Source organism: Bos indicus x Bos taurus, chromosome 14 (assembly GCF_003369695.1).
Source record: "Bos indicus x Bos taurus breed Angus x Brahman F1 hybrid chromosome 14, Bos_hybrid_MaternalHap_v2.0, whole genome shotgun sequence".
Classification (NCBI taxonomy): Eukaryota; Metazoa; Chordata; class Mammalia; order Artiodactyla; family Bovidae; genus Bos; species Bos indicus x Bos taurus.
Genome location: NC_040089.1, coordinates 77,198,321 through 77,342,499, shown reverse-complemented (window position 1 = coordinate 77,342,499; position 144,179 = coordinate 77,198,321). Strand labels below are relative to the sequence as shown.

The window sequence follows — 144,179 nt, the reverse complement described above, 5'->3', positions numbered from 1 at the left end:
AAAGACAGAACTTTTTGTTAATTACAGCTCCAGAAGAGAGAGGGCTCCCAGGCAGGGCCACGCAGCAGGTTGCACGTGGGGATAAGGTAACAAGTTGGAGCTGGAAGGGCAGCTTAAGTATTGTGAGCAGGGCAGGGTAAGACCACAAACATCTCCTTGATCAGCTAGGACAAATCTATTGTCAAAAACTGTTTTTTCCAGAGTCCTTTGGCCTTGCTTAAGCAGTCTTAATATTTGTTATTCTTGAGAAATATGAGATACTAGAATTTCGGACTTTCACAAAAAGTGTCAATGATTTCTGCCTGTTGGTTTAAAGCAATGGCCTAACTCTCTGGCTATTCCCGCAAGTCTCAGAGGCGTGGTGAGCGCCAGTATTACAGGTATGAATGCTGCACGTCCATCATGTCTGGCCAGGGTCAGGAAAAACTATTAAAGTTTATAAAAATGGAAGATCCTTAGAGGGAGAAGTGCATCCGGTGGTCTGTGTCTAGGAGATAACAGAAGGGCAAAGCAGGAGAGATGAGACCCTCATTAGTCGGACCACGATGCAGTCGTGTGCTGTTGTCTTCAGATGGAAAAGTTGCACCTTGCTTTTTGTAAATGGGAATGGTCAAAGAACGGGACCGGAGAAGACAGCGATTTTTGTCGGGTGTATGTTGAGGGTCGGTCGCTCCCTATGTGGTGTGTACTGAGCTGGTGCCACTCGCCATGAGGGGGCGCCCTAGGTACAGGGCAGACGGTTGCGTGCACTAGGCTTTAACTTGCAGTTCTTTTCCTTCTCTGGACCAGGGATCAGCTGGATAAATGTGCGGTGTAGTATATGTGAAAGTGGACTAATGGCAAATCCAACAGCCACAGGTAGTCCATGTATGAGAGGCTGTTTCAGTATGTATATATTAGACAGGTAACTATTCGAGTTTAGGGCATTGGGTTTGCATTTTGCTTGCATTGCCATCTTTCAAGGCAAGAGGGATGGACATTGTTAGGGTAAGACAGACTGAAGTGCGAGTCTGGGTGCGGAAAGCTGGAGGGGGCAGGGAAGAGGATGAAGGGGAATGCGTGGTTTGAACATTGAGAGGCCAGCAGAATTCTCCCGTTGAAGGTCGGAGAGCACACGGTGCGGATACTTTGGTAAGGCTGCCCTTTAAGAAGGAGAGGTGGATGGTAATAGAGCAACCGAATCGCGGGAGCATTGTGGGGACATTGGGTTTGGTCCCATCGGGACTTAACGTGGTGTAGGTTGAATTATAACTATAGGGGCAGAGTGTATTCTTTTTGCAGGTATGAAAAACCAAAGTTGGGTCATACAGCAAGCAAACTGCAATGTCTACAAAGTCACTCCAGTCTGGTAGGGCCCATCTTTTAAAGCAGGACTCAACAGTAATTAATCACTAGAAAATCAAGTCTGGGTCTTCTGTGGGTAGTGAGGCTTTCCCAACTCTGGTGTCATTGGGACTTCTGGTATCTGGTTGGGAGGCAGAGGTAAAATCATCACCAATGACAAGCTCTTGGGCACCGTGATACTACAGTATCCTTCCTGTGGAGATGTCCACTGAGTTTGATGTAGATCGTATCTTTGTGGCTCTATGGTATTATACTGAGGCTAAGTGCCTTATAGAATTTGAAGATAGTGTTGAGCCCTGAAAGCTTCACTTGCAAATATTTTTTATGCCAAAGTCTTTGTGGATGCAGAGCTAGAATGGTGCTGGCATCCTGAAACTACTGTCATTAGAGCAAAGCACCAGAACCTGAATAGACATCATTAAAGCCCCACTTGAAAGGAGCTGAATCTAAAGGTCCTCAGAAATCCCAGGTTTTGCCCAGATAGGTGATGAAAGGGGTTCTGCTGCAAATAAAATTTAAATCTTAAGGCCTGATTTGGGTGCATGTGGATAACAAGCTGTTAGGTTGTTTGACAAAATATCCATGCATTAGCTTGGATCTCCAAGCTATTGGATCTCCAGCAGTAGCTTCAGATAACCACGCCCCACCCTCTGCCCCTGGCCCCTGCCAATTTAATCAATTACTATGGGGCTTTTGTCTCAGTTATTTATTTGTTGATTTGTTTAGTTGTTGATTGTTGTGGGGCAAGCCATTGAGATCTGGAGCTACAAGGTTTGCATTAGTAAAATTGAGTGGCATCTAGGCTTCAGAATTTGCCATATTTGGTTGAAATAATGTCTTATTTGGAGAGTTTGAACTTCTGGTTTGCAAACCAATGAAAGCACCTAGACCCATAATAATACCAAGATGCAGCAGAAGGTTGTGGAGCTACACCTTAAAGGCTATTTGTTTCTCGGTGTTTCTTCCTCTCTGGCATGAATTATCACCAAGGAGAGAATTCTAGTTTTGTTGTGATGGGGGAGAGTGTTGATTCTATCATTATTTTAATATTTTCCCTTTCTTTTTATTTTTAGACCATGTAACTATGATAACACATTTACAGGAGACTTAGAAAATACAGAACAAAATTACATGTAGTTCCAGTATATATTACAATTATTTTAAGTAGATAAGATTTTTAGTTGGACTTTCAATATCAAACTCTCAAAAATTAATAGAATGAATATACAGGAAAGTAGATATATATAGTAGACCTGAAAAGCACCATGAACCAATTCAACATACCTAAGATTCATACAATTTTCATACAACAGTAAAATACAAATTCTATTCAAGTTCCCATAGACTGTAAACTAGGAAACACTGGAACATATCCAGGGACATAAAACAAGGTGTAGAAATTGCATTTCAAGGTCCAAAGTCTGTTCTCTTATCACTGTGGAATTATGTTTAAAATCAATATAAAAAGATATTTTAAAATAATCCTCATTTTCAAGTGCAATGTAACATTTAGGAGACACTAGAACATATCCAGGGACATAAAACAAGGTGTAAAATTTCATTTCAAGGTCCGAAGTCTATTCAAGTGCAAAGTAACATTTACCAAGAGAGATCTTTGACTTAACCATTGAAAGTCTCAATAAAGTTAGAAGACTGAAGGAGCACTGAGGGTGATTGCAGAGAAGAAAGCATTCAAAGGAGAAATTAATATCAAAATGAGAAATTAATATCAAAGATACTTTAAAACTAGGAGAAGGGAATGGCTACCCACTCCAATATTCTTTCCTGAAGAACTCCATGGATGGAGGATCCTGGTGGGTTATAGTCCATGGGGTTGCAAAGAGTTGGACATGACTGAGTGACTAACACTTTGTCTTCCCTTGTGGCTCAGATGGTAAAGAATCCGTTTGCAATGCAGGAAACCCAGCTTTAATCCCTGGGTCAGGAATGTCCCCTGAAGAAGGAAATGGCTACCCACTCCAGAATTCTTGCCTGGAGAATCCCATGGACAGAGGGGCCTGGCGGGCTGCAGTCCACCAGGTCACAAAGACTCGGACACGACTGAGTAACTAACTAATATATTTGGAAATTAGATGTCCATTTTTAAATGATAAAGTGAAGTCACTCAGTCGTGTCCGACTCTTTGCGACCCCATGAACTATAGCCTACTAGCCTCCTCCGTCCATGGGATTTTCCAGGCAAGAGTACTGGAGTGGGTTGCCATTGCCTTCTCCAGGAGATCTTCCCGATGCAGGGATTGAACCCAGGTTTCCCACATTGTAGGCAGACGCTTTACCATCTGAGCCACCAGGGAAGTCACTTTAAATGATGGTTATATCTAAAAAGCCAAAACAAGGGCATTTAGAAAATACTTATAATAAGAATGAAAAGAGAATTTACCGGAATTTGTTGCATGCAGCTGAAGCTGCTCAGTGTAACTAAATACGATGTGGAATGTTAAATAAGGTGTGAAAACAAATAATGGACACAAGCATAAGATTCTGTGAAATTTGAACAAAATTATGGGTCACAGTTGTGACCAAGATGTGGGTCACAAATCAAGCCAGGGTCTGCCCTGGAGAATGTTCCTTATATACCTTAAAGAAACTGCATTTCATCTTTTGGATGGAATCTCTTACAGATATCAATTAAGTCTGTCAGTATAATGTGTCATTTAAAGCTTGTGTTTCCTTGTTAATTTTCTCTGTGGATTATCTGTGCATTGGTGTAAGTGGGGTGTTAAAGTCTCCCAATGTTATTGTGTTCCTGTTGAGTTCTCCTGTTATGGCTGTTAGCGTTTGCCTTATGTATTGAGGTGCTCCTATGTTGGGTACATACCTATTTACAGTTGTTACGTCTTCTTCTTGGATTGATCCCTTGGTCATTATGTGGTGCCCTACTTTGTCTCTTATAACAGTCTTCGTTTTAAAGTCTATTTTGTGTGATACGAGTATTGCTACTCCCACTTCCTTTTGATTTCCATTTGCATGGAATATCTTTTCCATCCCCTTACTTTCTGTCTGTATGTGTCCCTGGGTCTGAAGTGGGTCTCTTGTAGATAGTATATATATATATATATATGGGTCTTGTTGTTATATCCATTCAGCCAATCTATGTGCTTTGATTGGAGTGCTTAATCCATTTAAGTTTACAGTAATTAAAGATATGCATGTTCCTACTGCCATTTTCTTAACTGCTTTGGGTTTGTTTTTGTAAGTCTTTATTCTTCCCTTCCTCTTTTGTTATTTTCTCTTGTGTTTCTTACCTAGAGACATTCCTTTAGCATTTGTTGTAAAGGTGGTTTCATGGTGCTGAGTTCTCTTAGCTTTTGTTGGCTGTAAAGCTTTTGATTTTTCCATCAAATCTGAATGACAGTCTTGCTGGATAGAGTATTCTTGGCTGTAGGTTTTTCACTTTCATCACTTTAAATATGTCCTGACACTCCTTTTTGGCTTTCAGAATTTCTGCTGAAAAATCAACTGATAACTTTATGAGGATTCCCTCTTTTATTATTTGTTACTTTTAATATTTTTCTTTGTATTTGATTTGTGTTAGCTTGATTAATATGTGACTTGACATTTTCCTTTTTGATTTATCCTGTATGGGACTCTCTGTGCTTCCTGAACAGGGGTGACTAGTTCCTTTCCCATATTAGGGACGTTTTCAGCTATAATCTCTTTAAATATTTTGTCAGGCCCTTTTGGACAGTACCCTCATGGACTTCCCTGGTGGCTCAGATGGCAAAGCGTCTGTCTACAATGTGGGAGATCCAGATTCAATCCCTGGGACGGGAAGATCTCCTGGAAAAGGAAATGGCAACCCACTCCAGTGTTCTTGCCTGGAAAATCCCATGGACGGAGGAGCATGGTGGACTACAGTCCATGGGGTCACAAAAAGTCAGACACCACTGAGCGACTTCACTTCCAATTCTTCTTCACTTCCAGTACCCTTATAATTCATATGTTGGTATATTTAATGTCTCAGAGGTCTCTGAGACTGCCCACTTTTCTTTCCATTGTGTTTTCTTTATTCTGCTCCTCAGCAGAGATTTCTGCCGTTCTGTCTTCAAGGTCGCTTATCCATTCTCCTGCCTCAGTTATTCTGCTATTGATTCCTTCTAATGTTTTTTTTTTTTCATTGCAGTTATTATCTTGTTTATGTCTCTTTGTTTGTTCTTTAGCCCTTCTAGATCTTTGTTAAACTTTTCTTGTGTCTTCTCAATCCATGTCTTCAATTTTTGTCCAAGATCTTGGATCTTCTTTCCCATCATTACTCTGAGTCCCTTCTCAGATAGATCGGTTATTTCCTCTTCACTTAGTTGTAGGTTTTTATCTTGCTCCTCTGTCTGCATCGTATTTCTTTGTCATCTCACTTGGTCAGACTTACTGTGTTTGTGGTCTTTTTTCTGCAGTCTGCAGGCTCATAATTGTTGCTGTTTCTGGCGTCTGCTCCCTGGTGGGTGAAGTTGGTCGAGAGGCTTGTGCTATCCCCTTGACAGGGGGTTTGACTGATGTTGTGATCAGAGCCTCTCCCGGATGTTGAGTGGAGCCTCCCCTTTGCTCCGTGGTTGCCCTGTCAGGTCTGCTCCCTAGTTGTTGGAGAAGAGCCCCAAAATCTATTTCTTAGCTGTGTTTCTGACCTGTTGTGTAAGGTAGGCAGGATTGGGGCGCTCCCATTGGGAGAAGAGGCACTAAGTATCCCTCCTGTGGAGCTGCTCACCTCTGAATGCACTCTGCTGTGTCCTCTTTCACCCAGTGTGTGGGCTCACAGTGTGACTGCTGTTGGCACTTCTCTGGGTCCTGTCTCAACTGTGAGAATGCCAGCAATTGGCCCTGGGGACACTTACTGATTTGCAGATGTTGAGCCATCCTTGCATCCCCCAAATAAAGCCCACTTGATCATGGTGTATGATATTTTCAATGTGCTGTTGAATTCATTTTGTTAGTATGTTGTTGAAACTTTTTGCATCTGTATTCATCAAGGATATTGACTTACAGCTCCTCTCCTTGTGCTGTCTTCATCAGGCTTTGGTGTCAGTAAAATGCTGGCCTTTAAGATAAGTTTGAGAGTGCTGCCTCCCCTTCAGTTTTCTGGAAGAGTTTGAGGATTGGCATTAATTCTTCTTTAAATGTTTGGAGAATTTACCAGTGAAACCATCTGGTTCTCAGCTTTTCTTTGATGGGAGGTCTTTACTAGTAATTGGCATGCTTGGATTTTCTCTTTCTTCATTTTTCAAGTTTGGTAGTTTGTATGTTTATATAAATTTGTCTGTTTCTTCTAGGTTTCCAATTTGGTGGCATATAATTGTTCATAGTAGTCTCTATGAGGTTTTCTATTTCTGTGGTATTGGTTGTGCAAATCAATTAGCATGATATACCACATTAATAAAAGGAAAGAGAAAAATCATTTTATCTCAATAGATGCAGAAAAAATAAGTATTTTACAAAATTTAATGTCCTTTTCCATTCCTGATTTTGAGTCTTCTTTTTTTTCTTGCTTTCTTCAATCAAAGGTTTGACTATTTCGTGCAGCTTCTCAGTGTTTCAGTGAGTTTCTCCTATTGTTTAGTCCCTATTCCATGTCTCTGAACTGATGAATTTAATTAATTTGACATTATATACCTGAGAAAAGTATATAGCTAAAGGAACAAAACACTGTCCCTGTCTCCATGGGACTCACTGTCTAGCAAGGAGATAAGGAGGAGATATGATTACTTCAATGATGGACATAAGCATAGGATGCTTAAAAATAGTACTTGGACTGCAGGGTGGCTGGGGTAGAGGGATCTCATCAGGGGAGATTTGTTTGGACAGGTACAAGTTAACCAGGTGAAATGGTGAGAAAGAGCAGAGGTAATCCCACTGACTCTACAGAATATCCAAAATCACAGCTGAAATGGAAAGAATGATTTGGAAAACTGTAAGGACAAACTCTGAGAGACTGATATTGCTGCCATGGTCATTCATTCAAGGGCTTCCCAGGCGGTACTAGTGGTAAAGAATCCTCCTGGCAGCGCAGGAGATGTAAGAGATGCAGGTTTGATTCCTGGGTCGGGAAGATCCCCTGCAGGAGGAAATGGCACCACATTCCAGTATTCTTGCTGGGAGAATCCCATGGACAGAGGAGCCTGTTGGGCTGCATACAGTCCATGGGGTCACAAAGAGTTGGACCCGAATGAGCACATCTGAGCTAGTTCATTCGAGACTATTTTATTAAGCACCTACTTTGTACCCGAGTGCTTACATGTGCAACCGAGATTCAGATGATTTGTATTTTGCCTAAAATCAAAGGTATCGTATGAGTTGAATGAACCAGAACCAGGATTCAGACCCAGCTCTTCTGATTTCACAAATTCCATGGCTCTTTCCCTCTCTTTCCTCTTTCCACAAATGGTAGAGAAAGAATTCTTGAATTAGATGGAGAGCTGGACCAAATGACCTACAAGATTTGGGATTGTGTCCCATGAAAGTGAAAGAAAGTGAAAGTGAAGTCACTCAGTCATGTCTGACTCTTTACAACCCCATGGTTGCACCAGGCTCCTCCATCCATGAGATTCTCCAGGCAAGAATACTGGAGTGGGTTGCCATTTCCTTCAACATTACTAATCCTTTAATGGCTTCTGACACTCTTGAATGGTCCATCCATGACACCTGTCTACAGACACTTTAAAGATAGAGTGGTCGTCCTAAAATGTCTCTGAAATAACTGAACAGTGAGTATCATCCTCAGACATACACAAGGGAATGTTTTAATATCCTGTTCTTATGTAAATGCCAGGACTAGGTTGGTTGAAGGCCATTGGAGAGGACACAGAGCTGGCTTAGAGGATCTGATCTGGGCAATCTGTGAAAGCCATGGACAATGATGCTACCTAGGGGTGGGGGCAATGTGCTGGCCTGGGATTGAGGCGACACTCAAAAGAGGGAAAAGGTAGAAGGCCAAGACACTGGGAGTCAGCAGTGGTGTGGAAGTGAATTCCCAAATTTACTTTAACTGATCTACAGCCTGAAATCTCCTTTATGACAAAGCAGATTACTGATCAATTTATCACTGAAAATGAAAAAGAATACTCTGAATCATTCCAGTGATTTTATCCATATTTTTTCTTCTATCAGTGACATCCTTATTTCTTAAAGGGAACAGTTGTGCTCACTGAAATCCATCTTTACATGACTTTGTTTAAATTTTAGAATACAAATTCAGATATATACCCAGCCTCTTTATCAGAGGTTAACAGACACAGGCAACAAGCATATTAAAAATTTAATCTATAAATAACTGAGATGCAGAAGCCGCCATGGTGGCTCAGTGGGAAGGAATGTGCCTGTTAACGCAGGAGACAGTCTGATCCCTGATTCAGGAAGATCCCACGTGCTGGGGAGCAACTAAGTCTGCATGCGGCAACCGCTGAGCCTGGGCTCTAGAGCCTGGGAGTCGCAGCTGCTGAGCTCGCGCCACAGCTCCTGACCGGGCACCCTGGAGCCTGTGCTCGGCAACAAGGGGAGGGCCCCAGGGAGAAGCCTCTGCACCCCAACCCGGACTAGCCCTGCTCTCCACAACTAGAGAAACGCCCAGCAAGCAACGCAGATACAGCTCAGCCGAAAATACATAAACATTTAAGAGCTGAAAACAGTCACGTTCAACTTCTTTTCTTTTTAAAAATAATATGCATCATGCTTTCCCTGTTTCCTCATTCTCCCTGCAGCTTTTACTAGCTGGGGCCAGCAGCCAGGTGAAAACAACAGGAGTGGAGACACAAAATCTAGATAATTTGTAAATTCTACTTAGAAGTAAAGCTTTTTTCACTCTAGTTTAGAATTATTTAGGAATACTTTAGGGGAAATTTAGCTTATATTTTTATTATTATAGTATTTAAAAATATGTTATTATGGAAAAAAATACTGGTTGATTGAATCAGCTCTCAGGTTTGAGTCACACTAACGCTAAGCATCATTTCTCTGTATGTAAGAAGACACTCCAAAAATCAAAATATTCTCGATAAACTCTGGAAGACAGGAAGACGTGATTGTTCTAAATCACCATTGCAAAAGCTGCCAAGTCTGCAAAGTGAACGATCAGTCAATCTTGTGGTTAGATTCAGTGCCATGACTCTGTAGAATTCAAACATAGCTATTTCTGGTCTTAGATTTTAATGGGCCATTTGGAACAATCACTCAAGGTCCATCACTCTGATGTTAAAGTCTAAGAATCCTTATTGTCAATGCTGACATTTCTCTCAGCAGACTAGTGACTCCACCTGAAATTTAGTCTGCCTTGATGCTATATTTAAAGTCCAGGGTCATCACCATCACTGACTTTCTTTGATCATCTTACCTTATCTAAAAAAGAGTGGTTATAAACACCAGCTATGTGGGGTGCTTGTAAAGCTTAAATAAGATAATGTTTTAAAGTACTAACACAGTGCTAGAATCTGCTGCTAAGTCGCTTCAGTCGTGTCCGACTCTGCGACCCTATAGATGGCAGCCCACCAGGCTTCCCCGTCCCTGGGATTCTCCAGGCAAGAATACTGGAGTGGGTTGCCATTTCCTTCTCCAATGCATGAAAGTGAAAAGTGAAAGTGAAGTTGCTTAGTCGTGTCGGACTCTTAGTGACCCCATGGACTGTAGCCCACCAGGCTCCTCCATCCATGGGATTTTCCAGGCGAGAGTACTGGAGTGGGGTGCCATTGCCCTCTCCACCTAGAATCTAGACAGTCTCAATAAACTTTAGCTTCTATGTTCTGAAAAAATATATTGACTGTATATTTGTATGCGTGATTTTTGTGCTGAGCTAGTTTTTTATCTAGCATTTTTGTTTAGAATGACTTTTTTCCATAAATAACCATGACTTCAAGGTCAGAGTCTATTTAAAGGTTAAAGACTGCCTGTTTTGATTCTGTTCATTTGTAAATTTAGGGATTCTTACACAAGTTTTCCCTTCTTTCACCAAATCTTCTGAAATTTACTATGCTATATATAAACAACATACTCTATAGTTCCAGTTTAAGTACTTGGCAAGCATTGCAATTTTAACTATAATTCTAAGATAGGCAATGCCAAAAAATGCTCAAACTACCGCACAATTACACTCATCTCACACGCTAGTAAAGTAATGCTTAAAATTCTCCAAGCCAAGCTTCAGCAATATGTGAACCGTGAACTTTCAGAAGTTCAAGCTGGTTTTAGAAAAGGTAGAGGAACCAGAGATCAAATTGCCAACATCTGCTGGATCATGGAAAAAGCAAGAGAGTTCCAGAAAAACATCTATTTCTGCTTTATTGACTATGCCAAAGCCTTTGACTGTGTGGATCACAATCAACTGTGGACACTTCTGAAAGAGATGGGAATGCCAGACCACCTGACCTGCCTCTTGAGAAACCTATATGCAGGTCAGGAAGCAACAGTTAGAACTGGACATGGAACAACAGACTGGTTCCAAATAAGAAAAGGAGTACATCAAGGCTGTATATTGTCACCCTGCTTATTTAACTTATACACAGAGTACATCATGAGAAATGCTGGACTGGAAGAAGCACAAGCTGGAATCAAGATTGCCGGGAGAAATATCAATAACCTCAGATATGCAGATGACAATACTCTATGGCAGAAAGTAAAGAGGAACTCAAAAGCCCCTTGATGAAAGTGAAAGAGGAGAGTGAAAAAGTTGGCTTAAAGCTCAGCATTCAGAAAACAAAGATCATGGCATCTGGTCCCATCACTTCATGGGAAATAGATGGGGAAACAGTAGAAACAATGTCAGACAGTATTTTTTTTTTTTTTGCCTCCAAAATCACTGCAGATTGTGACTGCAGCCATGACATTAAAAGACGCTTACTCCTTGGAAGGAAAGTTATGACCAGCCTAGATAGCATATTGAAAAGCAGAGACATTACTTTGCCAACAAAGGTCTATCTAGTCAAGGCTATGGTTTTTCCAGTGGTCACGTATGGGTGTAAGAGTTGGACTGTGAAGAAGGCTGAGCACCGAAGAATTGATGCTTTTGAACTGTGGTGTTGGAGAAGACTCTTGAGAGTCCCTTGGACTTCAAGGAGATCCAACCAGTCCATTCTGAAGGAGATCAGCCCTGGGTGTTCTTTGGAAGGAATGATGCTAAAGATGAAACTCAAGTATTTGGCCACCTCATGTGAAGAGTTGACTCATTGGAAAAGACTGATGCTGGGAGGGATTGGGGGCAGGAGGAGAAGGGGACAACAGAGGATGAGATGGCTGGATGGCATCGCTGACTCGATGGACGTGAGTTTGAGTGAACTCCAGGAGATGGTGATGGACAGGGAGGCCTGGCGTGCTGCGATTCATGGGGTTGCAAAAAGTCGGACACAACTGAGCAACTGAACTGAACTGAAGATAGGTTTATTATACATTGTGTGAAATTCTTAAGATCTCTTTTAAACTTTTAAAACATTAGTGACAAAAAAGAAGGCTTTGTGTCTCCCAAGGAACTGATTAATTTTAACCTTTCTGAAAGTTAGAACTCTGCAATGGATCCTAATTTCCTTTCTGCCCCTGGCTTCCACATGCCCATTTTACCATTTCTTGATCTTGATTTCATAGTTTTGTCTTCTTAAACTCATGTCCATATAGTTTAATGCAGACAATTTCCATTTTTTGGGGGGGTGAATATGTAGTACATTTTATTAAAGAGTCTTCTAGTCACAATCATATGGGTTCAATATGGGTTTGTAGCACTTTTAGGAAAATTTCAAGGTTTTTAGGACATTTTAGAGAAATTCCCCCATTTCGAAGTCCTTCTTCATTTAAAAACAACTTCATTGGATTTAACTCAAATACTATTAGTCTAGTTCAGTTCAATTCATTTGTTCAGTTGAGTCCGACTCTTTGCAACCCCAAGGACTGTACGACGCCAGGCCTCCCTGTCCATCACCAACTCCCAGGGTTTACCCAAACTCATTTCCATTGAGTCAGTGATGCAACCATCTCATCCTCTGTCACCCCCTTCCCTTCTCGCCTTCAATCTTTCCCAGCATCAGGGTCTTTTCAAATGAGTCAGCTCTTCACATCAGGTGGCCAAAGTATTGGAGTTTCAGCTTCAACATCAGTCCTCCCAATGAACACCCAGGGCTGATCTCCTATAGAATGGACTGGTTAGATCTCCTTGCAGTCCAAGGGACTCTCAAGAGTCTTCTCCAACACCACAGTTCAAAAGCATCAATTCTTCAGCGCTCAGCTTTCTTCACAGTCCAACTCTCACAGCCATACGTGACTACTGGAAAAACCATAGCCTTGACTAGATTTGACCTTTGTTGGCAAAGTAATGTCTCTGCTTTTTAATATGCTGTCTAGGTTAGTCATAACTTTCCTTCCAAAGAGTAAGCATCTTTTCATTTCATGGCTGCAGTCACCATCTGCAGTGATTTTGGAGCCCCCAAAGATAAAGTCTGCCACTGTTTCCACTGTTTCTCCATCTATTTGCCATGAAGTGGTGGGACCAGATGCCATGATCTTTATTTTCTGAATCTTGAGCTTTAAGCCAACTTTTTCACTCTCCTCTTTCACTTTCATCAAGAGGCTCTTTAGTTCTTCTTCACTTTCTGCCATAAAGGTGGTGTCATCTGAATATATGAATGAGGTTATTGATATTTCTCCTGGCAATCTTGATTTCAGCTTGTGCTTCATCCAGTCCAGCATTTTTCATGATTTACTCTGCATATAAGTTAAATAAACAGGGTGGCAATATACAGCCTTGATGTACTCCTTTTCCTATTTGGAACCAGTTTGTTGTTCCATGTCCAGTTCTAACTGTTGCTTCCTGACCTGCATATGGGTTTCTCAAGAGGCAGGTCAGGTGGTCTGGCATTCCCATCTCTTTCAGAAGTGTCCACAGTTTATTGTGATCCACACAGTCAAAGGCTATGGCATAGTCAATAAAGCAGAAATAGATGTTTTTCTGGAACTCTCTTGCTTTTTCCATGATCCAGTGGATGTTGGTAATTTGATCTCTGGTTCCTCTGCCTTTTCTAAAACCAGCTTAAATATCTGGAAGTTCACAGTTCACACATTGTTGAAGCCTGGCTTGGAGAATTTTGAGCATTACTTTACTAGCCTGTGAGATGTGTGCAATTGTGAGGTAGTTTGAGCATTCTTTGGCATTGCCTTCCTTAGGGGTGGGGATGAAAACTGACCTTTTCCAGTCCTGTGGCCACTGCTGAGTTTTCCAAATTTGCTGGCATATTGAGTGCAGCACTTTCACAGCATCATCTTTTAGGATTTGAAATAGCGCAACTGGAATTCCTTCACCTCCACTAGCTTTGTTCATACTGATGCTTCCTAAGGCCCATTTGACTTTGCATTCCAGGATGTCTGTCTCTAGGTGAGTGATCACACTATCATGATTATCTGTGTTGTTAAGATCTTTTTTGTACAGTTCTGTGTATTTTTGCCACCTCTTCTTAATATCTTCTGCTTCTGGTCCATGTTAGGTTTGTGCCATTTCTGTCCTTTATTGAGCCCATCTTTGCATGAAATGTTCCCTTGGTATCTCTAGTTTTCTTGAAGAGATCTGTAGTTTTTCCCATTTTATTGTCTTCCTCTATTTCTTTGCATTGATCTCTGAGGAAGGCTTTCTTATCTCTCCTTGCTCTTCTTTGGAGCTCTGCATTCAAATGGGTATATCTTTCCTTTTCTCCTTTGCTTTTTGCTTCTCTTCTTTTCACAGCTATTTGTAAGGCCTCCTCAGACAGCCATTTTGCTTTTTTGCATTTCTTTTTCTTGGGGATGTTGTTTCCTCGTGTCTCCTGGACAATGTGAGGAACTTCCACCCATAGTTCATCAGGCATTCTGTCTATCAGATATAGTTCCTTAAATCTGTTTCTCACTTCCACTGTATAATTGTTAGGGATTTGAATTACGTCATACCTTAATGGTTTAGGGGGTTTCCTTACTTTCTTAAATTTAAGTCTGAATTTGGCAGTAAGGAGTTCATGATCTGATCTGCAGTCCACCCCTGGTCTTGTTTTTGGTGACTGTATAGAGCTTCTGCATCTTTGGCTGCAAAGATTATAATCAATCTGATTTCAGGGTTGACCGTCTGGTGATGTCCATGTGTAGAGTCTTCTCTTGTGTTGTTGGAAGAAGGTGTTTGCTATGACCAGTGTGTTCTCTTGGCAGAACGCTATTAGCCTTTGCCTTGCTTCATTCTGTACTCCAAGGCCAAATTTGCCTGTTACTCCAGGTGTTTCTTGACTTCCTACTTCTGCATTCCAGTCCCTTATAATAAAAAGGACATCTTTTTTGGGTGTTAGTTCTAAAGGGTCTTATAGGTCTTCAGAGAACCGTTTAACTTCAGCTTCTTCAGTGTTACTGGTTGGGGCATAGACTTGGATTACTGTGATATTGAATGGTTTGCCTTGGAAACGAACAGAGGTCATTCTGTCATTTTTAAGATTGCATCCAAGTACTGCATTTTGGACTCTTGTTGACTGTGATGGCTATTCCATTTCTTTTAATGGATTCTTGCCCACAGTAGTAGATATAATGGTCACCTGAGTTAAATCCATCGATTCCAGTCCATTTTAGTTCGCTGATTCCTAAAATGTTGACATTCAGTCTTGTCATATCCTGTTTGATCCCCTCCAATTTGCCTTGATTCACGGACCTAACATTTCAGGTTCCTATGCAATATTGCTCTTTACCACATCAGAGCTTGCTTTCATCACCAGTCACATCCACAACTGGGTGTTGTTTTTGCTTGGGCTCTCTCTCTTCATTCTTTCTGGAGTTACTTCTCCACTGATCTCCAGTAGCATATTGGGCACCTACCGACCTGAGGAGTTCATCTTTCAGTGTCCTATCTTTTTGCCTTTTACTGTTCATGGGGTTCTCATGGCAGGAATACTGAAGTGGTTGCCATTCCCTTCATCAACGGACCACATTTTGTCGGAACTCTCCACCATGACCCATCTGTCTTAGTTGGCCCTACATGGCATGGCTTATAGTTTCATTTAGTCAGACAAGGCTGTGGTCCATGTATTAGATTGGTTAGTTTTCTGTGATTGTGGTTTTCAGTCTGTCTGCCCTCTGATGGAGAAGAATAAGAGGATTATGGAAGCTTCCTGATGGGAGAGACTGACTGAGGGGAAACTGGGTCTTGTTCTGATGGGCAGGACCATGCTCAGTAAATCTCTAATCCAATTTTCTGTTGATGGGCGGGGCTGTTTCCTTCCCTGTTATTTGACCTGAGGCCAAACTATGGTGGAAGTAATGAAGACAATGGTGACCTCCTTCGAAAGGTCCCATGCATGCACTGCTACACTCAGTGCCCCCAGCCCTGTAGCAGGCCTCCACTGACCCACGTTTCCCCTGGAGAATCCAGGACATGGGCAGTTCTGAGTCAGTCTCCTGTGTGGTCACTGTTCCTCTCTCCTGGGTCCTGGTGCACACAAGGTTCTGTTGCACCCTCCAAGAGTCTGTTTCCCAGTCCTGTGTAAGTTCTGGCAGCTTTATAGCAAGGTTAATGGTGGCCTCCTCCAAGAGGGCTTATGCCACACCCAGGTCTGCTGCGCCCAGAGCCCCTGTCCCTGCAGCAGTCCACTGCTGACCCGCACCTCCTCAGGAGACGCTCAGACACAGGTCGGTCTCAGTCTCTGTGGGGTCCCTGGGTCCTGGTGCGCACATGGTTTGTTTGAGCCCTCTGAGCATCTCTGGTGGGAACGGGGTTTGATTCAAAATGCGAATTTACCCCTCCTGCCATCTTGCTGGGGCTTCTCCTTTGCCCGTGGACATGGGGTAGCTCCTCACAGCCGCTCCAGCACCTACCGTCTTACTGGGGTTTCTCTGACCTTGGGCGTGGAGGATCTCTTCACGGCTGCTCCAGCAAAATGCAGCCACCACTCCTGACATTGAACGTGGGAGATCTTCTGGTTATAAACTAAATAAGTCTGGGGTAGAATGTGTGGCATGGTGGCTGTGGTTAATAATGCTGTATTTTACATATTTGAGAGTAGCTGGGAGAATGGATCTTCAAAGTTTTCATCGCAAAAAGAAAGAATTTTTCTTCTGTGGCCGTGTGTGATGACAATGCTGAAAAAAAAGAAAAATGGAGAATATGAAGAAAAACAATGTCTAAAATCAGAGTCAGGACAGAGGACACAGAGCTATAAATAAAAACAGAATTTAGGAGGAACATGATGGGCGAGTGTTCATTTTACTGATTGTACACACGACTCTCCAGTAGCTTTTGCCTGTGTTTGACCTCACTCAGGATGGTTATTCTGATACGTATGTGCCACATTTGTATTTCAGTTCATTTTACAGGGCTGCAGGAGTTTATATCTGACCTTTGTCTTCTCTTAAAGCTGGATTAGGAATCAGTAGTGTGCCTCTCCAGTAGGGAGCTGGAAGTACCAGTCCATCCCTTTTTCTCCTTCTTACACATCAGGCTTCTTCACTTTTCTTTATGAAAAGTCTATCTTCCTTTATCTTTTCCTAATGTTATTCTTTTCCTTTGTCTTCTCACAATGTTTACTCAGAAACAAAAAAGGGAAAGAGCTATATTTCCCCATTTAATTCATTATAATTGGGAAAGCAAAGCTGCGATAGGGTGTTGTATATTCTATTCTTACCTATGTCCATAATGAAACTTGTAATCACAAAGAACCACATACTAAAGATTAGTGGTTGCCTAGAGCTGACTGAAGGATGGGGGAAAATAAGAATTTCTGCTAACAGGTATGGGGGTCTCTTTTGGGATAATGAAAACATTCTGAACCTTATTGTGTTGAGAGATAAACAACTCTGAATATACTAAGAGTCATTGAAATGTATACTTTAAATAGGTGGATTATATAATATGTGAACTGTATCTCAATAAAGCTGTTAAAAAAACAAATTAAACAAAATTTATGGCTAAGAAATAATAATAATAATTTTTTCTTTGATCAATTCAGTAGAAATTGAGTTGAGAAATTATTAGGGGAGTCCTAGGAATGACAGTTGTGTGCTATTTCCAAATGGTGAATTCAGTTTTTAAAAATGTGATACACATGGGGGGAAGTGACTTTATTATTTTCCAGGACTTGTTAGGTCATTTAGCTTCATTTTTATGTTTTCTCATTTTTGATTGAGGAGAATGGAACTTCCTTGTACTCATTTTGGGTGCCTGCATGCTAAGTAGCTTCAGTTGTGTCTGACTCTTTTTGACTTCATGGACTGTAGCCCTCCGTGGCATTCTACAGGCAAGAATCCTGGAGTGGGTTGCCATTTCCTTGTCCAGGGGATCTTCCCGACCCAGGGACTGAATCCATGTCTCCTGCATTGCAGGTGGATCCTTTATCTGCTGAGCCACTGGGGAAGCCCTCATTTTGGGTAGTTGTTTAATTATTATATGCTTTACCAAAATCAGCCAATTTTGGCTTTAGTTTTCAAAATCCTCATCACTCATAGTGTAGTTCAGTGATAGGTTACTGGTGATAAAACATACTGGTTCAAAGGTTTCATTCTGCTTGCTCCACTTAAAGTGAGATACTCTTGAAAAAAGGATTTGCAATCTCCCCTATGGATTTCAAAATACCAATGTGGATCTAGAATCTAGTTTATTACTTCAAACGTGCTCAGGTGAGTAACTAGCATTTCAGTTTATTTCTATCCAGGGGATTGGAGCAGTGTAGGTTTTTCATTTAAAAAGCCAAGCTCTTCTTTTCTTCCTTTCTAAATATGTTTCTGAGAATAGAACTGTACTAATCAGACCTTGATATTTCGGTGAGATTGTATTTCCCAAGTGTTTTAAAAAACACCACATCCTCATCCCATCAGAATACACACATTTGTAGAGCAAACATCTTTTCTTTCCTCAGATACAGTACATCTTATGCCCGATGCTTGCTCAGGGTCACCCCTTGCTCATTCACCTCTTAAGAATTAATAGTTTTTTTCTTTGCTACCTATTAAATTAAGTCTTAAGTCACAACCTCATTAATTTGAGATTGGTTAATTCAAGAGACCTTAAAGATAAGAGCAACATAACATCCATCCTTGCAGGATACACTCCTACCTTTTAGATGTGCTGTGCTGTGCGTGCATGCTCAGTCATGTCTGACCCTTGGTTTTAGATACAGGAGAACTAAAACCTGGGGTTGAATGTGTGTGTTCAGCTTGTTTTTCCTGACCACCAGTAGCTGTGAAAAAAACTGAACATTTCTTATTGCAGCCTGTCCAGAAAGCAGCTCGGAAACTGAAATATCAACAAGATAGGTGGAGCCAGCCTATAGTATGGCAGGTGTGGTTATGCCGAGGGCTCAGATGGCTGTTAGCGATAGTTGCGACTCTTGAAGCAGGGTTTCAGCACACTGGATGAGGGGGAGAAAAATCACTTCTCTTGGCGTTTCTTCTGGGAAAAAGTGTGCTAAATCCTTCATGGAGTATCTATTTTAATCCTCACAAGTCTTTAGCCTCACAACAAGGAATAGGTACTCTTACAGCTGTATTTTGTATATAACAAAATAAGGTTAAGCAACTTGCCACAGGCAAACAGAAACTGGTAGAGTTGAATTCAAATCAAGACTGTCTGATGAGAAACTAGAGAAGAGTAGTTAAATGAGTAAGCTGTGTAGCAAGAGAAGGCTACAAAATACATCCCACCCTGGACTGGACACTTAGAAAGAGCCTAAGACTTCTGGAAACTGATAAGATTTGGAATCTCAGCCTGATATTTTCCCCTACTGCTGTTAAAAGGCCAAAAAAAAAAAAAGATTCTTATGTGTAGAAAGACCCTTAGAAATTACTTAGGATACTGAGGTCGATAGAGGTTTAATGATTAGCCAAAGTCACCAAGCCATTTCTGGAGAAGGAAATGGCAACCCACTCCAGGATTCTTGCCTGGAAAATCCCATGGATGCAGGAGCCTGGTGGGCTGAAGTCCGTGGGGTCACGAAGAGTCAGACGTGACTTAGCAACTAAAAACAACCACCACCAAGCCATTTGGCTGAAGAGCTAGCACTAGGATGTCAGGTTTGGCCCCTCTTTCCCCCACTTTCCACTGCTTCAGGGTAGTACACCTTGAGTGCCAGATGGTACTGGACAAATATGCAAAGGACAAGCTCTTAGAAGGGAGCAAGACTGAGGCTGGGTCAGCGAGGGAAGGGCAGTGAGTCATGGACACAGCCTTGCAGAACAGGTGGAACATATATACATATAGTTATATACATACACTTTGTGAAATATAGTTGACTTACAGTGTTTCAGGTGCTTAGCAAGGTGATTCAGTTACACAAATACACATATATTATTTTTGAAATTATTTTCCATCATAGGTTATTACAAGATATTGACTATAGCTCCCTATGCTATACAGTAAACCTTTGCTGCTGTTGCATATCCAATTTTTAATTAGAAATCTAGCATTCTATTCATACTAAGTCAAGCAGGTGGATTCAAAATGTCATAATTTTTTTAGTTAGGCAAATTTCATAAGTCTTCTAAAATATATACATTATGCACATTTATATATATATATATATGTATACAAAAGCTTTTCTACTATACTTGATAAAGACTTGAGAAAGAACCTCAAAAAAAAAAAAGAAGAGATGGAGAAATGGAACAATGAAATGGGAGCACGGAATATGAAATAGAAAAAGTGAAGCAAACTAGTTAAAAGTAAAAGATCATCATATAATCCAGTTGTTTTTAAACACGACTGCTCATTAGAAGCATGTCTGGAGTTCTGGAGAAAAAACAATTTCAAGATAATTCTGATGTACATCTGGATTTTAAAAAAGTGATTACAGGTTTTTCTATTAGATCCTAGTTTTGGTGACTTAGAGTTCTATTATTTTTCTGTTGACCAATTGTGATAGAATGGTATTAAATGAGTAATAGTTACATAATCACAAAAGTAAAAGATGTTTATCAGTTTTCACAATCAATAGCCAGACAAAAAAGAAAAGATAATTGTAATTGCAAGCCATAATGGAACATAATTAACTTAACAACATAAAATAGTTACGTACAGTTGGGGGGGCATCAAGCAGAGTGAGGTGGTGAGCGGAAGTGCATGCACGCACATGTGTCGTCTGCTCAGCCAGTCTATGTCTTTTGGCTGGTGCGTTAAATCCATTTACGTTTAAAGTGATAATTGATATGTATGATCCTATTACTGTTTTCTTAATTGCTTAGGGTTTATTTTCTGTAGATGTTTTCCTTCTCTTGTTTTCTGCCTAGAGAAGTTTCTTTAGCGTTTCTTGTAAAGCTGGTTTGGTGGTGCTCTTAAACTTTTGCTTGTCCGGAAAACTTTTGATTTCTCCATCAAATCTGAAGAAGAGTCTGGCTGGGTAGAGTATTCTTGGTTGCAGGGTCTCCCCTTCCATCGTTTTAAAGATATCATGCCATTCCCTTCTGGCTCGTAGAGTTTCTGTTGAGAAATCAGCCTGATAGCCTGATGGGAGTTCCCTTGTGTCTTATCTGTCGTTTTCCCCTTGGTGCTTTTAATATTTTATCTCTGTCTTTAATTTTTGTCAGTTTGATTACTGTGTGTCTCGGTGTGTTCCTCCTGGGTTTTATCCTGCCTGGAACTCTGTGCTTCCTGGACTTGGTTGACTATTTCCTTTCCCATGTTAGGGAAGTTTTCAGCTATTAGCTCTTCAAATATTTCCTCAAGTCCTTTCTCTCTCTCTTCTCCTACTAGGACGCCTATAATGTGATTGTTGGTGTGTTTAATGCTGTCCAAGCGGTCTCTTAGGCTGTCTTCATTTATTTTCATTCTTTTTTTCTGTATTCAGTTCTGTGACAGTGATTCCCACCATTCTGTCCTCCAGGTCATTTATCCGTGCCTCTGCTTCAGTTAATCTGCTATGGATTCCTTCCAGTGCATCAGTCACCTCTGTTTGCTTGTTCCTCTTAGGTCTTTGGTAAACGTTTCTTGCATCATCTCAATCTTTGCCTCCCTTCTTTTCCCAAGATTCTGGATCACCTTCACTATCCTTATTCCGGATTCCTTTTCTGGAAGATTGCCTATCTCCACCTTGTTTAGCTGTTTTCTGGGGCTTTACTTTGTCTCTTCATCTGGGACATAACTTCCCGCTTTTTTCACTGTGAGTAGCTTCTGTAATGTGGCTTTGGTTTTAGCTGCTTGGAACTGTGCTTCTTGCTTCCTCTGTCTGCCCTCTGATGGAGGAGGCTAAGAGGCTTGGGTAAGCTTCTCAATGGAGGGATTGGCGGTGGGAAAAACTGGGTCTTGCTCTGTGGGCAGCACCTGCTCAGTAAAGCTTTCATTCAATTATTTGCTGATGGGTGGGGTAGCACCCCCTCCCTGGTAGTTGTTTGGTCTGAGGTGACCCAGCCCTCGGGTCTGCAGCTCCATGGTCGGGTCAGTGGCAACCTCCAAGAGGGTTTATGCCAAGGGAGCCCTTCCAGGGCCCCGGCCCTCTGTGGTCGGCCCTGCCAAGCCCACACCTCTGCGGGAGGCCCTCCAACACCAGCAGGTAGGTTTGGATCAGTCTCCTGTGGGGCCCTGCTCCTCTCCTCTGAGTCTCGGTGCATGCAAAATTGTGTGTGTGCCCTCCAACACTGGAGTCTCAGCTTCCCCCAGTCCTGTGGAAGGCCTGTGATCTGGCCCTCAAGGTCAGATTCCCTCAGGATTCCCAGTCCCTTTGTCAGGTCCCCAGGCTGGGAACTCTGACATGGGGTCCAGAACCTTCACAACAGTGTGAGAATTTCCTTGGTATTACTTTTCTCCAGTCTGTGGGTCACCCGCCCGGTGGGTATAGGGCTTGATTTTCCTATGATTGCCTCCCTCTTACCATCTTGCTGTGGCTTCTTCTCTGTGTCTGCATGTGGGGTGTCTTGTTTTGGTGGGTTCCAGCATCTTCCTGCCAACAGTTGTTCAACAGCTAGGTTTTTGCTCTTGCAGGAGGTGAGTGCATGTCCTTCTACTCTGCCACCCTGAACCAGAAGGAACATATATTTTTTAAAAGAGGAGAAATCAAGGAGATTTCAAGCAAGAGAAACTCTTTTCTCTCACTGTTCTAGCTAACAGACTTACAATATGATCACTAATATCTTCCATGAAATTCCATTGCCATAATCTTTAGTTTTCATCACTATGTGAATGCTCTTTTCTTGTTAATTTAAATACCTTTCCATAAGATTTGCCTCAATTGTCTCCCCCATGAAACCCTATGCAGGCCAATTTAACTGCCAGATTATTCTTTTCTTCATCTGAAATGCCTTCAGTTCTCACAGACGAAGTTGACAGCATACCACCTTGGACGTCTCTACTTGCCCGATGGTCACTCCTCAACTGTGCCGGCTATGTGGGTCTTCTCTATTCAGACTCAAGGGCAAGACTTCTCTCTTTTACCTCTTTTGTTTCTTAAGGAGCTTTTATTTGTGTTTTCACAAGCTATTTAACGAGTGGCTCCTAGGAGTCAGGCGCTTGACTAGACGCTGGATACTGAATGGTGAATCAGGCCCTGAGCTGACCCACAATAAGGGTGCAAAAGCAATGGAGAAAAAAAGAATGCAAATTCTTATCATTAAATTACTAAATATTTTATAATAAAAATTAAAACTTTCATTGTGGAGATATTTTCTAGACACAGCAAAGGGAACTCAATTGAAAGCTGTTGTTGTTCAGTCAACAACTGAACACTCTGTTCAGTCACACAACAGACTGACTGCAATCCCATGGACCAAAGCACACCAGGCTCCTCTGTCCTCCACTGTCTTCCCAAGTTTGCTCAGTTTCATGTCCAGTGAGTCTGTGATGATATCTAACCATCTCATTCTCTGCTGCCCCCTTCTCCTTTTGCCTTCAATCTTTCCCAGCATCAGGGTCTTTTCCAGTGAGCTCTTCGCATCAGGTGGCCAAAGTATTGGAGCTTCAGCAACAGTCCTTTCAGTGGTATTCAGGGTTGATTTCCTTTAGGATGGACTATTTGATCTCCTTGCAGTCCAAGAGACTGTCAAGAGTCTTCTCCAGCACCACAATTTGAAAGCATCATTTCTTTGGTGCTCAGCCTTCTTTGGAATTAGAAATAGTCAACTCCATTTTTTTCTATAACTCTACCCTTCAGGATATGTTGGGACACAGCAACTAAAACATTAGACACAAGTGTCCTGTATTGTGAATGTAATTCTCTATGTGTGCTGCTGCTGCTGCTGCTGCTAAGTCGCTTCAGTCGTGTCCGACTCTGTGCGACCCGTAGACGGCAGCCCCTCAGGCTTCCCGTCCCTGGGATTCTCCAGGCAAGAGCACTGGAGTGGGTGTGACTCCATAGCAATGTGATAAAGTAAAATGTTGGAAGAATTTCTGACTATTCTTTATAAAGTTGCAAAATTTGTACTCAGAATCCTGTCAAGACTAGCATTTTTTTTTTTTTTTTTTTCATTTCTCTGGTTTTTAGTATTCTCGAGTGTCTCTGTAAATGACAAGCTCTCAATCAGACTTTCAGGGTCAGTTGGTTTGAAGATAGATTTCAGAATTGAAAGAGGCTGAGAATAAACCCCAGGGGGAGCCCCTCATTCTGCCCAGACAATATAGATGTATTTTCCTGTAGAAACTAGACACAGAAAAGAAGATTTTTTTTCCTCCATTTATACTAGGGAAGTGAGAAGAGAGTAATGAATTCATTCAGACATACTCAGGGTCAAATTTGGGAGAAGGGACAGAGTTCTGGGCCCATAGTAAATGTCTAATAAACTCTTGGTCATGAAGGCCCTTAAGGCATATGCCCCCTCCCTCTCCTGGGTTATAGTTTTCTAAAAGGCTCTCAGTCCCTTCTAACTCTCTGGCTTAGGAGTGCCAGAGCTTGCAGGTTTAAGCTCTGTTCTAGAGTGGCTAGCAGAGCATGCTGAAATACATTGGCACAGGAACCTGCTTTGTACTCTAGGAAGCCGCCTGCACAGGGTGTCAGACAGGTTCGAGAAAACAGATTTGTGAAAGTGGAAAGGAAGCTGCCAGCCCTGGAGAGGTTTCAGAATGGCCACGGTCGGCTGCCAATGGCTGTATAAGGCTTTGTAAGGGTAAGAGGGGACAGAGAGCGGTCATCTAACTGCATGGAGCCTGTCCCAAAAGGGCCCATGGAACAGGCTCTTTTCTCCACCATGGGATTATAGGGCCTCATTGAAAAGGAAAGAGTTACTTTAGATCCCTCTATTATTAGCTGTTAAAGGAGCCACCAGAATGGCTACAATGTATAAACTATCATAACATATGGCAGCTATAATGTATAGCTATCAGAAGTATGGATAAATTATAACCCACAGTACATTCTGCAGGGACACTGCTTCTGCACTGTGAGGTAATTTTTCTGAACCTGATATTTTGATTAACCAACTTAGCTATCATGGAAACACAGTACATACATTACTAACCTAATGTGTATGCAGGAGGAGGATATAAGAAAAATAGGGCCTAAGAGAAACATTTGCAAAGTTTCTAAATGTTATAAATGCTGAAATTATTGGAATCTCATTAAGTGGGAAAAAATTGTAGAGGCATGAGATATGAGAGCATGTTAGATACACTAGACAGGATATCATTTTTGCAATCAACAGAAACTTATGTTGGTTAACTTAAGCAGAAAATAATGTATCAAATGGTATTTCCATACCCCCAGAATCCTCAGGAAGTCTAAAGAACTAAATTCATAATAGAGAAGAAACAAGAGGAGACTGGCTAGCTAGCAGCCTGGAAGCCTCCACTGGTAGTCTCGTCGTTAGTGGTCTTGTCGTTGGTCACCGTCACTGCATTTCCTGAGACTACTGCCTCCCTGCACTGGACTCTGCTGCTGCCAGAGCCACAGCTGAAATAAATTCTCTGTACGGTCCCCTCATCTTTGCATGTCTCATTCCAGGGACAGAGTCCTGAGAGGGATATTCTTTGGGGTAAAGGTAGGTGCTCTAACTGCATGGAGCTCGGAAAGGGAGGAACACTCTTTCCCTTCATCCTTCAGAGTTAGAAACAGTGCCCTGCTTTGCTTCAGTCTTCTCATCTCTCAAGTAGGAAGGCTGTTTGGATGCTGGTTATTAAGCCACTGTCCTCTTTTCTGTTTCACGGTGCTGGGGCTGAGGCTCTGCAAGCCCCATTGCTTCTTTGCCAGCTGGACCCTGATAAATTCTGCTAATAGGGGAAATGGAGGAAGACTAGAAGGTTGCAGGATGAGAGGGGCTTGTTTCTTCCTCTTTGGCTCCATCCTCCTATCAGAGTCACCATAGAAATCGTTGTCCAACCTGATAAGGGCAGCTGATTCCAGGACTGAGTTTTTTCCCCCAGTCCAAAAAGCAATGCCATAATGAGATACTTGCTCCAAACAGCCAGTGCCCCCCGTTCAGTAATCTGGGACTAAGCTCCGTGGAGACGCACACCTGAGATACTAACGCAGCAGGGGGGCTGCCCCCACTCCTGGGATTTCTGGGTCCCAACTCTACAGCACCCTTTCCCTAAGCTTCCAGGTTCTACTAACCGCACCTCTTCTCTTTGCCCCCACCCCCAGCCACAGGCTGGCAGATGGCTCCCGCAGTTGCTAACTCTGTGTTGCCTCAGCTGTCTCCTTTGCCTTTTCAGCCCCGCAGTACATGTTCCAATAATTAATTCCACTGAATTCTTCCTATTAACAAAACTAGTGTGGGTCTTGGTATTTTTTCTAGTTGCCGTTGAGCATCCAAGATGACAAAAGCTCTCTAGGCACATGTGTATAGTAATTTAGTAATTCTGGAGCATAAAGTGTGATAGCAAGCACAGCAGGAGGCCAAGATGAAGAGTCAGATAAAAGCTGGATGAAGGATTTGTGTGACTTCTAAGAAGTTTCTACTTCATTCTATAGGTAGCAGAGAGCTATCAAATATTTCTAAATAGAGAGGTGAAAGTCAGATTTATTTGTTAGCATAACAGCTCCGACAGTGCTTTATGGATGATTTGAGGAGGACTGAGTACAGAGAGAACTGTGGTGGAGTATTGCAAAGGTGGGCTGGTGGTAAAGAACCCGCCTGACAATGCAGGAGACATAAGAGACACAGATACTGGTTCGATCCCTGGGTCTGGAAGATCCCCTGAGGAGGGCATGGCAACCCACTCCAGTTTTCTTGCCTGAAGAATCCCGTGGACAGAGGAGCCTGGCAGGCTATGGTTCACAGGGTCACAAAGAGCTGGACATGGCTGAAGCACCTTAGCACACCACAAAGGTACTGAAACTACTGAAGCAAACACACGGGTTTGGCAAACTAGAAATTCATTCATCGTGAAAGGGAATATTGTGAGCTCTAAGTTTGTAAGCTTTTAAACTTATAAGTGAGAGTTGAAGTAATCTGATTAGATGATATAAAGTTAGATATCCTGACACCCATCAGTAGGGTGAGGGTGTTCTAGACTAATATGTCAACGATGCAGGTCAATACCACAGAACAATAGTTAGGTCTAAGTAGCCCAGCAGAGGCCTTGAGCAGAAAGAACAAGGAGAGAAAGAATCCACAAAAAAGACATAAATGAGACAGGAGAGGCAAGTCAGTAGTCAGAGTGAGGCCTGGAAGCATTAGAACAGAGAGCCATGGCAAGGCTGAGGAGCAGTCACTGAGTTTTGCAATTAGAGGTTAACTGCGGACTCCAGAGAACACAGAGTCAGAGGAGTAAGGGCACAGAGGTCAGAGGGGAGGAGACTAAATGGTACGAGGGCAAGCCAAGCTAGCAGAGTAGACCTACTGCTTCTAAGAGAGAAGCTGTGGAGGAGAGAGCGAGCTAGGGCAGGGTAATTGAAGGCTTTCAGTGTTGCTTGCTTTCAGATGTGAGTGATTTAAGCTTTTTACTCGTTGAGAAGAAAGAGAAGAGAAAGTTTTTGAAGACATAAAAAGAAAACAGAAAACTATGTGGTTAGATTGAGGTTCAGAGCTCAGATAAAAGAATTATGCTTGGTTGGAGGAGAGAGAAACTCTGTGTGTGTGTGTGAAAGAGAGAGAGAAAGCGAGCACGTGAGTGAGAGAGACAGCGAGAGTGACAAAGTGAAAGAAGACGGATGGAAAAGGGCAGGTTATTTTGCAGCTAGAGACTCTGGAAGTGGCTCAGTTCAGAATGCCTCATTTTCTCTGAAATCACAACCTCCGGTGTGGATGGTGAGTGGACGAGATACAGAGACTGCAAAATTGTTGTGAAGAATAAGAAAAAGAGAAAGAAAAGCAATAGACGAGGACATTCAAAGACTGACTAGGGCAGAGCTGAGTTGTTGTACATCTCCATCGATTCCATGCTTTGGAGAAGATGGCATTAATATTTTGAGAGCAGAAAGTTTCAAAGTCAACCAATTGGAAGACATTTTGCAGTTTCTTATAAAACTAAGCATACTCTTATCCTGTGATCCAGCAAAAGCTTGGTATTTGCTCAAAAGAGTTGAAAACTTACACTTACCCAAAAAATCTGCATATGGATGTTGATAGCAGCTTTACAGTAAGAATATACCTTCTGGTTTTTGAATAAAGTAAAAATTTCGTAATTCAGATCATTCAGGGGGTTGACTATCCCACAAATCTTTATGATGACATTAAACCGTCTCTTTTATAGGTTTAATGGCCTGTTTTTTATTTCCTTAATGCTAGTATAGTGCTAACATATGATTGAAAATTAACTTACAGTCCTCACTTGTATTGTGTAATACTTCCATGTCTTCATTTTATGAATGTAGAAGTTGATAAGGAACCAACTCGTAGTAGGAAGTTGACAGAGCCATGCAACTAAAGTGTGTAGACCTGCCCTAGGCCCTGGCTACTGTAAAAGAGCCTCCCCTCTCCTCTCAAGGAGCTTGTAGTTCAGTGCAGGAGACAGAAATGCAAAATAAACTCAGTATAAAGTGACAGCTGCTAGAATAGAGGTGGGTGTGAAATGCTGAGAAGTGTAGAGAGTGAGTAACCGAGGAAAGAGAGGGCAGGAAGAACGGGAGAGAGTTCAGTTCAGCCCACAAGTGCTGTGGTCATGGGAGCACTCGCATTGCACGATCTTGAAAAGGGAGTGGAAGTGTCTCCTGCTGAAAAAGAAAGGGGAGATGAATGTTGGAGAATGTGGACGACCTATTAATAACTGTGGACCAAACTGAGACTTACTCCAAGCAGAGAGAATAGCATCTTTAAAAACAGTGGCGAGTTGAAGGTCATCTGTGTTCAGGGAGTATCAGTAGTTTGGCATGTAAGTCTATCCATTTCTCTGTAAACAATCACTACTCTTCCCAATCCAGTGTCTTGAACAATAGGCAAGCGTCACTCATCATGAAGCCGTGGATGGGCTGGGGGGTTCTGTGGATCTGGCTGCACTGTGCCCACCTGGCTGCATTCTGCCCATCTCAGCAGGCTTCACCTTTGCATCTGTGATCCGCTGGCCTGCAGCTGGGAGCTGGCTTGTCTACGATGACCTCACCTAGGATGACTTGTCCATGTAAGGCCTTCTGAGGACTGGATATGAACCCCAGGCCCCATCACATTCGATTAGGTGAAGCAAGTAGGAAAATCAGTGGGTGCTGCTTAGTCACGTGGCAGAGTGTGGAGGGCTAGGGGACCAGGTCATTCTTGCTAACACTGATTGGCATGGAAGTGTTACACAATACAAGTGAGGACCATGCCACACCCTGGAATGGAAGGAGCATGTGAGAGGGTGGGAGAGATGAGTCAGGGAAGTTTATAGCACCCTGGGCCTTGTAAGTGGAGGTAAGACATGCAAACCTGTGGGTCAAGTAAGACTTGGGAGGATTGGAGGCAGGGCTGTGATGGGATCCATTTCTCCCTTTAGGAAAATAACTCTGGCCACATAGAGAGGATGGACTGGAGGCTTCAGACCTTTCCCTTGTAAACAAATATCTGAGATGGAGCTCTGCGTAGTTACCTATTTATTTATATCCCACCTCATTCCAGAAAAGATACAATGCCGCAACTCTTCCATAGTTGCTATCAAAAATATATGTATTTATGCCCTGTCCATGTCTGAAAAGAATTTGAAGCAGCTCTAATTGAATTCGGCCCAGAAACTGTCTTGGAAGTATGTCGTGGTCTGTCTTAACCGAGCCACCAGCCAATGAAGCTCCCAGAGCTTTAGCCAAAGGATATTCCTGGAGGTGAAATAAACAGAGGTGAATTTGGCTGCTTAAAAACACATGTAAGTTCTTTATTTAGAACTCTGATTCCATGGCGGCTGAAGAGAAAGAAAGGTACAGCGGGCAGGGTGAGTTCAAAAGAAATATTTACCATGCCAGCCCATCTTAGGACACACAGCCATCGTTTCTGCTTAGCAAACACAAAAATAGGCTGGTAAAACTGATACCCTGCCTGCAGAATACAGCTGAAATCACCAAAAAGGCTCTGCAGAGATTAAACAAGTAACTGGCAAAGCTAAAGTGGATCGAAGTCTGTCGTTACCGTTGAGATAAGATCTATTTTGCTCTCATTCTTATATTTGCATATGAAAGCAAAGTAAAACAAGTGAGGGTCAGAGGCACTCACTCGGATTTTCTAAGGAGGTTCCTGCTGAAACTCAATCAGTTGGGTCTTCAGTAACCAAGATGGAAAATTCATTTCTGAAGTTCCGTGTTAGTCGATTGAGTAAATCCTACAGTTTTCAGGATTAAGAATCTCGATCCTACCATTTTCATTCAACGTACCTCTGTGTCTACTGAAGACTCACTATGCGGCTCTGTGTGAATCCCGTCTCATCTCGTTTCATCTCATCTGGGCTCCAGAGTTGAGTAAGATAAATGGTCTTTGTTCTAAAGTTGCTCATAGATAGGGAATAAGATGAAGGGCCACAGATCTTATTAAGTGCTAGTATCTAAATTGGAGAAGACAATGGCACCCCACTCCAGTACTCTCGCCTGGAAAATCCCATGGACAGAGGAGCCTGGTGGGCTGCAGTCCATGGGGTCGCTAAGAGTCGGACACAACTGAGAGATTTCACTTTCACTTTTCACTTTCATGCATTGGAGAAGGAAATGGCAACCCACTCCAGTGTTCTTGCCTGGAGGATCCCAGGGAAGGGGGAGCCTGGTGGGCTGCCATCTATAGGGTCGCACAGAGTCGGACACGACTAAAGCGACTTAGCAGCAGCAGTATCTAAATATGAACAAAATGCCACGAGGCTCCAGGGAAGAGGGTGAAAGTCGTGGTTTACTCCATATCGATGCCCTTTGGTCTTGGAGTTTGTATTCTTGAGACAAAAGGTAAAACAGAACCGTGGTCTTGCTTTCTGCATGCTAATACAGGCTGAGGTTCATTTAATCATGGGTCTCTATTCCCCAGACCAGAGGCAATGCTTCTGGCTGGAATTATCATGTAGCTTCTTTAGTCCAAAATGATCCCAGAAAGGCTGTGACCCTTCATAGTGCATATGCGCTGTTGAGATGCTTATCTTCTTATTTACAGACATGATACTAATAATAGTCCTGCACTTTCAGGGGCAACCCCAGTTTATGCCTGTTATCCCAAGGTATTTATTAATAACAGTCCCCTCTAAAAAGCTCTAGTTTGGAGGATAAACTGTATAGTCGTTGTAAAAAGTGAAAATGTTAGTTCCTCAGTGTAGTGACCCAGCGATTGAACCTGGGTCTCCTGCTTGGAGGCAGATTCTCGACCATCTGAGCCACCAGGGAAGCCTGATGGTCACGGTACTGATATTAAAGACAATCCTTGGTTAAACCTCAGTGACTGAGCTGGTTTTCCACTCATGGTTCTTTTTGGTGGGCTGCAAGTCATCCCCACTCCCATTCACAACTGGTCTTTGGACCAGGAATGTGAACTCACGATGTCTGGCCTCGTTTGCTGTTGGTGGTTATGCAACATGTTTTCTCAGAGCAGGGCTAACTATTCTCTGTAGAGGCAAAGACCACAGGACCCATGATCACGCCCTTGCATGAACCAAGAGGGAAGCTGACTCCAGTAATCAGCTTGATAATTGCAATCTTGGCAATGATGAGACAGACACTCCCTCCATATACTTTGTACCCGAACAAAAATTCACATGTCACTCTTGAATGTTCACCACTGTGTTATTCAATGTGTATTTCAACACACAAGTATTTGTTAAATGTTTGTCATTCCATCTTAAAATATGCTGAAAATAAAGGTTTTAAAGAGAATTTTATAAGGTCCTAGGACAAAATCTTTCCTGCTCTGTGTATTTTGGGGGTGATACAAGGATTTTGACCTTTGATCTCTTTTCCAGTCACAAATTCTACATCTCTTTTTCATGTAAACTGGTGGCTCTTCAATGAACTATCCTTAGGCACTTTAAGAACTGGATGCGCCTCAACTGTTCTTTGTTTGGTTGGTAAATTGTTATGGCTTGGATTTCTATATTAATTACTCTTTAGAAAGGGGATTGTTTGAGTTCTGTTGTTGTATGAACTACTGGAAAGACAGACCGGTTTTTGAGTCTGAACTCTGCCAGTCTACAATTGCGTGACCTGAAGGAGGTTACTTACCTTCTTAGACCACAGCTGCATCTTTTGTCACATGGGTATATTACAATCTATCTCTTTACAGTGCTGTGAGGACCATCATTGAGCTTTATATCTAGTAGAAGCTGAACGCATGCTAATTCCTGTCTCTTTGCATCCTGCTGGGGAAAGTACCTCTCCCAAACTGTGACTCAATGATTTTAGGAATTGTATCTTACCATCATGACATTACCTATAATGAAATTCTTTGAATATAGATGTCCTTAGATAGTATAAATATTCTTGGGAAAATGATACCAGTATTTCTTGAGGCTTCAGATCTGGGGGACTCTTTTGCTAATTCAAATGCTCGTGTCTGGTAAACTGCTCTCTATTTGTACGCATAAAGTATTGAAGTGAACATTGGTAAGCAACTTAAACATAGCTTTCTAAAGTTAGTTGAAATTATTTCTGGTTTTTTTTTGTTTTGTTTTGTTTTCTTTTTTTGTTTGTTTTGTTTTGGTCACACTGTGTGGCAGGCCTGTGGGATCTTAGTTCTCTGGCCAGGGAGCAAACCCATGCTCCCTGCATTAGAAGCATGGAGTCTTAACCAGTGGATTACCAAAGAAGTCCCATAGCTGGGATTACTTTTGTAAAATTTAAAAAAATATATACAAAGACAGATTCCTCAGGTAATAGAGAATAATGGTCTACATAAAAAATAACAGAGACTGGCAGCTTGTTCTGGAAGAAACATGCATTATGGCAGGAAAAGGGCGATTTAGAAGAGTGGGCTTGGAGAGTGTACCCAAAAGGGGAAACTGTTTAGAGGACATTATTATAAGACAGTCACGATACAAGTCAAATGTTTTTTAAAAATGCCATTTAGAGGAATGAATGTCTCTCCTGCTGGGAGAACACACCCTCCATCGTAGGCGCACTGGAAAGATATTTGATGAGGACTGGAAAAGGGACAAGAATGCATGGAGATGCTGGAGGAGGAAGAGTAGCCCACAGGAACACGGGGCTGTTTCACACGGCAGAAAGGCAGGTGCTGCGTGCCCAGGGAGACTTTGAAGGGGAAGCATCATGACACCAACTCGACAGAGAACCTAAATCATCGAAATATCTTCTAATCACTGGTACAAACGTCATCCTTGCAGGGAAGAAAGTGACCACCCACCGGGAAACCAGGGTCTCCCATCTCTCACCTTTTTTTTAAATTGGCATCTCACTTTTTCCTTTTTCTCAAAAGTGCTAATCACATTTGAAATTGCTGTACAATTTACTTATCACTTTCGTGAATTGTCCATTTCCCTCAGCTAGACTAAATGAGGGCACGTATGTCTGTCCAGTTTTTCTTTTGTTCAGTTTTATATTCCTGGTATATACTAATACAAATTTTTGAATGAATCAGTGCTCACATAAGCCAGCAATGATAGGACTGGAAAGGTGGTATCTTTTAAGAGAAAGGAATACTGCATGTTAATTCTATTCAAAGTTTATTGTGTTGTATGCTGACATTCACAAACACTGGCAGAGTGTGATGTAGATGGGAGAGCTCCAAAAACTGAAACCCCTCATTCTAAACAGGTACCTAGAAAAGATTCCTTAGAGTGGCTTCTTCATGACGCTGATTTGGGGGCATTTTGGTTGTTTTGTTCATTCGCTTTTCTTCCTAGATTTAAATATTACTGACATGGCATCCAGCAGTATCAAGCGTTAGTTGCTCAGCTGTGGCCGCCTCTTGTGAACCCCGGATTGTAGCCCGCCAGGCTCCTCTGTTCGTAGGCTTTCCCAGGCAAGAGTTCCGGAGTGGGTTGCCATTTCCCTCTCCAGGGGATCTTCCAGACCCAGGGACTGAACCTGGGTCTCCTGCACTGCAGGCAGATTCTTTACCAATTGAGCTACCAGGGAAGCCCCATAAAAAACACACAAAGCTGATAGGAAAATAGGGTTAGGAATATAACACTCATAAACTCCTCAGTGACACGTTAAAACCAGTAGCACAGTTTTACACAGGCTAAGTGATTAAGAAACGAGTAAGCCCTGTAATACACATGGTACTTTACCTTAAAATTGTCTGAAGTTTGCTTGCACAAGTGGGTGCCTTACTGGTACGCCTTGGCTCCCACTTCTGTTGCCACATGTATGCCCTTTTCCTAAACGATATCATCTTTTCCATCCTAAGATCACTGACTTATGAGCACATAAGAGAGGGAAAAATAAACTGAGAGGCAATGGGGGTGTTAAGAGAGTTTAGGGCAGGAACCACGTGCCATTGGCCATCAGAAGGCTTACAGCTTGGGCGTTTCTGAGAACCAGTGACAGGTGTTAAAGGGAAGGTTGTAACACCAGGTGTGAACAGACGTGGCCCAGTGTACTCACGAAGCATTGCCTCGATGCACTTTCTATAGCCCTGCACACCTCCATTCAGCTGGCTGCGGTTTACTGCCCTCTTTGAACGGTTCTGGTTATAACAACTTTAGATTTTCAAAACATGCATTAAAGCAGAACTGGCTACATTTTAACAAGCTTTTTGTATAATTATGGCTAATTTTTTAATATTACCCTAAAACTCAACAAATAGTAGATTCTTAAAGATTAGCTTCAATGTAGAATCTAAAACCATGTTAATAAGTTTTTCATGTCCTGTCACATTAAAATCCATGGCCTATCTTGTACTTTAAATAGACTGTTTACCCACACATGATTTTGTAATATCATCCTTCGGCCATTTGGAAAATATTGGTTCATTGAGCTACTAGCAAACTGAATCCAGTGACATTTTTTAAAAAGTATTATATTCCATGACCACATAAGATTTATCCTAGAATGCAAGGTTGTTTCAACATATGAAAATAAATCAATATAATGCACCATATTAATAGAAAAAAAGGACAAAAACCACATGGTCACCTCAATAGATACAGAAAAGCTTTTGAAAAAAACCCAGTACCCTTGCATGATATATATATATATATATTTAACAAATCAGGAACAGAAAGAAACTTCCCCAACTTGATAGAGGGCATCTATGAACTCCCATAGCTAATATCATACTTAATCATAAAACAATGAAATTTTTTCTCCAAATCAGTAATAGGAAAAGGATATCCACTCTCACCACTTCAACATTCAACATACAATACAACATTGTACTGGAGATTCAGCAAGCATAATTAAGCAAGAAAGGGAAATAACAGGCATCAAAATCAGAAAGGAAGAAGTAAAATTATCTATAGTTACAAAAGACATCTTACATAGAAAAGATCCTAGGGAAGATGCAAAAAAGAATCTCTTATTACAGCTAATAAATAAGATTTCAGCATGCAAGAAATAATGCAAAAATCTGTTACACATCTATAACACTAGCAATGAACAATATGAATGGAAACTTTTTAAAAAATTCATTTACAGTTGCATCAAAAATAATAAAATTGTTACAAATAAAATTAACAAAAAAGTTCATGACTTATACACTGAAAGCTACAAAACATCGTTGAAATAAATGGTTTGAAAGCTTGATATTTTTAAGATGGAAATACTCCTCAAATCCTCTTGGTAATGCAGTTCCTATTAAAATCCTAGCTGTCTTTTTTTTTTTTTTTTAACAGAAATGGGCAATCTATTCTAAAATTTACAGTAAAATACAAGAGACCCAGATAGTTTAAACAGTCTTGAAAACCAACAAAGATGGACTCACATCTGTCAATTTCAAAACTTACTACAAAGTTACAGTATTCAAGACAATGTGGTCCTGGCATAAGGATAGAGGTGTAGGGCACTGGAAGATAATTGAAAGTATAGTAAAAAAAAAAAAAATTACAGTCAACTGATTTTCAACAAGGATTCCAAGAATATTTAACATAGAAAAATCAACCTTTTTGACTAACTGTTCTAGCACAACTGGCTACTCATATGCTGTAGAATGAAGAAAGGCCGCGATCTCATGCCATATACAAAAATTAATTCCATATGGTTACAGACCTCAGTGCAAAACTGTAAAACTCTTAGAAGAAACCATAAAAGAAGGCAGATGCATAACTTTGTAACTTTGGATTAGGCAATGGTTTCTTACATATGACACTAAAAACACAAGAATAAGATACATGCACATATACATACATATAACTTCATCAATTTAAAAAAAAAATTGTGTTTCAAAAGACATTAACAAAAAAGTTAAAAGATAGCCCATGGAATGGGAGAAAATACTTGCAAATCATACATCTGATAAAGGACTAGTATCTAGAATATAAAAGACCTCTTACAACTCAACAATAAAAAGACAAAATTGAAAAACGAGCAAATACTTTGGATAGGCATACTTCAAAGAAGATATACAAATGGAAAGGAAGCACAAGCAAAGATGCCTAGCCGCATTTGTCCTCATGGAAATACAAGTCAAAACCACAGTGCGGTAGCACTACACACACTAAGATGCCTACAACCAAGAGGTTGAACAATAACAAGTGTTGGCTAGACACGGAAGCAACCTAAATGTCCGTCAACAGAGGAATAGATAAAGAAGATGTGGTACATATATACAATGGGATACTACTCAGCCGTGAAAAAGAATGAAATAATGCCATTTGCAGCAACATGGATGGATCTAGAGAGTGTCATCCTGAGTGAAGCAAGCCAGACCGAGAAGGTGGAATATCATGTGACATCCCTTGCATGTGGAATTTGTCTAAAAAAGAAATGATACAAGTGAACTTAAGCACAAAACAGAAACAGACTCAGGCTTCCAGAATGAGCTTTTGGTTTCTTAGAGGAAGGGATAGTTAGGGAGTTTGGGATGGACACGTACATTCAGCTGTACTTAAAATGGATAACCAGCAAGGATCTCCTGTACAGCACATGGAGCTCTGCTCAATGTTGTGTGACAGCCTGGATGAGAGGGGAGTTGGGGGAGAATCGGTCCGTGTATTTGTATGGCGGAGTTTCTTCACTGTTTACCTGAAACTATTACATTGTTTGTCAACCGGCTATACCCCAATACAAAATAAATAATTTTAAAAGAAAAAAAAATAAATGCTGAAATAAAGAGCATATGTTGATTAGCGTGTGAAGAACTTGGTACCCTCCTACATCGTTGGTGGGAAGGAAAAATGGTATTGATACAGCTGCTTTTGAAAACAATGCCTTAGTACACTGAATAGAGTAACCCTGTAACCAGTAAGTCCACTCATGGATATACATCTAAGAGAAATGAAAACGTATGTCCATCCGATAACTTTTGTGCAAGTGCTCATAGCAGCGTTATTCATAATAGCCAAAAGTTGAAACAACTCCCATGTCTATAAACTAGTGAGTGGATAAATAAAACATGGTGTATCCATACAAGCCTGCTGCTGCTGCTGCTGCTAAGTCGCTTCAGTCGTGTCCGACTCTGTGCGACCCAATGGACGGCAGCCCACCAGGCTCCCCCGTCCCTCGGATTCTCCAGGCAAGAACACTGGAGTGGGTTGCCATTTCCTTCTCCAATGCATGAAAGTGAAAAGTGAAAGTGAAGTTGCTCAGTCGTATCCGACTCTTCTCGACCCCATGGACTGCAGCCTACCAGGCTCCTCCGTCCATGGGATTTTCCAGGCAAGAGTACTGGAGTGGGGTGCCATTGCCTTCTCCGCATACAATACTAGTTGTCCCTAAAGGAATGAAGTACTAATACAGGCTACAACCTGGATAAACACTGAAAAAATTAAGTGAAAGAATACAACCACAGAAGGCAACTTATTAAATGATTCTGTTTACCTAAAATGTTAGATAACAGGCAAATCTGTAGAATCAGAAAGTAGATTAGTAGTTGTCTAGGACTGAAAGTTCGAAAGAAATTGGGGAGTGACTCCTAATGGATACAGGATTTCTTCTCCAGATGATAAAAATATTCTGAAATTGATTTCTGATGTTTGTACAACTCTGTGAATATACTAAAAGCCACCAGATTGTATACTTTAAAAGGGTACATTTTACAATATGTGAATTATATCTTAATAAAAATAGATATAGTGGTTATTAGGAGCTAAATGGATAATTTAAGAATAATATTTTAATAATAATCTCATTTACTATCATTTTCCATAAGTGGACCAGACAAGCAGACCAGAGATGGATGCAGGCCATGTATGTTGATCTGCGTAAGCAATTTGACTCAATCACTGTTCCTTTATTTATTCAGCAATTCATTTTGCAAATTTACTGAGAATGTGCCTAAAGTATGCGGGCTATTGGAGATAACACAGGGGCTCCCCAGGTGACGCTACTGGTGAAGAATCTGCCTGCTAATGCAGGAGATGTAAGAGACATGGGTGGAACCCCTGGGTCAGAAAGGCCCCCTGGAGGAGCGCACGGCATCCCACCCAGTATTCTTGCCTGGAGAATCCCATGGACAGAGGAACCTGGTGGGCTACAGTCCATGGGGTTGCATAGAGTTGTACGCAACTGAAGCGATTTAGCACACAGATCAACAAGACACAGCTCTTCATGGAATTAGCTTACTAGTCAAAAATTATTTTGTAAATTAGGCAAAAGAAGTTCAGCGAGGTTAAATAAATGGCCCAGCATTACACAGGTAATCAGTGACAAAGCAAGGATTTGAATGCAGTTATATTTGAGCCCAGGCTTCCCTGGTATCTTAGCTGGTAAAGAATGTGCCTGCAACACAGGAGATCCTGGTTCAATTCCTGGGTCTAGAAGATCCCCTGGAGAAGGGACAGTCTACCCACTCCGTATTCCTGGCCTTCCCTGGTGGCCCAAATGGTAAAGAATCGCCTGTAATGCTGGAGACCTGGGTTCCATCCCTGGGTTGGGAAGATTCCCTGGAGGAGGGCATGGCAATCCACTCCAGTATTCTTGCCTGGAGAATCCCCATGGACAGAGGAGCCTGGTGGGCTACAGCCAATGGGGTCGCAAAGAGTTGGATACGACAGAGCGACTAAGCACAGCACATATTTGGGCCCAAAGCCCCTGATGGTCCATTTAGTCACATATCAACAGCAGCGTGCTTGTAAGTAAGAATAGGAACATTGTAATTAGGGAGATTTACAGAGAGAATAACTGTCCGCAGAGAATGTTAATTCACGGACTGACCTCGACCTGGAGGGATATCCCCAGAGTGGTCAAAGAGTTCTTCCCATAGCTGGATCCTATTTGACGGACTTAGCGACAACGGAAATGAAGACACAGAGGCAGGCTGACCGCATTTGCTGTTGACACAAAGCTGGAAGTGATAGTTAATACACTCAAAGGAGGAATCAGGATTCAAAAAAGATTTCATCAGACTGGAACGACGGGCTGATATGAACACAGGATGCAGGGAGAACTGGCTTAACAGGAATTTGCATGAAAAAGACTTGGATATTTAATTGAGAGCAAGCTCAATATCATTCAAAGGTGTGAGCCAAAACAGCTGAGGCATTCTTATCTTGCATTAAACGAAAAGTAGTGTCCAGGGAAAGGAATGTAATTGCACTTCCAGTCACTGCTCTTGTCAGACAAATTTTGAAGTATTTTGTTCAGTCATTGTTAGGAAGAATATCAGCAAAGTGGAATATGTTTGGAGGAGAGAGATCAGAAAAATGAAACTGTGTCACTGGAGATGTTTCGCTTCAGTTGTTCAGTTCAGTTCAGTCGCTCAGTCGTGTCCGACTCTTTGCGACCCCATGGACTGCAGCATGCCAGGCCTCCCTGTCCATCATCAACTCCCAGAGTCTACCCAAACTCATGTTTAGCTTAGTATGAAGAATTGGGCAGTACTGTGGAGGTGGCGGAAGTGTAATGGATTAACTTTTTTCAAAGACTTGAAGGCATATCTTAGGGCTGGAGGTTTAGTTTAATTTTATTTAGTCTCACAGAACTAGAACCCCACACAAGATAGGGAGACAGATTTGTGATTAAGTTATTTTCAGATAGCTGGAGTTGTGGAAAAGGGAATAATCTAATTTTCAGATAGCTGGAGTTGTGGAAAAGGGAATATCTACTTTATAATTTACTGAGCAGTTACTCGTGCAAATCATTCAAGAGGACTCTGGATGAGTACTTGTAACTGGAGGTCCCTGGATCGTCACTGAGGTTGGGACTTGAGAATTCATGGGATCCATTTGAAATCAAAGACCCAATAACAACAATGATAATACTCATTATTGTTGTATCAGCTAATATGTATTAGTGAAAGTCATTCAGTCGTGTCAGACTCTTTGCAACCCCATGGACTATATAGTCCATGGAATTCTCCAGGCCAGAATGCTGGAGTGGGTAGTCTTTCCCTTCTCCAGGGGATCTTCCTGACCCAGGGATGGAACCCAGGTCTTCAACATGGCAGCAGATGCTTTACCAGCTAAGCCACCAGAGAAGTCCAAGAATACTGAAGTGGGTAGCCTATCCCTTCTCCAGGGGATCTTCCCGACCCAGGAATTTAACCAGGGTCTCCTGCATTGCAGACGGATTCTTTACCAACTGAGCTATCAGGGAAGCCCTAATATGTATTAAGGAAGCTACTATTGAAAATATTCCACATGCATTGGCATATTTAGGTCTGACAAGATCTTAATGAAATACTTTATCTTCATTTTGTAGTTGAAGATACAGCTTCATCTCTAGTTATGGAGTTTCCTTACCCAAGGATACTTCACTTGTTACTGCTAACACTCAAACTCAGGTTGCTGGATTTCAGAGCCCCAGATCTTAAAGCTTTCCTAAAAACTCTTTTAAATTCCATGTTATTTAATGAGTTATAACAGACTGACTTTGATTGTGAGATAATTTGGCTCAAATTCTATCTGTTCAGAGTGAATACATTGGAGGGTATTGTGTTGCTAGACATCTGAATAATTCAAGGTCAGCAGGAACTCTTATCTTTGCGGGGAGTAAAAGGCTGCCCAGTGGAATTTCAGGATCGACACGTTCGGTGTTTAAAAAAGCAAACAGCTTAGCTCATATTTTCATTCTTGGATAATTTCAAATAAGACAGTGCCAGAGTACACAAAAGCAGATAGCATGGTTTCAGGTTTTCATTCCTGAATTGGGATTTCATTTTGCATGCCATGATAGCAGATGCCTACCAGAGAGTGGAAGGGACAAGAGATGGAAATTACCGTAATTACTCTTGTGGTAGGCAGATGACTTTTCTGAAGTTTGCAGAGTGGTTTTAATTACCTATAAATAGGGAACCTGTGACTAACAGGTGCTCTCTGATATGCTGCTCGGAAAAACATGTGTTTAATTTGAACTTGTAGGTCCCACCACAAATTTTAAGTCTTTGGAAGAAACAAAGGACAATAGTGTTTTCAATAAATTCTCATCCAGTTTATTTTGAGGACAGTCAAATGAGAAACAAATTCAACCATTCATTTCAAGAAACAAACAGATAAATTACTATGTATTTTAATAAGTAGAAGAAAGAAAACAGACATGATGTTTTTGCAAAAATGAAGGGGAATCTACTTGGGTGAGATGGCCAAGAACGGACACTCTGAGTTGGTGACATGGTTTTTTATTGATGCATATAAGGGGCTTCCCAAGTGGTAAATGTGCCAATGCAGGAGCTGCAGGAGATTCGGGTTGAATCCGTGTGTTGGGAAGATCCCTTAGAGGAGAAAATGGCTACCCACTCCAGTATTCTTGCCTGGAAAATCTCATGGACAGAGGAGCCTGGTGGACTGCAGTAATTTACAGGTCACAAAGAGTTGAACACAACTGAGTGACTGAGCGTGCACGCATATACATATACATACATAGATATAGATATACACACATGTGCATATATATATATTATCCATGTATATGTATATATATATATGTATATTATTTTTAAGATTTCCCTTATAGGTTATTACAAAATATCGAGTATAGTTCTCTGTGCTATACAGTTGGTCCTTCTTGGTTATATATTTAAGTAGTGTGTTTATGGAAATCCAGTCCTAATTTATCCCTGTCCTCTACCTTCCCCTTTGGTAACCATAACTTTTTCCCTATGTCTGTGGGTCTGTTTCTGATTTGTAGATAAATTTGTTTGTATATTTTTTTCCAGAATCCATATGTAAGCTGTATCATATATTTGTTCTTGTCTGCTTTCACTCAGTATGATAATCTCTAGGTCCATCCATATCGCTGCAAATGGCATTATTTCATTCTTTTTTTTATGGCTGAATAATGTTCCGCTAATGGGCTTGCCAGTTAACTCAGTGGTAAAACAATCCACCTGCCAATGCAGAAGATGCAGGTTCGATCCCTGGATTGGGAAGATCCCCCAGAGAAGGAAATGGCAACCCACTCCATTATTCTTGCCTGGGAAATCCCATGGACAGAGGAGCCTGGCAGGCTACAGTCCATGGGGTCACCAAAGAGTCAGGAACAGCTTAGCAGCTAAGCAACAACGACAAATGTCCCATCGTATATATACGCCACATTTCTTTACCCACTCATCTGTCCACGGACATTCAAGTAGCCTCCACATCTGGGCTATCATAAACAGTGCTTCAGGGAACACTGAGGTGCATATATTTTTTCAAGTTATGATTTTTCTCTAGATATATGTCCAGGCGTGTGATTGCAGGACCGTATGTAACTCTATTTTTAGTTTTTAAAGGAGCCTCCATCCTGTTCTCCATAGTGGTGGCACCAAGTTTCATTCCCAGAGCTGGTGACTTTTAAGCTGAAGCCCGAGTAAAGGGAAAGAGTGCATTCCAGAAGAAGATCCTCCAAGCTGAAAGGCACTGTGGCTGGAAGGAGTTTAGCGTTTTCTCGGCATACCCAGAAGACACAGCAGTAGTCCAGGCGAGGGACGTCTGTAACTTCTACTAAGACATTAACAGTGGAAATGACGATAAATGGATACCCTGGAGGTATATTTTAGAAATTGAAATCAGACTCTAGAGTGGACATTCAGTTCAGTTCAGTCGCTCAGTCGTGTCGGACTCTTTGCGACCCCATGAATCGCAGCATGCCAGGCCTCCCTGTCCATCACCGACTCCCAGGGTTCACTCAGACTCACGTCCATCGAGTCAGTGATGCCATCCAGCCATCTCATCCTCTGTCGTCCCCTTCTCCTCCTGCCCCCAATGCCTCCCAGCATCAGAGTCTTTTCCAATGAGTCAACTCTTCACATGAGGTGGCCAAAGTACTGGAGTTTCAGCTTCAGCATCATTCCCTCCAAAGAAATCCCAGGGCTGATCTCCTTCAGAATGGACTGGTTGGATCTCCTTGCAGTCCAAGGGACTCTCAAGAGTCTTCTCCAACATCACAGTTCAAAAGCATCAATTCTTCAGCGCTCAGCCTTCTTCACAGTCCAACTCTCACATCCATACATGACCACAGGAAAAACCATAGCCTTGACTAGTTGGACTTTTGTTGGCAAAGTAATGTCTCTGCTTTTCAATGTGCTATCTAGGTTGGTCATAACTTTCCTTCCAAGGAGTAAGCGTCTTTTAATTTCATGGCTGCAGTCACCATCTGCAGTGAATTTGGAGCCCAGAAAAATAAAGTCTGACACAGTTTCCACTGTTTCCCCATCTATTTCCCATGAAGTGATGGGACCGGATGCCATAATATTCGTTTTCTGAATGTTGAGCTTTAAGCCAACTTTTTCACTCTCCACTTTCACTTTCATCAAGAGGCTTTTGAGTTCCTCTTCACTTTCTGCCATAAGGGTGGTGTCATCTGCATATCTGAGATTATTGATATTTCTCCCGGCAATCTTGATTCCAGCTTGTGCTTCATCCAGCCCAGCATTTCTCATGATGTACTCTGCAGGTAAGTTAAAAAAGCAGGATGACAATATACAGCCTTGACGAACTCCATTTCCTATTTGGAACCAGTCTGTTGTTCCATGTCCAGTTCTAACTGTTGCTTCCTGACCTGCATACAGATTTCTCAGGAGGCAGGTCAGGTGGTCTGGTATTCCCATCTCTTTCAGAATTTTCCACAGTTTATTGTGATCCACACAGTCAAAGGCTTTGGCATAGTCAATAAAGCAGAAACAGATGTTTTTCTGGAACTCTCTTGCTTTTTCCATGATCCAGCGGATGTTGGCAATTTGATCTCTGGTTCCTCTGCTTTTTCTAAAACCAGCTTGATCATCTGGAAGTTCGCGGTTCACATATTGCTGAAGCCTGGCTTGGAGAATTTTGAGCATTACTTTACTAGCATGTGAGATGAGTGCAATTGTGCTGTAGTTTGAACATTCTTTGGCATTGCCTTTCTTTGGGATTGGAATGAAAATTGACCTTTTACAGTCCTGTGGCCACTGCTGAGTTTTCTAAATTTGCTGGCATATTGAGTGCAGCACTTTCACAGCATCATCTTTCAGGATTTGAAAGAGCTCAACTGGAATTCCATCACATCCATTAGCTTTGTTCGTAGTGAGTGGACATTACGTGAAAATCACAAGTGCAGCGTATATGCTTACAAATATCTCTAGAACCTCTGTTCTAGTTATATATAATCTCAAGCAATCTTCAACATGTTGCAGTCTCTTATCATGTTTGGAATATAAGTAATTCCTTTCCTTCATAGGATCCTTCTTCAGACAATTCACTTTCTGTTATTAAAATCTCCCTCCCTGCCTCCCTCCCTTCTTGCCTGCCTGCCTTCAGTAATATGTGTCAGTATTACAGGGCTGCCTGGTGTCTAGCAATGGGCTATTTGGCATACAGTTATGAACAAGACATTACTGGTTTCTGCCTTCACGAAATTTTCTTTTAATTGAGAGCTAATTAACCCAGGGCAAAATTTTATCTCGTTTACATTTCTGTGTTTTTTAAGCTAGTAATTTTGAATGCTTATTAATCCCAGGTAGTATTTCAAGCACTTTAGAGGTGTTATGTTAATTCATCCTTAAAGCAAACACACCCCTGTGCTATTAAAGCGGAAGCTGGTGCTCAGGAAACTTTCTGGCCCTAACTAAGTGGCAGAGCTGAGGTTGGCACCTATTTTAAAACTAACTGAAAATATTAGATATATTTCAAGACATAAAATGGAGACCATCAGGGGCAATATCAATCACCTATCGGCTAAGCTAAATCTCTGATAACCATTCCCTGTCTCCTAATGTGGAAGAAAGCAAGGTATTTTTCTATATTTCCATTGTCTCATTTTAAAGGTAACCAAGCTGAAATGTAGAATTGAGTTTTGTTTCTTGTTTCTTCCTCCTTGTGCAGTCACACACATTTCACCAGTGGTACTACTACAAACGCTATTGAGATCTGTAGCTTCATCACATGAAGCGATGTCTTGCTAGATTCATAACAATGCAAATTAATGTTCCTCTCTTGCTTTTTACCTCCATTTTCACCCCATGTAGTAGTCAGCGTGATCTGCAAAAGCAAATCAGGTCGTATTCCTCATCAGCCTTACATTCTCCAGCAACAGCTGTTGCACTGAAGCAGAAGATCAACTCTTCTCTGTGACCTGTACGGCCTGGCCCCTACCAGCCCTTCTCTCCTCACATTGTTACCACCCTCTCCCCTAACTAATTCCCGCAAGACAGAGTGTTCTTGGAGCTTCTTCGGCTTGAAATGCACTTTCTTGAATTCTTGCAATGGTTAATGCCTTTCCATGCTTTTTTAAGTTCTTTTACTTCACCTCCTCAGGAAACTCTTCCATAATTATCAAATCTAAATGAAGATCTTTCTTTTCCAATCTCTCCAGTGGATTTTCCCTATAAGCCAATTGTTATGGTCCGTTTACTTGCCTTTCGCCAGTACCAACCAACTAGACTACGCTCAGTGGAGTGCACAATCTCTCTTGCTCCTTAATTTATCCCCAGTGCCTAGAATAGAGCTCATAGGAGCATGCAGGAGAAATTAAAAACTGTGTTGAAGGCATGAATAAGTGATATTCTTTCAACTACATTCTTTAGGTCTGTATTAAAAACTTATTGGATTTTGATAAAATATTATTCCATTTGGAATTCACTGAATTGGGTATGTCCAATACTTTGGCCACCTCCTGCGAAGAGTTGACTCACTAGAGAAGACCCTAATGCTGGGAGGGACTGGGGGCAGGAGGAGAAGGGGATGACAGAGGATGAGATGGCTGAATGGCATCACAGACTCAATGGACATGAGTCTGAGTGAACTCCGGGAGTTGGTGATGGACAGGGAGGCCTGGCGTGCTGCGATTCATGGGGTCACAAAGAGTCGGACACGACTGAGTGACCGAGCTAAACTGAAGGTACTAAGGGACTTCCTTGCTGGCTCAGACGGTAAAGAATCTGCCCGAAATGCAGGAGACCTGGGTTTGATCCCTGGGTCGGGAAGATCCCAGGAGAAGGGAATGATTACCCACTCCAGTATTCTGGCCTGGAGAATCCCATGGACAAAGGAACCTGGCAGGCTACAGTCCATGGTGTCACAGAGTCGAACATGATTGAGCAACTAACACCTTCAATATACTAATAGGAACCTCAAAAGTAATAGCTGCTATGATTAGTCACTTGTATTATAGGCTGGAGGACAGCGTTGGCCAGTCATTGAATAAAATTTTTTTTATTTTATTAAAATTTTTATTTTAAAATTTTATTTTATTTAAATTTTTATTTAAAAATGTTTTTATGTTATAAAATAAATTTTTGCATGGTAATAACTTGAAAACTATGAAATGAAATGTGACGACCTCAGAAGTTTCTATCTGTTGGCAAAGAAACCATTTCTGAGAGACAGGATTTGTGCTAAGATTTGTGACATATCATTTATCTTTATCTGTAGCAAATTCTAAATTGAAGATATATGCTCAAGTCAAAGAATATCAAATTTCTGAGATAAATGATTACAATTTATATTTTCCATGCAATTCAATACTTATATTCCAGATTTTTAAAATTACCTTGTTCTTGTTAAAAGAGCAATAAAATTCTTTACAAAGTAAATAATAATGAACAGCTCGAAGTTATCACTGCTGAAGAAAGAAACTTCTTTATTTCCTTAGATAATATACCTTAAAGAAAATCAGTATAGATTTTAGTGACAACATTTTGGCAGTGTGAAAGTGTGAAGAAGTGATTGTTTCTGAATCAGCACTGATAGATTCATTTTTTAAAAGTCAGTTTTGAGCTCATGCCAGTTTTAAACCATGGCAAGAAGAAAGTTTGTGCGATATCAGACATGCTAGGCTGCCACGTACGTCTCTCATCACGCCGTCCCAGACTAGGCAACATTGCTGGTTGCAATCTGAGTACTGAACCCTGGACAGCAATGCTCATTAGTCATCCTCTCAATCAAATATCAATGTGGGAAGTTGGTGACTTAGGCCAAAGATGAAAAGATCTGACCAGCTGTTCCTCCCAGGCTCAGTTCTGATCCCTGTGTGGAGAAAGAATACCTTAGAAAAGTAATTGTGAGTCCGAACACAGCCAATCACCAAGCAAAGCATCTCGCCCTGTTTATTTTGGAAGGGCCATGTGCATCAGTCTGGCTGTGAGCAAGGTATTTCTGTTTGTGCTTCTGCCCATGGAGGACAGAAAGGTTCATCCATCTCATTGGAATGGAGGTTCCTCTGTGTGAAGTTTTTCTTCTCTACCCTGTCCTTGACACCCTCTGCAAAGAGGAATGTCTTTAAGGTCAATAATAAATGATGACGAATTGTGGGTGAAATTGAAAACCCCAAATCTGGTCAGAATGGAGACCCTTGAGGATTCAAGCTCTGACAGTACAGAGGGATAAAGTGTCCTAAGCGTTACTGTCAGTGGAACATCAGAGTTTAACGAGGGATTAACTGGGAGCCACGGGATAGATCTCCAAGTGCGAGTAGGACACTCTTGGTCTCTGATGATGTCATTCCTCATCCGACTCACCACTTTCCCACTGGCTCTTGTCTGTTCTCCTTACACATCAAGTCCAGGTTGGAACTTTCTTGGCCTAAAGAGTGGATATGCTTTCCAATTTTTCCATGCTGTTGACATTCATAAATGCTAACTAACAGTGATTCGGTTCTCTGGTCTAAAGAGTGAGATGTAATACGCCTTCACTGCCCTGGGAAAGAAGCTCTGACTCTTCCATATTGACATTTGCTTTTACACATCATACAAGTACTTTTCATTCAGTTATATTCTATTTTCAGAAGGACATTCTGAAAAATTAAGCTGTAAAGACTAACTCTGGCTTCTATTATGTAGTTAAGTATATTTCAAGGTTAAGTATGCTGCTAAGTCACTTCAGTCATGTCCAACTCTGTGCGACCCCATAGACGGCAGCCCACCAGGCTCCCCCGTCCCTGGGATTCTCCAGGCAAGAATGCTGGAGTGGGTTGCCATTTCCTTCTCCAATGCATGAAAGTGAAAATGAAGTCGCTCAGTCGTGTCCAACCCTCAGCGACCCCATGGACTGCAGCCCACCAGGCTCCTCCGTCCATGGGATTTTCCAGGCAAGAGTACTGGAGTGGGGTGCCATTGCCTTCATTGGATCTTAAAAAAAGAATTTTTTAAAGGTTAAGTATATTGGCTCTTACAAAAGAAGTTTTTAGTGTTAAGTATAACTCCCTTAAAGTATTTGGAATTCACTTGATATTTATGATGTATGAGGAAAAGCACGTTTTACTAAAGGCAATTCTGATATGGAACTTTAATTCTAAAAGTTTCCATTCCAGTTACGCATTCAATTGGCTCCAGGAGAATATTTATTCTAGCATGTAACAAAACCACTTGTTTTGGACATGAATATTTATGTTGATCTCTTTCAACATTTTTAGTTGTACAGGGTTTCATCTGACTAGCTATTTATATTGCAGTATGCTTTTCAAAGTCATAGAAAGAGAATACTACACTTTTTTCCTTAGGAATATGGTGAGCTAGCATTTCACAAAGGATATATTAAAATTCTACCCTAAACATTCCTCTGCTAAAACCCGGCAGGTAGGTTATGGGACAGAGCACAATATAAAAACAGTAGTCGAGTGCAGCTCCAAGTGGAATTTCCTAATTTTGCATTTCGTGTGAGTGAGTACACACTGTGATTGCCTGAAGACAATATAGCTGTTGTGTTCAATAGTTGCGTTTTTCTTTACAATGACAATGGTCAGCTGAAGAAGTTTCCGGTTTGAGAAAATTAACCTCAAAATTTCACACTGGTTTTAGGACTTCCCTGGAGGTCCAATGCTTAAGACTTTGCCTTCCAATGCAGGGGCTGCGGGTTCAATCCCTGGTCAGGGAGTTAAGATCTCACATGCCTCACGGCCAAAAAAGACACAACATAAAACAGTATTCTAATACATTCAGTAAAGACTTTAAAAATGGTCCACATTAAGAAAATTCTTTAAAAACAGTTCATACTTGTTTCAAGTTATTAGAATACCAAAAGCCAAACTCTATGTCAGGGATTTCAGCTGATTGTGATTTATAAGAAAAATCAGCGTTATATCACAGAAAATGATTAATTTTCCCCATATCATTACACACCAAGAGGATATATTAGGTTGAGAAAAACAAAATAACAAACAATACTGTAAAGCTGTACCTGAATGGAAATTAGATTTTCTGCTGTTATTTTTCTTGCTTGTTTTAATGATAATAAGCATTATATAGGTTTTAATGCACACATTAGAACCTTATAGCCTGTGAGAAGCATTAATTTCTCCAAATACTAAGGCCTACCAACTTAGAGAATTCAGATGTTACATGTGATGATCAATGATCATAGATGCACAAAGATGAATGGGCATGCCCAGTCTCTAGCCCACCCTTTTCACTTATATGTAAGAAAACACTTCTCAGGGTGTAGGGCAACTTTGCAAGTTTACACACACAGTTAAGGATGGGCCTTGAGACGAGAATCTGGGTTTCCCCGTGAAGTTTAATGCTCTTACCAACTCCAAAAGTGGCTCGCTTACACCTCCAAGTTAACGCTGTTAAGTGAATCTTCTATCACATAGAGAAACGTGAGATACATGGCTATGGATGTATCAGAACTTACATTCACTACATGACAAGATCGTCCTTCTCACTTAGCATCAAAATCAACAGTGTCCGAATAACTTTTTCTAAAGACAGCAGATAAAATTAATAGTGTATGAGACATTATTGAAGGAATTTTTAAAAAGTTGTGTATGATGGCTTAATTGACATCAGTTTTCTTAGCGGGACATAAATTAATAATTTATCTTAGAATCAATAGCATCTACAATGGGGGAAATGAAGGTATAATTTATTTTTATAGACAGAATTTTTACTTTTAAAATATTGAAAATTGGAAATAGGAAGAGGTTAATAAAGGGTTATAAAATCTAGCTATAATATGAATAAAATCACAGGGATTTAATGTATAATGTGGTGACTAGGGTTAATAGCAGTTGTATAACTGAAATTTGCTAAGAGAGAAGAACTAAGGTTCTTACATATAGAAAAAGATAAATAGGCGAGGTAATGGATGTGTTAATGAACTAAATGGGAGCTATCTTTTCACAATCTATCAGCTCAGTGCTCTCAGTCATGTCCAACTCTTTGTGACCCCATGGACTGCAGCATGCCAGGCCTCCCTGTTCATCACCAACTCCCAGAGTTTACTCAAACTCATGTCCATTGAGTCGGTGATGCTATCCAATCATCTTATCCTTTGTCGTCCCCTTCTCCTCCTGCCCTCAATCTTTCCCAGCATCAGGAGCTTTTCAAATGAGTCAGCTCTTCACATCAGGTAGCCAAAATATTAGAGTTTCAGCTTCAGCATCCTTCCAATGAATACTCAGGACTGATTTCCTTTAGGATGGACTGGTTGGATCTCCTTGCAGTCCAATGGATTCTTGAGTCTTCTCCAACACCACAGTTCAAAAGCATCAATTCTTTGGCGCTCATCTTTCTTTATCGTCCAACTCTCACATCATACATTACCACTGGAAAAACCATAGCCTTGAAAAGATGGACCTTTGTTGGCAAAGCAATGTCTCTGCTTTTGAATATGCTGTCTAGGTTGGTCATAACTTTTCTCCCAAGGAGTAAGTGTCTTTTAATTTCATGCTTGCAGTCACCATCTGCAGTGATTTTGGAGCCCAAAAAATAAAGTCTGACACTGTTTCCATTGTTTCCCCATCTATTTGCCATGAAGTGATGGGACTGGATGCCATGATCTTAGTTTTCTGAATGTTGAGCTTTAAACCAACTTTTTTCATTCTCCTCTTTCACTTTCCTCAAGAGGCTCATTAGTTCCTCTTTGATTTCTGCCATAAGGGTGGTGTCATCTGCATATCTGAGGTTACTGATATTTCTCCCAGCACTCTTGATTCCAGCTTGTGCTTCCTCCAGCCCAGCATTTCTCATGATGTACTCTGCATAGAAGTTAAATAAGCAGGGTGACAATACACAGCCTTGACGTACTCCTTTTCCTATTTGGAACCAGTCTATTGTTCCATGTCCAGTTTTAACTGTTGCTTCCTGACCTGCATACAGGTTTCTCAAGAGGCAGGTCAGATGTTCTGGTATTCCCATCTCTTGAAGAGTTTTCCACAGCTTGTTGTGATTCATACAATCAAAGGCTTTGGTGTAATAAATAAAGCAGTAGGCATTTTTCTGGAACTCTGGCTTTTTTGATGATCCAACGGATGTTGGCAATTTGATCTCTGGTTCTTCTGCCTTTTCTAAATTCAGTTTGAACATCTGGAAGTTCATAGTTCATGCACTGTTGAAGCCTGGCTTGGAGAATTTTGAGCATTTCTTTGCTAGCACGTGAGATGAATGCACCTGTGCAGTAGTTTGAGCACTCTTTGTCTATGCCCCAACCAGTAACGCTGAAGAAGCTGAAGTTGAATGGTTCTCTGAAGACCTACAAGGCCTTCTAGAACTAACACCCAAAAAACATGTCCTTTTGATTATAGGGGACTGGAATGCAAAAGTAGGAAGTCAAGAAATGGACTAGCCATCATAGTCAACAAAGCAGTCCAAAATGCAGTACTTGGATGCAATCTTAAAAATGACAGAATGATCTCTGTTCATTTCCAAGGCAAACCATTCAATATAATGGTAATCCAAGTCTATGCCCTGACCAGTAATATTGAAGAAGCTGAAGTTGAATGGTTCTATGAAGACCTATAAGACCTTCTAGAATTAACACCCCCAAAATATGTCCTTTTCATTATAGGGGACTGGAATGCAAAAGTAGGAAGTCAAGAAACACCTGGAGTAACAGGCAAATTTGGCCATGGAGTACAGAATGAAGCAGGGCAAAAGCTAATAGAGTTCTGCCAAGAGAACACACTGGTCATAGCAAACACCTTCTTCCAACAACACAAGAGAAGACGCTACACATGGACATCACCAGATGGTCAACCCTGAAATCAGATTGATTATATTCTTTGCAGCCAAAGATGGAGAAGCTATATACAGTCAGCAAAAACAAGACTGGAAGCTGACTGTGGCTCAGATCATGAACTCTTTGTTGCCAAATTCAGACTTAAATTGAAGAAAGTAGGGAAAACCACTAGACCATTCAGGTATGAGCTAAATCAAATCCCTTATGATTATACAGTGGAAGTGACAAATAGATTCAGGGGATTAGATCTGATAGACAGAGTGCCTGATGAACTATGGACGGAGGTTTTTGACATTGTACAGGAAACAGGGAGCAAGACCATTCCCATGTAAAAGAAATGTGAAAAGCAAAATGGCTGTCTGAGAAGGCCTTACAAATAGCTGAGAAAAGAAAAGTGAAAGGCAAAGGAGAAAAGGAAAGATATACCCATTTGAATGTAGAGTTCCAAAGAATAGCAAGGAGAGATAAGAAAGCCTTCCTCAGTGATCAGTTCGAAGAAATAGAGGAAAACAGTAGAACGGGAAAGTCTAGAGATCTTTTCACAATGAATACATGCACTAAATCATTGCAATATATAGTTTAAATAACTTATAATTTTGTCAATTATACCTCACTAAAGTGCAAAAGTACAAGATATTCTGCAATTATATCAACATAAAATATTTTAAGAGTACATTATTTAAATTTTATTGTTTATTTGGAATATATATGAAAAGACAGCTGTGTGGTATGTGACACTAATTCAAAGATTCCTATTAGCCTTGATTATTCAATTTAGGGAAACTATTACTCCATAATATTAAAAGGCTACAATGTTCAAACCATTAATGCAGATGTTTTTCTGCTCTGTTATTCAGAAATTTGATGAAAAGCAATCTCTAATGTTTCTTAATGCCTTTAAAAGCCACGATTTTGGGCATACCTAAAGGCAGGTTCATGCTTTACAATTAATAAAAAGAAAATGACACTGTGGTGTTGGAGAAGACTCTTGAGAGTCCCTTGGACAGTGAGGAGATCCAACCAGTCCATCCTAAAGGATATCAACCCTGAATACTCTTTGGAAGGAACCATGCTGAGGCTGAAACTCCAATACTTTGGCCACGTGATGCGAAGAACTGACTCATTGGAAAAGACACTGATGCTGGGAAGGATTGAAGGCAGAAGGAGAAGAGGGCAACAGAGGATGAGATGGTTGGATGGCATCACGGATTCAATGCACATGAACTTGGGCAAACTCTGGGAGATGATGAGGGATACGGAAGCCTAGAGTGCCGCAGTCCATGGGGCCATGAAGGGTCAGGCGGACGCGGGGACTGAACAACAGCCACGACAAAGGCAGGTGTGTGCTTCCCAATAAAACACAAATGACACTGCTTTCCTTCCTGCGTGGAAACTCCACAGCTCTTAAAGTTGTGCGGTCAACTGTTTAAAGTGAGACTAGTCACAAACATGAAATGTTCGTTTTCAAGTGTTTGCACGTGTATTACTTTTTTTGGTGCTAATAATCAAGTGTTGCATGCCAGCCAGTTATTACTCTTCTGAGAAGCTCTCTGACCCTCCTAGGCTAGCAATGCTTTACGGGAAGAGCCAGAAGTGGACCTGGGGTTTTGCTAGGTTTCAGAGAAGGGAGGCTGATGACTGATTTTTCTCAGGGAAGCAAACAAGTATGTACGTTGTTTTGAAAACAACCCCCACCCAATAAAAATAATACACAAAACACGTCAATGCAATTCTACCGGTGGCTTGGCCTTGAGTTAAAGTGGCAGCAGAGAGGAAAAGAAGGTAGGTTGACCTTAAAGATGAACCAACGTCTTTTCAGTGTAAAATCTTACATAAACACTCACTATACAGTCTGTGGAACTGTTGCTATAACAGCTTAGTTTTACCAGGTACAGACGATAGAAAGGATAATGGAGTCACACACTATTGTGTGTGAAATAGTGTGTGAAAAGGCACAGAGGTGGGAAAAAATTGTGTTATGGGAAGAGTGAACGACACTCTGCAACTGAAGCAGAGAGTGGGTGAATTTGGAAGGTAAGCTGGGGATAAAATGGAAAAACAGTTTGGAAAGACATCTGAAGACCCTGAATGTCATTTAGAGGAGACTGCATTTCATTTCTAAAAACTCATTTAACAAATAACATACCAAAGAACTGTTTAAAACTTGTAGGAATAGGAGTCTTTGTAGTTCTTATTACAATGCTTAGAGTTTCAGTTAATTTTGTTAGATTAATACCTTTTGCACATGATTGGTCACATGTATTTAAAAAGGTTTACTGTGATTCCCACTGCAGGAAGGGTCCATTAGATCAGGCAGCTCAAAATACTCCAAGGAGAAGGTGAATGCGGTGGGTATTAGTGTCATCTTATACTGGCTGAATGCATCCTTTGCGATGTCTGTGGGTTAGCTCCTGTGCTCTGTGACACACACCAAGGGCAGGATGGAGCTTCCCTGGTGGCTCAGATGGCGAAGAATCAGCCTGCAATGCAGCAGACCCAGGTTCAATCCCTGGGTCGGGAAGATCCCCTGGAGAAGAGAAAGGCAACTCACTCCAGTATTCTTGCCTGGAGAATCCCATGGACAGAGATGCCTGGTGGGCCACACTCCATGAGGTCACAAGGAGTCAGACATAACTGAGCGACTCACAGTTTTAGTTAGACATGAATAAATAGGCAATTTATCTTTTTTTTTTTTTGGTTTCTGATGCACTAGAAACATCAAATAGCTATCAACTTGCAGAAGATTTATATTACCTAGCATCCTGCAAAATAAAATGCTAAATCAACACTACAAATAGGTTTAAATTTGATCAGCTTAGAGCTCTCAAGTTTATAATTTTAGTATATCACCTAGTTGAAACTTCTGCATCCAGACACTCCCAACCCCCAGTGATTTTGCTGACCCAAACTATCTTCCTTGGTTACTGTGTCCCCGCCTCTTCTGTTCTCTGCATGAACACACTCACCTTACAGACCGCCCAGTACACCAGCTCTTCAGTACTAGTGCTGGGAGGAATCCTGTGCTCATGCTCAGGGATGATTTGTGGCTCTTTTTCTGTCTTTTCCCTTGGTGTATAACCTAACAATTTTCTTTTTTAAAAGCCAGCTCCAGAAATCTCAGCATCTTGGACACAATTTAGAATTTTCTCTTTGCTTTATGGATACAGAATTTTGAAATTTGTGGACAAATATGCTGGAGCAAATAAATCAAAATGCAGATGATTAATTTGGGGCTTTTGAAAAACATATTATGGTCTAAAAACTGTCTTGAAATTCCAGTTTTGTTTAACTCTCATAAGAAAGTGCAATGAAAAACCAGTCAACAGTTTTCAAGACCACAAACCCAAAACTATTAAATGTTTGACTTTGCAAATTCCAACTAGCGTTTCTGTGAAAATTTGTGCTACTATGCAAGTGTTTGCTATTGATGTGCTGTGTACAGTCTTTTAAAATTTTTAATTAATGAAAACCCATTTAAACACTTTTTATGCAGAAATGGTGACAGTATGATGAATTTCAGAACCAACAAAGCAATACTGTTGGCCTTGCTTGGTGTACAGAGTTTATTGAAAACTTTATCTGTATCATTCCTGTATCAAATGACTTGAATCTTGGTTACCAATCTTCTAACCATATATAGCAGAAAAAGAGGAATGGAAACAATTTAATGAATTGGAACAGGATCATAGTTTACTAATACAGATAATTATGCAGAATATAACCTCCATTAACTACAAACTACAGCAGCACACAACTAATCACATTAAAGCAGAAAACTGGCCCAGATATGCCAACTCAGTAGCCTTTCTAATCCAACACTGACATAATTGAGCTCAGAGGCTAAGAGCACTTGCATTGCTGTTTGCCTGGATTTTCCAAACCATGTCAGTTCTTGACTCAGCGCCGCTATTGTGTGGATCAAATAATCCCTGGGCACAAAAATACGCTGGGGGAGTGACTCCCCTGGCGTCCAGGTTATGAGTGTGGTCAGTCATTCCACATGCCTTAGCCATGAGCTATCTTTACCATGATAAGATATTTCCTTTTCAAGTTTTGTAATCCCCAAACACAAAATCCTAACATCAATAAAAGTCAAAGAAATTTCAAAAGTTTTATGTTACAACCCTGTTCAAGACAGCACTGAAAATAGGTTTATCTCTTCTTGCTGTCTTTTCTTTTTTAAATAAAATTAATACTGACCTGGAACCAAAACAATTTTTTTTTTTACAATATATTCTTAAAATTGTAAGCATCTACTACTCTGGTTCTTCGATGTGAACTACAACCAGATATTTAAAAATACGTCTTTGATATGTGCACAGTGCGCATACCAGTTCTATTCTCTTTTTGCATGGGTCATCATGCTATAACACAAGTTGGGAGGGGGAGAAAAAAAATACAAAGCAATTCTGGAAAACTTGCCCTCTCTTTCCTTCGAATCTTTCACTATGCCTTGGAAAATAAGGTCATACATTCTAAACAATATGACTCCCTTTATGTTCCTGACCCTCCAACACTCCAGAATGTTCTGGACTTCTCGTGAGCAGAGGTACAGTTCACCGAGTCGGTAGATCAGAACCAGGCTCCTGCTCCGCAGTAACCTGGGTCCAGTCCTCACCTAGATTCCTGAGACCCAGCCCCCGGCGTCCTGCAGACCGACGGGACCCGCGAGGTCAAGAAACGTCTGGTTCAGGGACCTGGCACCATCTCTCTCTTAAGGATAACGGAGTTGAGAGAACCTGCCCTCCTGCCTGCTTTTTCCCGTCCTTTGTGCCTAGGATTTTGCAAGTTGCCTGCGAAGGAGTCAAACATGGGTCAGGCAAACGTGTTCTTTCCAGCCACGGTAACCGGATCGCTGGAGTGAAATCAACCCGCAGAAGCATCCAGAGACTGAAGCCAGCCAGACAGGCAGCGCTGAAAGCATCTACCAAGCAAGGCTGCAAGCGCCAGCCCGCGGGGCGCAGCTTTCAGTTCGGAGGCGAAGCGCAACGGCCGTGCCCCCCCCAAAAAAGGTGGGGGGCCTTGGAGGAGGGGGGCCGAGAGCGCCGGCCTCTGCACTTCGGCTCTAGGTTAGGGGGGCCTGGCGCTTTGGGAGCCGCGAGGGAGCCCCCCTTCCAGGGCCAAGGGGCGGGGGCCGTCTCCCCCCATCCCGACAGCTGTCCAGCCCGCGGAATTCATTGGCTTCCCCCAGCCCGCCTCCCGAGCACCACCCCGGTCTCTTTAGCCCCCCGCCCCACCCTCGCTGACCTAATAAGGCCATGTGGGAGTGAGGGGCCCGGCATAAAAGGGGCGCCGGCGGGCCGCGCACGGCGGGAGCCGAGGCAGCGCCGCGCACCGCCATGGCCAAGGAGTGGGGCTACGCCGACCACAACGGTGAGTGTCCGGCGGCCCGCCGCCGGGGTGCGGGGGTCGGGGGCGCTCCCGCCAAGCCCTTCCCTAGGACCCCGCACGGCCGGCCGGCTCACCTTGATCGCGTTCATCTCTCCCTCTCCTGGGGCAGCTGGTATGCCCACTGCAGGAACCCGTAATGTGCCCAGATCTCAGTGCCTCTGAGGGAGAAGCCCACCCAGCCAGGGCCGCTTTTGGGGGTACCCCTCTCTCGGAGACTGGCTGGGCAAGCTCTTCTTCTCCTTTCTGAGCCTGGTGTTGGTACGAGCTGCTCTGCCTGCAGTTTCTGCCTCCCGATGGGGAAAGGGATACTGAAACCCACTTAGGGGCACTGCTGATTCCAGCTCTATGATAGGAGAGGGCATTGGTGAAACATGCGATGAAGTTCACTTCAAAAATAAGTCTTTCAGGCTGTATTTGAGCCAATACAGGGACGCTTTGGGGAAATACACAGAGTGAAATATAGCCTTACAGGTATGCTGTTAACAAAACTATGAACAGGTCTTTGCCCCCAAGCCTTGTATTGCCCAATCTGATATCCAAGACCTTTTCATAATCACTGTCCAGCCTCCATGTATTTTGCTGATTTAGTCACTTAGAGAGAGGACTTTGATTGCGCCACCAGATAAATGAATCCCCTCAATTTGATTTCCTAGGTCCTGACCATTGGCATGAACTTTTCCCGAATGCCAAGGGAGAGAACCAGTCGCCCATTGAACTGAACACTAAAGAGATCAGCCACGACCCTTCCCTGAAGCCATGGACAGCATCCTATGACCCAGGCTCTGCCAAGACCATCCTAAATAATGGGAAGACCTGCAGGGTTGTGTTTGATGATACTTATGACAGGTCAAGTAAGTATGACACCTAGGTAGAGACACAAGAACATTTTCAATGGCTGTATTGGCAAAATGTGATTTATGTCACAGCAACAGAATCGGTGGGACAAGGGAGCACTTCTTATCTGAAAATGGAGATGACACTTGACTTTGTGTTCGTCTGAAGGATTATATTTATACAGTGAAGAAGAATGTCTCACTCTTTAACCCCGGTCACGCTGGCTGCTCCAAAATGGCCCCATGCCCAAGCTAAAAGTTGGCAGTGTACCCCTGAAATGAAGCTTAGTAAGGAGGTGATGGTAATGAGGCCAGAGCAGTGTTCTCTGGGCTCTGCTGGTCTATACTTGAGGGGGGTTTTGCATCCTAACGAACTCCTGGAGAGCAAGGCTCCCATTCTCAGATGTGGCATAGATTCCATCCTACAGAGCAAGGAACGCAGAGAACCAAGTAGGTACTCTCCTCTTGGTGTGGGGTGGGGCCGACCCGGGGGAGAGAGCAGACCCGTGGTAGAAGCAAGAAGACTGGCCTTCTGTGGGGCTCGCCCGACTACTCATTTTGGTGAGGGGTTTTCAAGACTGATAATTTCTCCCTGAGTTCTGGTTTGTGTTTGTCCGTGGGGGTCACAAAGAGCTGGACGCCACTGAGCGACTGAACTGAACTGAACTGAAATGGAAAGTCTCATGTTTAAAAAAAAGTCTATTTCATCTATAACCATTAAGCAAATCAGTGAAATAAAAGAAGGCTAACTAGAAATACTTTATTTTACTGTGAATGAGGTAAGAATCTACCTTTAGCATTTTGGTACTTGATATACAATATGTATTTTCCTATAACCACATTTGTAAAAAAGTTAGAATTATCCTTACTGATGTGCATGAATGAATATTCTCAGAGATCCTGTAATTAAAGAGTAATAGCTAAAAAAAAAAAAAAAAAAAAAAGAGTAATAGCTATAATTTCTACCTACTAGCCGGTTCCAGGTAAGGAATATCATAGAAATGTATATTCTTTAAATAATCATCTCATTGGTATCTGTTATTTTTTTCTCCATTTAAATCAAGGTCCATTCTGAAGGATAAGTAATAAAATTAAACAGGATCTCTTAGGTTGAATCACATGAAGAAGCCTTTTTGTAAGCAAATATGATTGAATATTGACACTTTCTTATGATTCATCCTAATAAATTGGACTCATATCACTGAATGATAAGGGTTCCTAGTGGATGGTAAAAGTGCAAAGAGCAATTAATCAAACAAAAAATGGATAGAAAAAAATGCAAGTAAAACACTCATTTCTGTGTGTCCAAGCTCATCTAGTCTCGTTCTATCAGTTTAGACCTACCCGATGATTTTCAGTCTGCCATTTCAGCACCAACAGTTAATCTATCTTTTCTAGAATGGCTATGCTCTGAATTCTATTTTGATCTAGCTTACATTGGTAAATTTTGACTTTAGGGCTTCTGTATAGTTTCCAATATCCTTTAGAAAATATTTGAACTTCTAAATCACTCTCCAGGCTAAATGAAGTGAAACCGTTAAGTGCCAGGTTGAGATATTTGGACAGCAAACTCACACTCATACTATGGAGAATCATCTCGTTTAAGGGTCAGCATTGATTGAGTCCCTGGGAAACCTCAGAATTTTCCATTCCATCTCATTTGAATAAACACAGTCCGAATTAGCTGTGGATGTGAGCTCTCGTCTGTAGTCTTAAAGAAAAGTGTAGTTGGAGGCAAGATACGGAGAAGGAATTCACATTTGATGACCGTGACAGGCACTGTGATGAGCAGTTTAAAGTCCTTAATCTCATTTAATCCTCACAGCAGCTCTGAAAGGTTAGTATTATTATCACCTTTGGCGAGACACAGAAACGGGTTCAGAGAAGTTTAGCAACTTGCCTGAGATCACACAACTCGCAAGGGATGGGGCTGGGATTGGACCCTGAGTCTGCCCGGCTCCTAACTGTCCTGTTCGCCTCAGTGCAGCCCACAACAGATTTTGATTTTAGGGTTTAGTTGTTTTCATTGCCCATCTGCTGGCTTAATTTTATTTTCATGCATGTGAAATTAACATGTAAAAAATCACAAAACAAGCAAACACAATCAGAAAGAGAAACGAAAGCATTTATTTTGACATACCCCAAGGCTTCACTTTGTAAGAAAGAGACCAGTGTACTTGGGAATGCCACCACCAGCCCAGCCCATCAAGCTTTGGCTCTAAGGTAGCTGTTTAAAGCAGGGCTCCGTCCCAGAAGTGCGAGCTCACTGCTGACCTAGCTTCTCTGGCTCGCAGTGCTGAGAGGTGGTCCCCTCGCCGCGCCATACCGGCTCCGCCAGTTCCACCTCCACTGGGGCTCCTCGGACGATCACGGCTCGGAGCACAGCGTGGATGGAGTCAAGTACGCAGCAGAGGTAAGGGGACCTGACAGGACCCACTCTGCGTCTCACCCAGCGAGAGCTGAGCTGAAAGGTAACGACAGAAGAACATCCACTGCACGTCCTTCCAGCCTGTAGTCATGAAAAGAGCTGCAGGAGTTTTAGCATAAACCGAAGCTGCCAGACATTCTGGGTTAGACGGTTAAGACAGTGGAGGTGAGTTAGTGTCATGCCCGAAGACTTGCAAGGTTATATTTAGACAGTGGATGGCTGCTTAATAATAATAATTTTATAAAACCAGGGCTCTGAATGGAACTGAAAAGAGAAGGGGAGCCAGTGCTTATTAAGTGCCTGCAGGTGTTAACCCCTGTGACCCTCTCAGCAGGCTGTGGAATGGGCTACAGGTGAGGAAACCGAGGTGCCAGAAGGTTACGTAACGAAATCCCACCGCAATGGTGCTGGACTGGTGCTCTGCTTCGTGCTGATTGGCTTCATCATCCTGCCCAGTGCCCTAAGCCTCCTCTTTTATGAGAGTGTGGTGCTTTAAAAATAGCACTCCACGATGCTGGCCGATGCCCAGGCTCTCGTCTCTTAAGGAAGCGGGTGCGTCAGTATAGGTATACGTGTGACTTTATATGTACACATGGACTTATGCATGCAGAGAGATAGCTGGCTATAGATACACACAGTTTAAAATGAGCAGATACTATATACTCTGTTCCTGAGAACCCATTAAAGGAAGCCCATGATTGTAGCTCAGATCAAGGCATCATATTACAAGGAAATAAGACAAGCCTCCCGCATGCTCTCTGTATAAAGCCAAGCCTATAAGGGGCAACGCATGCCCTGGAGGTGAGGATAATTCCATTTGTACTGCCAGACTCTTCCAGAGGCAGGCTCTGGTCAACATAGGAGCCAGGAACCTTGGAGCCATTTGTGGACGTGCTCTTGGGCAGAATCATAAGGCAGCTTAACTCAACAAAACAGCTCAGCTGAACTGTGAGAGACCCAGAGTACTTCCCCGTGACCATTCTGTTTCTCTGCAGGCCATCTAGACAGCCAGTGACAGGATAAATTAATTGAGAATGCCTTTCAGACGTCTTTCCCCACAAAAGGGGGAAAATTTAGTATATTCCTTCTCAATAGGGCCAAGCCTTGCAGTTTGGTCTTGATATGCGGGATTATCACACAGTTTTGTTCTTGAAGACAGTATTTTTAAACTGCCATGAACTATGGTATTCTCTTGCCATTCTGTGTAATTCAATGTGGAGATTTGACCAATTTAACTAGTGCATATGTAAGCACCTTAACCTTATTAAGATAAGGTTACCAACTGGTTCTAGAGCGTTTGTTACTGAGAGAGGCATGAAAAACATCCAAGAATTTGTCCCCTTATCTTTCCTCTCCTACTTCCCAGTTAATTGTGACTTCAGTGTGTTAGCAGATTCCTGTTTAGAGCTCTGTATTTCACTGTTTTGGTCAGAAAAAGGACTAATATACAAAGCTAACATAGTATTATGAATTGATTTAGTGACAGTTTGGTTTTTACCAATTCTACCTGTCATAACTTTTTATTTGAGCCATCAAAAGTCTTGCCAAAATATCTCATGTTAACATTTAGAATTCTGTCAACTTCTATGAGAGTGTTCAGCAATCTTAGACTGTAAAGTTGTTGGGTTTATTGTGAATAATTTCACACTTATTTCCTTATTTTAGGCATGTACCTCCTAACGTCTGTTCTATGGTTTCAGCTCCATTTGGTTCACTGGAATTCAAAGTATAACAGTTATGCAACTGCTCTGAAGCATGCCGACGGTATAGCTGTGGTTGGGGTTTTTCTGAAGGTAAGGTAAAAATTGAGTGCATGTTGTTTTCAAAGTTTAGTTCCTTATCAATGCTTAGGTTTCACGTCATTTTATTTATATGGGAGAGAGGAATGAAGTTCAAGATTCATTCAGCTAATCAAGATATTTCTGGTAAGATCAGCTCAAAAGGTTTTGTTCTCCCTTAAAAGAGCACCTTTAGCTATACTTCGGTCGCCCTAGCCTTCTAAATTTTCTCAAGGTGCGGGGTGTGTTTGTGTGTGTGTTGGGGCAGTGGGGACGGAGCCTTTGAAGGAGCTTATTTCAGCGGCAGTGAAGGCAAGGGCCGCCTTATTCATTACCTTTTCTGGCTCCTCCACGTCAATTGCAGTGGAAACCAGAAAAGCCAGTGTTGGAAATCACTGTGATGCCAAGTCCCTGGCTGAACATCCTCTCAGCTTAGGGTGGCCACCACTCACATGATCCCAGGCTAAGATAGCACATGGAATGTGTGTGTTGTTGAGCCAGCCTTGGTTTAGAGAGGACTTAGTGTCATTAACACATGAGTTTAGTGGTAACATGATCTAGATTTCAAGCCAGAGGTGAAAATCTGGCTTCTTTCTTTTTGAATGACCTAATTTGTTTTATGTTCTGAATTCACTGGGTCCTTTTCAGCGCTTGAGCACAACACTACAGGAAGTGGAGTGGGTCTGAGCAGAAAGACAATAGGTTTAGTTTTAGGTACATTGAGTCCTCTTAGCTGCAATTATATTAAAAAGAAAAGCAGAATGACTTCACAGAGAAGGTCAAGGACATAGATGTAAATCAACATGTAATTTTGTGGTTTTGTATTTCAGAGACCCAGAGTCCAAGTTTAGTTCAGAAAATACATACCCTAAAATTTCGGGGGAGGGATGAACTTATGTTTTTGCTTCATGCAATATATTCTGGCAGATTTATAAACACTGGTTGTAGATGGATGGATTAAAATCAGCTTTTAAGACAATCCTAAATTATGGAGAAGAGAAAATTATAATCGTTAGTTTTCTTTCTCTTTCTCTCTCCCTTTTTTGTTTTTTTACAGATAGGACGTGAGAAAGGCGAGTTCCAGCTTCTCCTTGATGCACTGGACAAAATTAAGACGAAGGTAAAAAATATCATTTTCCCTCGTAGAACATAAAGTCAGGTTATATCGATTTTTTTCTTTTTACATTTTTCAAGTGTGCTTCTTTCACCTAAAATCTGTTAGTAAATTGTTCAATGAATATGCTGCTGCTGCTAAGTCACGTCAGTCGTGTCCGACTCTGTGCGACCCCATAGACGGCAGCCCACCAGGATGCCCCGTCCCTGGGATTCTCCAGGCAAGAACACTGGAGTGGGTTGCCATTTCCTTCTCCAATGCATGAAAGTGAAAAGTGAAAGTGAAGTTGCTCAGTCATGTCTGACCCTCAGCGATCCCATGGACTGCAGCCTTCCAGGCTCCTCCATCCATGGGATTTTCCAGGCAAGAGTACTGGAGTGGGGTGCCATTGCCTTCTCCGAATGAATATGCTAGGCAGACCTATAAAAGCAAATGCTGTTATGTTTGTATATTTTTGTGGTTTGTTGGTTTTAGAGCAGTTTCACATACATAAGCTTATTTAACCCTCATAGTCAACCTGTCAGATAATTACATTTTTAATGAAATGTTTGAGAGAGAAGTTGAGTGGTGTTTCCCTGCCCAACACACACACACACACACACACACACACACACACACTCTTACACACTTGCAGAGGCACTAAATGTTTGGGTCCTAGTGTTTCCCTTTCTCTCCTGGATTGCACCTGTATATTTTAAATCTTAACAGTTAATTCTTCTACTTAACAGACTCACTTTAATTCTTTGAGACTGTTTTAGTCATCACTTTTAGTTTTACCACTAGGTAAAGTATTCTGAGGATGACATGTGATAAAAATGCAAGCCTGTTTTGTATCATCAGGAACCACAGCATTAATTTATATGAAATATTTCTGTTAGTTTAGAATGAGTTTGTCTTTTTTCTTAAGAAATGGTAGGTTTATAGTTCTACAGATAGCGAATAAGGGATAAAATATTACAATGATTGTGCCAAAGTCATGTCATGCAAACCTGCCCAGCTCCCTCCCCTCGCACCCCTTTTATTTCTAAAAGACACAGATTTGATCCAAGCTTGTTTTCTCCGTTGCCTTTGAAATCCACCCCCCTCAAGCTGAGATGCGGGGCGCCATGCGCGCCTGCTCACCTCCGCTCTCTCGCAGGGCAAGGAGGCGCCCTTCAACAACTTCAACCCGTCCTGCCTGTTCCCCGCCTGCCGGGACTACTGGACCTACCACGGCTCCTTTACCACGCCGCCCTGCGAGGAGTGCATCGTGTGGCTGCTGCTGAAGGAGCCCATCACGGTCAGCTCCGACCAGGTGAGCGCCCGCCGTGGGGCGCGGGGCTCCCGGTCTGCAGGGCCCCGCGGGGTGCCGGCACTAACCGGAAAGCGTGTGTGTGTGTGTGTGTGTGTGTGTGTGTGTGTGTGTGTGTGTGAAAGGCGTTCAGTCCTGTCCGGCTCTTGGCGACCCCATGAACTGTAACCCGCCAGGCTCCTCTGACCATGGGATTCTCCAAGCCAGAATCTTGGAGTGGGTAGCCTTTCCCTTCTACAGGGAATCTTCCCAACCCAGGGATCAAGCCCAGGTCTCCCCCAATGCAGGCGGATTCTTTACCAGCTGAGGCACCAGGGAATCCCTAAGAGTAGATAGAGAGTGTGTGTGGAAGTCTCTGAAAATATAAAGCTGCTAAATAGGTGCTTACCCAATCTCTACCGCTGGCGCTTTCATAGTTTGCCATGGTTAATTACGATCAGCTTGTTTAACTTTCTAAAACTCAGCTTCCAGAGGGTACCAGGCTAAGTGCACAACATTTATAGATGATGGTGGTGCTGTTCAGTTGATAAGTCCTGTCCAACTCTCTGCGACCCCATGGACTGCAGCACGCCAGGCCTCCCTGTCCATCACCAACCCTTGAAGCTTGCTCAAACTCATGTCCATTGAGTTGGTGATGCCATCCAACCATCTCATTGTCCTTGCTAATTTGGAGAACCCCAAATACTGAGGACTGTTTAGCAAATGGGATGGTAAATACAGCCTTGGGGAAAGGATGGGAAGAGATTGAACATCCTTGTGAGGTGTCAGCTTCCCTGGTGGCTCAGAATGTGGAAGAATCTGCCTGCAATGCAGGAGACCTGGGTTCGATCCCTGGCTCAAGAGAATCCCTGGAAAAGGGAATGGCAACCCACTCCAGTATTCTTGCCTGGAAAACCCCATGGACAGAAGCCCCTGGTGGGCTACAGTCCATGGATTGCAAGAGTCAGACACAGCTAGTTCCTCAGTTTTACAGCTAAGGAGGCCAATGCTCAGAAAGGTTAAGTAACTTGCTTATGACCACACAGCCAAGGGTAGCATCTGAGATTCCACCTCCCCTCTGTCTGCTTTCAAATGCCTTTGGTCTTCTGCTTAGGCTTCCCTTCCTGTAAATTACAGTCATGTAAATTGACTCCATTATGCAGTGAAGGCCAGTTAAGCTTATTACTTGCACTGACGCTGTCTTCCACTCTTATATATAATTCATCAGATAATTGTTTCAGAATTCTAGATGAAAAGGTTTTAATCACAGGGGATAGTGATCCTCTACAAAAGGAAGAAAAAGGTGGGTGTGTGTGTGTATGTGTTTTTTTTTTTTAACCACAAAGAGGTTGTTCTTACTCTGGAACTGGCAACCAGTAACTCTAGACTGAACACTGGAGACGGTTTTGTGGTTGGCTCGTCCAGAAAGCCAGCCATCTCTCTTTGTCCCACGCTTAGCGTCCGCTCGGGTGGACGTGGTGTGACGTCTCCCCTTCCCGCCTGCAGATAGCCAAGCTGCGCACTCTGTACTCCAGCGCGGAGAACGAGCCCCCGGTGCCCCTGGTGAGGAACTGGCGCCCCCCGCAGCCCATCAAAGGCAGGATCGTGAAGGCCTCCTTCAAGTGAAGCCGCTGGAGCTCGCCCTCTTCAGGAAAGGAAGCCGGCCCTGCAGAGCTTGGTCCCTCACCTCCTCTTGGTGCTTCTGACTCCGGTATACTCCGGGTCCATCCCCGTGTTTCCACGCAGAGCAGAGCAGATGAGAGACGCCATCACCAGGAAATCAGAGCTACTATTCCCAGGATCTGATGTGAGAGCGCTTGGCCTCTGTGATAACACCTTGCTTATAAAAGTAGCATTTCTAGTAAGGTTTCAAAGAAGAAGAAGAAGCAGGGTGAGGAGAGTAAAGACAGGGAAAAAGTGCCTCCTGGGCACCGTTTCTGTGTCATCTTAAATTTCACAGAACTTCCGTTTACCCTTTTTCTATGATGCGTTATCCATCTTAAAGAAATACTGAGTACTTCTATACGTGGGCATAGAGGAGTCTGCAGATTCTGTAGCAGAAATTAAAGTGACTGTGAACATCAAGAATGGAGATGATTATGCATTTTAACCCTTAAATAAACCAATAAGAAGTGCATCATTTATTAACATTTAAAACCGCTGTAGAGGTCTCCTGGTTTTGATTATCAATGAAAGTAAAACACACTGACCAGGAATTTTTTTAAAAATTTGACCCATTATTTGAATGTTTTCTTCATGAAGGTAGTTGACTTTATCCTGATATTTTTCTTTACCTGAAGGAGGGCCATTTATTTTTCATTTTACTACTTTTATCTTTGCATGCTTCTTAAGGTAAAAAATGTCTCTGACGTATTTCCAATGTGAGGGTGGGATTAACAAGTCCTAGAACTCGCAGGAGTGAATGACTGCACTTGAAATAAAAGCAGTGTACTGATCATCCAAACTAATAAAGACATGAATGCAGACACTTGAGAGTTGTTTTTTGTGGAGGGGGAACTTTGTGAGTTTTCATAACTGAAGGGACTCATTCTGAGTTTGACTGGAAGCTGCTTTCCTTGTGGAGTGGCTGGAGCACTTCCTGGGGGCTTTCCAAGGAAACTGCAGGCCAGAAGGGGCTTGTGTAGCCACAGAGTTGACAGTGTGGACTGGTTAGGTTAGGGGGTCCTTATCAGTACCATGGTTGCTAACTTAGGGGCATGGAATCGTCAGACTGTAGCCTTTATGTCATTATTTTTTTAAATGCACATTGAGATGACGTCTGTCTGACACTGCAAACATCCATATATTTGAGACCTTCAAAAGTGAAATATCTTTAGGCATAAAGTCCAATTTTGCCATGAGTAGCCTTGATGAACTCTCATCACGTCACTGGCTAATCTGTTAACTTACTTTTGAAAATGGCAGCAGTAATTGAGTTAGCCTAAGGAATGAGAATGGTATTGGGTCAGGAGAGTCCTGCAAAGCTGGAAGTCAAGTCACGTGACAGAGTCCTGGGAGGCTAACGTTATTTAATAGATTACCACTTGGGTGAGGTTAAACCAGGTTGGTCAGTGCAAACTGGGTGTGTTAATTAAATCCCTTGAAATTAGGAGGTGTGGAGTTTTCATCAATTAGTGGTAATACACAAGCTGATTCTCTCAGGGTACTTACTTGGTAATGCAGGGAGCGCTGCAAAAACACTGTGTGGTGGAGGAACGTAGGGCTTAGTTCAGCTACAGTGGCACTTGCTGAAGGATGGGCTAGACAAAGCTGCAGTGGTGTTGAGGGGAAATATCTAATCCAGGAAAGTATCTCCCTAGACCATGAGCTCCCTGATGGCGTAGACTTGAGTCTCATATGCTAACATTCTAGTATGGTGTCCGTCTCTGGGGTCACACAGAGTCGGACATGACTGAAGTGACTTAGCAGCATGGTGTCTGGCACTTACTAAGCCCTCAGCAAATATTTGGTGAATAAATAATGTCATGAACATGGATAAACCCAGGACAAATACTTATCTCCTTGAACAACACAGGATGAAGATTCATACTGTTTCTTTCTTCATTTCATTTAGTTTGGGTCTCCTTGGAAAGTGACCTCTTTAGCTTTAGGTAGTAGCTTCCCAGTAGAATATATATTCCCCGCCCCTCACCCAAGTCATTGCCAATGATCACAATTATCACTCAACTTAAAACTTCCTCTCAACTTCTGCCTGCAACTCAAAAGTGCTGAGTTCCTAGAAATGTCCACTAGAACATCAAAACCACACTTGTAGTCTGTATTCAGTGGGAGGATCATATTTTCTGATCAGGGACAGGTTTCCAAACAAAGATGTTTTAGGCATATACAGCCTACAGAAGCGACTTGGGTAGGAGCTGCTGTGGTGAAAATGTTTCACATCTGTGAACTCTCGTTCTTGAGGATATAATCATTTCAGGTATTTTAAAACTTCAACAAAGGGCAAAAACTAATTTGAAGGAAGGGTGTTATAATAGTCAGATGATGACAACCTTGAAAGTCTATGAGTGGGGCATCAACCAATAAGAATTTACTGAATATAGGGCCTTGTTACCTTTTGAGGCTGCAAATATAATTCCCACCCATTTAATGGGAAGACAGAATATATTTATGAAGAGGTAAATAACTATTCAGGACCACTGGTTCAGAATTCTTTAAGTGCAATCAGTGAATATTTATGTAGATGAATGGGAAGAATTCTACACAGACTGTGTAAAATGGCAGATTTCAGTGTCTAACTATAATCATTTATATAATTCAATAAATATGGGTGAAATTAATCAACTATAAACAAGCTTGGTGAGATATGAAAAATTAGTATGTTACTCAAATAAGAATAGGTGCAAATAAAATCATTCTAACCAAAACCACATCAGACACCACGCATAAATAAAATTAATTAGATTTTAGTTTCTCCTGTAAAACCTGCTTATTTGATATTTTAATATCAAATTAAAATGGACTCTGGACATGAGCAAAATACATTATTTTAGCAGAGAAAGAATAAGTGAGAAGAAAAAAGAACTGCAGATGTTATTTTTTTTAGAATTTTGGATTTAGTATATGAATATTTAATGATTTTTTAAAAAACGACTCCTAACCAGGTAGCTCAGTGGTAAAGAATCCGCCTGCCAAGCAGGAGACATGAGTTTGATCTTTGGGTCAGAAAGATCTGCTGAAGAAAGGAAATGGCAACCCTCTCCAGTATACTTGCTTGGGAAATCCCATGGATAGAGGATCCTGGCAAGATACAGTCCAGGTAGTAGCAAAGAGTCAGACATGACTTAGGGGCTAAACAAGTTCATCAAGGTAGCACTTAAGACTTAAAATGCAAATGAGAAGGCAAAATTATTTGCATGTTATTTTCATTTCGGCCACTAGATGGCAGCAACATATTTAAAATTTTCATTTCGGCCACTAGATGGCAGCAAAATAATGACAAAAATGACAAATGAAACGCCATTTGTAGAGCAATAAGGGCTTTTATTTTTAAATCCTGAACCCCCTGTCTCCTTTTCTCAAATGTTCAGCATTAACCGTCAATACCTATCTGCAACAGAAAAGATCGTGAGAGTCTTACATGGTTCTGAGAATTTTCATAGCCAAATGTGAAGCCAGGCTTCTCTGGTGGCTCAGCAGGTAGAGACTCAAGCTGCCTACAGTGCAGGAGACACAGGCGATGTGGGTTCGATCCCTGGGCCGGGAAGATCCCCTGGAGAAGGGAATGGCAACCCACTCCAGCATTCTTGCCAGGAGAATCCCACAGACAGAGGTATAGTCCGTGGGGTCACAAAAGAGTCAGACGTGACTGAGCAACTAACATTTTCACTTTGTGAAGCCTATGAGGTAGTAGTTGCTACACTAAAATTGAGACATATGAGAAATGAGCTTTTTCACAGCCCCGTTCAGTCTTCTGGAGACCTGGGGCAAGGTACAGAGCACTCCCCAGATACATGACCTCAGGCAAGTTAACTTCTCTCTGCCTCACTCTATCTGTGAGCAGGAATGATAATAGTAACTGCTAGAGGGTTATTTTAAGAATTAAAGAGTTAATATACCTAAACCTCTTCAGTAGCTTTTCTAGCATGTAACAGAACTTTGGGCTTCCCTGATAGCTCAGTTGGTAAAGAATCTGCCTGCAGTGCGGGAGACCCCGGCTTGATTCCTGGGTCGGGAAGATCCACTGGAGAAGGGATAGGTTATCCACTCCAGTATTCTTGGGCTTCCCTTGTGGCTCAGCTGGTAAGAAATCCACCTGCAATGTGGGAGACCTGGGTTGATCCCTGGGTTGGGAAGATCCCTTGGAGAAAGGAAAGGCTACCCACTCCAGTATTCTGGCCTGGAGAATTCCATGGACTATATAGTCCATGGGGTTGCAAAGAGTCTGACACAACTGAATGATTTTCACTAATACATATTAGTGAAGCTAATAGTGAAGCAAAGCTAAAAGGAGTGATTTGGGGAAGGCTCGGAAAATGTTTCTGGAGGAAAGTTCTATTCTGAATCTCTTCCCCTGAGCTTCTGAGAACACATATGATTGGCAAAACATTCAAAGATTAAACCAAAATAGACAGGTGGGGAAGCGTGATGGTCATTCTGTTTTGCTGACTTAGCAATGTTGGCAGAATAGTCCCTTGGAGTGCTCTGTAAAGTGGAAAATCTATCCTCAGGGTACATATGGAAATCTCTTGCCATGAAGTTAATCTGGGGCTTGTCTGGGCATGACATAAAATCAGAATCCTGAATGAGGTGTACAAGTCACCATCCAGTGGAGGCAACTCAGCTCCAATTGTACAGAAGGAAACAAAACAGTCAAGGCATAAGATCCAGGATCCGGAGATGATGAGAGAGCCAATTAAGTCCTTTAGATTTGAAGGCATTTAATGGCAGCCATTTGACAACTTGACCAGGCAGATAATCACAGGTAATCAGCAGGGTAAGAGCGAGAGTAACCGTGCAGTCCCTGGGGACCGCGTGCACTGCAGCCGTGTAGAACCCAGTGATTTAAAAGCTAATTTTAGCCAGGTGAGAATCGACTGTGTGCAGTAAACAAGGAATCAGATTCTCCCTTGTATTTAAGTTATTCCCAGGCAGCGCAGCCTGGAAGCTCAGGAAAAATATTTTGGTCATTAAATGTTTAAGCATGTCCATGTATTTCTACCATACTCCCTCAACTCATGTGAAATTTGGATGATTCCAAACACGTTAGTTGAAGGGAAGTCATTCCCCCAAGGGCACTTGAATCCCTTGAAAGCATATTACAAATGGAAGTCCTTGAAAATACCAGGCAACCTGGGCTTAAAGAATTCACCCTTCTCGCTCCTGTGTGTGAGATTAGTTTAATGGGACACAAGACCCCCGTGCAGCGACCTGTCATGGGCAGGGAGATTGTAGAAGCCAAGCAGAGAAGATAGAAGGGTGGGGTCCAGCCCAGGAAAGAACTGAGAAGCAAGCAGGAAAAGGTGCAGTTAGAAAGTGAGCAATAAGGAAACTCCAGTCCAGTGACGACTTTGGGCTCGGGTTCTCGCACCAGGAATTGATTTTAAGAGCTAACAAGCGAACTTGTCAATTCTATCTGTAATGTAAGTTGGTGTGTGTGTACAGATGTATGTTTGAGTGATGACCAGTCTGGGCAAAGAGGTTTTAGGAGGGTAAGGACTCTGTCTTTTGGTACCGCAGAGGCCCCAGTACCCAGCAGTTATCTGGATCATAGGGCCTGAGAATTATCTGTTGAATGAAAGGAGGAGCGAATGGACGGATGGACAGATGGACAGATGGAGGAAGCAGCGGGGATCCGAAAACAGTGCATGCTGGTCCAAGTCCACGAGCTGGCGGGAGCTCTGTGCTTATCCATGGAGGGGCAGGGAGTGACATTCCGAGGGGCTCCGGACGAAAGCGCGGTTTCTGTTGCCGCCCAGGCGTGTCTGCACAGAGAATGGGAGTGGGCAGAGACAGCTGTTTTATAGACACCCAAACCTCATTATCTGCAAATTCAACTGGGTAGAGAAGAGACATATTTTATAATATAAAAGAGAGATATAAAAGCAGACTCGCTACCAGAACATTTATCTCTTAGCGCCCATGCTTCTCACACGCAGTTTGAAGGCAGCTGGCAGTGAGCCTGCGACTCTGGACTCTGGCGATACCAACTGGCACGATTTACGCTCGGGCTTGAACTTTTATAAATTTGCCTTTATTTTCTTATTTGCGATTTTTAGTTCTCCTTCTCCTTCACATTGCAATTCCACACACATTATAAAGATAATTCTTTAACTCAAATGCTTGTGGTGTGGCCAGGAACGACCCAAGTGTGACAGTTTTGAAAATTCAATAAACATTTTCAACTGACACATTCTGCCCCACCCCAAGCGAATTGGTAAATGTCCTGCCCTCCATAAACAACACAGACAAATATACCCTATACGTTCTCATGCACTTGTTACTACTTGGAGCTTACCTTACAGTATAGTGGAGTATTTGGAGAAATAAAACATTTACCCAGACAGTAAATTTACCAGAAATCAAACTCAAGTTATCTCTTGATGGATGGGGAGGTGAAGAAGAAATGGTACTAGGCAGCTGAATTTGTAACTTGAAGTGTAAATCTCTGGTTGCCTGTATAATTGTTTTTTTTTTTTTAATTTAAAGTATTTTAGTGATATTTCATCAGAGGTCTGACTTCTTTCTTTCAGTTTGTTTTCTCTAACAGAAGGCCTGTTGTCAAGATTGTGAGGTGTACTGAGTCTCTTGCCCTTAGCAGCTTAATTGATATGAAACATTGATTAGGCCCCAGGAGGGCTGGGGAGTTTCAGAGGAATTATGAAATAACCATAAGGAGCAAAGAAGAAAGTTTGAGCTTGTTAAGAATGGAGTGGTTTTGGCTGGGCAAAAGCATTCAATATTTGACGTACAATTTTATTTTTTTAGAGACTTTTTTTAAATTTAACACATACTGTTTTCTAAAGTCTCTGTCGAATCTGTTATAGCATGGTCTCCGTTCATGCTTTTGACTGTTTGGCTGCGAAGCACGTGGGATCCCAGCTCCTCGACCAGGGATCAAGCCCATACCTCCCCTCCCCACCCCACCCTGCAACATTGGAAGAGGAAGTCCCAACCACTAGACCACCAGGGAAGGCCTTGGATGTGCAATTTTGAAAGTATACATAGTGACTAAACCACCTTTTTCTTTAAAGGACTGCATGCTTTCCGAAAGCAGTTAGGTGTCGAGAATGAGAGATACAGAAGTAGTCGAGGAGCTACCTGGAAGCATCACAGAGGAGGAAAGAAATGGAAAACAGAAGGAAAGCTTCAGACCCTGCTCAAGAGAAACTGTGCCAAACGTGGCTGTGCTGCTGAGGGGAAGGCCTTATCGGGCATGGCCAAGGTGCCCAGCACACTGGGCACGAAATACGTGGTAAACAGTGATATCAGCGTCACTGGAGACAGGGGGAGACAGCAGAACCAAGGGCGAGGGCAACCCGCAAAGCCTGGGTGTGGGCACCTGGGCCTCCGGGCCAACAGTGACTCCCGACTCTGTGGCTGACGCAGCCACGCGGCCCAGTTCATCGGTGGTGAACACGAACCACCGATACCGAATTTCTAAAAATAATAAATGTTATGCTCACAGCATTATACTACTGTATATGCTATAAAATATAAATAAAGTGGACATTTTCAGGGGGCCAAAAAATCACTATGAAGAGAAACAGTCTCTTTTCCCTACTCTGGAGCAGGCCCTCACGTGCACCCCTCCGTGTGCGCCCCGCACGCGAAGCGGCTGGGCGGCAGCCGAGCACGAGCAGGGTCAGCTCAGGCAGGCTCCTGCCAGCCCGTCAGCTTCTGTCTGTTCTAGAACTCCGCACCTCACGGGTAACTGCTGTATTCACTGTCTCCCCGAGTGGGGAGGAGCTGAAAGTAGACGGGATAGCCACCACAGGTGTTAGAAAAACAGTGCAAACAGGCCCTGCTGTGGCTGGTGAGCAGGGTAGCACGTGGCTTCGACTGACCAGTTTTGACCTTGCGTTGGTTGGTGATTTTTTTTTTTTTGACTTGTTTATAAACTCTTTTAGCATCATCAAAGATGAGACAAAGGAAAAAAAAACAAGGAAGAGAGGAAAGAAAAAGACATCCCATCACCTCAAAGGATGTTGACTATACCGTTCCTTTTTTGCCGTAAGATATTAACGTACAGAAATTTATTCATCCAAGTGCATATTATGTTCTCTGCTCAAGTGAAGGAGAAACAGAGAGAAAGGAGAGGGAGAGGAAGAGGGGGAGGAGGAGAACAGGACGGAGACACACAGGGGCGGGGAGGTGCTGAACAGCGGAGGTGGTTCGCACAGAGTGACTGAGAACGCTGCGGCCTGTAAGAGACAATTCTGGTGAAGCGGTAAAGCAAACTCACACAATATGAAACAACGGAGCATAAAGAAAGTGCCGTGGAGATTCGACGTCAGTGCGGTAGTTTCAGGTTATAGACTGCTTTCTCCTTTCCCCAAATCCTCACTGAGCAGTCCAAAACTTTCACGATATCTTTCCTTGCATAAAATAGACTTAATCTCTCTTTAGAGTTAACCTGGATAAGTAAAAAATTAACAAACTACACGGTTATAAAATGTAACCATTTCTGTATCCTGTGGCCTATCCATATATTTCCTAGGGTAATAAAAATGCCCTTTTCCCATCTGTATACTTTTAAGACAGTTTTCAGAAAACCGGATTGACCTGGATCGAGGCCTTCCAGGGAGGCCTGGAGTGCTGCAGTGCACGAGTCACAAAGAATCAGGCACGACTGAGTGACTGAACAACAAGCCTTCCATGGGCTATTCTGGCGTGAGTGAGGCCCCGGGAGCATACAGGGATTTACTCCTGCTTTCGGGAGGGGTAAAAGCCAGGTTCTCACTGGCAGAAAAAGTTACATGGAGACACTCGAGGGCACCCTAAACAACAACCTAACACAGCAACAACAAAGTTATTAAAAGTACACATTCAAATTTAACATTTGGGGTGGGAAAGACTGTTTTGCTCTATGATAACAGTGAATCCTGACTCTTGCCCTAGGTAAGGGGGAAAATTACTTGTCATGCCTATAATTCCCCTTGTATGGAAAAATTAAATTGTTCTTCTTTCTAAAAGGAAGTCAAAAATTCCCCGTACAACCTGGTGATTTATAAGCAAATGAGAAGTTGAATCATGTGATGAAGTTACTACTAACATATACCAACTATCATGATTCAGATAGGAGAGCCGTTATGGGAGATACGCTGAAGCAAAGTGAACAAACAAGCTTTGGAAGGTACAGCGGTGAGATTTTCCGTTTTCTATCCCATACCACCAACAAAAATGAGTGAAGGCATATTGTGGGCAAACAACTGTCCCAGGGCTCTCGTCTTGCTGGATCCATACATAATTTTTACAAAAGCATTACCTTATGGATACTCTTAAGGCAGGGTTTCATGATCAGGGTACTATTAACATTTGGGACTAATTTTTGTTACAGGGAGCTGCTCTGTGAATTACAGGGTGTTTTACAGCATTCCTGGAGGCCCATAGCACACTGGCCCTCACCAGTGGTGATACCAAGATGGCTCCAGACACTGGTGATCTCGCCCCCAACCAAAGCTCTAAGGAGAGGCGGACTTTTACTGAGTACTTCGCGGTATTCCGTGTGGCAGACACCGTGGAACATCAAAGATTGTAAATGTGCAATTTGCATTTCCAGTGTAATTATCCCACCTAATACTTCCACTCCAGTTCTGCTTGATTGAAACAATATTAGAATTTACCAACTACTTTTAAAAGCTAAATAGACTTAGTTATAAGGAAAAGTTGAGACGTTACTAGGTTATCATGAAAGAAAAAGACACATTTAGGAACTAATGCTTTCAAAGTCTGAAAGCATTACTAAGGGAAGTTGAACTCATCTGTTTATTAGATGTATGCTGTGCTGTGCTTAGTCACTCTGTCGTGTCTGACTCTTTGCAACTGCATGGACTGTAGCCCTCCAGGCTCCTTTGTCCATGGGATTCTCCAGGCAAGAGTACTGGAGTGGGTTGCCATGCCCTCCTCCAGGGGATCTTCCCAACCCAGAGATGGAACCCAGGTCTCCGGCACTGCAGGCAGGTTCTTTACCAGCTGAGCCACCAGGGAAGCCCAAGAATACTGGAGTGGGTTGCCATGCCCTCCTCCAAGGGATCTTCCCAACCCAGGGATGGAACCCAGGTCTCCCACACTGCAGGCTGGTTCTTTACCAGCTGAGCCACCAGGGAAACCCAAGAATACTGGAGTGGGTTGCCATGCCCTCCTCCAGGGAATCTTCCCACCCAGGGATGGAACCCAGGTCTCCCACACAGCAGATTCTTTACCAGCTGAGCCACAAGGCAAGCCCTATTAGATGTATACTTGATGCTATCTCCTGCTACTTCAGTGATTAGAGGGGCTTTGGCAGAAAACCCTAAAAATGACCAGCATGTCGATATAACTTTGTTTTACAGAGTACTGCGTGCGTGCTAAGTCACTTCAGTTGTGTCTGACTCTTTGTGACCCTATGGACTGCAGCCCCCCAGGCTCCTCTGTCCTTGGGGTTCTCCAGGCAACAATCCTGGAGTGCGTTGCTATGTGCTCCTTTAGATCTTCCAGACTCAGAGATCGAGCCCTCAGCTCCTGCGGCTCCTGCACTGGAGGCAGATTCTTGACCACTGAGCCACTGCGGAAGCCCTTTCCAGAGTAGCACTTCATGCATAATCTGAATGCATTGCTACTGTGACACCCTGAGGCCGCACGGCGGATAGCTAAATACCCAAACTCTGTTCTGGGCAACCTGGGGCAGACTGAGCTACATCAGTGCCTCAGGCTATATAAAATACTCAGAATCGTGCTTGCAGTATTATCAGATTTCCAAAAATGTTTTTTTCTCTGTAAGAGAGGGAACTCTGAAAGTATTCCTTAAGTAAATGTGAGCTTTTTCATCCAAGTTCAGTTCAGTTCAGTCGCGCAGTCGTGTCCGACTCTTTGCGACCCCATGAATCGAAGCACACCAGGCCTCCCTGTCCATCACCAACTCTCGGAGTTCACTCAAACTCACATCCATCGAGTCAGTGATGCCATCCAGCCATCTCATCCTCTGTCGCCCCCTTCTCCACCTGCCCCCAATCCCTCCCAGCATCAGAGCCTTTTCTAATGAGTCAACTCTTCGCATGAGGTGGCCTAAGTACTGGAGTTTCAGCTTTAGCATCGTTCCTTCCAAAGAAATCCCAGGGCTGATCTCCTTCAGAATGGACTGGTTGGATCTCCTTGCAGTCCAAGGGACTCTCAAGAGTCTTCTCCAACACCACAGTTCAAAAGCATCAGTTCTTCAGCACTCAGCCTTCTTCACAATCCAACTCTCACATCCATACATGACCACAGGAAAAACCATAGCCTTGACTAGACGGACCTTAGTTGGCCAAGTAATGTCTCTGCTTTTGAGTATGCTATCTAGGTTGGTCATAACTTTTCTTCCAAGGAGTAAGCATCTTTTAATTTCATGGCTGCAGCCCATCTGCAGTGATTTTGGAGCCCCCCAAAATAAAGTCTGACACTGTTTCCACTGTTTCCCCATCTATTTCCCATGAAGTGATGGGACCGGATGCCATGATCTTCGTTTTCTGAATGTTGAGCTTTAAGCCAGCTTTTTCACTCTCCACATCCAAGTTAGAGAAACAGAAAAACCAGTTCATGATTTTACAATGGGAAGTGCTGTAATAACAATTAAACCATTTATTCAATAAAGAAAATGTTCCAGAACCATATTATGCTGCATATTACCCATAGCATAATGAGAAGCAGAATTTCTCACTAATTTACAAATAAAGTAAGTAGCGTTCAGAAGGATCCCGAGGCTCACTCAGGGTGATGGTGACAACGCACATGAGTGACGGGGCCGGAGTCTGGACTCAGGTCCGTTTCCTCACGACGTTGATTCCCACTGCACAGGTCTCCGCCTCTCGGCCGGCTGAGGACAATCTTCACGGAGCAGTTAACCGCACCGGGAATCATGCTAGCTTACGTGCCTACATCACAGGATCTAGCTCATCTAGCACTCCCACAACCCTAGATACTCTTATTACATTCTGGATGTAGAAACAGGCTTGAGGAGGTAGAACAAACAAATCATCCAAGGCGGAGTAGAGGGTAAAGTTTGGATTTACGTTTGAATGCTGCCGTCTATGGGGTTGCACAGAGTCGGACACGACTGAAGCAACTTAGCAGCAGCAGCAGCTTTTGAGGGCTTCCCTGATAGCTCAGTTGGTAAAGAATCTGCCTGAAATGCAGGAGACCCCAGTTCGATTCCTGGGTTGGGAAAAGCCCCTGGAGAAGGGATAAGCTACTCACAGCAGTAGTCGTGGGCTTCCCTGGTGGCTCAGTTGGTAAAGAATCTGCCTGTAATTCGGGAGACCTGGGTTTGATCCCTGGGTTGGGAAGATCCCCTGGAGAACGGAAAGGCTATCCACTTCAGTGGGTATTCTTTGGCCTGGAGAATTCCATGGGCTGTACAGTCCACGGGGTTGCAAAGAGTTGGACAGGACTCAGCGACTTTCACTTTCACAGCCTTTGAGTAGAAGCTGAGTTTGAATTTGGAAAACTCAATCGGGCTCTAGGCCACTCCTCTTATCCGCTTGCCGAAGAATGTCAAGAGACCCAGAGGCCAAGGGGAAGGCCAGAGCCAGGACTAAAATGGGTCAATTATGGGTCAGGAAAAGGAACTTAAGCCTTTTTGTGAAAAGTCACTGTCAGATGGTCCAAGGCAAGGAAGCGAGGGATCGTGAGGGATCCGTCTGTATGTTCTGGGAACCTCTACCAGTTTCCTCATCCATAAAAATAACCAAATGAGATGATCTCAGAACTCCTGCTAGTTCTGAAGAGCACCATGTCATTGCAGTCTGCACCACTCCTTCGCTTCCAGCCTCCCGGCAGCTTCCCTGTGCCATCGTACAAAGTCTCTCCTGGGGAGCTGGCTGCTAACACTCCACAGGTGGCTGTCCCTGCCTGCCCTGACTCCCCTCCTTGTCTTCTCTCCCTCAGTCACAGTGCTCTCGTCACAAGCGTCTCTGCGCTGGAAATGTCCTTGATCAGGGCCCTTATACTTACTTTTCCTCTGCCTGGAATGTCCTTCCCTGGATCTTTCTTTAGAGGTTTCTGAAATGCCACGGCCTTCAGTAGCTCTTCATAACTAACCACGGTGCCTATGGTAACATCCACCACCTTGTTCTTCTCCACTTCACTGAAGTCCGTGTCCCTTGTTGCTTATTCATTTATCGTATTCTCCGCCTATCCGTCCCCAGGTAAGCTCCATGAGAGCAGGATCCTGCCCATCTGGTTTGTGGCTGCAGCCCCTGAGCCTGGTACATTACAGGACTTGATAGGTTTGATGAATGAATGAGTGGACAGATGACTACAGCTTTGACAGCCCACATAGGACCTAAAAATAATAAGCATATCATAACAGGAGTTCAAAACACATATAACAGCAGTAATGAAAGCTAGGATTTAGCAAGCTCTAAATATTGGCACCATGCTAAATCTTTTTTTTTTTTTTTTTTTTTACAAATTAGTCCCCTTAATCATTAGTCCTTGCCACAACTCCAGAACGTGGGTAATATTATTTTGGCTTTTCAAATGAGGAAATTGAATCTTTGCAAGACCAAGCAATTGGCCCCAGGTCAGAGTGTTAGTCAGTTAGCCCAGTTTCAAAACCAAGTCCAATTTCAGCACAATGTATTGTTACCGGCTTCTGTGAAGAAAGGTTGCTATTGCCTCCATCTGGATTAGTGACTTCGTAATTTCAAAGAGCATTACTTGGATAGTTACTACTTGCGTCCTGGAGCTCAGGCCAGATAACAGTGATAGATACCTAGGACTCAAAGTCGAATAATGTGATACAGCTTTCAATTTCAGATGGCTCAGTTTAATAAAAACTAATATGCAATTGTCCTAAAATGGACTTCTCTATGACATGAACACTCCTCGTCACCCCTACAAAAAACCCAGGCTGCTGGAGCCTCATTCTTCTTAATTGTTCCCCTGAACCTTGCCCAGGTATTTAATTTTGCATTTATTACATTATATTCTAACAATGTAGCAATGACTGGGATGAACCGAGTGCCTTTATGTGGCAGGTGATTTATATACAGTCCCTAATTAAGTCCTTGTAACAAGCCTGAGATTGGTATCATTATTCCTACTTTACAAATGAGCAGCCAGAAGCTTATTGAGGTGGTGGATTACAACCTGCTGATCATAATACAGTGTCGGATTAGAACGTGGTATGGAAAATACTAGGATAGATGGATATGCGTGCAAAGACCTATGGGAGCCCCAAGAAGGGGACAGTTCTCAGCCTCCATAGATATTTACTTGAAAACTGTAATTGTAACAAACAAGAGACTAGTTAATGATTTATTATCTTATTAGTTTTGTAGTTAAATGTCTAATAAACTATGTATATTTCACTTTGTAAAATATATTACCAATATATTTACTGGAGGGAACAAATACTTTACCATTTTATTTTATATTTTTATGAATATTAATATGTTAGAAACCTTTTTATTATGATAATTGGAGCACAGACTTCAAGATTTTTGTATTATAATTTCCTGATATATAGCCTGCCATTTTTTCCTTCTGGGGCAGAAAAAAAGTATCTTTCTTCAGGTACTGTAACAGTCTCTTTATTTAGAATTATTCTTAAATAAACGGGTATTCCTGTCCAGTAGAAAAACGAGTGTAGGATAACTAATATTTTTGACATTTAAAAATCCAATCTTAGAGTAGTCTTTTGAACATAACTGAATCATGACTGCCTGCTAAGAATGCCTCAGTAAAATAAATTTCCGTTCTGAATGCATCTACGTGAAGGCACAAAGCCATCTCTATTATCTAAAAAAATTTAAAAAAGGACAGAAAAAGCTGCTAAGACAATCAATGTAATAAAAAAGTTAACAAAAAAATGTAGATCTCTAATGAATATCCAAAGATGAAATATTTTCTGCCTGAAGTGAGGATGCAAGTTCTCTCCAAGCTCAACTCTGTGGGGAGGGCCTGCCCCACTAAAAATGAGTTCATGTTCCAGAAGTGTGAGAGGAAGAGAGAAACTCACTTGAATAATAAGAATCTGTTTCCTGAACTGCAGTTTGGTGGTGTTTGAAGTTTCAGAAAATTTAATAATCAAAATGTGCTTCTTTACTTCCATGTAAGTAAAGCCACAGTCTAGCTTCACAGAAAATAAGAGACAAGGATTCCAGCAGGTCTGAAAACCTAGCTACCTTCACAGAATCTTTAGAACCCACTTTATATTCATAGACTTAGTATTCAGCTTTTAACACTTACCAATAATACATCCCCAGGGCCTAGTGAAGAATCTCATATCAACTGCAAGGCCCTCTTCTTTTCAATTAAGTAAATATTTGAAAATTATGCGAAGAATCAAATTATTTTACTGGACTCCACAATATGTAGCTACAGAGTCATAAATAAGAGGTTCTTTGCAACTACAAACTACATTTTGTGATGGTGTGTGTACATGTGTGCTCAGTTATGGCTGACTCTTTGCGACCCCATGGACTGTAGCCCACCAGGCTCCTCTGTCCATGGAATTTTCCAGGCAAGAAAACGAGTGGGTTGCCATTCCCTCCTCCAGGGGATCTCCCAACCCAGGGACTGAGCCTGCATCTCTTGCATCTCCTGCATTGGCAGGCAGATTCTTTAGCACTGTGTGGCATCTGGAAAGAACTGTGATGGTACTAGAAACCAAAAATACTCATTGCCTAAGAATTCATGGCAACATCAACCAAAAGACTCCAGCACAAACAGGTGCACACTTTCCTGGAATCTTAGGACAATAACAAGTATATCTAACTGTGAATCGTATTTGTTTGTGTGGAATTGACTGAAATAAATAGCAAGTAATAACTTTTGAGATCAATATTGCAAAAGTTTGCACTAATATTATAATTTATCTTTTTATTTATCTGTATAAGTAGTATGATGTTTAGGCTGATAGGATTGTGTAAAACTGTGTCAGCTTCCCCAACGTTAACTCTAATACTATGCTCTCAAAGATCACAGCGATCCACAGGACAGAAAATCCTTCTCCTCTTTTTGTGGCAAGGCCCCTTGAGGGAAATGAAATCTGCTCCCACCAGAAAACAGTCCTGACTTATGCATTAGGTACTAGGAAACAGAGCTTCAGGCCCACAGTACTTTTAGATATCCATGAAAATGTTTTCTTTTAAAACCAGAAGAAAAAAATGAACATATATATCAAAAAATGTTTAAAATACATAATATTAAAATATTAATATTTTGTGTATGTATGCCCTTGTGTGTGTGTGTGTGTGTGTGTGTGTGTTTACGAAGAAGGGATCCATAAAGGCAAAACGCCTAAGGCCCAGAAAAGCCATAATGTTGCCTTGCCTCAAAAAATATCCTGTTAAATTTCTTTGAATTGATTCTTAGGTATGCCAGATGCCAAGTTTTCTTTGGCAGCCAACTTCCGAGTTTTCACCTTTTTGCAAGTTCTCATCTTTTTGCAAGAAATTCTTTTACCCAATTCCTGTTAGAAGAGTGATTCTTTAGAAGTCTTGATTGCTTTAAATCAGTATTTACTCGCCTAGGTAATCTCCCTCCACCCCGACCCCAAGTTAATTTTTTAAAGAGAAGAAAGGAGGTAGGAAGAGATGTCAGGGTATCCATATGACACCTTGTCAGTTCTCAAGGAAATGGCCCTCTTCCATGCATGTGCCCAAAGGAAATCAGTCCAGAATGTTCATTGGAAAGACTGATGCTGAAGCTGAAGCTCCAATACTTTGGCCACCTGATGCGAAGAGCTGACTCACGGGAAAGACCCTGATGCTGGGAAAGACTGAGGGCGGAAGGAGAAGGGGACGACAGAGGATGAGATGGTTGGATGGCATCACCGACTCAATGGACATGAGTTTGGGTAAACTCCAGGAGTTGGTGATGGACAGGGAGGCCTGGCGTGCTGCGGTCCATGGGGTCGCAGAGACTCGGACACGACTGAGGGACTGATGGAGAAGCACGCTTGCCTCGGTGCGGACTCTGCGGGAGACCGCCCTCCTCCTCGGTGCGCTCACGGCCGTCCGGCAGGGGGCGCGCGGCGCCCGGCCCTCCGCGCCCCTCCAGGACCGCAGCTCCGTCCGCCCCAAGGTCACGCTCCCCGCCCCGCTAGCGGGCGCAGGGCCGGGACCCCGAGCGGCGAGCCCCCCGGGGCTGGGGGCCGCGGCGCGGGCGGGGCCGATGGGGCGGGGCGGCAGGGCGCGGGGGCCGGGGGTGCGCTCACAAAGGGGGCGCGGGCGGAGAGGAGCCGGGGCCCGAGCGGTCTGCGCCCCGCGGGGGGACGGGGCGCGCGCAGACGCTCCGCAGCCCAGTCCGCGCGGGGAGCGCGGAGCCTCGCGGCCGCCCCGCGCCCGCGCCCGCGCCGAGGGAAGCCGGGCGGCCCGAGCGGAGCCCCGGAACCTGGCGTAGCGCCCCGCCGGCAGGGCGCTCTCCCCGCCCCCGGAGCCAAGCCCGCCCGGCCCGCCCCGAGCGCGCGGAGCGCACCTCCGCCCGCGCCCTCCTCCCCGCTCCGCCCGGGGCCGCCCGGGGCCCCCACCCCGGGGCCGCCCCCACGCGCGAAGGTGGCGGGCGCCTATAAGAGCCGGCGACGGCGCGGCCCGCCGACACACGGCGCGGGCACCTGAGCAGCAGACCCCGGACCCCGGCGCGACCATGTCCCATCACTGGGGATACGGCAAGCACAACGGTGAGTGCAGAGCCCCCCGACGCGCCCCTCGGCGCGGGGCCCCCGGGCGCGCCCCCCTGGCGCGGGGCCCCAGGCCGCTGTGGAGGAAGCCCTGCGCCCCGCACCGGGCCGGGAAGGGGGACGCGCATCGCCGCGGGACCCGCGCGCGGCCCCTCTCGGGTCAATCACCACCCTGTCCCGACCCAAGAGGACGCTAGGAAGGGGTGCAGCGAAACACTTTGGTCGTTGATCGCAGAGAAATTAGGAGACTCCCCCCTCCCACCGTCTTCATCCCCTCTCCCCCCTAACCCCCTGCCGCCCGCTTCATCCTTAGCACCACCTGTGGCTAAGATTCTCAGCATGAACTGTTCCCGGGGCGTTTTCCTGGGCTGGTGGTTTGAGTCCTTTGCGCCGACTTCTGAGTTTTCCTGATTTCTTGACTTCTGAGGTCAGGAGGTCCCCAGGAACCCGGTTTTTTCGGGGCCACAGGTCTGGGTTCCCCCAGGCCAGCGGACGTAGGAGCACATGTGTCTGGCGCATCTCTGAGCGTCTTGCGGGGTCTGGGGCTCGTCAGGTGATGGAGATCCCGACCCTTCAAGGCGAGGGGGCTGGCGGGGCGGTGACTCAGTCCTTGCCTCTGGCAGAACCGAGGAAGGAATATCCCTCTGCGGGAGTGTCTTTAGGAAGCTTGCTCATTCAAATCCTAATCACAAACCCAGGGTCAGGTGCTCAGTTTCAGTAAAAGAAACATAAAAATAGCTAACATGTATGTGACGCTCACTGCTTGTTCTAAAAGCATTACATGGATTGATGTTCTCATGCCAACCTCTAAGCCAGATGCTACTGTACCCCATAATACAGAGGGAAAAACTAAGGTACAGATCAAATGTTTTCCCAAAGGTTGCATTTCAGTCGTGTCCTACTTTTTGCGACCCCATAGACTGTAGCCCGTGAGGCTCCTCTGTCCATGGGATTCTCCAGGCAGGAATACTGGAGTGGGTTGCCGAGCCCTTTTCCAGGGGATCTTCCTGACCCAGGGATCGAACTCAAGTCTCCTGCATTGGCAGGCGGGTTCTTTACCACTAGCGCCACCTTGTATTCAGCTGTGAAGTGGTATCGCCAGAAATGGAGCCAAGCAGGTCCAAGAATCATTGCCCTATCCCCGGAGTTGGGGTGTGCCCTTCCCCACATTGTGGGGGGTTCACACATCTCTGCTCAATCCCAGGCCCCGAACACTGGCATAAGGACTTTCCCATTGCCAACGGAGAGCGCCAGTCACCCGTTGACATCGACACCAAGGCCGTCGTTCAGGATCCTGCTTTGAAGCCTCTGGCCCTTGTCTATGGGGAAGCAACTTCGCGGAGAATGGTCAACAATGGTCACTCTTTTAACGTGGAGTATGACGACTCCCAGGACAAAGCAGGTCAGTGTTTATAAAATAACTTGTGTGTCAGTAGCAGCTCTTTTCCCAGCTTAACAGGCGCAGGACCCCCCCTTAATACTACACTCTGATCATCTTCGTTGGATTTCAGCCTCTGGGAAGCAGGCTAATTTCTTTGCAGTGGCAGGGGCTGTTTCTCCCTGTCGGATTCCCCGTTTCTAGGTAGGGCATTGAATAACTGTGCTGTGCCTGAGAAAAGTCAAAAAAAGGCAGGGCCCCTTGGCGATAGAGATCAGCAATGAGGAGACTTGCAAAAACTGAACTTTTTAGGATTGGTCTTCAAGGTAGCATGCAGAAGAGCGATGAAAACCTGCTACTTTAAAATCTTGAAATTCTCAGAAACACTGTGTTTGTGAATATTTTCTCAGCCTTGGGCCAGTGTGATAAAGGTGGCTGTGTATCTCGGTATCCACCCAGAAGTTCATTCCATAAATGAAGATGTTTTAGAGTTGGTGGACATACCTGGTCCCTGGCTGACAAAACCAATTAGCATAATGTATTTGTAGTCGTGCTGTTTACAGAACACTCTTGACTGCTGCTTCTTTTTATTGTTTTTTTCTTGCTTAGAAGTCGGAGAACAATCCCCTTCAGACACAGTAGCAGCCTTCTACGCCCACTGGTTGATTTCTTGGCCAGTGCCCTGTTTTCCCGAGTGCTTTCCTCTGAAGGGCCCTGAGAAAACGGTGCTACAAACACGTTATGTGTGGTGGTGTGGGCCTGGGGGGGTGTGGAGCCTTGCGCAGAAGGAGAAAAGACGGATCCAGCGTTCAGTAACACTGTCAAAGTGTTCGCCTAATGACCTGCAGTACTAGTATATGAATGTAATTAGAATCATTAGAGTCGAGGTGCCTTGCCTTTTTTGGTAGCTATCCGATGTATTCAGTACAGTTTTGAAAAAATTCTTCTTCTTCCTCCTCTCTGTAAAATTGGAGTATCTATTACAGCGGAAGGATTAAATGGGACAGATATATAAAGCCCAGTGCTTGGCACCTAAGATTCCTCGGTAAATGGCCATTGCTCTTGTCAGCTCTTCACACCACTTGGCTGCCTTTGTTAGGTAAGAGCTGTAGCTATTGCACCTCTGATGTAAACTTTTTTTTTTTTTTTCACGGTAGCAAATGAATAGAATTTATTAAAGAGAAAAAAGTAAAGTTTTTAAATTGCTGTAAAATTACTTCTTACCACTTGATGATATTTTGAAGTCTTATAACACTTCTGTATTTTTCCAAACATGCCAGTTATTATGTTAAACTATGGACTGATTTTACATATGACATTATTACATAGTAATATGTTTTACCATGAGTATGCCCAGTTCTGATGGATTTCTACATGAGCAATAACTGATGAGAGCTAGCTACCTTTTTCTAACTGTTTCTGCCGGTGAATAACACACACATTACTAAAGCAACTGGCTGTGTTTGATTGTGAAACAGATGAAAACCAAGTGGTTCAGATAGAGGCTCAAGTCCATGTCTTTAGAGACAGATGTATTATTCACTTGCTGCTGCTGCTGCTGCTAAGTCGCTTCAGTCGTGTCCGACTCTGCGACCCCATAGACGGCAGCCCATCAGGCTCCCCCATCCCTGGGATTCTCCAGGCAAGAACACTGCAATGGGTTGCCATTTCCTTCTCCAATGCATGAAAGTGAAAAGTAAAAGTGAAGTCGCTCAGTCGTGTCCGACTCTTAGCGACCCCATTATTCACTTAGTTTTTATAAAAGAAAAGAAAAATCTCACTAGCGCCACCTTTATGTAAGACAAGCCAGGCACCCGGAGGTCAGGATGGAGCCATGGTCCCTTGCTCGCCTTCCCTGAGCCCGTGCTGGGGATGCGTCAAGTAGGAAGACAAGAGCAATAGATGCTGACAGTCACTTTGGTGGGTGCAACAAGAAGGTATTCCAAGGAAACATGGAAAGCAGGTTTGGAGTTGGCCCGAGCAAGTCAGAAAAGACTTTTCAGGGTGAATAAGGTTTGAGCTTAAAGGATGAGGCTTGAGGGATTTCAGCCTTTTGGAGGAGACTCCCAGCAAAAATGAAGCAGGAAACAAGGAGGACTTGAGAGAGCCAGGCGGGAGGTACAGTAAAAACAAGAGGAATGAATGCTCGAGAGGCTTGTTCTCCTTTACAGGTGAAAGACTCCTTTGTAATTTTGCCTGGTACCTCGTCAGCATTTGCAGGTGTTTTGATTAAACAAGGAAGCATTTTCCTCTAGAATATGAATATATTAAATGTTGATGTTAAGGGAAAACACATCTACAGGATAGAGAAAATAAAACCAAAGATAGCATGCAGAGAAACACCCTTTGGACTTTTTTAAGATCCTAGACTCTCAAGTTGGAACACAGAGGAGATACTCTAGTCAAACCCACTTAAAATAAACATGAAGAAACAGAATGCTCAAGAGTTTAGGTTAATTGCTAGTCGTCTCCTTCCTAGTTTGTTGGAATGAGACTACATGGCAACCGCTTAAAAATGGAAATTGAATAAGAATCTTTAAATGACAGTCATAGTTAACATTTAGTGTGTTCATACCCATGCCATACTTTTAAAAACTGATATACTTTTCTGTTCTAAGTCTAAAAATAATTTTTCATTTTGGTCATTCAGTTTTTTAAAATCTGTAGTTTATCATCTCTTTCTATTAGGAATTATTTTCATTGTGTTAATATTTTAAGATATCCTTTATTTTCTATATTTAAATGCTTCAGTTCATTTACTCCCCTCCCCCGCAACCCAGTGAGATATCAGTCTTCAAGAACTTTTCATAGGCTCAGATTTTCGGATATATCCTAAATGTTCTTATACCCAAACTTAAATTCTTGGGGATAATGAACTGAATTGGTAGAATTTATTGTTATGTTTAAGCTTGCGAGAATTCTTTTTAAATATGGAGTTAATAGGCTTTAACTAGGAACTTGGGTTCAAGCTCTCCTCAATCTTCTGCCATTAAAAAGAAACCACCTGAAATTAATGAAAAAATGTTAATCCTGTTAGGTTTTTTAAATTATTAAAAAATAACTCTCCCCGTTTGAGATCTTTTATTACATTCTTTATCTGGGAAGAAAAGAATAGTAGTCAAATTATTAACTCCTGCTAACTTATTAACTTTTACTAATGAGTTTAAAACTCTCCTACTGTATTGCAAAGTTAGAGGCAAATATTGAAAACCAGAGCTCGAATTATTGGGCCAACCCATGGACAGTCATTGTGAGCTTCTGTAAGATAGACTAAAGCATTCTAGACCCCGTATTTAATTGTGTTCATGTCAAAGGGTTACTTTAAAAAAAAAAAAAAGCTGTCAAATAATGGCCATAAACCTGAAACTAAAAACTGCTGTTCCCTTCTGTCTTCATTGTGGTTATGTTAGTGAAAGTAACAGCTAAACATCTCACTACTGAAAAAGAAATGGAATATGGGCATGTTTCCCTCAGATTTGTCTCTACTGACACTTGCTTTTTTAACCTTAGCAGGTAGCCCTAGAATGGCTGACCACTGCCAAAACCCCAAAATAGATTTTCAGATTCTTCATAGAAATGATTATTCACCTGCTAGAATGTGTTTTTTAATAGACTATTTACTTCATTAATAGGAATCCCTTAAATTTTAAACTAAGGATTATTAGGAATAGTTTATTTATATTTTGAATTTAAGAGAGATTATTGACATTCAATAAGGTCTGTAGTTTATCTGGATGTATCTTATATTATATGTATGCATGTTAGTAGCTCAGTCATGCCTGACTCTTTGTGACACCATGGACTGTAGCCCTCCAGGCTCCCCTCTGCATGGGATTCTCCAGGGAAGAATACTGGAATGGGTTGCCATTTCCTTCTCCAGAGGATCTTCCCAACCCAGGAATTGAACCTGGGTCTCTCGCATTGCAGGCAGATTCTTTACCAGCTGAGCCACCAGGGAAGCCCTCACATCTTATATTAAGTAATATTAAAGTGATTAAGAAGGAAAAAATGTTAATGTTACATTTATAGCTTTTAATTTGTATTAGTAGCTAATTTATTTCAATATTACTAAAATGAATCTTTCACAAGTAACATAATTTACATAAGTAACATATATAAGAGGACAGATGATAATATTACATTTAGTGCTTCTGTTGTGTTTTATATAGAGTACGTATAACTGATGGAAGATCATGGAAGTTAAAATCTTCTCAGGCTCTTGATTTTGCAGTTTGGATTTAAATGAAGTTTGGAGGCGTCTTGAACAGGACATTGGGTCTTAGAGTAGAAAACCCCATTCATGTATCTCCATTGCTTGTGGAACACATTTCTGTGGTACAACGGATGATGGATTCTACACACAAAAATCACTGGATTTTTCCATAGGGGAAAAAACGCAGTCAGCAATTTCTGCTATTCTTTAAAACTATTTTTTCATTAGAAAAAGGAGTTTTTAAAGTGGAGTAGTTTAGAAAATGGCATGGAGCAATCAAATTAAGTAAAAGAGTAAGTAGACCCAGGATACTGTGCGAGTTCCTCGTCTTGAATCTCGTCTTTCCTATTTCTCAAGTGAAAAGATGCACGCTGCCTTTATGAGTGTGTGTGTCGCTCAGTCGTGTCTGATTCTTTGCAACCCCATAGACCGTATGGAGTTGGAAATGACATTCCTTCCCCTGGAGAAGGAGATGACAAGCCACTCCAGCATTCTTACCTGGCGAATCTCATGGACAGAGGAGCCTGGCGGGCTACAGTTGACTGAGTGACTAACACGCTAACACCTTTCCTCATTACAGTAGGGGCTTCCCAGGCGGTGCTAGTGGTAAAGAATCCACCTGCCAAGGCAGGAGACCCGAGAGACTCTGGTTTGATCCCTGGATTGGGAAGATCCCCTGGAGAAGGAAATGACAATCCATTCCAGTATTCTTGCCTGGAGAATCGCATCAACAGGGGAGCCTGGTGGGCTACAGTCCATGGGGTCGCAAAGAGTTGGACATGACTGAGCGACCGAGTATACACTGTTTACAGTGGACTTCTCAGCTACATAGTAACATAGTTTTATTTTAACAGAAGCTGAAACAGATATGTCTGGTAATAGTAGACTAGTCCTGAAAGTGTTTAATCATTGAACACTCAGGCATTTCTTTTTTTTTTAGTATTAGAAAGCCTTATATAATAAAAGTTCATATTTCTCTTGCCTAATTCTAAATCTTTATAAACATGTATTTTTTAAGGGTATATATAGTTATGAATTATATTTTCATCTTGGAAAAAGTCTATTTGGGGGGTATAAGGATAATTCTTTAATTCTTTCTTTATTATCAGATTTTAAAAAAGCACTTTTACAGTAAGTTTTTAAAAGTTTTAAGAGATGTGATTTTATCTGAATACATCCAAATTCATGTTTCTTAATAGATCAGTAATATAGCACCATTTTTTAAAATTTATTTATTTTTTCATTGAACTTTCTTTTTATTTTTTAATATAAATTGATTTATTTTAATTGGATGCTAATTACTTTACAATATTGTATTGGTTTTGCCATCCATCGACATGAATCCACCACGGGTGTACATGTGTTCCCCATCCTCAACCCCCCTCCCACCTCCCTCCCCATACCATCCCTCTGGGTCATCCCAGTGCACCAGCCCCAAGCATCCTGTATCATGCATTTAACCTGGACTGGCAATCCATTTCACATATGATAATATACATATTTCAATGCCATTCTTCCAAATCGTCCCACCCTCGCCCTCTCCCACAGAGTCCAAAAGACGGTTCTATACATCTGTGTCTCTTTTGCTGTCTCGTATACAGGGTTATTGTTACCATCTTTCTAAATTCCATATATATGCGTTAGTATACTGTATTGGTGTTTTTCTTTCTGGCTTACTTCACTCTGTATAATAGGCTCCAGTTTCATCCACCTCATTAGAACTGATTCAAATGTATTCTTTTTAATGTCTGAGTAATACTCCATTGTGTATATGTACCACAGCTTTCTTATCCATTCGTCTGTTGATGGACATCTAGGTTGCTTCCATGTCCTGGCTATTATAAACAGTGCTGCGATGAACATTGGGGTACACCTATCTCTTTCAGTTCTGGTTTCCTCGGTGTGTTTGCCCAGCAGTGGGATTGCTGGGTCGTATGGCATTTCTATTTCCAGTTTTTTAAGGAATCTCCACACTGTTCTCCATAGTGGCTGTACTAGTTTGCATTCCCACCAACAGTGTAAGAGGGTTCCCTTTTCTCCACACCCTCTCCAGCATTTATTGCTTGTAGACTTTTTGATAGCAGCCATTCTGACTGGCATGAGATGGTACCTCATTGTGGTTTTGATTTGCATTTCTCTGATAATGAGTGATGTTGAGCATCTTTTCATGTGTTTGTTATCCATCTGTATGTCTTCTTTGGAGGAATGTCTGTTTAGTTCTTTGGCCCATTTTTTGACTAGGTCATTTGTTTTTCTGGACTTGAGCTATAGGAGTTGCTTGTATATTTTTGCAATTAATTGTTTGTCAGTTGCTTCATTTGCTATTATTTTCTCCCATTCTGAAGGCTGTCTTTTCACCTTGCTTATAGTTTCCTTTGTTGTGCAAAAGCTTTTACTTTAAATTAGTTCCCATTTGTTTATTTTTGCTTTTATTTTCAATATTCTGGGAGATGGGTTATAGAGGATCCTGCTGTGATTTATGAGTGTTTTGCCTATGTTCTTCTCTAGGAGTTTTATAGTTTCTGGTCTTACGTTTAGATCTTTAATCCATTTTGAGTTTATTTTTGTGTATGGTTATAACACCATTTTAATGTTCTCTCTTTTTTTTAAACAAATTCTTTTCTTCTCCTGGCCTATTGTAAGGCAGAGCTGTCAGCCAGAGGTTGTATCAGGAGCCACAGAAGGGCCCAGCCGCCTAGATATCTTCCAGCAGCTTTATCTTTTCTTTGACGAGATGAACGTGTGCTGCTACCAGTTAAGCGTATTAGGTGAAGTTGTCCAAACAAACTTTATCATGAAGACCTTGTCCCTTGGTTTTCAGCCAAGCTGAAGTTATCTTGGACTCATTACTCTGCAGAATTATAAGCCCCAACTAATAAAATTCACTTACGGCAAAAGGGGTTCTATTTCCAGTTCTAGAGAAATAAAACTGAAGCAGTAGAACTACCCTAATTTTAAAAGCTTTTAAGTATGTCGGTTTGTTGCAGTTCAGTCACTAAATCGTGTCCGACTGTTTGTGACCCCACGGACTGCAGCACGCCAGGCTTCCTTGTCCTTTACCAGCTCCCAGAGTTTGCTCAAATTCATGTCCATTGAGTCAGTGATAATATCTAGCCATCTTATCCTCTGCTGCACTCTACTTTTGCCCTCAATCTTTCCCAGCATCAGGGTCTTTTCCAATGAGTCGGCTCTTCGCATCAGGTGGCCAAAGTATTGGAGTTTCAGCTTCAGCATCAGTCCTTCCAATGAATATTCAGGGTTGATTTCCTTTAGGACTGAGTGATTTTATCTTGCAATCCAAGGGACTTTCAAGAGTCTTCTCCAACACCACATTCAAAAGCATCAATTTTTCAGCACTCAGCCTTCTTTATGGTCCACCTCTCACATCCATACATGACTACTGGAAAAAACCATAACTTTGACTGTACAGACCTTTGTCAGCAAAGTGATGTCTCTACTTTTTAACATACTGTCTCAGTTTGTCATAGCTTATAAATATGTCATAGATATATCAGTTAAATCCCATTAATACATATAAATTAAGTAAAAGCTTTTTGGAGGGCATGGGGAAAACAGTGGTTTATTACTATTTTAATCCTCCCTTAAGACACAGCTCCTTAATTATCTACAGATAGACTGCTGTCTAAGAGTGTGATCTCTAGTATGAATTTAAGTGTAACAAGGTTACACTAATACCAGAATCATGGGATAGTTATTAAAGTTAGAATTTTAAGAAAGCACTATGCACTGTATCTCACAGATGATCAGCCTGTGATGATCAATCAATTCTTAGTGAATAAATAATTGAAGGTATCCATTTTACAGATGAGCCAATTTAGTCAGAGTCTAAATAGAACATTTTAAGTATAAAGCTAAATAGTAGAAGTGACAATCCAAACTGGCTCCCTGGTGGGTCAGACGGTGAGGACTCTGCCTGCAACGCAGGAGACCTGGGCTCGATGCCTGTGTTGGGAAGATTCCCTGGAGGAGGCATGGCAACCCACTCCAGTATTCTTGCCTGGAGAGTCACATGGACAGAGGAGCCTGAAGGGTTATGGTTCATGGAGTCACTAAGAATCGGACATGACTGAGGAGCAAGCACACAATCCAAATTCTAAAGAACTGGGGAAACTTGTAGAGAAGAATTGATTTTAAGATCAAGGGAATGCTTCAGTTCAGATTAGTCGCTCAGTTGTGTCCGACTCTTTGCGACCCTATGAACCGCAGCACACCAGGCCTCCCTGTCCATCACCAACTCCCGGAGTTCACTCAAACTCACGTCCATCGAGTCAGTGATGCCATCCAGCCATCTCATCCTCTGTCGTCCCCTTCTCCTCCTGCCCCCAATCCCTCCCAGCATCAGAGTCTTTTCCAATGAGTCAACTCTTTGCATGAGGTGGCCAAAGTACTGGAGTTTCAGCTTTAGCATCAGTCCTTCCAAAGAAATCCCAGGGCTGATCTCCTTCAGAATGGACTGGCTGGATCTCCTTGCAGTCCAAGGGACTCTCAAGAGTCTTCTCCAACACCACAGTTCAAAAGCATCAATTCTTTGGCACTCAGCTTTCTTTATAGTCCAACTCTCACATCCATACATGACCACAGGAAAAACCATAGCCTTGACTAAACGGACCTTTGTTGGCATGCTTATTGTTTCACAAATTCTAGTGAGAAGTGGTATCAGAGGTCGGCGAAGGGGGCTGAAGGTTGCTCTCTGGGCCGAGTCAGAGCAGAGGTTCCTGAGTTTGCAGGTGTGTGATGGCCCAGCATTGGAGGGCTGCTGCCAGCGCCTCCTCACTGATTCACAGAAGAATTCACAGTGCCCTGGAAATCTCCTCTCTCTGAAACCTGAACCTCTGACTTCAAAACAAACCTGGAAGGAAAGTGTCCTGTGCTCAGAAAACAGATGGGAAAAGCATCCATCCTTTCAGTTAGTACAAGTAAAAGAAAAAAAAAAATAACAGCAGTTGAAATGATTCCATTCAGCTCTGCAAACTAAGCCCAAGTCTAGATTTAATTTTCACAGAGTGAAGATGCTGCTTCAGGCATAGATTTAGTACTATAAAAGGAGATTGAAGATTGTGACATTCAGTGGTGTGTGTGCCCCACGTGTGTACGGATAAGTTTGTGGGTGTGTAAGTGTGTGTGAGCCACCAGGCTCCTCTGTCCATGGGATTCTCCGGGCAAAAATACCGCGTCTCTTATGTCTCCTGCATTGGCAGTTGGGTTCTTTCCCACTAGCGCCACCTGGCAAGCCCACATATATATTATATATATATATTTTTTCATTTTAGTGCTGAAAGATGGACCTCTTACTGGCACTTACAGATTGGTTCAGTTTCACTTTCACTGGGGCTCATCTGATGACCAAGGTTCTGAGCATACTGTGGATAGGAAGAAATATGCTGCCGAGGTAAGATACACTTTTTTTTTTTTTTTTCAAAAGCTTAATTTGTAAATTCAGCTCAAATCGTTTTCTTTACAAAGGCTCTTCATATTTGCTTCATATAACCTTTATTTGTGATGTTACGGTTAATGCCACAAAGCTTTCTGTAAGACCTCCTAAGAACACCGTTTGCGTGAAAATGAATTCAACTTGGAGGATCGTGTTTTAATGTAAAATCTAGAAATAAACGTTCCTCAAAGGTATGCAACGCTTTGTCTTAGAGTTGTTGAAGGAATCGCTTGCTTTTATGCCAAGTCGTGGACAAGTAGAATTAAAATACAAGTTTCGATGTATAATTATGCACATTTTCGCTTTCTTTCGTGAGCTCTAGCTATGGAGATAACTGTGTAGGCTTTTACCAGGGTTAATCGTTTGCTGTCTGTGCTTCTGCTTCAGCTACACCTGGTTCACTGGAACACCAAGTACGGGGACTTTGGAACAGCAGCACAGCAGCCTGATGGACTGGCTGTTGTGGGTGTTTTTTTGAAGGTTAGTTGATGGCCCAATTCTCCGCCCCCCCACCCCGCCTGTTTCCAAAAAAGATGAACTGGACAGAACATTCATGACAAATAGGACATTCTACAAAAAGCCTAGGAAATGCTTTTGGCTCTGAAGTATTTAGGGGCTTATTTTCCTGCATATCTGCTAACCGCAGTGGAGATAGAGACAAAAAGACAATTCCAGAGGTATTTCTTAGGTACTGTTTGGATGTAAATGTGAAGGATGTTTACACATGAAATATGAAATGAGAAAAAGCAGTGCTTGGGATAAATACTAGTACTTTTTTTTTTCTCATTCAGCCTTAAGCTGGGTAGTACTATTCCATGATAGAGAATGATAAATTAAGACCAGGTTTTGGAGGAGTGAAGGATAGTGACTCCATGTTGCAGAATCCAGGCAGCAGGACTTTGACGTACCGACTGAGCTGCCCCCTGGGTAGTTATAAACCCAGTGGAGGAAGGTCCGGGCTGCAGATTCGTGGTTCTAGAAATCCTGTGTCAATGTGACATTTGCACACACAAGTGACAAGTGAAGTGAAAGTGGCTCAGTCGTGTCCGACTCTTTGTGACCCCGTGGACTACAGTCCATGGAATCTCCAGGCCAGAATACTGGAGTGGGTAGCCTTTCCCTTCTACAGGGGATCTTCCCAACCCAGGGATAGAACCCAGGTCCCCCGCTTTGCCAGCAGATTCTTTACCAGCTGAGCCACAAGGGAAGCCCAAGAATACTGGAGTGGGTAGCCTATCCCTTCTCCAGAGGATCTTCCCGACCCAGGAATTGCACCGGGGTCTCCTGCATTTCAGGTGGATTCTTTACCAATTGAGCTACTACGAGTGTCTATGAAATTATGCAAGGAAACCCTGACGAAGAGGGGGTAACACTGCTCATCAAGCAACTCTGAGAAACTGCAGACTGGGAGGAAAGACCCTGATTAAATGATCAATGGGGAATACAGGAGTCAAGGGAGATTTGGGAGGCTGGAGGGCAGAAGGACAGAGAAGGCATTGGCACCCCACTCCAGTACTCTTGCCTGGAAAATCCCATGGACTGAGGAGCCTGGTAGGCCGAAGTCCATGGGGTCGCAAAGAGTTGGACAAGACTCAGCGACTTCACTTTCACTTTTCACTTTCATGCATCGGAGAAGGAAATGGCAACCCACTCCAGTGTTCTTGCCTGGAGAATCCCAGGGACAGGGGAGCCTGGTGGGCTTCTGTCTATGGGGCTGCACAGAGTCGGACACGACTGAAGTGACTTAGCAGCAGCAGCAGCAGCAGGGCAGAAGGAAAGGTCGAAAGAGGGGGGATTTGGCAAAGGAGGGAAGACAATAGTGCAAAATTCTACATGAAGCTTAACGCAAGCATTTGAACAGTGTTGTTGACTTTGGCAGTTGGAGGTCACTGGTGACATCTGAGAGGGTAATTTCAGGTGAACCACAGGGCCAGAAGCAGGTTGTTAGTGAAAATAGGGAAATGAGACTAAGACTGATGGGTGGCATGTAGGTAGTGGTGGTTTTTGCTTCACCATTTGGAGAAATTATACCTTAGAGCTGCCCTAATCAAGAAAGGGTGTAGTGCGAACTGCATATGCTGCCTTGTCCTTTGTGTCTTTCTGTAGGTTGGTGATGCTAACCCAGCCCTCCAGAAAGTCCTTGACGCGCTGGATTCTATTAAAACAAAGGTACAGTTCAGTGTTTTTGACACCTGCATAGGGTACCTATTTTCTATACCCAACTCATTTTTTAAAATTCTTTTGCTCAAGCTGGGTAGTCTCGGTTTGATGAGTGGTGCTTAGATGAGCACCTAATAAAGGTAACATGTTGCTCATATGTTTATGTAACTTAATCTTTATCCCAAAGTTAATCCTAATGCTTGTATAATTTTCGGACTTGTATTTATTTAATCTTGCTTCATTTGAACATCCATATGCAAGAATCAGAGAAAACTGTGATTGCAAGGAGGCTGAACCACCTGATCCAGTTATTCACCCTTCATTAGGCAGATATTTCTTGAGTACTTACTATATGCTGGCCACTTTGTTAGTCTAGGAAATGCAATGGAGAACACGATGAGTAAGGTCCTGCTTTGAGGCCTCTTTCAATTCATGTTTAAATCTATGTGCTGAGGTCATGGGGCATCTGCTTATAAATATGGCTTTCAGCAGCAGCAACCTGGCTTTATCAAACTCATCCTCAAATGAAAGCAGCATCTATCTTCTGAAAGGCTTACCTGTTACCCTGAGCTTGACTCCCTTGATTCGTATAGAATAAACCTGATCCTACAACACTAATTCAGAAGGATATATGCACCCCCCGCCATGTTCACTGCAGCTTATTTACAACAGCCAAGACAGAAGGAGCCTGAGCATCCAATAACAGGCGCATGGGTAAAGAAGACGTGGTAGGTAGATAGAGATAGAGGGGGCTTCCCAGGTGGCTCAGCGGGTGAAGAACCTGCCTGCCAAAGCAGGAGACGTGGGTTTGATCCTTGGGTCGGGACGATCCCCTGGAGGAGGGCATGGCAACCCACTCCAGTATTCTCGCCTGGAGAACCAATCCCATGGACAGAGGAGCCTGGTGGGCTACAGTCCCTGGGCTTGCAAAAGAGTTGGATAGGACCGAAGTGACTAAGCTCAAGACACAGACAGACAGATAAAATGGACTCAGCTACAGGAGAATGAAATCATGCCATTTGTGAGAACATGGATGGACCTTGAGAGCATTAGGCTAAGTGAGATAAGTCGGATAAAGAAAAACAAATACCAGATGAATTAGTGGAATCAAACAAATAAGCAAAGAAAACAAATACAAAACCAGCTCACAAATACAGGGAATCGATGGTGGTTGCCAGAGTGGGAGTGGGGGGCCAAAAATGATTGAAAGGGGACAAAATGTACAAATTTTCAGTTATAAAATAAAGACGTTTTGGGATTGACTTACAAGTAAATCAAAATCAATGCTGTAGTGACTGTAGTTAATATCATTGTATTGCCACTTTGAAAGTTGCTAAGAGTAGGTTTAAAAGTTCTTATCCCAAGAAAAGAAAATTCTGTAACTGTTTTATGTTGAGAGATGTTCACTAGACCTATTATGATCATTCGATAATATATTCAAATATTAAGTCATTACATTGTATTCCTGAAACTATATGTCAACTACATCTCAAAAAAACCAACTAAACCTTCCTTCGCTTGAGCCCGTTTTCTCTCAGCCTCTCACCTACTCCCAAGCTCATTATCTCTGTCCCCTTTAATTAGTCTTACCTGACAACTGTCTCTCTGCAGTGACCTGTCACTCTTCGGACAACCCTTTGCTGTTGCTTCTGTTTCTCTAAAGTGCGGTGCCCAGAGCTAAATGCAGCTCTTCAGTTCTGGTCAAACCATCAGACGGTACAACAGGACAGTTACCTCCTCATCCAGGAGACTGTCTGCATGTTCTGTTCCTACATCCTAAAATCGCAGCGTTTCGGTGGCAGCAGTTTCACTTTAAATACCGGCTAAAATTAGTTAATGACTTAATGAAAAAGATAAGGGATTGTTTGAGAGGACAGATGAGCAAATGGACGGGTGAAATTGATAGGTTCTCTTGTTTATATCTGCTAATCTAAGTTTCCCTGTCGAATGTCTTCTGTTAATTTCTTTTATTCTGTTTTCTGGTGAATATGGAATGTATCTTTTAAAAAAAAAAGGAAGGTGTTTGACTCTCCAAGTTGAATGTTTCTGTTGCCTCTTCTCCTGCGTCCCCGCCCCCTCCCCCCGACTCTGATCACGTGTCTTTGTCTTGTGTTCCAGGGTAAGAGCACCGACTTCCCCAACTTCGATCCGGGCAGCCTCCTTCCTAACGTCTTGGACTACTGGACCTACCCTGGCTCACTGACCACCCCTCCTCTCCTCGAAAGCGTGACCTGGATCGTGCTCAAAGAACCCATCTCTGTTAGCAGTCAGCAGGTCCGTTTGCTCAAGTCGGGGGAGCACTTAGTTCAGGCGAAAGGACTGGACCTTTGGAAGCAGACAGACCTGGGCTGTAATCCTCCTGCTGCTCCAGGCGCAGCAACAATGCTTAGCAGGTGTAGTTAGCACCCAACAAGAACTTGCTGTTGTGAACCATAACCTTAGGCAATTCTTTCTTTTTACTCTGAAGTCGGATAACATCGAAGATTACCTGAGAAAGGTGTCTGTCACCCAGTACATGCTTTTTGTGTGTGTGCATTAGGAGGAATCTGAAGCCTGGAACAAAGAGATTTTATATTCAAGGGTGCATAGCTATGGGTGATCATTTCCAGCCAATGGGTCACTCACCTAAGAGCTTACTGTGGTTTATTTACATCAGAATACATCCTGAATTCTAACAGTTGAGAGTCATCCCTTGGATAAAAAGCACCTATTAAAAGTCACTCCGAGTTGCTGTAGCAGCTTAGACCAGACACACATCTCCTACAGAGCACAGTTTGTGCTGTTCAGAGCGCTGCAGTGCAGTGGCTGTGTGTGTTAACAGTAGTTGACTTGCTCGGAAATTGACTTCCTTGGAGGTGACCAAGGGAATTTTGTTTGGCAAAGAGATCAGGATCTGATTCTCTGGCAGCTGCCCTACTTCCCAAACCACCACTCTTCGTTGAGATCAAGTCATGCTTAGTGAAAGGGAAGTGACACTTTCAGAAACAGCCTCAGAGAAGGAGGGAACTGGGGCAGGGCTGCCTGGGTCAGGGCACTCTGCTGGGAGCTCACACGAATTTAAAAGGAAATCAGAACTACCCAGTGATAAGCATTGGAAATCCCAGCATGGGCAGATTTAATCCTGTGCTTCTGTAAATGTAAGCAGAGATGTCAGCCATCATTCCACCCCGGAGTCACTTTATCTAATTGTACCCATGCTGTTTATCTTCCCTGGGGCAGAAAACAAAACCTTAATTTGGATCTAGAATTGTTATTATTACTTTACATCTCTGAAATATTTTATAGGTTTTTGATGTTTGATTATGTAATTAAAAGAGGAAAAAACAAGCTCATTGCAAATTTCCTTCAAATAACAGCAAAATGTTGTATTTATTCTGTGGAAATTAATTTGTTGTATAAACATATATAGATGTAATCTATATGTGATTATATATCTGTGGGTGCGAATCAAATTAAATTTTGAACATTGCCATCTGAGACTGTGAATACTGGGAAATATATTTCAAGATTTAACACAAGCACGATAGTTGAATGCTCTAGTGAAACTTGTATTTTTGATGTTTTTCATCTTTAATTTTGTCTTTTAGATGTTGAAATTCCGTACTCTTAACTTCAACGCGGAGGGCGAGCCTGAACTCCTGATGTTGGCCAACTGGCGTCCGGCTCAGCCGCTGAAAAACAGACAAGTCAGAGGTTTCCCCAAATAAGAAGGCCCCGGGGCAGTGTCCAGGGGACAGCCTTTGGGCCTCCCTTTAGCTTAGCACAAGTCCACTTGGTGAACTGGCCCCTCGCTGCTTTGCGTTTGGCCTTCTAGACCCTTCGTCTCTCACCTGACGTACTTACTACTAAAATGTGAAAACCTAGACCAATTGTCATGATTGACAGATTTGCTGTGACTGGTGCTTTGCTTATGATGGTAGCCTTTCTGTGACAGAGAATATAAGAACCTTGATTTTGCTCACAGAATGTGGGGTAATGAGCACTCACAATGGTTCAGTAAAATGCTATTTTTAAAATATAGGAAGGTAGGATGATTGAGTGCAAATCTATATACGAGGGTAGATTGAACTATGTGATATAAATCAGGTAAAATAGTCTCGATCCTATGTAATGTAAATCAGATAAATGTTTGTGATTCCAAGATGGTATAATAAAAACTTTAAATTCTTATATATTTGTAGCAATGGTATCTTAATTATGCTATGATTTAGTGACTTTTGAACTATAGCAATGTAAATGAATTATCTATAAAAATTGTTATAGTTGTAATACAGAGTATATTTCCATTCAAATAATATATCATAACTTAATAAATATTGTATTTTAGATACATTCTCTAATAAAATCTGGAATTCTATCTTGGATTATTTTATTTTATGCTGGGCAGTGGGTAATGGTGAAGGAGCAAATGTATACTTTTTTAATTCATATTAATTCACTGTAAATAATAAGCCATCATAATTGGCTTACTCATAATCAAGAGTCGCCACAGAAGGAAACACCCTGAAGGTTATCTGTATTTGCCATGCGCTCTTGTGAGTTTTCTGAGCACTGGCTCATGTGATCTCCATGAGGGTAGATCCTGAAAAAGGAGAGGAAGTGGTTACTAGAACAGCGGGAGGGGGAGGGGAGACTTCCCGAATCAACATATGCTCCTGGGAAATGCAGCAAATAAAAATAAAAATCCATTTTATTCAAAAGAAGAATCCCAGTGGTCCCCAGAAGTGAGAGTCATCTGAATCTTCAGAAGGTGAATCATACCTGCTCCAGGTGGGAAGCAGGGTGAACAGATGAAACGCCAGTCTCCTGCTCCCGTGGCTGTCTTGGATTTAGCTCCATGCCCAGACCCTGGGATGTTTGGCTAATGAGTTACTCTGGGAAGCCAAGTTTAACTCATGACTCAGGTGCCACACTTCGAGGGGAAAAAAATAAACTTCTTTGTTACCAGAGACAGAGAAGTCACTAACTCATTCTCACCTGCTTTGCTAAAGAACTGAGTTTTCTGTAAAAGAAAGATCAGAAACTTTGGAGTTTGATGGTCTGTTTTGAATCTCGGCTGTTCTCAATTGCTATGACCCTGGGTGTAAAGAGAGGATAACACCCAGGATGATCATATTATATGACGTAATGTCTGGTGTATAGGAGGTGGTCGAAAATAATACATTTTAAGCCTGTGTGTGTGTGTTTAAGCCAGTGAGTCTGTTAACTCAGTTTCCTGGAACAAGGCTTCTCTAATTTGTTGTTTATTGTTTTGGGTAGGGGACCTACAGGCCAACCTTAAACAGAATTGTGTATGAATTAAAACTAAATCTACTCCAGGTGAACTGCAGAGGGCCTCTTCTAAATATGAAAATTTTAACTTGTGTATATTTTTACATATTGGTTTTCAGTTATATGCTGAAGCAGAAACTTATCAACACTGAGTTCTATATATAAGTGAGTTATGATGTTCTTGGTGTATAATGATCTCTAAATTTTGTAATAAAGATATTTTATACCACTTATCGGAGAAGGCAGTGGCACCCCACTCCAGCACTCTTGCCTAGAAAATCCCATGGACGGAGGAGCCTGGTAGGTTGCAGTCCATGGGGTCGCTAAGAGTCGGACAAGACTCAGGGACTTCACTTTCACTTTTCACTTTCATTTTTCACTTTCATGCATTGGAGAAGGAAATGGCAACCCACTCCAGTGTTCTTGCCTGGAGAATCCCAGGGACAGGGGAGCCTCGTGGGCTGCCGTCTATGGGGTCGCACAGAGTCAGACACGACTGAAGCGACTTAGCAGTATACCACTCATAGCCAGAAATACATGTAATCAAGAGATACTATTTTCTTGATCTTTTTTTTGGAAACACTTTGACAAATATTCTACTTTATTCCAGTACTTTTCAGATGTTTCATCAAAATATTCCTTTAAAGCAGAAAAATTCCTTAGGCACAGTTCAGAGCAGATCATTACTTCTTTAGAGTTTCATGTTTTACAAAATTTATTCAAAATGTCCATCTTACTCTGTATTATAGCTATGTTTATTTTTAATATAAAATGTTACAACTGGCTTATTGCAGTTAATAAAATTGGCACTGGGGTATTGTTTATCCTTCAGCTTATTGTTACCTCTAGTTATCGGGTGTACTTGCTGGGACCTGGGTAGCCTCAGTTTGAGAAGCACTGATAATGTTGAGAAGCAGGAAAGAATAAGTTAAAGATAAATATTGAGGATTTGGATTATATTTATTTCTCCAAGGACAGCTGTTAGTTTTAAATGGCTCCTTACTTTAACGGATATCATAATTGGTGTTAGTATGTTTGTATTTTTAAGCTATATTTGAATTGCTCTTTTGCATCTCACAAATAGGATCCTAACTCAGTTATTCACCCTGAGTTAGAAGAAGGGAGGTAACATAAATGATACTCTTGTAGGCAGAACAGTGGCCCTCCAAAGATGCCTGCATCCTGAAACTGAATGTTACCTTACCTGGTAAGAGAGACTACACGTTTAGTTTCAGTAAGGGTTGTGAAATGAGGCAATTATCCATTGCAGTCACTGGGGTTCTAAGAGGGAGACACGAAGGTTGGGAGCAGAAGGAGGAGATGGGACGGCGGAAGCAGAGAGGAGGGATGAGCCCTCTGGCAAGGGAGCGGGCAGCCTCCAGACTCAGGCAGAGGCAGGGCACAGGCGCCTCTCTGGAAGAACCAGCCCGGCTGACACCTGGATCTTCGCCTGTAAGACCCACTTTGGACTTCCGGCTCTGGACAGGTCAAATAATAGCCCTGTTGTGTTAAGCCACTGAGTTTGCGGGGTGATTTGTTACAGCAGCCAAGAGAACTTAATACTGAGGCAGGAATTACGTGACCCTGCGTGTGAAAATAAAGGAGGTCAGCGGCTTCCTCCGTCCAGCCTGTGAGCCCGGGGGTAACCATTCCTCAGCCTAGACTGCTCCTCCTCTCCAGCCCTAACTGTGAAATCTTGCCTGCTCGTGGATGCCAGGCTCCCAAGTCAGGTCTTAACGCTGACGCTCAGTCTCTCACTCAGGAGAGCGTGTGGCTCAGGGGCTTCAGACGCCGATGGCCTCCTCCCCTCGGGACTGCGGTCGGACACCGGTCTCCCTTCCTGCCTCGGGAGCCCCTGGAGGGCAGCTTTCATTCACTGCCCAGAGCTGTGTGCACAGCTGGGGCTTGGCGAACGTGTGTGGGATGGAATTAGTCAGGGAGAGCCTTCGGAGGGGAGTGAACTTTGTCCTAGATCTAAAACCAGCGGCGCGGTGGGTGATGGAAGGGCCCCTGCTGAGGGATGTGTGTTCTGCCCTTTGTGTGCAAAGAAGACGCAGCTTTTTATTTGCTGAGGCTCACCTCCCCCTCGCCCCCACCGGCTCACCCTCATCCACAATCCTCCCCAGCAGTGGTGGCAGGGCGGCTGAAAACTCAAACTTGGCCCTAAAGAGCATCTCAACCTATGCTGGTTGAGGCAGTTTATTTTTGTAAGGTTTCCTATCTCTAGCTCCACACCAGCCCACACACAGGTCAGGCCTGGTGACTGGCGCCTGGCCCTGGCCTCGCTCTGGGTCTGCAGGAGCCTGTCTCATCTGGTCCTTGGAGGCGTCCACAGCCCACTTTACCCCCGCCGTCGCCTGACGGCAAAGACCTGTTGTCCCCTACAGCCCTGGGGCGCCCGGGTAGATGTTGTTTCCAAAGGAAGCAGAGGGGCTTCCCGGTGCCCCAGGGGTTGGGAATCTACCCGTCCCTGCAGGGGACACGGGTTGGATCCCTGGCCTTGGAGGATCCCACGGGCCGCCGGGCAGCTGCGCCTGAAGGCTGCGTGCCTGGAGTGTGTGCTCACAACCAGAGAGAACTGGTGGGCAGCGAGGAAGACCCCTCAGCCGAAAATAAACGCGCAAATGAATAAAAGGGCGCAGCGTGTAAGGGAAGCCCCTCTCACACCGCAAGAACCACATGATCGGCTTCTCTCCTCTGACCCAGTGCCTGCGGTCCTTGCTTCATCACCCAGATTTGACCCTGCAGGCAGATTGGGGAGATGAAGACGTGGGTAGCTGACCTCTCTTCTAACTTTCCCTCCCCTCCTCCTCTTTCCACTGGCCAGAAAGATAGGCTGGCCCTTCTTCCTGTACAACAGGACTCTGTCTTATACTCTGTTTTCTTCTGGAACCGACATTCACCAGGACCCTTCCCCAGAGTCATCAGTTCAGTTCAGTTCAGTCGCTCAGTCATGTCCGACTCTCTGCGACCCCATGAATTACAGCACGCCAGGCCTCCCTGTCCATCACCATCTCCCAGAGTTCACTCAGACTCACTTCCATTGAGTCAGTGATGCCATCCAGCCATCTCATCCTCTGTCATCCCCTTCTCCTCCTGCCCCCAATCCCTCCCAGCATCAGAGTCTTTTCCAATGAGTCAACTCTTCGCATGAGGTGGACAAAGCACTGGAGTTTCAGCTTTAGCATCATTCCTTCCAAAGAAATCCCAGGGCTGATCTCCTTCAGAATGGACTGGTTGGATCTCCTTGCAGTCCAAGGGACTCTCAAGAGTCTTCTCCAACACCACAGTTCAAAAGCATCAATTCTTCGGTGCTCAGCTTTCTTCACAATCCAACTCTCACATCCATACATGACCACTGGAAAAACCCTAGCCTTGACTAGACAGACCTTTGTTGGCAAAGTAATGTCTCTGATTTTCAATATGCTATATTTGTTGGTCATAACTTTTCTCCCCAGAGTCATAGTAGCAGATAAAATGCACATGAGGAAAGGTGGTTTCATAGAAGAAGGTCCATCAGAAAGTATTTCCACATTTCTATCCACATTGCCCCTAGCAATATGCTGTTACTGAAGACTTCAAGAGATTCCTTTACCTCACTTGGTAAAAATCTACAAGATATTTAACCTGTGTTTATCCCCCTTTCCTCTCCATTCTTTCTCAGTCCTAGACCCCTACTTTCACTGTGAAATAAATAGTGCTTAAAAATGTCAACAAAGGTGGAAGCGTTACTTCTCATCTAGGATTTCTAACAACCTGTTGGATGGCATGAGACGAGAGAATGCTGAAGGCTCTGATACTGAAAGGTTCATGTTCCACAAATAGAGGATCACACAACTTCCTTTACATGTGTGACATCCTGAGGTCTGATGGTCCTTCTGTGGGAGTGTGTGTGTTGGGGAGGCGGGGGGGGGGGGCGGTGGGGAATTGCAACACGAGGCTGCCTGATGGAGTTACATTCTGCAGAGGAGCATGGTAGCTTCACTATTGAGGACTTGCTTCCCTGGTGGCTCAGCTGGTAAAGAATCTGCTGGCAGTGCAGGAGACCTGGGTTCAATCCCTGGGTCAGGAAGATCCCCTGGAGAAGGAAATGGCAACCCTCTCTTGTATCCTTGCCTGGAGAATCCCATGGACAGAGGAGCCTGGCAGGCTACAGTCCACGGGGTCACAGAGTCAGACACGACTGAGTGAATAACGTCCAACACACTTACAAGTAGCGATGCTTGGAAGGAGGCTCAGAAGACCTCAGAAGACCCCCAGCCCTCAGCTGACAGAGTCCCGCAGGCTCACTGGAGACACTGAGCCCAGCACACCCCCTGCCCCACGGGCCCCCACTGGAGCTGCAGCTGCTACCTCTGCCACCTAAGTCTCCAGCCCCAGGCATCTGAAGGTCTTGGCCACACATCATTGGGCTTTGGACATCTCCGAGGTTTTTAGAGAAGGTGTTGCTCCTGAGACTCCTCTTAGAAGAATGAGCCTGGCTTGCTTGGCCGAGGCCAGCACCCCCTCCCAGAGAAGGCCTCTCCAACCCTTGGTCACTAATCTTTCTCTCCATCCATTCACTCCACCTGAGTTTCTACTTTGCAAAAGTTTTCAAGTCTGCAAAAGCTTTCAATGCTTTGTTGTCTGAAGCCTATTCTCAAAAAGTTCTGGCAGGAAGAAAGATGCCTTCCAGCTTTGAGACCTGTGTATAAACAGAGAATTTCAAAACAATTTTTTGTTAAATACACCCCCCCCAACCATGGTTGGCAAGGTGTGTTTCTTGTGTACAAATTATTTTATTTATGACTCTCTTGGTTAAGCCGCCTGGTTCTTCTAGGAACCAGTAATGAAGTAGAGTTTTGCACTACATCTCTTCCCATGTCGTGCCTGATATATGTTGTTCAGTCGTTAATTTGTGTCCAACTCTTCACGACCACATGGACTGCAACACGCCAGGCCTCCCTGTCCCTCACCATCCCCCAAAGTTTGCCCAAGTTCATGTCCATTGAGTTGGTGATGCCATCCAACCATCTTGTCCTCTGTTGTCCCCTTCTCCTCCTGCCCTCAATCTTTCCCAGCATCAGGGTCTTTTCAAATGAGTCAGCTCTTCACATCAGGTGGCCAAAGTAGTGGAGTTTTAGCTTCAGCATCAATCCTTCCAATGAATATTCAGGACTGATTTCCTTTAAGATTGACTGGTCTGATCTCCTTGCAGTCAAGAGACTCTGAAGAGTCTTCTCCAACACCACAGTTTAGAGGCATCAATTCTTCTCCTCAGGTCTACATCCTTGAAAATAGAAAATCCAACTATTGCTGACCAATGCAAGCTGATTTTACAGAGAGAACAGAAGTGAGGTTTTCACCTCACACAGTGTAGAATTTCACCGCCCAGATCCCCACTCCCCGCCCCTTCCTCCAGGACCCCACACCCCCCTGGACTGCGGTCCCCTGTCCCTGCAGCCTCCCTCGGGCCTCACTTTCTCCTCGATTTCTAATCGAGAACAATCTAGTGCCATCTTCCCTCCTCCTCCTCATAATACATACACGTGCATGCCCGTATGTGCATGCACACACAATGCATTGTGAACCTGTGTGCACCTCGGCACACACACACATATCCATGTCTCAATGCTGCACTGCACTTAAGCACACGAAAGGTCGGCAGAGGGGAGCTCCTCCAGTTCAAGAGCCATGCTCCATAAAAGTGGCGGTGAAAGTCAAAGTGCAGTCGCTCAGTCACGTCTGACTCTTTGTGACCCCGTGGACTGTATCTACCAGGCTCCTCCGTTCATGGGATTTTCCAGGCAAGAATACTGGAGTGGGTTGCCATTTCCTTCTCCAGGGGATCTTCCTGACCCAGGGATTAATTCCGGGTCTCCTGCATTGTGGGCAGATGCTTTACCATCTAAAAGTGGAAGAAGAATCACAAATATTTATTTTTCTTATGACATTACTTCTAATTATTTTACTGTATATGTATTATCTATCATGCTGTCAATGTGTGAGTGAGTGAAAGTCACTCAGTCATGTTCAACTCTATGTGACCCCATGGACTGTACAGTGTATGGAATTCTCCAGGCCAGAATACTGGAGTCGGTAGCCTTTCCCTTCTCCAGGGGATCTTTCCAACCCAGGGATCGAACCCAGGTCTCCCGTATTGCAGGCGGATTCTTTACCAGCTGAGCCACAGGGGAAGCCCATGCTGTCAATACAATAAAGTAAAATGAATGCCTCTTTTCCAAATGGGGGCGGGGGGGACTCAGGCACTAGAAATATTCAGTACATCCGATTTCCCACAGCAACGGTGGCAAAAAAGGATGTAAACGCAAGCTTTGTGGTCACGCCTCCACAGCATCCTGTGTGAGGATGGTGGCCTGGGGGCTGTCCTGCGACGCTGTCAACCCCTAGCCCCAACCCTGCCTTTTCTCCAAACTGCCGAGGTCTGTTTGAACTTGCGGTCTTCTATGCACCAAGAACAGGACTCGCTGGGGCGGGCTGCCAGCCTCCAGGGCAGGGGAGGTGGTACAGAATTTGAGAACATGCAGTGGGCCAGGCTTGGCCGTTGCAGAGCCTGGCTCAGAGCAGAGATGCAACTAGAGCTCACATAGATATTGCTGAATAAATGACTGAATAAATGTATTTTAAAGTCAAATGCAATGAAACGAGTTCTAGGGAGAGACGTGGGGGACAGTTACACAACCATGTGGGTAGGCCTGATACCACTGAACTGTCAACAGTGATTAAAACGATACATTTCATGTGGATTTTATCACATTTTTTTTAATGTCAGATGTGCATTCTTTTCCATTTCCCACTGTTGCGTCATTCACTTTTCCCTTCTCAGTGAAAAACAGACGCAAGACAGAACAGACACGGACAGTCTCACTTGAAAGGCCTTTAGGGCCTTAAACAAGACCGGGTCACCAGCACGAGTGGAATTTAAGGGCAGCAAATGTTGTGTTTAATCGTAATGGGTTCTGGAATTAGATTCTCTCGATTCAGAGCCTGGATTTTGAACTCAGCAGCGTGAACTAGGGCAAGTTATTTAATCTCTTTAAATCTCCTTTCCCTCATCTGTAAATTGAGGATTATAATACTAGCTCTCACATGAGATTTTTGAAAGCTAATCTGTGTAAAAGAAATACTATCATGCTTAGAAAACAATCAAAAATATCAGTAACAACTAGTAAGATGTTATAGACCCCAAAAATGACTAAAAATGAATTGTTTCCAGTATTAGTCCAACTCACACCAGCCTGCGGCTCGCAGACAGCATGAATGATTCGGTTCATCATCTTCCCTTTCTTCCTCCCAGGGATCAGGACACCATCTGTGCTGCATTCTTGGACCATCCCCCCGAGAATTCTCGTGTGCCCTGATCATTCTGTGAAGTAATACTAGACAAACAAAGAACACGCTTTTTTGCCTTTGTTTCCAGGTCTAGAGAGCCCTTGCGTGCATGCTAAGTCACTTCAGTTGTGTCCGACTCGTTTCCACCCTATGGACTTTAGCCCACCAGGCTCCTCTGTCCATGGGTTTCTCCAGGAAAGAATACTAGCATGGGTTGCCATGCCCTCCTCCAGGGGATCTTCCTGACCCAGGGATCGAACCCGGGCCTTCTGCTTGGCAGGCGGATTCTTTACTGGTGAGCCACCAGGGAAGAGCATTGTGCAACCAGAAAAGGAGATAATGAATCCATTTCAGATGGACTTTTTTAGTTGTTTTACTTACCAACCACTCTGGAGCAGATTAACTACTACCAAGAGCACTTTCTTAGCTTATCTTAGCCTGCTATGATCTAAAAATAGAAATGCCAGCTTTGAGGTAAGAGGTATTTCCTATGCATCACGATGATTCATAGGGTTTTATAGGAACAAATGAAAAAGTTTAGAGCAGGACGTAGAGCCGTAGAGCCTTTAGAGTCCAACTGAGAGATGCTGTTCAGGCTCTGTGACCTTGAACGAGTTGCTCAGTGACTCAAACCTGTTACTTCAAGTGTAGAATGATGATCACATGTATCAGGAGGTTGATGTCAGAAGTAAATGGAGTTTGTAAGAAGAGCAGGAGCATAGCCTGGCTTGTGGGGAGTGCTCAAGAGAGAGCCACTCTTACATGAATGCTCAATATGAGATCTGTTTCCCAGCAGACAAAACTAAGGCCATCTCTTTATTGAGGGTCCCGTCAGCCTCTGTTGCTTGAGGTAACACTGAGGGGAAAAGCATGAGGGCCTGGCTGCTCGGGGTGAACACAGGCTCTGCTATCGCTCACCAGCAGATGAAAGGTCAGGTGTTTAATTCCTCAGAGCTCCATTTTCCTCACCTGTCCATGCAGAGAGCAAGCCTACCTACTTATTACTTAGAGATAATCTAGGTAAAACTCTGATCACCATCCCTTGCTGATGACAAGTGCTCCATACATATTAGCCACGGTTAGTAAAAATTCATTGACTCAGCCACACAGATATCCATTGGATTTTTTTTTCCCGGCTTCTGGAAATGCATCACCATAGAGGTGACTACATGCTGTTCCAACAACCATGTTGGGGCTTTTCGTTTCAGAACACACGCGGGTCATGCTGTGAGCTCCGTGCAGCGTCTGAGTTTCCTGAGTGTGATGCGTGAAACACCCACCTCAACATCTCAAACAGTGGTGGCCATCCACAGATAAATGGTCCATTAACTGTGGAATAAAAGCGCATATATATTCTATAAAGAAAGCCGAGAGCCAAAGAATGGGTGCTTTTGAACTGTGTTGTTAGACAACACTCTTGAGAGTCCCTTGGACTGCAAGGAGATCCAACCAGTTCATCCTAAAGGAGATCAGTCCTGGGTGTTCATTGGAAGGACTGATGTTGAAGCTGAAACTCCAATACTTTGGCCACCTCATGCGAAGAGCTGACTCATTTGAAAAGACCCTGATGCTAGGAAAGATTGAGGGCAGGAGGAGAAGGGGACGACAGAGGATGAGATGGTTGGATGGCATCATCGACTCAATGAACATGAGCTTGAGTAAACTCTGGGAGTTGGTGATGGACAGGAAGGCCTGGCATGCTGCAGTCCATGAGGTCGCAGAATTGGACAACATGACTGAGTGACTGGACTGAACTGTGGAATGGACTAAGGGTGTGAAGTCACAGTATCTGGTGCCTCCCTTGGTGCAGACATAGAGCTGTCAGAGCTGACAGGCTCTTCTGTTTTTCAGCTGATCTTGTGGTGTTTAAGAAACAATTCTTCAGGCCACCCCCAAGCATTTTCACAGCCCTTTCCACTGTGCCAGTGAGCAAACCTTCCTGTTTTTGCCAAGTTTTCATTTACCTGTTTTTCACATAAATTTACTGAGTAATTACAAAATAGTTTTATAACCATAAGGTTACCATATGTATTTTGTAAAAAATGCCATTGTCCTTGAAATAATTTTGTATGTTATAAAAGACAGTAAATTGACTTTAAAGGTATACCAATAAGATTGCTATATCCAGATTTGCATGTGAGTCGGGAAACATTTATAATAATGTTTAAATCTTTGACGCTCTGATCTTACCTGATAGACTTGCAGAAGGTTTTATCTGTGTTGATAGATTCTTTCTTTCCAGATATTTCTTCAGATCATCTGTATTCTTCAGATGCCTACATTTATTCAAAAATTACTCCTTGGGCATTGCTTGCTGACAGGGCAGAAAATTCCTTGTGGGCAAATTCCAAAGGTGACCCACCTCTGAAGTTTCTGCTTCTGTGTCTTTCCAGCGCTCCGGCTCCCAGAGAGGAACGGGGAGACCTGCCGTGGGAGCCGGGTTGGGGACCCCGCTTCCCTGGGGGACTGTCAGCTGGCCAGGCCTTTCGGCTTGAGCCCTGATGGTCCCCTGGTCTTAGTGCAGACCTCCTTCAACTCACATGGATGGTGATGCTCTTGGGAAAAAGGGGCATTAACCTTACTCGGGGCTGCCCCTCCTACTACAGAACTCTCTGTCTTCCCCCGCAACACTCCTCACATGTCTGTCTCCAAGAGGCTTCTGCAGCACCGGGCTGTTCGACCTTCGTGCTCTGGGCAGCCCAGGGCCCAGACTTCATCGGCCTTGCCCTGGTAGCGTTATCACTTCCATGGCCCATTCCGGTTTTAGTCACGTGTACACAGTTGGCTCAGGCGGTAATGCGTCTGCCTACAATGCGGGAGACGTGGGTTCGATCCCTGGGTCGGGAAGATCCTCTGGAGAAGGAAATGGCAACCCACTCTGGTATTCTTGCCTGGAAAATCCCATGGACGGAGGAGCCTGGTAAGCTACAGTCCATGGGGTCGCAAAGAGTTGGACACGACTGAGCGACTTCACCTTATCTTACACAGTTTGCAGGTTTTTATCAACTTGAATCCCAAAGAGGTCAGTGTTCCCACGTCCTTTTCAAGGGCAGATTTTCAGCTCTTACGCACATTAACTCATCTCAGTGGGCATTCGGGGTGCTGTCCAGCTCTGCTCCTCCAGAGCTGCAAGCCCAGCCCTCCGACACACCCGGTGAATGAAGGGGACTCCTAAAGCAGTTTTCCAGCTCTGTTCGTTTGCTGGGGCTTCTGTTAACTCAGTCCCCATAAACTGAGTGGCTTCAGTAGCACTTGATTGTCTCACAGAGTCTTAGAGGCTGGAAGGCCCAAGGTCAGGGCCTCTGAAAGCACGAGGGGAAGATCTGTCCCACGTGCCTCTTGAAGCTGCTGGTGGTTCCTCGACCAGCGGCAGCTTAACTCTAACCCTGCTAGAGTTCCCCTGTGTGTCTGTGCCCAAGTTTCCCCTTTAAATAAGGGCGCCAGTCATGTTGGATTAGGGGCCCACCCTACTCCATTATGGGCTTCCCTGGTGGCTTAGCGGTAAAGAATCTGCCTGCAGTGCAGGAGATGCTGGTTGAATCCCTAGGTCAGGAAGATCCCTGGAGGAGGGAACAGCAATCCACTCCAGTATTCTTGCCTGGAGACTCCCATGCACAGAGCAGTCTGGCGGGCTGCAGTCCCTGGGGTCGCAGAGAGTGGGACTCAACTGAAGTGACTGGCAGGCACGCACTACCCCGTATGGCCTCATCTTAACCAGTCATGTCTGTAAACCACCTGATTTCCAAGGTCACATTCCGCGGCACTAGGGTTACGACTCTAGTATTTCTTTCTGAGGAGGCGGAGAGACACAATTTAACCCCTAAAACTACCAAATGTCCTTTTAAATAATATCTGTGTCAAATGACAAAAGTGAAACTATATTTTTCATAAATTTCTAAATATCTCGTAATTGGATGTACACTTCTTTATGTTACTTCTTTCTAAAGGAGTTACTGTAATATACATCACAAGTTTTAATCCCTGAAACAGAAATTTTCAAAAAATTAAAAAGAAGAGAAGAAAAAAGAAAGCACAATTTAGAGTTTCCACGTGTTTATACTGTATGTAAACTTTCCTCTTTCACAAGAGCCAGAGCTTTTTAAAGAATATTTGCTTATGTGCCAAAGTGAAAAAAATATAAACACTTATCAAGCTACACTCACGTCCCTAATGCCTTCAAATGCACTTTGTTAGAAACCTTCATTTTCTCAGGAAGCAGGTTATCTCTTGCCCATATTGTGTGTTTCACCAGCATCTTTGTTATTCCAGAGTTTTAGTTATAAAACATGTTCTTTTACAACTGGGGCAAAGCTATTTCTATATACATCAGAATACCACCTACTGCTACCAGTGTATTAAATTTCTGCACTCTTAGGTAAAATAAAGCTCTAATAGCTTTGTTAGTTGAAAAGATGCTTTTTGTATAAAGTAAGTAGTGCATGAATTTGATTTTGTGTCAACTCATTGAATCTTTAAGGAGAAACAATTCATTTTCAAACTTCTTTGTTAAGTGTCGAAACTTCGGGCACATCTAGATTTCAGATAAGATGCTTTTTAAAAAGACTTCTGAATCAATACTTCATATAATTTCCTTTGCTCTCCCAGGACAGGAAGCAAAACCTTAGACTTGTATTGAAATGACCTGGGCAGAAAATTAGCCAAACTCCATCCTGTTCTCACAAATTAAAGCAGATTATTAGGTGAAAGGTCACAGGAACATCACTCCTTTTTTTTTTTTTTTTTTTAATACTTCCGTTAACTTCAAGGATGCCACGCTCACAGTTTTCCTCTAAGAGTACCTCCTGTCCCGTGTTAGCCTCAGCTGCTGGCTCTTTTCTTTCCCAGGCCGTACAAGGATGGAGTCCTCTGCAAATATCCTCTTGGTCCATTTTCCCTCTAGCTACACTTTCTAGTTTATTTCCTCCAGGATTTCAGCTTTAATGGCCACCTGCATATTGAAGATGCTCAATTTTTATTCCCCACTTGAGGCCTCTCCCCAGGACCACAGCCTTTCCTGCTCAGCCATCTTTGCAGCTTTGCCACGTGGATGTCTACTAGGCCCCTAAAACTTGAGTGTGATCAGAACGACCTGTCAGGCTCTGCAGGCCTCTCTATCGTTGACTTTCCCTGGCTCAGCAGACAGCATCGCCTCCTACCCAACCACTCACACCAAGGACTGAGACCTCACACCCGATTCTTCTTTCTCTAACACGTTTTCCGTACAACCCTGTCCAAGTCATCGGCATGTCGCCCCTGAACGACCACAGTAACATCTCAACACACCTTTCTGCCTCTGTTCTGGCCACTCTGCTCTTTGCTGTTCACACAGATGCCAGCCCTGTAGACCTAAAGCATAGATTAGATCATACTGCTCTCGTCCATGAAGCCCTCCCCCGGCACCGACAAGCAAACCCAGACCTGCCCTCAAGGCCCTACTCTCTTTGGCTTCAGCCCTCGCCTTTGAACTTGCTACCCTCTTTTCTGGTTTCACTGCATTCTGGTATTCGCCTATTTTTGGTGCCTCAAGGGCTTTGCACATTTTGCTTCTTCTTCTTGGAATGCTTTTCTCTGAGATTTTCAAATGGCCTTTTTCTCTCATTTGAGGTCTCAACTGAGACGATGCCGCCTTAAAAAGCCCTCACCTTGCTCTTGCAGTCCAAACAGCCCCACAGGGCCATATCTCTGTCACTTACAAATGTATCCCTTTGTTTTATTCTCTGCAAAGCACCTCCTCCTGTTTGAAAAAAAATCTTATATAAGTTTTGGCTTCTGGTGTTTCTCTGGTCTAGAATGTGAGATCTTTTTGTGTCAGTAGCACCGAGCTCAGTGCCCAGCACACAGCAAGGGCTTCTTCAATTAATTGTCAGCTTGGGGGCTAGAAACTTTCATTTCTCTGTTAGCTTGGGACAGAAACAAGAAATATTTTAGGATTGTTTATAAACTGCTCAGCTGGACTTGCAGAGAAGAGTTTAGTAAATGTTAGCCTTGTTTCTACAATATAATTTTGGCGGGTGCTGTGCTGCATGGCTTGTGGGACCTTAGTTCCCTGACCAAGGGTGGAACCTTGGCCCTTGGCAGTGAAGATGCGGAGTCCTAGCCACTGCACAGCCACGGAATTCCTTAAAATATCACTTTTGGTCTAGAAAATTTGCTATGTGTTAGCTATTACTCATGCTGAATAGATGTGTTAAAACAGACATTCTCAGACATTGAGACCTCTTTGAGACTTACTGGAGCAAGACCTCCAACAGTTATGGTCATACCCTTTGATTCATAATATCCAAAGAAAATTATATCTATATTTTCATAAAGTAAATTTAATTTAAAAATGGATCTACCATTGTTTGTAACAGTATGAATCTAGAAGCAACCTCAATAAGGTAATACTTAAATACAATATGGTTATAAAATTTATACAGTGAAATGGGAATTTTAATTTTTCATGTTCTTAAATTAAAAACTTACTCAAAGTTGTACTATGGTGAGTCTCCCCCTCAAATAAAAATCCATTGAAAAATGGATATGAAAATATATAAGCAGTGATTTTTCTCTAATTTCCAACTTTATTTCAATTTTTATTATGAGCATCTGATAAGTAAACAAAAGCACATGTTCATAATAATTCTGATTAAAGCTGCATTTTTAGCACAACCTTATGTATTTAATAATCTAGCCTTCATTTGTCAATTACTTTTTAAATAGTGAAAAAATATAAAATACCAAAAATATTAAATGTCCATACTCTAATCATTGTCTAACAACTGTTAATATTTCATTGTTTTTGCTTTGTCTTTTCTCCTCAGTAACTAATTTAAAACATTATATGACAAATGTTTGCAAATACACAAGTCATATTTCTTTGTTGATATTGGAGAAAAGCAGAGAACTAGCTCTAGAAGGAATGAAGAGGCTGAGCCAAGGTGGAAACAACACCCCGTTGTGGATGTGCCTGGTGATGGAAGTAAAGTCCGATGCTGTAAAGAGCAACATTGCACATGAACCTGGAATGTCAGGTCCATGAATCAAGGTAAACTGGAAGTGGTCAAACAGGAGATGGTAAGAGTGAATATCAACATTTTAGGAATCAGTGAACTAAAATGGACTGGAGTTGGTGAATTCAATTCAGATGACCAACGTATCTACTACTGTGGGCATCCTTTAGAAGAAATGGAGTTGCCCTCATAGTCAACAAAAGAGTCTGAAATGCAGTATTTGGGTGCAATCTCAAAAACAACAGAATGGTCTCTGTTCATTTCCAAGGCAAACCATTCAATATCACAGTAATCCAAGTCTATGCTCCAAACACTAACGCTGAAGAAGCTGAAGTTGAACGGTTCTATGAGGACCTACAAGACCTTCTAGAACTAACACCCAAAAAAGATGTCCTTTTCATTATAGGGGACTGGAATGCATAAGTAGGAAGTCAAGAGATACCTGGAGTAACAGGCAAGTTTGATCTTTGAGTACAAAATGAAGCAGTGCAAAGGCTAATGGAGTTTTGCCAAGAGAAGGCATTGGTCATAGCAAACACCCTCTTCCAACAACACAAGAGAAGACTCTACACATGGACATCACCAGATGGTCAGTACCGAAATCAGATTGATTATAATCTTTGCAGCCAAAGATGGAGAAGCTCTATACAGTCAGCAAAAACAAGACTGGGAGCTGCCTGGCTCAGATCATAAACTCCTTATTGCCAAATTCAGACTTAAATTGAAGAAAGTAGGGAAAACCACTAGGCAATTCAGGTATGACCTAAATCAAATCCCTTACAATTCATGCAGTGGAAGTGACAAATAGATTCAAGGAATTAGTTGTGATAGACAGAGTGCCTGAAAAACTACGGATGGAGGTTCATGACATTGTACAGGAGGCAGGGATCAAAACCATCTCCAAGAGAAAGGAATGAAAAAAGGCAAAATGGTTGCCTGAGGAGGACTTGCAAATAGCTGAGAAAAGAAGAAAAGTGAAAGGCAAAGGAGAAAAGGAAAGATATACCCATCTGATGGCAGAGTTCAAAAGAATAGCAAGGAGAGATAAGAAAGGCAGTGCCGAAGAACATTCAAATTACTGCAAATGCAAGGTGAATGCTTAGTCACTCAGCCATGTCCAACTCTTTGTGACCCCATGGACTGTAGCCCACCAGGCTCCTCTTTCCATGGGGATTCCTCAGGCAAGAATACTAGAGTGGATTGCCATGCCCTCCTTCAGGGGATCTTCCCAACCCAGGGATTGAACCCAGGTCTCCTGCATTGCAGGCAGACTTTTTATCATCTGAGCCAAAAGGGAAGCCCAATAATACTGAAGTGGGTAGTCTGTCCCTCCTTCAGGGAATCTTCTTGGCCCAGGAATTGAATCAGGGTTTCCTGCATTGCAGGTGGATTCTTTACCAGCTAAGCTACCAAGGAGGTCCTAACTACTGCACAATTGCACTCATTTCACACCCTAGCAAAGTAAAGCTCAAAATTCTCCAAACCAGGCTTCAACAGTGCATGAACCAAGAATTTCTGGATGTTCAAGTTGGATTTAGAAAAGGCAGAGGAACCAGAGATCAAATTGCCAACATCCACTGGATCAAAGAAAATGCAAGAGAATTCCAGAAAAACTTCTGCTTCATTGACTACACTAAAGCCTTTGACTGTGTGGATCACAATAAACTATGGAAAATTCTTTAAGAGTTGGGAATACCAGACAATCTCACCTGCCTGCTGAGAAACCTGTATGCAGGCCAAGAAACAACAGTTAGAACCAGACATGGAACAATGGACAGGTTCCAAATCAAGAAAGGAATACATCAAGGCTGTATATTGTCACCCTGCTTGTTTAACTTATATGCAGAGTACATCATGCAAAATGCAGGACTGGATGAAACACAAGCTGGAATCAAGATTGCCAGGAGAAATATCAATAACCTCAGAAATGCAGATGACACCACTCTTAAGGTATAAAACAAAGAGGAATCAAGAGTCTCTTGATGAAGGTGAAAGAGGAGAGTGAAAAAGCTGGCTTAAAACTCAGCATTCAAAAAGCTAAGATCACGGCATCTGGTCCCATCACTTCATGGCAAATAGATGGAGAAACAGTGGAAACAGTGACAGACTTTATTTTCTTGGGCTTCAAAATCACTGTAGATGGTGACTTCAGCCATGAAACTAGAAGATGCTTGCTCCTTGGAAGAAAAGCTATGACCAACCTAGACAGCGTATTAAAAAGCAGAGACATTACTTTGCCAACAAAGACCCATATATTGCTATAGTCAAAGCTGTGGTTTTTCCAGTAGTCATGTATGGATGTGAGAGTTTGACCATAAAGAAGGCTGAGGACCAAAGAATTGATGCTTTTGAACTGAGTGTTGGAGAAGACTCTTGAGAATTCCTTGGACTGCAGGGAGATCCAACCAGTCCATCCTAAAGGAAATCAGTCCTGAATATTCATTGGAAGGACTAATGCTGAAGCTGAAACTCCAAAACTTTGGCCACATGATGCAAAGAACTGACAATGGAAAAGACCCTGATGCTGGGAAAGATTGAAGGAAGGAGGAGAAGGGGAAGAAAGAGGATGAGATGGTTGAATAGCATCACTGACTCGAAGGACATGACTTTGAGAAAGCTCCAGGAGATGGTGATGGACAGGGAGGCCTGGCTTGCTGCAGTCCATGAGGTCTCAAAGAGTCGGACACAACTAAGCATCTGAAGTGATTTATAAAGGAAAAATACCTATTTTTAGTGAAGAATGTGGCTATTAAATAGCATATCTGGGATCTGTCATAAAATAATTCAGAAACGAGAAAGGAAAAATATAATAACTATAACAGTGTAACTGACCATTGTTTACTTTGTATTTTGATGGTTCATTTTACTTCTTCCTACTTCTGTGTATTATAGAAAATTTTTCTTGAAAGTGTTTTGTAAAACTACACAAACAACAGCAAATGACTTCTTTAACCTCTTTTCCTTTCAAGGTTTATTCTCATCTCTCTTTTCTCTTGATATTTTTAGAAATAGCTGTTTGACTAACCACCTCCACTTCCTTATTTACCTACCGCAGTTTGATTTTAAACCCACACAATCTCCTTGAAGCTGCTCTATCAAAAGATTGTTTGTATCTGTCATCTGCTAATTCATTCTCCACTGCACTGCGGAATAGGGAAGACCCAGCTTCACCGCAGAGGGAAGGAGACAGGATGTGCAGTGCGGGGACAGGGGAGTGCTACTCCAAAAACTGTTACAGGATTTCCTAACCTATGGTGATCTGTTCATAAACATAAGGTCACCGGGCAGATGTCATAGTAATCCTTCTGAAGAAGTAACTGTCGACTCTGCAAACCACAGGAGCCTTGACTGAGCAGAGGATAAATTCCTTCTCTGCTTGCCAAGTGATCTTCAGCAGAAGAATAAGGGTGTGCTTAGATGTCGTCATCTGCCTCCTGGGGATGGTTTGAGGATTCTTGTCATGGGAACAAAACATGCCCTTAAATAAAGAACAAATCCTTGCAGAGACGTCCCAGGCTGGGCTCCAGTGGCTCTCTCCAGGGCCCCCGTCTGCTGTGGTCCACATGGCCGCTGGGCCTTTGCCTCCCCTGCCATCTCTGCCCACCTTCCGCTCAACTGCCTTTGCCCCAAATCCTCTCTCTCCCCAGAGCTTCTGAGCTCAGCACAATCAGCCTGATCATAATCTCCAACATTCCAGTTCTGATTTTTGCCAAGATGTGGGTGTTATCTTCAACTCTCTTCTTTCCTGACTGTTTTGTACAGTTTGACCATGTTGCCCAATTAGTTCTTGTGAAAACTCTTATCTGTCATGAAAATCATCTCTCTTGGTCATCCTTCTTTTCTCATTCCTTCTTGCATGAGCTTTTTTTCTGCTTCTCAAACTATTGCTTCTCCAATATCTGTCCTTGCCCACTGCTCTTTTCAATCAGTATGTCTTTCTGGGTGATTCACATGGTTTATGTAATTCCCAATTTAAATGGATTGGAAAAAGATGACCAGGCATGCCCTTCAACGTTCACTAGTTCAAATACCTACTAGCACTTTTTCACAGCTGTAATATACAAGCTAGAAAGGACACATTATTGCCCTCTCACTTTGCCAGAGTTATCATAATTGCTTCCTCTTCTCATAATTTGTGGGCTTTTCTGGTAGCTCAACTGATAAAGAATCTGCCTGCAGAGCAGGAGACCTGGGCTTGATCCCTGGGTTGGGAAGATGCCCTGGAGAAGGAAATGACAACCCACTCCAGTATTCTTGCCTGAAGAATCCCCTTGGATAGAGGAGCCTGGTGGGCTACAGTCCATGGGGTCGCAGAGTCATCCACAACAGAGCGACTAAATATGCACGCATGCTCACAAGTTATAAAGCAAGCTAAGTATTATAAGATATGCTGTGATGTCCCATCATCATTTTCCTCCTGATTTTGTGATCTATGAAAGGAACCTACGTGTGCGTGTGCTCAGTCACTCAGATGTGTCTGACTCTGTGTGACTCCATGGCCTATAGCTCACCAGGCTCCTCTGTCAGTGGGATTTCCCAGGCAAGAATCCTGGAGTGAGTGGCCATTTCCTCCTCTGGGTAATCTTACTGACCCAGGGATTGAACTTGTGTCTCCTGAGTCTCCTGCGCTGGCAGGCAGATTCTTTGCCACGGCACCACCGGGGAAGCCTAAATTGCTTCCTAAAGTCCAATCTGTTCTAATAGCCTGCAGATCTGTAACTCTATGAGTAGATGGATTAAGAGCACACAGCATCTAAAACAATAGATTTTCCCCTAATCCAGAAGGATATGAATTCTAAATACCTATTCTGAAACAGTGAAAGTGAAAGTGAAGTCGCTCAGTCATGTCCGACTCTTTGCGACCCTGTGGACTGTAGCCCACCAGGCTCCTCTGTCCATGGGATTCTCTAGGCAAGAATACTGGAGTGGGTTGCCACTTCCTTCTCCAGGGGATCTTCCTGACCCAGGGATCGAACCCAGGTCTCCTGCATTGCAAGCAGACGCTTTAACCGCTGAGCCACCAGGAAAGCCCCATTCTGAAACAGTAGCCTTGCACAAAAGCACTACTTAGCTATCACATAATTATTTTCCAATTTCCAGAAAGCAGCATAGTTTCAGGTTAAAAAAGAAAATTAAAAATATGCTGGCTGTATTGGAATACTCTTTTACCTTTTAATCAATGCACCCCAGGGTCACACTTTATATTCCAAATGGGTTTTTTTTGGCCACATCTTCTGGCTTGTGGGATTGTTTCCAACCAGGGATCAGACCAGGGCTCTCAGTATGAAAGTTCAGAGTCCTAACCAGTGCAGTATGAGGGAGTTTCCTCCAATGATTTTTGAGTCTAGTTGGTCGCCTTAGAGAGAAGTGATTTATATTTGTGCAGGATTCTGCAAAGTTCTTTTCCAGTGGTATTGAAACATCTTCAACCCAGAGGGAAATAAATCAGTAGACCACTATGGAAACGTTTTCACCTGCAGAGTTTAAAACTGTTTCCTTCTCAGTTAGTAAGGTATTCCCTGAAAAGCCCCAAAGAACTCCAACTGCAGCATTTAGGAAGTCTCTATTATTTTTGCTTGAGTATATTTAGCACACAACTTCTGGGAAAGTAGCCAGGTTAGGAGTTGCCATAACTAACAACATATTTCCTTTAAATGTGAAAGTGGAAGTGATCACAAGATTATTACTTGTGAGGCTCCAGAGAGACAGTGGATACCGCTGCATAATAAAGTTGTCCCGTGAAATTTTCAGTTTCCTGACATGATCTTGTGAGGCAGCAGCTGACTGTTTTGTTCATGAATTAAATAAAGTTTTAGAACTACAAGCTGTTCTACTTCAAAGTGTGCTGCTTTGTACTAATTACCCCATTCACTCTTGGTAAACAGGACAGCAGCTATAAAACGCGTCAGTCACGTATTGGCTCTTACATGAGTTTTCTCATCAGGTTAATGTTTTAAAGTCATCAGTGGCAAATTTTCTCTCAATTAAAGAGAAAACCTTAGTGATCTGCAGACACCTTAGGAAAACTGGAAATCTACAGAACTGCAGGCAGTGATTGGTTCAGTGGCTTCAAGAATTCCTAAGCTTTCTACTATGTTAAGTTCCTGGGGAAACTGAGTTTAAATTACAAAAATGCAAAGACATTTCTTTGAATTAGAGCAATGGAAAAAATGTAAAATGCTACTCTCTGAATTCAACTTTTAAGTACATGGTCTAGTAGAATGGTCTATCTTCTGGATCTCTACCTTGCAGGGGAAATATCAGCATCAGAGGTTAAGCTTGCAAAGACTGCCTGATAGGGAATAAATACCAATAGAGAAGTAACTGTGCTATGTGTCTATTAGGATTGTTAACTTATTAGTGTTTTGCTTGAAAAAGTTCCCTAGCTTTTGAACGATCTTCCCCAATCCTACTCTTTCATAAGTTTTGTTATTTTTTAGTGTGTTATTTTGCAGAAAGTGATCATGCATTGTAATAGGTACACTTAAATCCATTCCATTTTATAAACAGAAGAAATCTAAATCTATGAGAGATTAAAACCAAGTCACAACCAATTCAAAGACAGAGTTAAAATTAGGGTTTATGACTAGTAATTCTTGTAAAGCTGTTTTAAATGGTACTTGTTCATCTATACATTACCACTGGAGATGCGTCAATTCAGTCAGTTCAGTTGCTTAGTCATGTCCGACTCTTCGAGACCCCACAGACTGCAGCACACCAGGTCTCCCTGTCCATCACCAACTCCCAGAGCTTGCTCAAACTCATGTCCATTGAGTCAGTGATGTCATCCAACCATCTCATCCTCTTCATCCCCTTCTCCTTCTACCTTTAATCTTTTCCAGCATCAGGGTCTTTTCAAATGAGTCAGCTCTTCTCATTAGGTGGCCAAAGTATTGGAGTTTCAGCTTCAACATCAGTCCTTCCAATGAATATTCAGGACTAATTTCCATCATGATTGACTGGTTGGATCTCCTTGCAGTTCAAGGGACTCTCAAGAGTCTTCTCCAACACCACAGTTCAAAAGCATCAATTTCTTGGTGCTCAGTTTTCTTTATAGTCCGACTCTTACATTCATACATGACTACTGGAGAAACAACAGCCTTGACTAGATGGACCTTTGTTGGTAAAGTAATGTATCTACTTTTTAATATGCTGTCTAGGTTGGTCATAGCTTTTCTTCCAAGGAGTAAGCGTCTTTTAATTTCATGGCTGCAGTCCATCTGCAATGATTTTGGAGCCCAACAAAATAAAGTCTGACACTGTTTCCACTGTTTCCCCATCTATTTGCCATGAAGCAATGGGACTGGATGCCATGATCTTAGTTTTTTGACTGTTGAGTTTTAAGCCAACTTTTTCACTCTCCTCTTTCACTTTCATCAAGAGGCTCCTTTAGTTCTTCTTCACTTTCTGCCATAAGGGTGGTGTCATCTGCATATCTGAGGTTATTGATATTTCTCCCAGAAATCTTGATTCCAGCTTGTGCTTCACCCAGCCCAGTGTTTCTCATGATGTACTCTGCATTTAAGTTAAATAAGCAGGGTGACAATATACAGCCTTGATGTACTCCTTTTCCTATTTGGAACCAGCCTGTTGTTCCATGGAGATGCATGGCTGCCTGAATATTGAAACTCTTCCAATTTTTTAATTTTCATTTTATTTTTACATATTTATTTCCAAAGACACTGATATATCACTCAATGCTTTTTGGCTTTTTCAGATCACACATGTTACACATTTTAAGACATGGTTAAAATGAAATGTGTATAATTGAAAAATACCACACAGCTTTAGGATTGTGCTTTTTCAAAAGATAAAGCCCAACATTCCAAAAACTTTCCTACTAAGTCATAAAAGACAGAGACATAGCTTTGGCATCTGATGGTAAGCTGGCTGGCAGAGGGTGGTACCTTCATGATGGATGAGGATGTCAAGGGTGGAGGTGGAAGCCATTGTCCTGCAGGACAGAGTGACGCATGGCCAGGCCACAGATGGACGTGATACCAAACATCAGCCCTGGGGCCACCTTGTTGTGTGTCACCAAGGATCTTTGCTTATGACATTTCTCTATATTAATTATGCATTTGACCCAAGAAACATGTATCATCCACCTACTGTATTCCAAGAACTGCGCTTAGCGTGAGGGGTGGGAGAGAGATGAAAGAGTCTTTGCTCTCAAGTCCACAGCCAAACACGGTCCAGAGTGATAATGAGTATCTGGCTCTACGGGAGCAGAGGAGACACTTCTAACTTGGACCATGGTCAGGAAAGGCTAAAAAAGGTGAGGATAATGCTTGAGTTTAGACTCCAGGAAAACTTGTAAATAAAAGGGAATAGGAGAGCTTCACACAGAGAGAATGGCATGTGTAAAGTCATCAAATAAAAACAGTGTGGGAGTCTGTGGAGAATGCAAGTGGGTGTGAGCGAAGCCTAGCCTGTGTGTGTGTGTGTGTGCGTGTGTGTGTGTGTGTGATATGTGGGCAGTGGGATAGTGGGGAGGGAATAAGAGGTTGGAGGTTGAAGTTGAAGTCAAACCAGGCAGGTAGAATGCAAGTCATAAAAGAGCCTGTTTATCAAGAGATCGAGCCCTGTACTTCCGGACAACCAGCTTATCCACCCAAAGCTGCCTGCAGTGTCTGCTTTCCCTTTACTAGACATTCAGCTGTATGAAGGTGGCGGGCATGAAGGTCTTACCCTTGACTGTATCTCTGGTGATAAGAAGAATAGCTAAAGCATGGGAGGAGTTTGACCATTACAGGTGGAATGGAGAAAGTATCTTTCTTCTCAAGCTTTCAGCTCCATCAGCTCCTCCCTCCCAGAAGATGGCTTTAACTTCTTACACAGGACCTCATCACAGTCAGACACTGTATTAATTTCCTAGGGTTGGCATCACAGAATATCACAAACTGAGTGGTTGAAACAGACAAAATTTTATTGCCTCATATTTCTGGAGGCTGGAAGTCCAAAATGAAGGTATCAGCAGAGTTGATTTATTCTCAGAACTGTGGGGAAGGATCTGTCCCATGTCTCCTTTCTAGCTTCCAGGGGTTTTGCTGGCCATCTTCAGTGCTCCTTAGCATGTAGGAGCATCGATTCAATCTCTGCCTTTACGGGGTGATCTCAGGTTGTGTGTGTGTGTGTTTAAAATTCCCGGTTTTACCAGGACATCTGTCATACTGGATTTGGTCCCATGGTAATAACCTTATTTTACCTGGATTACCTCTGTAATCTGTCTTACCTTCAAGTAAGATAATATTTTGAGGCAGTGGGGCCTAGGCCTTGAACACATGACTATTTTGTGGGTAGATGGGCATAATTCAATCCATAATATGTATAAACTTCAAGAGCTACCTTTGTCACTTTCTAATTTACAAAGAATAGAATTCACTGTTGCCATTTTTAAAAGAAGAACACTGAGGCTTAATGACTTATATGAACAGATCAAATTCCCACAGTAAGCAAGTAATAGAGTTTGAACATGGTCTTAACTAGCCATATTGAATCCAACCCAAAGAAACATTAGAGGGAGGAATTACTTGTTCAATGAGTGTGTGGATTCAATATGGAAACTGTTTGTTCATCGTTTCATTTATCTGGTATTTACTGAAGATCTATGATACATTAGGTACTGTGCCAGGAGCTTGGGGGAAAAGATTAGTAAGACACGAAGACTGACTTTAAAGCAATTTACCATTTGCAATTCCAGACTTAACTATTAGGACAGGTAAGCATTGATTAAACATAGGAGATGCTTTTCTAGACTGACTGACAGAGTCTCTAACTACCCTGGCTGAAACAATTTCTCTTAGACACCTCAATAAAACAATAAAGGAAAGAGATGCATTGGGCTAATAATAAATATAACTTGGGAAGATTGGCTTCAAATGTGTTAAAGAGTTTTTAAAAATGGTGGACAGTTTAAAATCCTGTTTAGATGAAATAGCAGATTACTTACAAAATTACATGCATAAATGAGTCAGAATGCTTGCTAAGCCTCGTGTTTACTCATGTAGTGTGGGGGGATTTGAGGGTGATGAAAAGAAACAGAATTCGCCTTAAAAGGCAGTGTATTTTCTGGTTTGGCAACCATTTACTGAATGCCTACCATGTGTCAGACGGCTTCACAGGTGTTTTCCATTTTGTTTGTGTAACTGCAATTTACTCAGTCCCCATGATTCTCAGTTCCTCACCACACTGTTACAAAGATCACATGAAATATTGTGAGAAAGCACTTGGAATATGTAGCTTTTCAATAGATGTTCCGTGTGAATCATATACTCTTCACTATTGTTCTTACAATAAGATTGGAGGACTTTTATCAAATCTTAAGTGCTTTAAAGCTGAAAGTTGTTCTATAACTTTATTAAAAGTACATATTATCAGAGAGACGCAAGCATCATTTTTGGCAGTAGAGCAAACATTAATATAATAAAGAAAATGATAGCAATGGTCTGAAAGTAAAACTAAAGTGTAGTCGGAATTATAATACTTTAGACGAATTATTTGTAAATGTATTTAAGAGAAGCTTTAAAAAGTGGCATTTAAAAAAAAATCTTTCCTCTACTATGTATTGCATTAAGATCAAAGCTACTAATTTGTTTATTTTTCTTTTTTGTACGCAGCTTGTGGGATCTTAGTTTTCTGACTAAGGATTGAACCTGGGCCCTCAATATTGAAATTGCAGAGTCCTAACCACGGGACCACCAGAGGATTCCTGAGACCAGAGCTATTTAAATGAAGAAGTCAGTCACATTCTCTGTTTAGAGTAAGAAGGTTTAAATGTCTTATAAATAAAGCAATGAGTTCATGCTATAAGAAACAAAATTGATCAATTTAATCTCACAAATATGAAACAAATACACCAACATATTATGTGAATAAGTGTGGACCACTCTGTAGCTATTCTACACGGATGGAACTGTACCTTAATTTATTTTAGATTTATGCCCCCTTTGTTTCTGAAAGGATGTGAGGCAGTGAACAGAATTCAAATGGTTTAAAGTTGCAAAAGGCACCTGAAACGTACCACCAACAAATCAATAAACTCCATCAAAACCTAAACAGCCTGTGCTTTTCAGTTTCTGGGCTACGTTTGCGGTTTCTTAAGGGAAAATGGACTCAGCTTCCTCTTCTCCATTCTCACAGGCGTCTCATAGGGAAGTGGGCGCTGTCTGGGTCGTCGTTAATAAGCACACTAACTTGCATGGGCTGGGCTTCTGTCCCGCTCACAGCAGCGATGTGTCAGTGAACCTGCACGGAGCCCTGTTGTTGCTGTGGACTTGATACAATGAGTGATAATATTTGTAAGACTTTAGATCTGGAATATATCTATTTTAAAAAGTAGATAAGGTATTAAGAATATCACTATATATGTAAAAAATAGCTCTAGAACCTTTTTTTTTGACTAGAAAGAACTTTCTACCACAACTTGTATTATAGTAAATGACACTCCAAATGATGACTATATCCTTTTGTAAAATTTATAAAATTTTAATTTAGAAAATTAAATGAATTAAAAAAAAACAGTTATTACCTTTTAGGGAGCAGAATTATTTTACGGGAAACAAACAAATAAGCCAGAATCGTGCATTTTTCCTTCATCCCCTTGGTCATTTCTCCCACACACCTTTATTGAGCACGAACTATGCGCTGAGCAACAGAGCACCGGCAGAGGATGCAGGGATGTGTACAGCGTGGTCCCTGCCTCGGAGCGTCTTCGTCCAGGTGGGAAGTGAGGATGTCAACAGGCTTTACAACAGAACCAGGCTGGTGTCCTGGGAACAGAGGAGGGGCACTGCACAGCGAGGAGGCATCAGGACCCTGGGAGAGTGGATGATCTGAAGAGCAAGTTGAGGGCGTGGAGCCAGTTTTCACCCTGAAGGGACACCTCGGGGAGTCTTCCCAGTTCATGCAGCGCATTCAACACAACACGGCGGCAAAGAGGTAGGCGGGGGTCGGGTGTCACGTGTTCACCCGAGTCACACTGCAGAGACAGCCCCACCCCGAAGCCCGCGGGGAACCCCTGGAGAATGGCAACATGCTCCGCACTGAGCTTCAGAGACACTTCCCAGGCTGAGGGCGGTCGTGTGGGAAACGTGCTGGCTTGGGAGAGGCAGCAAGAGACCATCACAGAATATGTGGGGTGGAGGGACAACAGAAACCTTCAGGAAGTAGGGATGAGAGTTTAAGACTGGCTGTTACTGAAGCAGAAACAAGTCCAAGAGGACTATGAACATAGATTCCATGGGAACTCACTGAGTATCATCAAGCAATAAAGTAGTTCTGTTCTGTCCCTTACAGCTACTGGAACTGAAGATGTGAGTCGTTCAGTCGTGTCTGACTCTTCCTGACCACATGGAGTGTAGACCATCAGGCTCCTCTGTCCATGGAATTCCCCAGGCAAGAGTGGAATTCCCCAGGCAAGAGTACTGGAGTGGCTAGACACTCACTTCTCCAAGGGATCTTCCAGACCCAAGGATCGAACCCAGGTCTCCCACATTGCAGGCAGACTCTTTACATCTGAGCCATTCTCCTTTGCTCACTTACCAAGCTCCCCTCTTACAACTAAGGTTCTGAAACAGGAAAGCTGCAACATCAAAACAGTACTTCTCTCTTTTTGAATTCCCAAAAAGCACTGAGAAATGCGAAAAAAAAAAAAAGAAAAAGATGAGTCACTCACTATATCCTAAGAAATCTAGACAAATATTTGTGATTAAAAATAATAAAATTATTTAAAAAATAGTGTTAGGAAAGATAGAGACCTTGCAATTAACTTCAAAATAACTGAGTTTATTGCATATATATTTTTTCAGCTCTTAAATTTCTTATCAGAAATTGGGTGGAAAAATAAACCAAAATGTACAAAATACTGAAAATTATTGAAGCTAGATGGTGTCTATACTATTTTCTCTATGTGTTTGAAGTTTTTCCATAATATAAAGTTTTTTGAAAGCATTATGGAAATATTATATGTGATGAATATCCAAAACTGGAAAGTGCTATAACAATTGTATTAAATTGTATTAAATTACTTGGTCAATTTATTTGGCCTCTGAATTTGTGGGTCTATTGAATTCACACAGTAAGCTTATATTATATTGCTCTAACATCTAAGAAAATGGTCCCCCAATTCCTTCCCCTAGAAAATAATTTACAATAAGGATTCAAATTCAACAAAAGATAATGGTAAAATATTATCATTTTCTATCTGAATAATTTGAATGAAAAATAAATCTTCTGTGCATGGATAGGAATTAACTTCTTGAAGAACAACAATTTACATATATTTACATCCCAGCTTGTTTCAAATTACCTGATGTGGCCTATGACATATACCAGAGTGATTTCTTACCCTAGAAAATGGAATATATGTCTCAAAATAATTGAATCTTGGAGAATAATTTTCACAAATAATATATAATTGTATTTCATGTTTTGCTTACTAATGCTGTTTTCAAACTGGTGATAATTTATTACTATTACTTTTTAAATAAAAAAGTTTTATGAAAAAATTCAAAGTGGAAGTTGTCTTAATTAAAACTGAAGAGAAGACAGTGTGAATTAATTTTTCCTTCTTTGTCAAAAAACATTTTAAAACAAATTAAACAAGACTTAAGAATTATAGCCCTGGTACTATAGACGACTCTCCAGTGCTAAGGTTTCATATGTGTGGTAAATCGGAAATGATAAGCCAGAATCTCCTTGAAGCCTAGAAGATTCAAGTAGTCTGCAATTATCCATTTTCCAAATTTGACTTCAAGAATAAAGGTCAACAGTGATGCAGTATTGAGACACTATATCGAATATCTAATATCTAATATCGAAGCCATATTAGAGGAAGAGTCCCCACCCAGGTTGCAAATCAATCAGGTCTGAAGAGACTGTGCTAGTATCTTGTCTGGAGTTCACAGAACATTTTCTCATGGAAGTAATCTTTCTTATCACGGCTTGGATCCCAGAAGAGTCCACAGATTTCTTGAACATGTAATGGGTTTGCAATATGTACTGATAAGGCTGGCAGCTGATGAATGCTGAAAACACTGGTGAACTCGAGTTCTCTAACTCAGTGACATCCCTGTACCCCAGGAGTTTCCCACAGTGCCTTTCGCGCGGCCCCCTTTGCTCCTCTGGTCCTTATCTCACACTGCTCTCCCCTCCCCCTCTGTGCTCCGGTCACACGGCTCTGCTTGAGATCCTTGAGTACGTCATCTTAGGATGCTGGCACGACCTATTTTCTCACTTAGATGCTATTCTCTCTGATTTTCACCAAGGCTGGCTCCTTCTTGTCCTTCTACCACCCAGGAAAATGGCCCTGGATATAACTGCCTAGTAGACTAACCTTAACTGTTAGATCTTCTCTGATACCTGGTATAAATTAGCCACGTATACTGTTTTCCTGTTTTCATTCTTTGTCTAGCTCAAAAAAAATCTACCACCTGAAACTTTCCTGCTAATTTCTTTGTACATTACGTATGCGCTCTGCTACTATGTAAGCTCTATAAGAAAAACCTTGTTCATCATCACCTCCAGTAGCCTAGACTATTCACAGACAATAGCAGAGCCTCAGTGCCCGAGGGAGGGAACTCCATAAACAACTCTGTAGAACTACCGTATGTAGTAATCAAGACCCTAACTGCCACCAGACAATTTAGTCTGAGTCACATGTTAGGGAATCAGGAATGCATCTTCCGTTTCATCCCTGATGGTATCAAGGCATTAGAGTTGTCTTCCAGCACCCTGGGATGAGGGAAGCAGTGCTAGAGATGAGCCACTGAACACAGGCGTGGGGGTGGCTGGTGTGAGGATGAAGGATGGCCCTGAGACTGATGGAGGGGAGGCTGTGGAGATCTGTGGGGCAGAGCGTTCTCTCCTCATTTTGTCTCTGCCTTCCCTCCTTTCCCTCCCCTCCATGCTCACTAAACAAGATCAGGGCCAGGACAGAAGCCAGCCGACCGCACTGACTGAACAGCAATAGACAAATATTTCTTCCTTTTCTCCTGTCTTTCCTTTCGTCTTCTGTTCTTTCTTCCTTCTTCCCTCTCTAATTTTTCTAGTTCCTGCCATTCCTCACCCTCTTCTCTTACAACATTCAGTCGGTACTGCTGGGAGTGAAGTTGGAAATGTGGCCAGTGATAAGCACTGTGCCGGCATGCAGTACATGCAAAAGGAACGCCTTCCAAGTAGGACAGAGTCTACAGCTTTGCCTAAGTCAAGACAGATTACTTCTCTGACTGGCTCTCGGCACTAACAGACTTGTCACTTGGCTACTTAAAGAATTTTGATTAGTGGGGTATGATGTTCTTCTGTGAAGCTAACATGATTTATTAGACTCTCAACTTTAAAATGAATAGGTTCAAATAGAAAACACTGTAAACTGTGTCATATTAAAACAGTAACTTATACTGAATAGATAATGACCACTTATATTCCTAAATTCCTAAAGGTACTATTTTAGTTAGGTTAAGAAGTCTTTTTTTCTCTCAGGAGAGGAACTAGAATACCTTTCCTGGATCCATAGATTCTGTTACGGTCTTTTCTAACAGTTATGGACTTCCCCAGTGGCTCAGCCTGAAATGCAGGAGAACAAGGTTTGATCCCTAGGTGGGGAAGATCCCCTGGAGAAGGGCAACCCACTCAAGTATTCTTGCCTGGAGAATTCCATGGGCAGAGGAGCCTGACGGGCTACGGTTCACGGGGTCGCAAAGAGTCGGACACGACTGAGCAACTAACAACGAGAAGATGGACAGTTCAGTAATAGTGGTACAACCAGCTCTGCTCCAGTGTCAGAAATAACCCCCATGGACTCGGAGGCCGGACTTACTGACTCGTTTGGCCGCCTTCTTCAGTGTATCTGTTTCTTACTTCCCAGGACCGAGGAAGATGAGCAGTTGCTGCTTTAGTAGGTCTCTCTGTCTCCATGCTGGTGACAACGAACCTGACCGTCCCAGAGAGAAGCCTCCAGCCCGCTGAGCTGCTTTGCCCTTGGATTCTTGCACAGTGACACCGCCGAGAGGCAGCTGGCTCACGGGGCTCAGCAAAGGAGGCGGGGACCCTTGAGTCTGCTGACTTTTCTGGAATGACAGGCAGCCTAAGAGCCAGAGGCCGGTAAACTCTTGAAAGCAAAGTTGCTTATAAACAGCGAAACAGAAAAATTCTGTAAAACAATTACCCTTCAATAAAAAATAAGTTAATTTAAAAAAAACCAGAGCGAGAACATACTATAAAAAGCCACGTTTATTTTTTGATCTATAATTCAAACAGATTTCAGCGTTTGAGTCTTCAGTAAAACTTCAGATATGGGAAGTTGGAACTCACTATAAGTTTTAGGTTTTTATCCACAACAGTTATTTATAACTGCTGTAGAGTATGATTGGGTTTCACGTTATGCACCACCCCCCCGCCCCCTGGTTCTCTGTGAATACAGTTCAACAGCAGCAACAACAAAGCCTGAAAAAAGTTGAGTAACTGAAGAGCTCACTCAGCAGCCTCGCTAGCATCTGTTCCTCTTATATCCGGTGTGGCCTCCTGCGGTCTGGGTGAGATTTGCCCCGCTACTAGGTCCGGAGGGGAGCTGCGATTGGTCCTGAACAGTCACGCAGTCCTCTGGCCATGGTGATTGGCTAAGGCACTCAGACACCAGCCAATCGGGGCATTTTTCTCACCACAGGAATTGATTCTGCATGTGGCCAGGTTCTAACCAATTCAGTAAAACTGTTTGTTGAAAAGGAATTTGCTTGCTTTTCAGAGAGCCTTCCCAGGTGGCTCAGTGATAAAGAATCTGCCTGCCGATGTAGGAGCTGCAGGAGACTCAGGTTGGATTCCTGGGTTGGAAAGATCCCCTGGAGGAGGAAATGGCAACCAATTTCATGGACAGAGGAGCCTGGTGGTCTACAGTCCATGGGGTCGCACAGAGTCGAACAGGACTGAGCACTCTCATGCAGAGAGAGTAACTCAGATCAGCGATCTTTTCTGAGACATTTTGGTGTACCAGTGTGACACCTGGAATTTATGAGCCTCCTTGAGAAGAAAAGCTGTAACCAACCTAAACAGATTGTTAAAAAGCAGAGACATTTACTTTGCTAGCAAAGGTCCGTCTAGTCAAAGCTATGGTTTTTCCAGTAGTCATGTATAGATGTGAGTTGGACCATAAAGAAGGCTGAGCTCGGAAGAATTGATGCTTTTGAACTGTGGTGTTGGAGAAGATTGTTGAGAGTCCCTTGGACTGCAAGGAGATCCAACCAGTCCATCCTAAAGGAAATCACTCCTGAATATTCATTGGAAGGACTGATGCTGAAGCTAAAACTCCAATATTTTGGCCACCTGATGAGAAGAATTGACTCCTTGGAAAAGACCCTGATGCTAGGAAAGATTGAAGACCGGAGGAGAAGAGGAGGACAGAGGATGAGATGGTTGGATGGCATCACTGACTCATGGACATGAGTTTGAGCAAGTTCTGGGAATTGATGATGAACAGGGAGGCCTGGCGTGCTGCAGTCCATGGGATCACAAAGGGTCTGATACGACTGAGTGACTGAACTGAACTGAGGAGGCAATCTAGTGGAGAGCACAGCTGAAGGAGAACAGGAAAATGGAATGGAAATGTTGAAGCCACTTGCACTGAGGACCCAGTGAATCAATCAACTTCTTGTTACTATTTAAGCCTGTTTGTGAAGGGGTGTCAGTGACTTACAACAAAAAAAGAAATTCTAAATGGCACACATATTAGCTGTGATTATAATACTTGTTACAATTTTCATTTGTCATTAACATTGATCAGAAAGAGTTGCACAAATGATTCATGCAAAGAAATCCTTTGGTTTGAAAGGTCAGCTTTACCTTGAGTAGAACCCAAGGAGGGTTGTAATTTAATATTTGATTACTTTGATAACAGTAGAAAGATTTTAATTTGGTTCCTCAAGTATATCTCAGGTTTCTTATTAGTATATAAACATGGAATTTAATTTTGAAATCATCATATCAGGCAACCAGAGTTATAGTCAGGACATTTTTTAAATGATTGAAAATATACTCACAGATTGACAGTCAGTTCTAAATACTAGCTTCTAATTTCTGTTGTACCTTTTCTTCTTGACTGTGTGGCATGACACTCAGGGCAGGGAGCCCGGTGAATAGGGATTGAACTCAAGCCACCAAAGTGAAAGCACTGAATCATAACCAGTGGACCAGCAGGGATTTCCCATCCATTGTCCTTTCCTGAAGCATTTTAAGAACTTCGTTTTTCCCTGACAGAATTAAGTATCAATCCTTTCTAGAATAACTCTGAAAAATCAATAAACCTATTAATTGGAGGGGTCTCTATTCATGGAAAAACAGTGGTAATAGTTAGTGAGCACCGAAGAATTGATGCTTTTGAACTGTGGTGTTGGAGAAGACTCTTGAGAGTCCCTTGGACTGCAAGGAGATCCAACCAGTCCATTCTGAAGGAGATCAGCCCTGGGATTTCTTTGGAAGGAATGATGCTAAAGCTGAAACTCCAGTACTTTGGCCACCTCATGGAAGAGCTGACTCATTGGAAAAGACTCTGATGCTGGGAGGGATTGGGGGCAGGAGGAGAAGGGGACGACAGAGGATGAGATGGCTGGCTGGCATCACTGACTCGATGGATGTGAGTCTGAGTGAACTCCGGGAGTTGGTGATGGACAGGGAGGCCTGGCGTGCTGCAATTCATGGGGTCTCAAAGAATCGGACGTGACTGAGTAACTGAACTGAACTGAATAGTTGCTGTAATGTAAAAAACATTACAATGCATGTTATAAATAATCAAAAAGTTTAAAACATTTATCCTCTCTCTTTTGTAGAAAATTAAAGTTAGTTGGGGAAACGAATCCTAAATTCCTAAATTAGCTGAAATAGTCAATAACTGAAAATCAACTGAAATTTTAATTGCATCTTATTCTGTGACTTCATTCATTTGCACCATTGCTCTTAGGGTGGGAAGAAAGAGCTGACAAGCAGCTTTCTAGAAATTGTTTAATAAGTAATTCTTCTTTTCAAAAGTAGCCAGAGCATCAGTGAGTGAGATAAATTCTTAGGATAGCAAAACTGAATTATAGATGTCTGCAGTGGGTAATCTTGACTTAGCTGCTTTCTTTTTCTCTGTGTAGAATTGGATTTTAGTCACAGCGGGCAACTCTGACTTGCCTTTGGCTCTGTTATTGCAATTCATTTTTGAAGGGGGTTATATAAAGTATAATTTATTCCCTGGCCTGGAATGCTTGGGATATAATGCAGACAAGAAAAAATAGTTTTGAGGATTGATTAATGTCTCTAAAGATACTGAAGAATATCTCATGGTGCTTTGTGTTATTATAGTTGTATTCGTGAATGTGTTTTGGTTGTAATTGATCTGCATGTCTCATGCATAAAACGGTTCAAACTGACAATATTCATGCACACTAAGTCGCATCAGTCGTGTCTGACTCTTTGCGACCCCATGGATTGTAGCCCACCAGGCTCCTCTGTCCTTGGGATTCTCCAGGCAAGAATACTAGAGTGGGTTGCCATTTCCTTCTCCAGTTATAGTTAAAAAAATAGATTACAAGGCCATTGTGTGTTGTATTAATAGCTTAACTAAAATAAGGATATCACCCCCTCCCCCAGTTACCACTATTATATTCTCTACTTTTATGAGTTTGTCTAACTGAGGCACCTCGTATAAGTAGAACCATGCAGTATTTGTTCAATGACTGGCATATTTCACTTAGCATAAAGTCTTCTAAGTTTGTTCATGATGTTGCAAGTGGCATGCTTTCCTTCTTTTTAAATGCTGAATAATATTCCATTGTAGAATATGTGTATGGCACAATTTCTTTATCTGCTTATCTGTCAATGGGCATTTGATTTATTTCTGTAACTCAGCTACTGAATAGTGTTGCAAAAAACACAGAAGTATAGATATCTTTTGAAATTCTGATTTCAATTATTTTAGCTATATACCCAGAAGTAGGCTTGCTAGATCCTGTGATAGTTCTATTTTTAACTTGTTGTGTACACATCATATTGTTTTCCATAGCAACTTCACCGTCTTACATTTCCACCAACAGTGTAGAAGGATTCCAATTTCTCCACGTCCTCCTCAACACTTGCTGCCTTTTGTTCTCTTTTGTTTTTTTTTTGGATAAAATAGCCATCCTGACAGATGTGAGATGATCTTGCACTATGGTTTCCATTGGCATTTCCCTGATGATTGGTTATGTTCATACCTGTTGGCCATTTGTATATCTTCCTTGGAGGAATGTTGTTTCAAGTCCTTTGTCCATTTCTTAAAATTGGGTTATCTGATTTTTGCTACTGAGTTGCAGGAGGTTCTTATATATTTTGGAAATTAACCCCTTATCATTACACTCCTTTGGCTGCCCTGTTTTTTCCTGTTGCTTGTTGCCTTTGCTGAACAGAAGTTTTTAAATTCGATCTCATCTCACTTGTTTACTCTGTCTTTCGTTGTCTGTGCTTTCGGTGTCACAACAAAGAAGTCCTTCCCAACCCAATGTTTTCTTCTAGTAGATTACTACTAGAAGTATACAACTTCTAGTATATATTACTACTAGAAGTATACAACTTCTAGTATATATTACTACTAGAAGTATATAACTTCTAGTATATATTACTACTAGAAGTATACAACTTCTAGTATATATTACTACTAGAAGTATACTACTAGAAGTTGTATACTTCTAGTAGTAATCTAGATTACTGCTAGTAGTAATCTAGTAGTTGAAATACACAACTACTAGTTGTATATTTCAGGTCTTATGTTTAGGTCTTTAATTCATTTGGAGTTTATTTTATGTGGGCTTAATTCTGGCTTTTCTGTTTTGTTTCATTGGTCTATATATGTTTATGCCAATACCATATTGTTATAGTTATTATGACTTTGCAATGTATTTTGAAATCTGAAAGTGTGATGTCTTCAGTTTTGTTCTTTCTCAAGTCACTTTGGCTATTCTGAAGTTTTTGTTATTCCATATGAATTTTAGGGCTGTTTTTTTTTTTTTTCCTATTTCTGTTTTAAAAAAAGCACCTTTGGGATTTTATTGGGGCTACTATTGAATTAGTAGATTGGTTTGGACTATAAAAACATTTTAACAAGATTAAGTCATCTAATGGGCATCCCTGGTGGCTCAGATGGTAAAGTTTGCCTGCAATGCAGGAGACAAGGATTCAATCCCTGAGTCGCGAAGATCCCCTGGAGAAGGGAAAGGCTACACACACCATTATTCTTGCCTGGAGAATTCAATGGACAGAGGAGCCTAGTGGGCTATAGTCCATGGGGTCACAAAGAGTCAGACGTGACTCAGCAGTTAACACATACACACAAGTCTTTTAATAAACAAATACAAAATGTCTTTCCATTTATTTGTTTTTTCTTTAATTTATTTTTTTCCTTTCTTTAAGTTTTTTCTTTAATCTTTCATCAGTGTTTCATAGTTTTCTGTCTATAAGAGTTTCCCCCTTTTTTGATGCTATTGTGAATAAGATTGTTTTCTTTTTTTTTTTCTATACAGTCAGTTGTTAATGTAGAGAAATACAGTTGATTTTTGTATATTGATTTTGTGTTCTGGAGCATTTCTGAATTCACTTATTAGTTCTAACAGATTTTTGTTTGATGGCTTTAGGATTTTCTACATATAATGCTACACCATTTGCAAAGAACTGGCATAGTTCAGATGCCTAAGATCCTGGGGGAGAGGACACTTCCCTGCAGGCACTTTGGCTTTTGGAGGCTTGGAGGTGTAGCCTTACCATAAAATAATTAAGAGTAGGAGGGGCTCAGTAACTTGACTAAGTGAGAAAGGTGCAGATACAATGAATTCAGCTGAACTCGCTCTCCGATTGGACTAATTTCACCTGTAAACTTGGCTGGCCCCACTTTGGTAGGTTGCAAGAATGTAAACATTCTATAACCTTTATCTAGTTTGTCTCAATGTCTTGATGAAAAGTATATACTTCAAAATTCATTGAGAAAACCTTTCTAACCTAGCATGCTGCCTTTCTTCAATGCGATGTTTCTCTTTTGAGCAGCACTACTCAAAATTCTTGCATTGATTTATTGCCTTTCTAAATTTCTTATCCCGCTATAAAAAATTCATTACTGCGTCTCCCCATATCTTTCTCTCTGACCCTCTTCTTCTGCCAAGCCTCTTTGATTCAGCTGTTAAGACCAGTATTTTCCAGTTCAAAAACAGGTATGTTACAAAAGGTTATTTTAAAGTTTGTTACTTGGAATCATAATGTACAGGGTCTAATAAAATTAATGGTTGCTTTTCCAAAGTAGCAAGCAAATGTGTACTTAATCTCTAACATAGTTGTAGCACTGTTCATTTGCAATGACATGGAGAATAAGGCAATGTTATTACAATATTAAACTACAGGAATAACTAAGCAGGAGAAAAAAACTGATGATATTGAATAATAAATAGTGACATATGCATTAACATTTAGTTTCATTAAAGAAGCATCACGGAACATCTTTTGTGGAGATCATAATAAGGTTAAATTTTATTATTATGAATAATTTTATCTAAAAATAATTAGTTCTCTTTTCTTGATATAAATTGACCCAAGTCCCACTTTATATCACTCAGTTCCTTTTATTTTGGGGGGCTCTACATGGGCTTGGAAATAAAATAAGCCTTCTCCCATAATTGTGGATTTCTAATATTATTTTCTCTCTGTATTCCTGCACCCAAACCTGCTGTCTCAGCGCGGCCTGAATCTGGTTTCCATGAAAAAGACAAAGTGAAAAAGACACTCTGGGCAAGCATCTCTCGGGGTTCCTGAGTTTCCTGAAGATCTAGAGGCATCACTGGAGCGTGAATCACACACTCTCACCGCCCCAGCTCACTCTTCACAGTCTGCTCCCCCGCAGAGCTGTCTCTCTGCATAGGCGGATCCCAGGAAGTACCACGACCACGACCGGTCAGGCGGTGGCGAAACAGATCCCCCCGGTCCCCCCCCACCCACCACCCCGTGCGCGTCAACTTCCAGAACAACTCCCTCCTCCTCCCACCCGCTCCTGCCAGGTGGTCCCCCCCATGCAGCCCCCTCTCTCTCTGGGATCGCACCACTGCTTGGGCTCCTTGCCCTGCAAGCCCAGGCTTGGTAAGAGCCCCTTGCTCCTTCTGGCTCTGGGATGTTACCCTCCCCGTGGACCGTCCACAGCTCACCCGCACTTTCTGGAGAGTCCCTTTGTTAAACTCTCATCAGATTACTCAGTTGGCACATGACTCTGTCTCCAGCCATGACTCTGGCAGAAGTGGGATTATACTTACCGAGTGGCCTTTGGGTCAGAATTAGAGCAAGTCACATCAGGCTAATGTGAAAAGACTTTTTTTTTCTGTGATAAATATCTAACAAATAGTTTTTCTCAGGCTATTGAGCTTGATCTTCTCAGTTTAGCAACTTGGCAATGAAAAGAAATGAGGTAATGATACTGAGAATAAGGTACCGTACAAGTGAACCTTGAAAACATGATGCTCAGTGGGAGAAGCCAATCACCAAAGATCCATGTATTGTATGACTGCATTTACATGCAAAGTCCAGAAGAGGCCAATCTACAGAGACAGAAAGTAGGTAAGTGCTTGCCAGGGTTTTGGGGGATGGAAGAATGGGGAGTAATTGCTCAAGAGTATAGGGGTTTTTTGAGCTTTCCTGGTGGCTCAGATGGTGAAGACTCTGCCTGCGATGCAGGAGACCTGGGTTTGATCCCTGGGTCAGGAAGATCCCCTGGAGAAGGAAATGGCAACCCACTCCAGTATCCTTGCCTGGAGAATCCCATGGATAAAGGAGTCTGGTAGGCTACAGTCCATGGGGTCTCAAAGAGTTGGACATGACCGAAGAAACTTAGCATACACACACACACACACACACAGCGAGCTGAACACCAATTAGTGACCAACACTTTCACGTTCACAGGGTTTTCCTCAGGGCTAGTAAAAATGTTCTAAAACTAGATAATGTTGATAGTGACAAAAACATTTGAATATACAAAAACCCACTGAGTGGTATACTTTTCAAGAGTGAATTTTATGTTACATGAATTATATCTAAATAGAGCTGTTATTTATAACTGTGTCTCAGCAGAGATCAAAAATCCATTTATTTCACTTCTGTCATAATATAACTGGACAATTTTTGGTTCTCTTAAATTATATTCTAACATGGGCTGGGTGAAAATCAGTATTCATTTGTTTGATATTTGTTGTTCTTATGGCCAGTCTATAAAGGGCTTGAAGGTAGAGGCACTTATAAAGGAAGAATAAGTGGGAAAAATATTTTATTCTAGTTTTCAGTCAACTCTACCCTCATGTCCAGGCAATTGTTGGAATAAAACTTTAGACCCCTGGAGAAGATCTTTGACTTTCCTCCTGGCAGTCACCGTTCCCAGTCCTCTGCTTAATTTGTGCAGTCTTTCCAAGACCATGCCTCTAAGGTCTGCTTCTGGGGAAAACCAACATTTTGAACTGTGATAGGAATTTCAGATTCCAGCTTTAATCCTCACTTGGGCAGATGAATGTAAGCAAGTGTTACACATAGTCTCAGGCCAGGGCCAGGGCAGGCAATTCTTTCATAGCAAACTTTCTGAAAATCAATTGAGAGAGAACTCATTGAGTCCAGAATGTTGGTTTCTGCAGGAGCAAGGCAAGTACTCATCTAACCCAGAGGGAGACTCAATTTGAATGAACGTGTAAACAGTCCTGGGGGCTTTGCTGATAGCTCACTTGGTAAAACATCCTCCTGCAATGCGGGAGACCTGGGTACGATCCCTGGGATCCTCTCAACCCAAACAGTCTTGGAATGGAACATATCTGAGTTACCTGCCATTAACTGACTTTAAAAGTCATGATGAAAGCTGAGCGCTGAAAAATTGATGCTTCTGAACTGTGGTGTTGGAGAAGACTCTTGAGAGTCCCTTGGACTGCAAGGAGATCCACCCAGTCCATCCTAAAGGAGATCATTCCTGAATATTCATTGGAAGGACTGATGCTGAAGCTGAAACTCCAATACTTAGGCCACCTGATGCAAAGAACTGACTCCTTTGAGAAGACCCTGATGCTGGGAAAGATTGAAGGCGGGAGAAGGGGATGACAGAGGATGAGATGGTTGGATGGCATCACCGATTGGATGGACATGAGTTTGAGTAAGCTCCAGGAGTTGGTGATGGACAGGGAGGCCTGGCATGCTGCAGTCCATTGGGTCACAAAGAGTCGGACAGGACTGAGCGACTGAACTGAACTGAAATATCATGAAAATGAAAGCCCATCTGACAGCCTTTAAAAATTCAAGTCACTGACTTTGAAAGTGTTCTCTGTATTTTTATGGCACAGGTAACTCAGTGCTCAAATTGGGGGCAGGGGAGAGGGCTCTCTCAGGAAGGTTTTTTTCATCTTTTGCAAAACAGCTGAAAATTAACAAGCTGATTTCATCTAAGATTCAAGCCTGTGCACAGCTCTCCCAACATTCATTGAAAGGCATTTGTAGCACAGAAGGACCATCTGCAGACTAACTGATAAGAAGAAAGCAAAAGCCGTCACACCCCCTTCACCTGCATTACTGTCGCATTTAGCGGAGCAGCTGTAAGAGACACCGGGCGGAGCGGCCGCACAAAACCTCAGTCCCTAAGCAAGAACTTTGAAGAGCTTTTTGGGAATAAGAGGGCAGTTTTGGATTAAGAAGACTTCGACAGTGCCTGTTAAAATTTTATGGAATATTTTGTTCCCCTTTAGCCACATCTATGACTCCTAGGTGACTTTCCGTCACGAGGGATTTGCGGAGCAAAGGCAAATATGTTAATGGAGAAAAGATTTGGGGTCAAAGGTAACAGTGACCAAAAAAAGTACTGGAGAGCTTTTAGGCAAAAAATAAAACAGAAAATGAAAGCTCTCATTTCCTGAACAGAGAGTAGTGACAAGTCCCAGGAGAACCCAAAAGGGCTCTGGGTAGAGAAGATCATAGTCTGCTACTTTTTGTTTTGTTCAGGATTAAAATGCGAACTAAGTTTTGTTTAGCATTTTATTAAATCCCTTAGAGAGTTATTCCTTACAATGTTTTTGATTCACTCAAAAAAGTCAAATAATGTTTTTTTTTTTTTTTTAAGAGAGAACTAAAAAGCAGAGGCTTTATTCCATCAGCTACTAAATAAAGACTCCCCTTAGGGTACTTTTCAGGAAGTCTGATCAAACTGTCATCTTAACAAATATTTGAATGATAATATTTCCTTTAAAAGAAGAAACTGGTGGTTAGTTCATCCTTGGTATTATGAAGAGGTGAGTGTATGAATCAATAGATCGTGATACATATACTGGGAAAATTGGTTATCTTTGGGTTAAGGTGAAACGTTACATTTTGAGTGTGTTTTAAGTTATACAAAGCTTGATTGTGATTTGCAACAATATGTCTCAGATTTTGTGTTTGTTTTGGAGGATCAAAACGTTTAATGAGTTCTGAGTTGATTTTTGAGACTTTAACAGCGTTTGAGAGTTAGGGTACAAACACCTGAAAAAGAAAAGCATTTTATTTTGTCTACACGTTTTTCAATTCACAAACTATTTTACCTCCAGTGCGCCAAGACGTGGCTGCATTCAGGATTCGGGAACACGGGAACTTCCTACATGATTACGATCTTTTCTTTGCCTGTAACAATTACGCAAGTTTGAAACAATCCCTAACCATTGCAGTACTTATCAACTTTCTCCCTTGGAAAAGTGGGAATAGCCCTTGAGATCCTGCATTATTTTTGTGTGATCACATTCCAGTGGGAAACAGACACTTAGCCAAACTTACATCAGCACTTCCTATGATAGTTATTAGAAATTAAGTACAGGAAAAAATGTTGCCATCTCTTGCATTTTCGTGGCTCTGTAAAAAAAAAAAAAAGAAAAGATATATTTTGACTCTTGCTTTTCACACTTTCCTCCCATTGCAAATATTTTGAGCAAATAACGACATGTTGGCATTTGATCATTCTTAAGACTCTACAAAATAAAAGAAATTGTACCATGCTATATTCGTCTCCTGGGGCTGCTGTTGCAAAGTGCCACAGACTGGGAGGCTTGACACAATAGATGTGGATCGTCTCACGGTGCTGGATCGCGCTCTCTCTGACACCCAGAACGGGGACTCCTTCTTGCCTCTTCCTGGCTTCCGGGGGTTGGCCAGCCACCTCTAGCTTTCCTTGGCTGTAGGTGTATCCCTCAGGCCCTCTGTGGTCACGTGACATTCTCCTTGTATGTCTCATCGTCATCCTTCCTGTGTATCTATTTCACAGTTGAGGTTTCCCCCTTTT

General features: G+C 42.6%; 2 protein-coding genes and 1 long non-coding RNA gene across 4 annotated transcripts; 2 read left to right on the top strand and 1 right to left on the bottom strand.

Moving 5' to 3' along the window:
• Positions 1-57,161: 57,161 nt before the first annotated feature.
• Positions 57,162-67,247, top strand: CA3 (carbonic anhydrase 3). Of its 2 annotated transcripts, XM_027561627.1 has the most exons (7): positions 57,162-57,318; positions 57,990-58,187; positions 60,464-60,582; positions 62,298-62,390; positions 63,433-63,495; positions 64,628-64,783; positions 66,266-67,247. In XM_027561627.1, exons 1-7 carry the CDS (start codon positions 57,285-57,287, stop codon positions 66,383-66,385), a joined length of 783 nt encoding a protein of 260 aa, XP_027417428.1. In that variant the 5' UTR covers positions 57,162-57,284; the 3' UTR covers positions 66,386-67,247. The 2 variants fall into 2 exon arrangements, with proteins under 2 accessions (XP_027417428.1, XP_027417427.1); XM_027561626.1 differs by lacking the exons at positions 57,162-57,318; positions 57,990-58,187 and adding an exon at positions 58,349-58,619.
• A 16,636-nt stretch (positions 67,248-83,883) lies between these two features.
• CA2 (carbonic anhydrase 2) lies at positions 83,884-101,640 on the top strand. Its single transcript, XM_027561625.1, has 7 exons — positions 83,884-84,080; positions 85,285-85,482; positions 94,963-95,081; positions 95,511-95,603; positions 97,230-97,292; positions 99,402-99,557; positions 100,871-101,640. Exons 1-7 carry the CDS (start codon positions 84,047-84,049, stop codon positions 100,988-100,990), a joined length of 783 nt encoding a protein of 260 aa, XP_027417426.1. The 5' UTR covers positions 83,884-84,046; the 3' UTR covers positions 100,991-101,640.
• Positions 101,641-127,678: 26,038 nt separating this feature from the next.
• Positions 127,679-133,054, bottom strand: LOC113904450. The gene is made up of 2 exons (XR_003514517.1): positions 132,696-133,054; positions 127,679-129,509 (listed from the first exon to the last, which is right to left on the bottom strand). It is a non-coding gene; the product is annotated as an uncharacterized LOC113904450 (long non-coding RNA).
• Positions 133,055-144,179: the final 11,125 nt, after the last annotated feature.

Bases quoted from the DNA above. Each gene is read 5' to 3' on its own strand.
- CA3 (XM_027561626.1), top strand. From the start codon at position 58,364: ATGTCTCACTCTTTAACCCCGGTCACGCTGGCTGCTCCAAAATGGCCC. The intron at 58,620-60,463 runs GTAGGTACTCTC...TCTGGCTCGCAG, and splicing joins CAAGGAACGCAGAGAACCAA to TGCTGAGAGGTGGTCCCCTC. The intron at 64,784-66,265 runs GTGAGCGCCCGC...TCCCGCCTGCAG, and splicing joins TCACGGTCAGCTCCGACCAG to ATAGCCAAGCTGCGCACTCT.
- CA2 (XM_027561625.1), top strand. From the start codon at position 84,047: ATGTCCCATCACTGGGGATACGGCAAGCACAACG. The intron at 84,081-85,284 runs GTGAGTGCAGAG...GCTCAATCCCAG, and splicing joins GGGATACGGCAAGCACAACG to GCCCCGAACACTGGCATAAG. The intron at 99,558-100,870 runs GTCCGTTTGCTC...TTTGTCTTTTAG, and splicing joins TCTCTGTTAGCAGTCAGCAG to ATGTTGAAATTCCGTACTCT.